We start from the raw sequence: 138,886 nt of genomic DNA, 5'->3' as shown, positions 1-138,886 counted from the left end.
AGGAGCTTTAAATCCCTATGAACCCAAAGAATTCTGTGATTTTATGACATTTATTCAGAGAATGGGAACATTGAGTTCTGGAAGAGAACAGGCTCTTGACCACAAGCAGCACAAACTGTGAAGTGCTGAGTGCCCCTCGTGCAAATCCATCCAAAGCTTGACTCCAAACCTATCTCAGCAGGGCAGCACTCCTGAACAGTTCCCAACCAGATCCTGGTTTGCAATAACAAATGAGAGAGAAGCCCTTGGAGGAGCTCAGCACAGCTCCCCAGCAGAGCCCCAAACCCGCAGCTCAAATGGAACAAAGCAAATTTTGGCAGCCAGGGGATGCTGGGGCTGGGGGAGCTCACTCCATCTGCAGAGGGTTTGCACATCTTGGCCCCAAATCACCACAATGAGGCCAAAGTGGGCAGGTGGGCAGTGTGGGCGGGTGGACACTGCTCTGCCACCCCAGAGCTGGAGATAGAGCTGGAGCAGGAGCAGGAACAGAACCAGAACCAGGAGCAAGACCATGACCAGGACCAGAAGCAGAAGCAGGACCAGGATTAGAACCATGACAATGACCAGGACCAGAACCAGGAGCAGGAGCAGGACCAGGACCAGAACCATGACCTCGATCATGACCATGACCAGGACCAGGACCAGAAGCAGGACCAGGACTAGAACCATGACCATGACCAAGACCAGGACCAGGACCAGAACCAGGTCCAGGACCAGAACCAGGAGCAGAACCAGGTCCAGGACCAGAACCATGACCTTGATCATGACCATGACCAGAATCAGGACCAGGACCAGGAGCAGGACCAGGCACTCCACAAAAGCCCTGTCCTGCAGGAGGGCCTGGATTCAAGCAGCTCCCATCAGCATTCTGCCTTCTCCACCTGGCCACAAGTGTTTATGGACTCAGTGTTTCCCTGAGATTCGTGCTGATCAACTCTGGAAGGAAATCAGCATTAGGAAGCAGAACAACAAATAATTGCCACAGACCAGTACTGCAAAACAGCCAATTTGGCTGAGATTCAAATGAAAAATTACTATTACTCGGCCTTCATTTGCTATCTGCTGTATCAGAAGCTGTTATTAATCATATTCCCAGTTCAGACTCCAGAAATAATACAGTTTAATACCCAGCAGGAAGTGATACATCCACATAATCACCAGAGTGTACATATTTTGGCTGAATAATTGCTTTCTTTCGAGGGAGGAAGATTATGGCCCGCCACAATTCTTGTTTTGACAAAAAACTTCCTTTTAAACAGACACCACTATGGGAAGAGTCACTCAAGTGGAAAAATATAAGCATTGGATGGAACAGTGCACATTAAATGGCAATTAGAGCAGTTCCTTATTAAAAGCCAAGCCCAAATCAAACCACAAACCCAAGACAAATTACAAATCAATTACCTCTTGCTGTCAAGCACATGATAATTAAAGCTTTCTTGATGCCACACTGTGAGAGACTGGCAGGGGTTTTCTGGTCTGAAAAATGCTGCAAGCTCTGACTTGTTACACTGGCCCACTTTGGTAACAAAAATGCTTGAGAATGTCCAAAAGCTGCTCCCAAAATCTGTCAGAGGGCTTCCCAGAGGGCTCAGGGTGCTGCTGGGAGCCTCACTGGGAGAAGAACCCCTGAGCAGTGGGACTGGGAGCAGCTACAAGCCACAGCAGCAATGCAAGTGGCCCATTGGTCACTATGTGGTGTGGCTGCTGAAATGCAATTATTTCCAACTCCAAACTCTCCATTTACATTCTCCACATAAAATTAAACTGCCCCTGCTGGCCATGGACATTGAAGGAAGTGTCCATGGAGAATGAATGGGAGGAAAAACATTTCCAGTGCATCAGTGCTTCTTAAATCATCAGTGATTCTTGTCATGCTGCTTTTATTGTCTGGGATGGTGGCAGTGGCACCTTCCCTGTGCTCCCTCAGGAAGCAGATTTGTGCCCAGGTTGTCCCCTGGCTGCTCTCGTTTGTCACACGCTGCCACAATTCCACAGCCGTGCCTCTCATTCTCCTGTTCCTGTTAGAAAATGGGGGATTTTTGGACAATAGATGATTGTTCTCTCTCTGGGGGGCTCCTGCAAAGACAAAAAAAAAAAAAAGCTGTGAGGCTCACAGTGGTTTTTCTGAACAGCAGGAAGAGATCATGCCAAAATCTCACTCTGATTTACCCTGGCTGTGCCAACCTAAACACATTTTCACTTCAGCCATGCTGAAAGTGAAACTTCAAAGTTTGCCATAGTGCACTGGAAAGGGATTTTTTTCCTTCCTCCATATAAAAGGAAGGAGGACTGGAAAGACCCTGCTACATCTGTAATCAAAAGCAGACTTCACACACTTTTTAGCAAATTTCATTACACGTTTCAAAATGACCAACACAGGATTTTGTGATTACTGCTGCAAGCACTAGGTCTGAAAACAATGTTAAATAGTTCAAAAAGGAGGAAGGCTTGTGCCACACATGGTAAATATTTCATGCTGAATTTATCTGAGACCTCCTTTCCTCAATACCTTGTTCCAGCTGCCAATTTTCCGTGCAGGTTTGAGGTAACTCATCTCAAGAGAGGCTGCAGGAGAATTCCTGTTGGTAGAGGAGCTGGGGAGGGCCAAAGCAAGAGGCTTCTCCAGCCCCTTCAGAAACTGAAGAATCAAACATGTTCCTGCCCCTTCCAAGGCTTTTGATTGTTTCTGATGTTTAGAGGTGGACTTTGACTGCCTTTGATGTTTAGAGGCAGTGTCGGCTCACAAGCACCCTCACCATTATTGATCCAACCTCAGAAATTCCATGGCTCTACCAACTCCCCCTGACAGCTGCTCCAAGGGTTCCATCCTCTTTGGAAAGCACAGCTGTTCCCCATCCACCCCCGTGGTGCAGCTCATGCCAAAGCTGGTGTCTTGCCATGGTGCAGCTCATGCCAAGGACCAGCAGCTCCATGTCAGAACTGGGAAGAGCTGTAATACAGATACTAATTTAATTTAGAGACTTAATGCTTCCCTCTCTTCTCCTCAGTTCTCAGTTCTCTTCTCCTCCAGAGATGAATTCATGTTTTATGGAGGTATTTTTATGCTCCAGGGATAAGGGTGTAACTAGAGAGTAAAACAGGCAGGACACACCTAAAGTTCAAAGAACCACGAGCACTCAGTTCTTTTCTTTCCTAGGACCCATTGGCACAAAAGGATGGGGTGGTTTTTTTAATCTTCTCACCTCTACTATCAATAGCAAAGATCTTCCTCACAGCAGTTTCAGCAGGAGGAGGTAACTGGAGGACATAACACAGCACTGTTTTCAAGGAAAATTGTTTTCAGGCACCTGCCAAGCCCCATCAATACATTAATCATGGTTGTGCTGACACAGCCAGGCAGGCACAGCCCTCCAGCAGTGCTCTGCTCACTGGCAGGTGCTGGGACTGCTTCTATCATCCTTGAATATATAAATCACTGACAAATATTTCTGGTTTATCACAGAAAAACTTCTCAGCGTCCACCTGGTGTTGGTTACACAGTCCAAGACCAGCATGCAGGAAACAGAAGCAAAGATAAATAGTTCCTGCAGGTTGTTTTTCATTATGGTGAAAAAGGGATTCTTGATGGAAGCTTCAAACCAAGCATTACTTGGATAATCATGGAAAAATTAAAGCTGGGGAAATCTTTGCAGCCATTCAGTTCTGCAGCCCAGCACAAGAAATTCACCTCCACAAGAACAAAACCAGGGGGTCCTTGCAGTGCCAAGGGTGGGTAAAATGTGCTCCAGCCTGAGCAGCTGGGCAGGGGCTCAGTTCTGGTGGAGCTCTGGGATCTATCCAGGCCTTTGTGCAGGCTGGGTCGTGGCAGCCTAAGAGTCACCCCCTCAGGGAAACCAGAGCTGGATCCGTGTCCCTGCCTGCCTGCAACTGCTCCAGCTCCTCTCACACCAGCCAGGCCTCAAGACAGGAACAGCCTGGTGGCCTGGCCACTGAAGAGTTCCCTCCTTGCAGAGGGGACAGGGAGTCCTTGTCCTTGTCTGCTTACAGTGACAGGCACCCCCAGCATGCAGGGACACTGTGCAGGGACACTGTGCTGAGACACTGTGCAGGGACAATGTGCAGGGACACTGCTGTGACACTGTGCTGTGACACTGTGCAGTAACAATGTGCAGGGACACTGTGCAGGGACACTGTGCAGGGACACTGCTGTGACACTGTGCAGGGACATTGTGCTGTGACAATGTGCAGGGACAATGTGCAGGGACACTGTGCTGTGACACTGTGCTGCGACACTGTGCTGTGACAATGTGCAGGGACACTGCTGTGACACTGTGCAGTAACAATGTGCAGGGACACTGTGCAGGGACACTGTGCAGGGACACTGTGCTGTGTCAATGTGCAGGGACACTGTGCTGTGACACTGTGCTGTGACACTACTGTAACAATGTGCCGTGACACTGTGCTGTGACACTGTGCAGGGACACTGTGCTGTGACACTGTGCTGTACCCCTTTGCTCCATGGAGACATGGTGCTGCAATGTAAACAACCAAAACTGAGGAACTTCTGTTCTCTTGCTTTTTACTGTCGAATCTCCAATCCTTAACTGCAAATTTACAGCTTTCAGAAACCTTCCAGAATCACAAATACACACTAGGAAAACTTTTTTGTTGTTGTTTTGTGGTATCTAAAGATAAAACAATTTTTCATGTAGAAGTTGAGTGTTAATCCTTCCCCATGTGTTGTAGATGAACCTTATTCTATTTTGCTGTATCTAAAGGGGCTTCAAGAGAGCTGGAGAGGGACTTTTACAAGGACAAGGAGTGACAGGGGGATGGCTTCAAGCTGACAGAGGGAAGACTGGGATTAATTACAAGGAAAAAATTCTTTATTTACTCAGAGGGTGGGCAGGCCCTGGCACAGGTGCCCAGATTTGCTGTGGCTACCCCTGGATCCCTGGTAGTGCCCAAGGCCAGGCTGGACATTGGGACTTGGAGCAGCCTGGGACAGTGGGAGGTGTCCCTGCCATGGCAGGGGTGGAGATTCCTTTAAGCTCCCTCTCAAAGCAAATCATTCTATGAATGGAAATGTTCCAGACAGGAACATTTTCTGTTTCCTGTGCTGGTGACGTGGGTGTTATGGCACACTGCACTCCAAGCACTTGCAGCAACCATTTAATGCTTTCATTTTTTTCATTATATGTAATTTGGGACTCCTGGACAAGGAAGTGAGGAGTGCATGGACAACCAAACCAGCTAAAAGCTTTCAATTAGCTCTGTACGTCGTTCAGGGCAATTAACATCAACAGGAGTTTGGATTTATAGTTTTTTAAGCCAGCTTCTGAAACAGCTGCAGTGCTTAACTTTCAAAATCATTTCAGCATCACAACAACCTCAAAACTCCTGCTGCACTCAGGGAACTGAAGTAGGCTCCTTTCCACTAAAATTAGTGCAATTATAGCTGCCTTAATGATGCCCCAAGCAGAGTGGAGAGCATGTGGGCATTTTATTTTCTGTCCAAGAACAAGTTAGAGGCCATTTCTCCCTCTAAAAGCCTCAGGGAATCAGTAAGTTTTACGAGAGAAGTAAAGTAACAGAATGGAGACTTGTTCAATCTCTGACCCACCATCCTGTGCCACACACAGAGATAAAAGTCTTAAAAAGAAAAGAAGCTAATCCATGCCAAGGTGGAAGATGTGTCCACATCTCTGGGCGCTGCCAGCCGAGCTGTCCCTGAGGATGGCTCCACACTCGGGGTGCTGGGCACTGCTGGCAGGGTAGCAGAGCTATTTGTACAACCTGGGGGAAATTAGCTCCTCAAAACAGACCTGGAGATTCTCCTGCAGGAGCCCTACAGCTTCTGAACTGCATGACATGACCAGACCAAGCTTTTCCTCTCTCTGAGAGTGACCAGTCCTGCTTCGAGCAACACAAATTACCAGCAAAGCCACTAAAAGCACTGCTACATGCTGTTTAAATATTTTGCATTACTAATTAGGGAAAAAAAAATCACAGTTTCATTAAATTTCACTGCCCAGTTAGAAACACAAAGGCACAACATTTTTACTGCTTTTTTACAATGAGCTGGGTCCTGATTCTGAGCATAACTTGGGATCCCTGAGCTTATCCAAAGTGCCTTTTTTCCAGCTGGATTTGTTATTCCTTTTGCAGTTTAACTGATCATTTAGCTGCAGAGGATGCTCTGCTTTTCAGTGCTCTCGTCTGGCTGCTGCAAACTCTGCTTTTTCCCCCAGAGCAACTTAATTAAGTTACTCTGCATTGTACCCAGCCTGCCAAGGGACACAGGGATAGTGCACAGCTTGCATTCGAGCTAGAGAGAGGCAGAAACAAAGACAGGAATGGGAACAGGAATAGGAATAGGAATGGGAATAGGAACAGGAATAGGAATGAGAATAGGAATGGGAATAGGAACAGGAACAGGAGCTGGTGTTCCTGTGGGAGGACACAGCCTGCAACCACAGGATGCCTGGCAACAACTACTCAGGCAGCAGGACTGGGCTCCAGATATCCAAACCCCAAAAAGCTCTTTGGTAATCTGAAGCATTTCTTTTTTTCATATCAAGAAGTGCAATGTTTAATCCATTTATTGGTTTGATTAACAAGTTCTCATGGCTGGTGGTTTGTCCTTGTGGTTCACTGAGAGTGGAGAAGTCAGTGGCACAAATGCCAAGGTCAGGCACAGGGTGGGGGGACAGCTGTGGTGGCTGTGTCACTTTTCTGTAGCTCAAGGCCACTCTGGATGTCACAGCCAGGAAGAAGAGAGCTCTGGCAAAGCTCAGCAATAGCTGAAGAATTTTGTTGTTATAGAATCTCGGAGTCACTGATGATGGAAAAGACCCCCAAGAGTCCAAGCTGTGGCTGATCCCACCTTGTCACCCAGCCCAGAGCATGGAGTGCCACGTCCAGGTGTTCCTGGGGCACTGCAGGGGTGGGAAAGCAGAGTGGCACCAACCCCAAACACGTAAAGCCACGGCCCTCAAGTGACCAAAGGAGCTCCAGTGCTCTGACACAACTCTGTAATTCCCAATTTGTTCCTCAACTGCTCTGCTTTCATTTTCTTTTATTTTTACAGGGTAAACCAAGTGCTAATGAGCCTTGTGAATGCATGAGGAAAGGCAAAGCTGTGTCACTTCTTTAGTGTGTGTTGGATTGGAGACTCTCCTGGCACTCAGCTTCATTCTTTGCTCCCTCCTGATTCCCTGGAGCTCCATTGACACGGCAGGGAGAGAATAGGAACAGGCAGGAGTGCCTTGTCAGCCTCACCACTGAGAGCTCTTGTTGAGCCCCAAAGGACTTGTACAATCTCTGCCATTATTCAGGAAATGGCCCCGTGAAGGTGTCAGGTGCCTCCTTCAGGAGAGACAGCATCCTACAGACTGGCAGAGCTTCAGGCTCAGGAAATGACATGGGAATGGAAAACAAAGATCCCTGGAAAAGGATTTTTCACCTGGAATGGGAAACAAGGATCTTTGGAAAAGGATTTTTCCAGACCTGGTAAGGGCCTGCTGGAAAAAGGAGCAGATCAGGGCAGCTGTTAGCACAAGCAAGTTCAAATCTGCTGCTTCAATCCATTTATTGGGCTGCTCGGATGCAAAGCTGAACTAATTTGCATTGATTTGTAATAACTTGCCCAAACTCACTCAGAAAATCCATATGATGACCTAATATATCCTTATGGATGGAGAATGTCCCATTCTCTTCCTCCTCCCAGTTTCCAATAACTCTGCCTGGGAAGAACAGAATTGTATTGCTTGAATTTCAGGGGGAGGCTTCTCAGACTGCAGCATCTGTGCAGATTTCAAAGGGTTCTGAATGAAAAGAATCAGGAGATAAATGAGAATGAACTAACTCATCAGCATAATCAAAATAATAATTTAGTCACATTACAACTCAGACAGAAACAACACCCCAAATGAGAAGCAGGATATAATTAGCCACACTTTCAAGCAGTATTAATGAACCTAACAATCTGCTTAACAAAACTGCTTAGTAATTGATGTATGCAAATGTAATGTTTTATTGCCATTAGTGGCAAAGAGAAGTTTGAGAGGAAATGACAGAATATGTTTGAATTAATGCTCTGCAAGGTGAAAGGCAGAGCACTGACTGCTGTTTTAGCAGCCTGAACCCCAGACACCAGACCTGGGGATTGGATGGTGTTTGGCCCTCATCTCCACTGGGGTGGAGTCTGAGCTACCTGGGAATGGTTAAAGATTCTGCTGAGTCCTCAGCTGGGTCAGGATTCCACATCCAACACCCACTGCTGGTTTTTGGCAGAGATGGAATTAGATGTACAGAATCTGATGTTTACAAAGGGTGCTCTGAAAAAGCAATAAAAGTATTTTTAAAGAGGAGGGTTGAATAGGGGAGAAATAAATTCATCAGACCACAAATGAATTTGCCACATAGGTAAAATAAACTTCACTATTTGATCATCACATAAGATTCATCACAATGAAAAAAAAAAAAGCCAAAACCAAGGATAATTAATCCAATGTGCATATCAGATTCTGAATCGAGCCATTTTGCTGCACTGAGCCTAGAATTTAAATGATCTTGTCTGTGGATGACTAAAGGTTACTGCTCTCACAGTTCAAATGGAAAAATGTGTTCATCAAAAACATATCTATTAGCTTCACAATAGTAAGCACTCTGTGAATACAAAGAAGTTTCTTAGGAATAGGTAATGCTGAAGGCCTACCCAGAAACGAGGGAGCTGCCAATTTTCAGAAACAATCACTCAATTTGCCAGCAAACATATTTTCCTTCCGAGCTCTGGCAGGAGAGGCCTGGTTGTACTCACACACTAATGCCCATGTTTGCAGCTCTATATACTTCGGTATTTTTAATTTTCTGGTAACTTGTCTTGATATAATTTTAGAGATTCTATTAAATATTTTATAGAGCAGCCCATTGTAAATCAATCTCCGACATAATGTACCATTATTTCCCATAGATCTTTTCCTGCAGCTCAAAAGCATTTCAATAAAGCTCTAAAAGCCCTGGCAATGACAACACTCGGTGTTGTGCATCACCATGGCAATGCTGCAGAAAATAGCTTTGATTTGGGGTCAGAAAGATCAAACATTAGATTAGATTGAAAGTACAGAGTTCATCTCGATACAACCTGAAACTATCATGGCCCAACTGTGTGCTCTCAGCTGCTGAGGCTGGAGGCAAGACTGAGGCAGGAGGAATCCTGCTGGATGCTGAGGGGATTCAGACCTTCTACAGGACACAGTCAGAAAGTCTCAGAGCAGGGTTGAGCTCCCTGTTTCCCAGAGCCAGGAATTCAAAGTTTGACCAACTTACGTCAAAAGGCAAGATTTCAAAAGAATTGATAAGAATTCAAAAGAAGAAATTGTTCTGGGTTGTCTGTGGCTTTCTGTATCACTTAACCTTTCACTTCATCTTTCAATTATGCAGCTGGACTGCTCTAAGGTGAAATGAGGCTTTTGCCTTGGGTGTGAAAGAGAAAATAACATGGTACATTTGAAAGTTCTGTTGCTCAATTATCACCCCCAGATCCCTCTCTGGATAACCCCTGGCTGTGACAAACAGCCCTGCTGTGGCCTGGCACAGCCTGGATGTGCTTTGTGTCCCCTGAGAGCAGATTCCAGACCCAACCCTTCTGCAATTCATCCCTCCACACTCCCAAACCCACATGGAGCTGCCCCAAGCTGGCAGCTCCATGGTTAATCTCAGCCCTAGAAAAGCATAACAGCAAGAAAGGAACTTTTTTACTGGAGGGGGTTGGTTGAGAGGTTTTTCATGTTGTTTTATTGTGGGCTGTTTGTTTGGTTGTTTGGTTTTTTTTAACCACAGATACTTTTTCAAAGCACAAAAAACCCCCATCCCTGTTTGTGGGGTCAGGGTGGGTGGAAGAAACCCACAGATTGTTTCTTCCTTCTTTCCTCCTCCCCTCTTAGGATAACTTCACAACTTGACTCAAAGAAACAGCCATTGTTTCAAGCTGAGTGAAGTTCCTTCCTGCCCTCTGCCATGGAGCATTCTCTCTCCATGGGAAGGATCCCTCTTCAAAACCTCCTCTCACTCTGCCTGCACAGCCAGGGCACTCAACCTCAGGGTGTCCCAGCACTCAGAGGCTGCTGCTCTGTGCACACAAAAAAGTAATCAAGGGCTCCGTGGCAGGAATTTCTCTTTAGTCACACAAAGGATTTTTAAGGACTCTTCCAGAACTGGCAACTTGCAGAGGTCAGTTCTGTCACCCCAGGGTACAAAGCCACAGGAGCACAGAAAATGGAAGAAGGGAACAAAGGATGGATGTGGAGGAGGCAGGGAGTTATCACTGGGCAGTTCAATCCCAGCTCTGTGTGTGATACGGCTGCTTAAATTCAAAAATGGCAAAAATATGTGAAGGGAGAAAAATCCTGTGTTAGTTTGGAGGCTGGGGTAGCTACCCTGGGGAGCTCGTGCAAGGTTTCATCACTGCCAGATGAAAATCAAACACAAGAGACAAAGAAACAAATGACCTATGAGTGATACAGGGGAGAATTCATCAGCAACACTTAACTGCAGACTCAGGGTGACTCAGAGCCCTCCAAAAGAGAGATGTCAAGGCATGGAAAAACAAAACAAAATTTAAAATATTCACTGGCTCTTCCAAAAGCTTGTGTCATCCATGTACTCTTACACATACAAAAGTAACTACAATTGTAAGTATTCCATGGGACAGTAAAGCTGTGTTTAAGAGAACTTTCCAGGCTCCATTCTCATCCAGGGACATAAAATAAGACATGGAACTGCTCATGCAGTAATGTCAGCTTTGTAAAACCAAGAGATGACTTATTTACTGGTTAATACCCTGCCAAACTATGACTTCTTCACGGGAAAGCCAGGATTTAATATGAGCTTTGCTGCCAGCAGAGCTGCAGGATGGGGCACTCAGCCTGTTCCCTCCCTGGGGATATTCCAGATGCACAGAATATCCATGTGTGAGCCTCTTCTCTGCCTTCCTCAGAACTCCAGAACCCCAGAAAGCCCATCGAAAGCCACGGGAAATCAGATTTCCTTCAGCTTTGCTTCTGCTGGGCAGTCCAGAGCAGCCAGAGTTTTCCATTTTGAAAGCATTCTGTTAACTTCAAATTCTTTGCTCATTTCTTTGGGCAGCTCTCTGTTAAAGGAGATGAGGTTTTTGTCTTCAATGAATTTAAATCGCTTCAGCTAAATTCAGATTACCTGATAATGGATGAATCACCTCTAGGTCATTAGCAACTGCCTCTTCTGAAGCTGGCACTGAACTCGGAGGGGAATTCAAAGGAATTGGATGTTTTTCCTCTTCACCTTCTGGGCCAGGAGAGTGCCTGAGCTGAGCCAGGAGCTCAGGAGGTAACCCAGTGTGACAGTGGCAGCCTGAAGGTGCACCAGGCTGCTGAGGCTCTGCCAGATCATTAATTAGTCCTTCATTAAGGCTCAGGATCTGCATATTGGATTAATGCTCAGGAGCAGCTGGCCAGCAAGGAGCTGTCCCACACCCCCATGTGCAGCCAGCAGGTGACACAAGTCAGCACCACAGCAGCCCACAGTGCTCGTTAAGAAGCACATTACAAAAGAATTTATTCTTCAATAAAAATAAAATTTCTTGTGAATGTGGAAGCAGCTACATTCAAACTTTTCTGCAACAGAGGACAAGAGTTGTTTGGGTTTTTTACAGAGCCCCAAATACAGCTTTGAAGTACTTGCTCAGCACCAGAATTCTTTTTATCTTATGTACTTCAAGAAATGTTCAAAAAGCTAGCAAATTCTTCTGAGGTACAATTAAATTCTTCTGAGGTACAATTCTTCTGAGCCTGAGAGCTCACAGTACTCTTACACTGTGGTCTAAGAAAGAAAGTGAAGAAGAAATCTGAATTGTTTGCAAATCGGAGACAAAACTGTTAATCAGATTTTTTCCTGTGCTCACACATTCCAAGAAACCCCAAAAACCCCAAAGTAGAATCAGTATTCATTACAGGTTATTCATCTGGGTTTGTTTTCTAGTTGCCAACCTCTGAGCATTCAAATGTGCAACCTTCAGGTCCTTTCATTAACAAAGATATGAGAATGGGAATGTCACAAACTCTGTGACCTTTATGAAATGTACAGCCTGCATGTTTAGAAGAAAATTGTATATTTAGAAGAGAAAAACAGTTGGTAATGTTCCATGATCTTCAAAAAATGTCCAAAAAGTTGAATATTGGACATTCTTGACCTTTCTAATACACAAATGCTCCAGCTACAGAAGAAAAATGTAAAGTTGGCCCCTGGTATTCTACAGCAGGAAATAAAAAGCTGGATGAGGTGAGGTTTTTAAGTTAACATTAGGAATTTTTTTCCTAAAAATAAAGGTCCCTTCATTCATTTGGAGCATTTGTAACAACTAAAATAAAAGCATGTAATATAGACCCTAATTTGTGAGCACCTATGGCTGCTGCCTTAGAAATTCAATTCAGATGTTGATGCCAACCAGTTAAATATAATGTAGGTCCCCACAGAAATTATTCCAAATTTTGTCTTCAGTCCACTCCATTTAAAGTTTGCAGGAAATTATTTTTAAGCATTTTTTGAAAGCTCCAGTGGCTTATGCAAGAACCCCTATTGTTAACCTAGATGGAAAACACTTTTCTAGCTGTCATTTTACATCATTTAAAAAAAATTAAATCTACTGCTGAGCATGAATATACAGCTTAAAATTTCAATTGGATTGGCACTGTCCACTGAAGGATTTCCTGTGAACTAATTATCTCCTCATTCCTTCAACTAAAACTCTCAACAGTCCCAAGGTTTTTTAAGCATTTCTTGCTTACACCGTGGTTTGCTGCAAGGTCAGGCTGTGTTTGGAACGTGGGCAGAGGCAAATGTTGCCATGTGCTTCCAGGGTCACATTTTCTATCTGTTCCAGCCTAAAAGGGAAACTTTCTGAAAGGAGGGAAATTCCAATTCCTGGCTGCTGGAGCTGCTCAGTGCAGAACAGCTCAGAGGAGCAGGCAGGAGTGGCACGGGGGGGCCAGGGCTGCCCCTCTGCATCTGGGGACAACATCTGGTTCTGGAGACACAGCTGTGGAGACAGCTGGGGAGAAATTCTGTTCCAAGAGAAACTGTGGGAGACACCTGGGGAGAACATCTGGTTCCGGAGACACAGCTGTAGAGACAGCTGGGGAGAAATCCTGTAACAAGGGAAACTGTGGGAGACATCTGGGGAGAACATCTGGTTCTGAAGAAAGAGCTGTGGAGACATTTGGGGAGAAATACTATTCTAAGGAAGACTGTGGGAGACACCTGGGAACATCTGGTTCCAAGAGGAACTGTGGGAGAGTGGAGAAAAGAGCTGCACCAGAGGAGCCACTGTGGGCCCTCTGAACCTCCCCCACTCTGTGATACCAGAGCAGCACAAGCTCCAGATCATTTCTTCCCAATTTCACATGTGTACACTTGCTGGAGGTGACTCAGGAGCTGCTTTATGTAAGTCATTGATCTGGGGTCTATCAGCTGCTAAAAATTCCTGTCTGCCACTGGTGGGTGAGAAATCTACTCAGCTATCACAGCTGGAGGACACTGTCACTAAGAGTAGAGGACAGCTGATCTGGCTCTTAATTAACATGCCACGTTTCTATTAATTTCATAATCTCCAGCCCTGGTGGTGATGTCACATTGGAGCAACAGTGACCCAGCTCAAAAGGACACTGCCCAGGCAGTTCCAGTCTTGTTGCATCAATAATGGACATTTTCTGTAGTCACTATCCCCTGGCAGCTGCTTCTCAAATCACTTCTGCCCCCGTTCCCAGCCTGTTCTTTCCCATCCCTGCCCCTGCAGTGACCAGGAAAGGCAGAGGTGCTCAGCAGAGGGTTTTTCCAGGCTGGTTTCCTCCTTTTTTCACTGCCTGCTTACATGCCATTTACATTCTGGGGTCTCTGTGGGTGCTGAATGCTCTGTTTGCCACTTCAGTGCCATCTCCTCAACTTCAAAATGGACCAAAGAGTTCATCATCTCCTCCTAAATTCTTGAGTTTATTCTGAAAACAAAAAAGAGATAATCTGAACTAAGCCTAAGCCCTTTCTTCTTGCTGAGAATTAAATACTGATATTAAATACTGGCTTACAAAAGACTGCCACGTTCATCAGGAGTGATCCTGTGCAAGTAAAGTGAAGATAAAACAGAATTATAAATGCTCATGTAACTTCTGTCTGCACAGTGTTTTCCTGTCACAAGCATTTACAAACACTTCACCCCTCACAAAACCAGAATAAAACAGCTCTGGGCCCCATTGCATCAGAGTGTGAACTGGCTCACCCCAGCTTTTCAAATCAATTATTTTGGTGTAAAAATCCATAAAAGATGTGTACATTACTCTTCCATTCTTTAAATAGCTTTTAATGTTATTTCCATGGAAACCATTTAGAAGCACATGCCTGATGTTTGTGGGTTCAAGCATCATCCAGGAACTCCAAACCCCAAGGCTGCATCAATAAGCTGAATTCCTAAGGTCCATTCCCAGCAATTGAGACACACTGATGTTTATTTACTTCACAAGCCAGCAGAAAACAGAGCTGCTTAGCCCAGAGAAGTTTAAAGCAGAGAATGTGTATTTTAGGCCTTTTTCTCCAGTACAATTACTTTTCCTGCACTACTGTCAGAGGCAGCTGAAAGCTTTTAAATAACAGGCAAAATTGGGTTTTGTAACACCAAAAATGAGGAATTCTTTCTTCTCAGGCCAGCAAAATTCGTTCCCACATTGGCAGCAGCAGAACGTCTCCCAAACCAAAGCTTCTTGGTTAGCTGTGGTGAATGTCACATCCATTAAAAGCTGATTATTCCACAAACAACTCAGAACAAAGCAGGCAGCACCAGAGAAAGCTGAGGGTTTCTGGTTATTAGCAAACCCTTCAGTTTCTCAAGGGTTTCATACATCTGACACCCAATTAGAAGCAAAATATTCTCCTAATTTATTATTTTTCTTAATTATCTTGAAAGTATTTCTAGAAGGCAAGTGACCAACTAGTCTGTGGGGTGAGACACCACAGAAACCACTTGGGGTTTGCACAGGACTGGATCCTCTCTTCTGTCAGACTGGTAATTAAGGCACAGATCACTCTGATTTACACCCATTTTATAATTGCAACACTACTCATGTCACTGAGCTGCACCCAGCTAAACCAAGAGTGTTTTCAGGTTGTTTCTTTAGGATCCTTTGGAATTGGGTTGTTTTTTAGGGCTTATCCAGGCTTCTGGAAAAAGAAGATCTGTTCACAGACAGCTTTTCTTACAACCTTCCCTTCCAGTTCTTCTGTTTCCTCTTTGCCTTGAATGCTTAATAAGTTTTGTACAACATTCAAGGTCCTATAACTCTCAATTTTTCAGCTCTCCTTTCTGATTTCCCTTTTAAATTCACCTTACTCTATGTCCTTGCTCTTCTTTCCCATTTTACCAACTCTGGGATCACAATGGCATAATTAAGAATTTGCCTCAGCAAGCTCAAGTGAGCAGTCTGTGACAAACCAATAAATTTTCTAAATCCATGAATAATAAGTGAATTCTCATGCCCTATCCCATAGGATAACAAATAATGAGAAATGTGTTACTCATTATTAATAGGAAATAATGAATAATGAGATATTGGGACGAAATTCCTCACTGTGAGGGTGCTGAGCCCTGGCACAGGTGCCCAGAGCAGCTGGGGCTGCCCCTGGATCCTGGCAGTGCCCAAGGCCAGGCTGGACAGGGCTTGGGGCATCTGGGACAGTGGGAGGTGTCCCTGCCATGGCAGGGGTGGAATGGGCTGGTCTTTAAGGTCCCTTCCAACCCAAACCATTCCGTGATTTCTGATGGGATTCCATGATATCCCCAGCAGATCTGCTCATACTTGGCAGTGGCTCCAGGCTGAGCCCAAGCAGGTTGAGCTCCCATCAGCAAAATGTGCTTTGGGCCTTCTCATCCAGCAAGAGCCCCCTCTGGTCTGTGCACAGCCAGCTGAGGCACAGCAAGCCTGGCTCCCCACAAGGACTGGGCAGTGAGGGGTGCTGGGGCCACTTTCACCCCTGGCAGACCCCAAGGCCTGTGCCCATCCCTGCTCCAGGAGCTGGCTGCACCACTGCTGCTGAAGGAGCCCCTTCCCACCAGCTGGTTTTACAGCGAGCTGTGAGTCAGAAATGCACTTCAGAATTCAGCTCCCCAAACCAGCCCAGCTGTGGAAAGCCAGCAGTGCCATCCATTGACTGAAGCATGTAAGGCATGTGCCTGGCAGGGCAGAAATACCATCAGCAGGTTGGCAACATCCCTCCACTCATCCTCCCTGCTGTGCCAGGGGATCTGGCAAAGTCTTCCTGACTGGAGCCTGGTCTCCAGCAAGTTCCTGCAGTGCCTGTTCAGATATGTTAAAGGATGTGCCAGCTGTCAGGTATGTTAAAGGATTTCACTGATACACACAGAGCATCTCTGCTCACACCCAACGTGAGGGATGGGCACCTGTGCCAGTGTCCCAGAGAGCACAGCGAGTCACAGGTGGGCACACTCCCAGAGCCACAGAACAGGCTCTCTCCTCCTCCTGAGATCATACACTCAGCACCACCATAAAGCAAGGTCAGAACCAGGCACTCCTGGCACTATAACACAGCTGGGAACAGGACACCACATGCCCAGAGCCCTAGAAAAGGTTCCTTATTTTGTAAGATCTCAAAGCCAACAACCTCAGACTCTATTTACAGTGGTTCTACTTCACTCATTCACACTTGAAAACATGGCACAAATCTTTTACAAATGATAGGTTAGATGCTTTAACAGAATGTTCACCATTGTTAAATGCTAGAAATATCAGCAGACCAAAAAGCTGCTTATACAATTGGCATTGTTCCCTAGCCATGGGCTCATTATAAGCTACTCACATCTGTGAAATGCCTGTAGAGATGCAATATTATCACTATTTAAAGTCTGGTCATTCAAGTAGTTACAATTTTTGGTGTATCTCAAATTCTGGCTGAAAAGGAGAGCAGAAAAAGACACGAAGAGAAGGCACCTCTCCTGCTGATGTCAGGACACAGGGTCAGAGAAACATGGAATGGTTTGGGTTGGAACTTAGAGACCACCCCTGCCATGGCAGGGACACCTCCCACTGTCCCAGGCTGCTCCAAGCCCCAGTGTCCAACCTGGCCTGGAACACTGCCAGGGATCCAGGGGCAGCCACAGCTGCTCTGGGCACCTGTGCCAGGGCTTCACCTCCCTCCCAGGCCAGAACCTTTTTCTGATATCCTCTCTAACCCTCTGCCAGATGCAAGAACAGAGATAAGGTGCAAGCATGGGACCTCCCCTTGGGCAGAACTTGCCGTTTGTCCTTCTGCAGAGCCTAGGGCCAGCAGGGTTTGAGGACCCCTTGGTCCCTTTCTCCTGCTGTAGGGCTGTTCAAGGTGGGTTTTTCCTTCTGGCCAGTCCTACCAGGACCTGCTGTGCAAAGCAAAGGTGTCTGTCCCAGAGCTCCAGGCACTGTCCCTTTGAGCACAGCGAGTGCGTCAGTCCTCCCCAAGGCCGTCACTGCTCCCCAAGGCCATCACTGCTCCCCAAGGCCGTCACTGCTCCCCAAGGCCGTCACTGCTCCCCAAGGCCGTCACTGCTCCCCAGGGCCGTCACTGCTCCCCAAGGCCGTCACTGCTCCCCAAGGCCGTCACTGCTCCCCAAGGCCGTCACTCCTCCCCAAGGCCATCACTGCTCCCCAAGGCCGTCACTGCTCCCCAAGGCCGTCACTGCTCCCCAAGGCCGTCAGTCCTCCCCAAGGCCGTCACTGCTCCCCAAGGCCATCACTCCTCCCTAAGGCCGTCACTGCTCCCCAAGGCCGTCACTGCTCCCCAAGGCCATCACTGCTCCCCAAGGCCGTCACTGCTCCCCAAGGCCGTCACTGCTCCCCAAGGCCATCACTGCTCCCCAAGGCCGTCACTGCTCCCCAAGGCCGTCACTGCTCCCCAAGGCCATCACTCCTCCCTAAGGCCGTCACTGCTCCCCAAGGCCGTCACTGCTCCCCAAGGCCGTCACTGCTCCCCAAGGCCGTCACTGCTCCTCAAGGCCGTCACTGCTCCCCAAGGCTGTCACTGCTCCTCAAGGCCGTCACTCCTCCCCAAGGCCATCACTCCTCCCTAAGGCCGTCACTGCTCCCCAAGGCCATCACTCCTCCCTAAGGCCATCACTGCTCCCCAAGGCCGTCACTGCTCCCCAAGGCTGTCACTGCTCCTCAAGGCCGTCACTCCTCCCCAAGGCCGTCACTGCTCCCCAAGGCCATCACTGCTCCCCAAGGCCGTCACTGCTCCCCAGGGCCGTCACTGCTCCCCAAGGCCGTCACTGCTCCTCAAGGCCGTCACTCCTCCCCAAGGCCATCCCTGCTCCCCAAGGCCGTCAGTCCTCCCCAAGGCCGTCACTGCTCCCCAAGGCCATCACTGCTCCCCAAGGCCATCACTGCTCCTCAAGGCCATCACTCCTCCCTAAGGCCGTCACTGCTCCCCAAGGCCATCACTCCTCCCCAAGGCCATCACTGCTCCCCAAGGCCGTCACTGCTCCCCAAGGCCATCACTGCTCCCCAAGGCCGTCACTGCTCCCCAAGGCCGTCACTGCTCCCCAAGGCCGTCACTGCTCCTCAAGGCCGTCACTCCTCCCCAAGGCCGTCACTGCTCCCCAAGGCCGTCACTCCTCCCCAAGGCCGTCACTGCTCCCCAAGGCCGTCACTGCTCCTCAAGGCCGTCACTCCTCCCCAAGGCCATCACTGCTCCCCAAGGCCGTCACTGCTCCCCAAGGCCGTCACTCCTCCCCAAGGCCGTCACTGCTCCCCAAGGCCGTCAGTCCTCCCCAAGGCCGTCACTCCTCCCCAAGGCCATCACTCCTCCTCAAGGCCGTCACTGCTCCCCAAGGCTGTCACTGCTCCCCAGGGCCGTCACTCCTCCCCAAGGCCGTGTCCCAGCACAGCACCTGCAAGATGTGACAATTTCCAGTAACCTCAGACAAACAGGGGCTAATCACCGTGCCCAGCAATTTACAGCAGCCTCTTCCGAGTACAGATTGAATATTGCTTTGCACTGAACCGTTTGACCAGAATCTCATTATGGCATTATGCAGTGAGAGGTGGAAAAGAGGGAATGTGGCCTTGGCTGTTACTTGTTCCATCTAAATGGACTGACAATTGGCTTTACAGCAATATTGGTGAGGAGCAAAGGGCAGCAAAATCTGCCCTTGGGAATGCGAGTTATGGGCTGCTACAAGAGCATGTTATCAACTATTTACACAGCTTTCCAGCCTGAAGGGGAAGAGGACAACTGGCTCTTATACTTAGAAAACAATTTGAAATTGCTGAACATTTAGAAAAATAAATTCAAACCACATAGAACGGTTTGGGTTGGAGGGGACTTTCAAGATCATCCAGTCCCACCATGGGCAGGGACACCTCTCACTGTCCCAGCATGCCCCAAGCCCCATCCAACCTGGACAATCTCTTCCCTAACTGCCTGGAACATTTCTTGCCTAATTTTTCTTAAGTTCTTATGATGATAAATTATCATCAGTAGTATGAGGAATCAAAAATGAAATCCAAATAAGAAGCTTTTAAATGTAAAGAAGAATCTCAGTGCAAATTTAAAAGTCCATGGGAATCAAATGAGGTGTGAAACACCTCAATGATGCAAAGCAGTTTTTACACTCAACTTCAAAATTTGGCCCCACCATTTTTCACTTCACAAAATACCACTTTGCCTGTGTTAGTGGCAGCAGATGTCAAACAGAACTCAGCACAGCACCATTTGCAGCCTCTCTGTGTTTAGTAATCAGCACAAGACACTGCATTTTTGCTGGGCTACTCCAAGTTTGAAAGCTCTTTTCTAGAGGTGCCTGTCTGGAGCAGACACCTCACCTCAGAGTGGGCTGCACTGAATGATAAATAAATAACCATCAAAAATCTTCTCCAAATGCCAAACCCCACGTACAGGAGTGACTGTTTGCACTTCAGCGCAACATAAATATCAATCTAAGGGTAGAAGATGATAAATTCTTCATAGACATGAAGACAATGCAAACTTTGCTGGGTACCAAAAGAGATGAGTTTATGTTAAAGCCTGTGTTCCAATGGGGAATGGCTCCATGACAAACCAGCAGTGGGTACAGCAGCTATTGCTCCTCACACCTAGCCCAGGTGAATGGTTTCAGCAAGGTGAGAGCTGCAGTGCTTCTGTGAAGGGAGTTTTGTGTGCCCCCAGAGCTGCCGGAGCCAGGGCAGAAGGAGCTGTTGGGACATGGAGCTGAGCCCCCCCTTTAGGGTGACACACGGTGGGTGCCACGGAAGAGGCTTCTGCTGTCACTCCTGTCGTTCAGCTGCTCCGTGAGGAAATAACCTCCCTGCTCTGCCGGGCTATCAATCCCACACCCGGCAGGATGTGATTTGCACTCACACATACCCAAAAGGCTGCACATCACACCAGCCAAATGGAAAAACATCTCATCAGAGGATCACTGGCGAGGATCTTGTGGAGAGGAGAATTAATGCTGCTGCCTTGTGTCAACCAAGGCGTTGGAAAATACACCAAGTTTAATTTTTTTTTTTTTTTTTTTATAACTTCAGTAAGTTTTTACAGAATCACAGAGTGAACTAGGTTGGAAAAGACTTTTGGTATCATCAAGTCCAGCCTCTATTCGCTTTTGTGCCGGGGGAAGGGAATTTCTTTCCATGGGCATTGTCTCAACAGACCGAGAGTAGCACAGAAGACACTCAAAGGATAACATCCATCAACGGCAATTAACGAACCATCAACTTCAAACAACAGCCCTGGATGGTCGGAGACACCTGATCTGGGGAAGAAGAGATAAGAATGAGGACCAAATTAGCATCAGAAGCGATCTGTAACCAACAGGAATCCAAATACTAAGAACTACGTGACTTGCAACCAATGAACATTGAACCAATGAATCTCTGTGGGTTTTGACTGCATAAAATTGGTGAAAAATCCAGTAAAATCCGTGTGTCACGAAATGATTTTCTCTGCACACCCGGGATATGTGTAGATGAAATGATTTCTGTGATACATCCTGGCCAGAACAACATCCTGGCCAGAAATAAAGTAACGCCTTGATTCTTAAACACTAAAAATATCGCTGGAGGGTTTTTATATTTCCCGCAGCTTCGGTGACAAAGGGACAAGGATGCTGAAAGAATTCTGCTTCCTCCCCAGAAAGGGAGCGAGCCTCACTGCTCAGCAGCACCAGTCTGCTCCCTCACACACGTGCTCAGGGAATCAGCAGCAAAACCCATCAACATGAGCAATAGGAATACTTTCATTTTATACACTTCTATTTTCTTCTGGTTTGACTTTACACCTCTTTTTGCCCAGCCAGACTAAGGGGTTAAAGAGCAAGACCTGCTGGGCAGGGGAAATTCCCCCTTGTGCAGAGGATCCCACAAGTCATCACATAAATTGCCCGATTAAGGAGGATTTGAGTAGAACCCACAGTTCCCCTTGCTTGGACAATCACGGATTCCCACAGCTCCAGGACAGGCCCACACAGCCCCATTCCTCAAGGATTTCCAGGTAAAATAAACAAGTAATTCCTTCTTTGCGGTCCTGTTGAGAAATTTTTCTTGTCTGAAGTCCTCTCAAAGATGAAAATGCCTGGGCTGGATTTCACTGGATTTAGCAATCCTAGCACTGCAGTCTTCTCCCATTTGAATAGAAGATACCAGCAGTTAATGACTTTCCACTGGTTTTGCTTGAGAAGAGGTCCCTGAAAGCTGACTGTGACCCAGAACTTCACTAGTAAGTATGTTTATCAACTGCATATGGATATTCCTTTCCTGATATCATTTTTCTTCTTATTCAACTTATCAACTAGCTCCATTATCTCATCTTCATGATTCAAACACTCTCGGAACATGATGTGAAAAAGCCAATGTACTAAAGAACAGGGCTACTTAAAACTATGCCATGCCATGCCCTTAATTTACTATAATATGAAAAAATTTACCTTAGCTTCTGTTCTAAATGAGGTTCATGATCAGTTCACAGCTCATCTCATTACATTTATATGCATGACATTACTACATCTGTAATAATGCTAAATGACACAGCTTCCAGCACGAAGAAGAAATTGCCTCCCACTCTCACACAGGAACCACTTCCTACATGTCCATTAGAAGGCATTAAATTTTGGTGCCAGCACATTCACAATCCCTGAATTATTTGTAGATTAAATAATTCTAAAAACACGTAATGAATCTGCTCTCATGCAATTTAGAAAACTTAGCAGACTTCTAAGATTTCTTCACTATCAAAACATCCTTGTAGGTTGGCTAAGACATTCTCCCAAGCTGTTACTGAATTACTGATCTCATTTATCCCTGCAGATGGATTTAACTCCTAAAGCAGCTCCCTGCAGAGTCTCACAGGCAGCAGTGGTTGCATTTAGCTTGGGCTCTCAGCAAAGCACAGACTGAACAACTCTGCATCCTGGATTTCTGGTTACAGGAATTGCACATTAGAGCACACTTCAGTTTTGTCACTGTTCCTACAGCACTGTCAAACCAAGAGAGATTTTGACTTCATACAGTCAAATTATGGAAGGGTAATTGTTATCTAAGAGGTTTATAATAGATACTTTGATAAAGAGTACCCCCTGTGTCGCTACATAATACACATTCTGATAAAAACATGACAAACCTTTCTGACAAATTATAGAGGATGGTCATTATGGAAAAGTCTTTGCCTCACAGGGATTCAAATGCATCTCCTGGTGACATTATACCTACTGCCTCTTCAATAGCTCTCAGCTCAGCTCCCAGCTTTCCTTCAACTGATGATAAACAGTGACTGCAATAACACAAATAAAACCAGAGCAGCACTCTGCCTGTGGGAAAATTGCAAATGGAAAATAAGAGTTTATCTACGTAGAGACAGGCTGAGAGATGGAACAGGGGTTCAGACAGAGCACAAATGTAGTAGATAAAGTGTGTCAGTAATTTATTTTTAAACAACACATCCCTGAGCCACCTGGAATTGGGGTTCACATCTCCATACCCCACGCTTGTGTTTCAGGACTGCAGAACACACTCTTGAGATCTGTGCATTTTTTTAGCATTTTGCAGCATGCCTCTTTTCAGTTTATCTTATATTTAGTGTAGACACCAAAACATTTTGAGATGTGTTTGTAAATATGTGTGTCTGTGCAGAAGCCTTTCCTTGAGCTGTTTCTGAAAGCTGTACCTTCTCCCCTTTGTTTTAGTTAAAACAAGCAGGACAGAGCTAATGTCTTTTTCTTATAAACCATCTCCACATTAAGGTGTTTCCAGCCTGGCTGTTTGCCCCTTTTTCACTGAGCATTTATCACTGGGTGTTTATCATATTGTTCCTTCCTGCTTCCAAGCAAAACCTCCCACTGAGATTTGGGGGCAGCAGACAGCCAGGCTGTGCATATACAACTGCCAGCCCTAATGCTTTCATGCCTCATTAAGTGACCTCCTGCTCTTTTCTGCACTTGCCCAGGATTTTTGGATGTCCAGCAGCAGCAACACATCTGTCACAGGAGAGCAGCTCCCTGGTCTCTGTCCCAGAGAGGCTCTGATGGATCTCCCAGACAGACACAGTGTCCCTGTGCAGAGCCCAGAGCTGCCACTGACATCTCCTTTGCTGAGACCAGAATTAACTCCTGGGATTTTATTATTATTCAGAAAGAAAACGGACAAAGTTGTAGCGTGCTCTGCTCTGGTGGTGCTGGTGTGCCAACAGTCACAGAAAACACACAGCAAACTGCTTTGGAGCAGTAATAAACATTGAGATTGTGTTCTGAGAAACTATTCTTCTCCAAAGCATTCAGAGAGGGGCTGGATTTATGAAACAAGAACTACAGGCAGTGTAAAGCCCTAGAACTGGCAGTGCTGTTGAGACAGAATAGATCGTTTCAATACAAGCAAAGCTCTCATCCTCTCTTCCCCTGAGATCCTTTCTGAAACCCATCTGTTCTGTGGAGCCTTGCACTCCACAGCAGCCACCCAGCAGCACTGCAGCACGCCGTGCTGTCCTGTGCAGCTCCACTCCGGGCTCCTGAACGGCAAATTCTTCTTTATTTATCGACACAGTCCTCCCATTGTCCTCAGGCCTGTGTGCTGACATGGCTGCAGGAACACAGCGTGCCTGAAGAGGAAGGGCTTTGCAACTGGGAGAGAGCAGGATTTTATTGCTGGGGCTCGACCTGGGGATGCAGTTTCAGGGATATTCACCCTTCACCCTGCCACGAGCAGCCGTGTCTGTGGTGGCACAGAAAAATGTTTTTTTTCCTGCATTTCAGAAAAATACAGGGACAAGACCCTTGTGACCACAGTTATGAGGGCACCCTCTGCAAGCTTGTGACAGCTCCCAGCTGTGTTGGGTGGTCATGCACTGGAGGAATGGGATGGCATCCAGAGGGACCTGGACAAGCTTCAGAGGTGGGACTGTGCGAACCTGGTGACGTTCATTCAGCAAAGTGCAAGGTGCTGTGACAGGACCCAGGGACCAGCTGGAGCTGTGCCAGGGAGGGTTAGGTTCAATACCAGGAATGGTTCTTCCCCCAGAGGTGCCGGGCACTGCCCAGGCTGCCCAGGGAATGGGCACGGCCCGAAGCTGCGCGTTCAGACAGCGCTGCCAGGGATGCCCATGTGGGATTGCTGGGGCGTGAATTTCCCCTCTCTACATTTGAAGCCATTCCTCCGTGCCCTGTCACTCCAGCTCCTGAGGAAGAATCCCTCTCGTTTGTTGGGGACTGTTGCAGTGTCCTGAGCAGAGCTCGGAGCTGGACAGGATCATCCTTGTGGGTCCAGTCCAGCTCGGGATATTCTGTAGCTCTGTGACCATGTACAAGTGCTTGGAGTGACATGATAACAGGAAATGACTTCAAAATGAAAGAGGGAAGGATTAGACTGAATATTAGGGTGAAATTCTTGGCAGTGAGGGTGGGGAAGCCCTGGCACAGCTTGCCGAGAGGAGCCGAGGCTGCCGCATCCCTGAGGCACCCAAGGCCAGGCTGGGCACGGCCGGGACGAACCCGCCGTGCCACAGCATACCCGCGCCTCGCCAAGGCGAACGCTGCTGCTTTAAGGAGGCGGTCGGGGCGTATGCCCGGCCCGTCATGCCGCTCGGGGGGCCGGGCCGCTGCCGTGTGCCGGCGGTGCCGCCATGTACCGCCTGTGCCGGCTGTCCCCGCTGCTGTCGCCGCTGCTGTCCCCGCTCCGCCTGCCCCGCTCCCCCTGCCCCGCCTGGGCCGCGCTGCCGCCGGGGCCGGGCCCGCGCCGCGCCAGCGCCAAGGTACGTGAGGGCTGAGGGGCCGCCGGCCGAGCGGCGCTGAGCGCCCCGGTCTCACCGTGCTCCTCAGCCCTTTGGGGGTGTGTTTCAGTGTTTCTCACCTCCATCCCCTCTCCCAGCCCCCACGGGATCTATAAATCGTGTGTATCGCGGGTTTCTGTGGGAGCTGGTTTGCACCTGCTGGTGGGCACGTTGGCAGTGCGAGCTTTAATGTCTGCAGCGTAATTTGCAGCGTGGTTTCTGCTGACTCGTTGTGAAGGATCACGGGGTGTTTCAGATGTGTTTTCATGCTTCAAATCGCCTGAATGATGCGAATAAAATCGGCTTTTTAGCTGAAATATTGTCGCAGAGTGACATGGAAATAGGCAGCAGTTTTACTTGCTAAGCTGGACATTATTCCCTACGTGACTGCCCTGGGTACTCCAAATAATATCTGTTGAAATGGTTCTTTTTTTATGTTTTGCTTCAATACCTGGTGTGTGAGCTTGTGAATACAGGGGAATTGGAAAGGACTTGAAAGATAGAATAAGCAATTTTTCAGTCCTTATGATCCATCCCTAAGATCCAGAGCTCATGAGCCACAAAAGAAAAATCTAAAGTTTTAGAACGACAGGAATCAGGATAAGCTGAGCTACACAATTTCCTGTTTCTGTATTTGTATGACTTCCTGTCAAAATGAAATACAAAGTAACAAAAATAATTACAAAGGAGAAAAACAGCGAGAAAATATGGGGCTAGGGTTTGGGCCGGTGCTTGCCTTGAGGGTTGTAAGTCTGTCTTGTGTGCTAATTTACAATCTTAGCAAGTCCAAGAATTAATCAAGAATATTTTTCTTCGAATTTGTATGCCTTGAAACCACAGTGGGACAGTGGTGGCAGGCACCTGGTGGCTCTACCTGTCCTGTGGTGGCTGTCACATGTCACAACTGCTGCTGAGCTCAGCTGGAAAGAAAGGACTCCTCTAATGTTTCCTGACAATTGCTGACTAATTAGAGACAAATCCTGAGTTTTTTGTGGAAATGTTTTCTTCTGTCAGTATTTCTTCTCTGGTGAGCATGGGGAGTTTCCAAGGGCTGCCAACACAGCTGCCCTTTGATTTCTTTTCAGATTGTTTTGGGGTGTGGTTTAGTATGAAGTTCTGCACTTGAAAGGTACCCAGATAGAAATCTATCAGTGACTTCTGCTGTGACAAACATTTTCAGTGCAGTTGTGCTCTCAGCACCAGCCCTGGCATGTCCCTGCAGTTGTTGTTTATGCCGTAGCAACAAGAGTTGCTTCTTGCTGTCAACACTTGCAGTTCTTCCTTTGATCAGCTCATCCATTACGGGTGATTTATAGGAACTTGAACTTTGGATCTCTTCCATCAGGGAGCTGTTGGGAAGTGGTACCAGGTGGACTTCCAGTGCCCCTGGCTGCTTAGCCCTGGAACAAGAAGCTGTGCTCTGAGGAGTCACTGGGTAAAGCTGGGCAGTGGGTGGAAGCAAATAGCTCTCACACCTCAGTCTCTTGGCACCAGCAGCTGTGTGGGTGTGCCTTGGCACGCATTTGGATCAAATAATCTGGTTTTAATTATGAAAGCTGAATTGTGTGAGAATTTAGACCAAGACCAGTGCATTCCTTTGACAGGAATAGGTGGGAGAAGGAAGCTTGTCTGGGCTCTGCCACAGCAACTGCTGTGCTGATGAGGAGGAGCAGAAGTGAGTTTCTGTCTTCCCAAATCACTCTGTGTGCAAGACACTTCTTTCATAATTTCAGCTAACTGTGATATGATCTTGTGCTTAATTCTAACAAATACTTCTAATGGTTTTCTTTCTAGGATGCAGCTGAACCCCTCAAAAATGCAGCCACTGATCCCAGTGCTGAAAACAAGAAACTCAACAAATCCCAGCAGCTGAAACAAGTTTTCAAAGAATATGGTGCTGTAGGGGTTTCCTTCCATGTTGGAATTTCCTTAGTATCTCTGGGAATCTTCTACCTGGCTGTGTCAAGGTGAGGTTTGTACAGCTGTCTGTCACCTCTAGGTAGTGGTAAAAGTAAAATACATTTACCACTGTGCTTATCTCTGACAGGAGACAGGCACTTCATGCCTATTGGACCTTACCTGCTGAATTTTGAGTATGGATGGGCCATAAATGGACCTGATCTTCCATCAGGCATGAGACAGAAGAGTTGTATGTGGTCATTTTGCACAGGTTCATCAGCAGGGAAACCAGCAGGCACAGCACCACCATAACTGACCAGGCAGAAAACGTATTTGTGCTGCAGATATCTTTTGTTCTTGCTTGGTCTAGAGAGATAGAGCCATGCAAAATTGCTCTGGGGCTTAGAGATAAAGGTATTTTTCTGGGTGTTGAACACAGTTTGTGCAGTTGAACTGCAGAAAATAACAGTCACTAGAAGAGGATTAGAGTGGAAATACAGTAGTCAGGTGGGGAATTGTGTGTGTGGCTTTGTGAACGTGTTGTTACCCCAAACATTCCCTGCTGCTTATTCCTGACTCCAGTGGGAATAGGTGAATGCCTGATTTCTCCTGTTTACTACATTGTGGTAAAGGGTGACAGCATTTTTTTCCTTCACGTATGGTTGAATTCCTGATGAAATCTGCTATGTCTGCATTAATGAATTTGGTGGATAATGCCCATTCGAGATCCTTAAAACTTCCTTCACTTGCTAGATTTTAGATAAATTGTCATTTTGTAACACTAAGCCCAACAGCAGATACCTAATTTGGTTTGTGCTTAGTTGATAAATTTCCCCAAGACACAGAATATAGTTTAATATAAATTTGGGAAGATGAAACTCCAACACAAATTCACAGTAACTCTTTAAGAATCACTTTGCAGAGAAACTTCATCTCTACAGGCTGAGTAGAACCGTGACACACGAACCTTTGTGAGCAAACCCCCAGCAGTTCATATTTTTAATCCTAACCTAAAGCAGCCTCTCCTCTCTGCAGCAGTGTGGACATGAGCGCGGTGCTCATGGGCTCTGCCACAGCATCTGCTGTGCTGATGAGGAGGAGCAGAAGTGAGTTTCTGTCTTCCCAAGTCACTCTGTGTGCAAGACACTTCTTTCATAATTTCAGCTAAGTGTAATATGATTCACAGTAACTCTTTAAGAATCACTTTGCATAGAAAACTTCATCTCTACAGGCCGAGTAGAACTGTGACACACGAACCTTTGTGAGCAAACCCCCAGCAGTTCATATTTTTAATCCTAACCTAAAGCAGCCTCTCCTCTCTGCAGCAGTGTGGACATGAGTGCGGTGCTCATGGGCTCTGCCACAGCATCTGCTGTGCTGATGAGGAGGAGCAGAAGTGAGTTTCTGTCTTCCCAAGTCACTCTGTGTGCAAGACACTTCTTTCATAATTTCAGCTAACTGTGATATGATTCACAGTAACTCTTTAAGAATCACTTTGCAAAGAAACTTCATCTCTACAGGCTGAGTAGAACCGTGACACACAAACCTTTGTGAGCAAACCCCCCGCAGTTCATATTTTTAATCCTAACCTAAAGCAGCCTCTCCTCTCTGCAGCGGCGTGGACATGAGCGCGGTGCTGCTGAAGCTGGGTTTCAGCGAGGCCTCTCTGCAGTCCCGGATGGCAGCTGGCACCAGCACCTTCGTGCTGGCCTACGCCGTGCACAAGCTCTTCGCCCCCGTGCGCATCAGCATCACCGTGGTGTCCGTGCCCTTCCTCGTGCGCTACTGCCGCAAGGCCGGCTTCTTCAAACCCCCTGCCTCCAGCCCCTGAGCCTCCTGCCTCTGCTCTCCAGTGCAGCCACAGAGCTCTGCAGGGCAAAAGTTTCTTTCAGAGACTTGTCTGGGTTCAGGTCGATCTCATCTTGCGTTTCTCACTTGTTCTTTCAGGTAAATGTGACTGTGAAAAGTGCTGTCCTTGTCTCCTTTCCCTTTTGACGCTTATTCTTAGAACAAACCTGTTCAAATGGGATCTGGTTTGCATTTCAAGTGGGAATATAAATGCTTGACAATGAGTGCAGTTCTGGGTCTTTATAAGCCAGCTTTTGAGCCTTTTTTTTTCTTTTTAAAAACAAAGTCATAGCTTTCATTTATTACTGTGTAGCTGAGAAACTGTGAGTCTCCAGCAGAATAAACAATATCTCACTACAGGGGTAGTTCTCTTGATAAGGGTATGTATTGGAATCTAAAGTGGCAGGTGGGTATTTCTTTTGTTAGAAGAGGCTTTTATTATAGCCCTTCTTGTAGTACAACAGAGGCACTGAACTGACTTCAGTAGGAGTACCCATATGATTAATTATTGCAGTCATAATTGCTTTAGTCACAATAGGTGAAGCACTGTTCTGAAACTGTGTATTTCTTCCATAGCCCAAGATTTTATTGTTTGAAAATGTGCTGGCTGGGAGCCAGCCTTTCTAAAGTCCTTTTGCTTTTAAACGTCTACAGACTCAGAAGAAATCCTGAGCCTACTGCAATCAGTGTAACCAGAACTACCTGTGTGAACTTACTCCAAACAGCATCAAGGCAGAGAGGAGCTGGGGGTTTTAATAGTTTGAGATCTGGCTTTGTACTGGAAACACTTTTTTTAAAATCTTAAAACTAACCCCAGCTGCTTTATTCTCCCATGGCTGAAACTCAAATCATCTGCAGCAGAAGTGCAAACATTCCAATTCCCAGCTTCCCAGGAAGAATTCCTGTGCTTTGGGCTGAGACTGGTGAATGTAGCAATGAGGGGGCTTTGCCTTTCCTAATGGGAGGGGTGGATATCCACATTCACCTTCCACTCAACCTGCAGACTGATCCTAAAACGGATAACTTAGTGTCACACTGGGGTAGGCCTGGGCTTTGGGCTCAGGCCTGTGCTGCTGTGAGAGCTGAGCAAGAGCTGGGGCTGTTTGGGACCTGCTGGCTGCTCTCTTCTGAATTCTCTTCGTGCTTGCCCTTACCCCGAGGTGGCTCTGACCCATCTGTTCATACTGAGCTCTGCTTTAAGTAAAATAACAGGAAAATACCTTGAAATAGCTTTCTAGTTTTGCTAAAATTTAGTGACTAGAGAGGAAGAAAGGGTGGAATTTTGTTAAGAGCTGGCTGAGGGAAGAAAGGAGGAAATAATTTGTTATGAGCAGCCTCCCCTCAGCTAGAACATTAAATTGCACCTTAACTCCTTCTCCCCAACAGAAAGGCCCAGGTTTCATGTGGACCAAGAATAAGAATTACAAAATAACTCTCAGGCAGCCTTGTTTACTTCAGTTAGAATAATGTCAGAGATGGAAGTTTTGTCTTAAATGTGATAAAGAAGGAATACTCAAAGTTTTTTTCAAAATCATATGAAATCATTTAAAATAATAAAATAATTTAAAAGTCAGTAGAAGGCACCAGCACTAAACTAGAGTTTTCTTGCTGTAAAGAAACAGCTTCATATAAATTGTGGCCAGAATTCTGATTACTTATGTGGTTGTATAAACTATTGGCAGTTTGTTTAGATGAAGATTTTTGCAAAGTATATTTTAAATTAATTTGAGAATATATTTTGAATTCTGAAATCCTTGCTTGTAGAAGGATCATTTTTTAAAACTGTTTGTAAAATAGCAAAGTCTTATTCTGAAAAGACAATAAATTGCTTTCTCTTAGTTTGCTTTAAGTGTTTTCCTGGAAAAGAGTTGGCCTTGATTTTGGTGGCAAGGGGCCTGACCCTTGGTCCAGTTTAAGGAGTGTCTTTTATAAAGATCTGGTGTTGTTACTTGCTGTTACCCAACATAATCTGAAAGTACTTTTGAGAGAAAGGGCTGGAAAATGTTATCAGATGGGAGATCTTTGAATAAACTCACTGGAAAAAGGACAGAGCAGGCCAAGCTCTCATTAAACCAAGCAAGTGAAGTAGCAACACATTTGGTACTTACCTTGCAATCCTAAACTGGGATTGTGGGATGGTGAATGACTGTGTGGTACCAGCACTTAGAGCTTCCTTTTTGGCAGAGGTGGGAATTATACTTTGGGAATTCACCTCTTGGAGCAGGAGTTCTGTGCTGGTGCTGAGCCAAGCAGTGCCACAAGGAACCTCAGCCTGCTGGGTGCTGTATAACAAGTCTTTATTTTACAAGTTGAGTGCTCACATTTAAAACTAGAGACAAAACCAATTGCCACGTCATTTTTAGAACACTTGAAAAAGGCATTCACCTTGCTCAGTTTCAGGTTACACCACAGGTAAGACACCCTGAGCAGCCCAGGGAGGGAGGAGCAGGCATCTCCAGGATATTGCACTGTTCCATAAGCCAGAACAACTTCCTTGTGGTGGAACAATGAACCATTTTCAGCACAAGAGCCTCCAACAGCTTCATACTTACACCAGCAAACCTGGCCCACGTGGAACTGATTTCAAGTACATTAAGTATTCCACAAGCTCCAGAGAGAACTCAAATAATTTTATGCTGCAATTCGAGTTTAAGACACCAGCCAACCCAAGGATTTGCATCCCAATTGCCACTAGATTCCAAGACCTGCTTTTTCTATTGTAAGCATTACAGTAGTCACAGTACAAGGCTCCTCTTGTCCATCCCACAAGTCACCCTCCCTAAAGCTATGTTTTGGATGGGGCAGCAGCATCACTCTTCCTGCTGGTGGGAATCTTGGTCGAGTTTGCTGTGATCCAGGGATGGAGCAGTACATCCTTCAGGGGCAGGCGCTGGAAGGGGTTGTGCTTCAGGAGCTTGGAAATTAAATCCCTCGCACCTTCTGTTACAAATGGAGGAAACTTGAATTCCACCTAAAGAAGAAAGGACATTAAAAATGATGCAAAAGTTCTTTAGCCATAACCAAATCGTAGAACCAAAGGGCTCTACTCGTTACCCCTTGAAAGCTGTGCCAGCCTTGCAGGCTGTGCACTTTCTGCCATTGGTAAAATAATTTCATTGTAACCTGAACAAGCTTCTCACTGCTTGTGAAAGTATTTGTATATTCTTGAGTTTGTTTTCATTGTGCTTCAAGCTTAAGTTTGCTGAGCCCTTCTAGAACTAAAAGCGTGGCCCAGCTAATCCAGATAAGCACTGGCACTTACCCTGGAAATAGCTCTGTAGGTTTCTTGATAGGTTTTTGTTTCAAAAGGTGGTTTCCCTACAAGGAACTCAAAGCACAGAACTCCCAGACTCCAAATATCCACTTTTTCATCATGTGCTCTTCCCTCAATCATTTCAGGAGGTAGGTAGTCAAGTGTCCCACAGAGAGTTGTTCTCCTGAAGAAAAGTCCAAGTTAATCACTGATTAAGATAATTAAGTAATGCTGGCAATCATCTGTACCTCAGCACCACCCAGAACAGCTGGGAGAGAAAAGCCAGCAGGACTTTCTACTTCTGAAAGTATCTCAGTCCCTGCAATGAGTCTTAGCTCCTCTCTTCACCCCACGTGCTAGAACAAACCTGTTCCTCCCTTCTCAGGTGCAATTTCCAACTCTCTCAGAAATAGCCAAATTACCAGAATAATGTTTGAGTCCAAGTGCAGGTTTGTCATCTCAGGGACCACGGTAACCCTACACCAACCTTCCTCTGAGGGTCAGCAAGGTTTGAACTAAAAACCAGGATAACAGCCCTCCTCTGTCACACCAGTTGCCTGTTAGACCCTTTGTTACAGCAGCATTTTCCCCAGTATTTTCCCTCCCTTCCACAACTGTGTGACAAAAACTGACACTACAGAAGGATTTCAGTGCACAAGAGACTGACTTCTCACCTAGAAGATGGAGCATGCACAGACCACCCAAAGTCAGCAATTTTTAACTCTCCATTTGATCCCAGCAGCAAGTTCTCTGGCTTGATGTCTCTGTGGATCACACGCTTGGAGTGACAGTACGAGAGGGCATCTGCAAGTTCTGTGATGTACTGAGTGCAGAAAGAACAACCTTTAAGCCACAATCTTTAGATACTGTCACCTGAATTTATCTGGCTGCAGCACAGCCTTTTTGAGGCATAATTATAATTTTAAGTTAAAGCAATTATTCCTTAACCCTTGAAGCCTGGTAATACAGGCTGTGCCTTGCAATATTAAGCAATTCTGAACATAAATTCCTGCACAGCCCTCAGTCTTCCCAATCATTCCCTGCCCAGATGCCAACTAGCAGCTAAGGAATCTCAGTTTCCCCCAGAACTCTATCTGAAGGGCTGGCTCTATCCTGCAGATATCCCAGATACAAGAGGAACAGAGAGGAAGCTGGAACAACCTACAGTAGCAGTTCTTTGCTCATCAAACTTGGTGAGCCTCTGAAGCTCCCTGTAGACCTCCCCACAAGGTGCATGCTCCAGGATCAGGTAGACTCTTGTCACATCATGGAAGTAGCCATATAATCTGAGAATGTTGGGGTGCCTGCAAAGAGATTTCATTGTTCTTCTGAACCAGGTGTTTCTCCAAAACCTTTCATTTCCCTGTCCTGCTCCCCCACACTTCCAAGGCAAGCAGGGGAATTCTAGCTCCTCCGTGTTCCTTCAGTTCACAACACACAAAGAAATCTTATCATAAGGAAGAAACCTCATCATAATCAAGGTTACTTTGTTTATTTGCATGCAAACAAAGCACAGTAAATACCCTCTAAACTTTACCTAAGATGAGACTGTATTTCCACTTCTCTTCGTAGTTGATGTTCTACACCAGCCTCCTCGAGCTGTGTTTTAAAGAGTACTTTCAGTGCAAGAATGAATTTGCTCCGTTTTTCACGTGCCAGGTACACATTCCCAAATTTTCCTTTCCCCAGAGGACGACCAATTTCAAAATCATCAAGAGACCATTGCCTTCTGCAAGAGGAAAGTTAAAAGTTGGAGAGTTGTGTTGGCTTTGACTCAGATTTACAGTTTATAACATTCCTGTTCAACAGATGTTTAGTGCTCCAAACTAGATTTTAGTCTTTATGAAAACACCAAGAGAATAAAGGCATTAGGATTTTTCAAAAGGAAGTTCTGAAAGCTATTTTCTTCCCTCCTGAAGCTTCTGCAGACACTACACCAACCACACTACTACAAAGTGAAGACTGTTTACCAAGCTGGGCTCCTTTAGATACTCCTAATCCAGACACAGTACCAGGGCATGGCAAAACAATTTAAAGTTGTCATAAAAAATTCCAATTTCATCCCAAATTAGACTCCAGCCTCCTGCCCAGATGGAGGCTTTGTTTTCAGGAGCACATCTCGTGACTGGGGCAGCAGCTATCAGTGCTCTCCCGTGGGAAGAGCTACTCTGCATTTAGCCCAAAGTTTTCTTTAGATTACAGCAAGTCCTTGCTCCTGACTGTTACCAGATCAAAGGCTTCTTTCCTTGTGTTGTGCCTGCAAAGTGTGGGGGTCACCAGGCTCTACAGCCAAAGGAGCTCCAGCAGGGCACAGTTATCTAGAGTTTTGGCACAGAACTTACTTTTCAGTCCCTTCACTTTTCTTCTTGGTCTCTTCAGTTTTCTGTTTCGAGGTGCTTTCTGCTTCAGGGTTCTGTGCTGTGTACAGAGAAGGAAATCACTTTATGAACCAGACTCATGGGAACACACACATAGGAACTAATCTAACCCCTGTGCATCATCTGGAGCAGCTTTTACAGTCCATCAATGACATTTTAAACAACCTAGCACAGCTGACTGCTGGGAAACAAACAGTGCTGGCAAAATGCAACTTTAAAAGCTTTCTGAGCATAAAAACCCATGAATTCTGTCTCCCCCACCCAAAAAAAAGCATCCTTGTGCATGAATCTTGGAAAATCTGTGAGGTCTGAATGCAAATTACATTAACTCCCAGCTGGCCGCTGAGCACCTGAAGTTTTTAAACACCATACTGGCTCTAATTGGTTAATTCAGAGATAAATTCACAAGGATGGTGCAGGAACACTAAGGTGATCCATGTGCTGCTCTTCTGTTTGGGGGCACAACCAGGAAATTCCCTCCAGGACTGTCCCTGGATCAGCAGCACAGCTGAGACCCCACGGGAATCATCCTCACAATTACCAGGTGCTGCAGCCTGGGGAGGTTTTTCCCTGCTCTTGCTCGCAGCCTGAGGTCTCACAGTGGCCTGCTGGGGCAGCTTGGGCCGGAGCTGCTGTGTTGGGTTGTTGGACACTTTTGGGGGTTTTTGGGGCAGCACGGGGACTCGCTGGGAGAAGTTTGCAGGACACAGGACTCGAGCTGGAGCTCCACTGGTCAGTGAGCGGCTCTGGGCTGAGTGCTGAGACGCAGGGACACGTTTGGGGGCATCCCCGATGGGATTGGCGACCTTCAAAGAGAAAGGAGAACGCGTTAATTGTGCAGCAGCACAGCAGAACTTTCATGGCCCCATTCAGGCTGGCAAAACCACACAAAAGCACTTTAACAGTAACACTAAAAACCACATATTGAGTAGTTAATTAAAAGGAAATTTTGCTTATGCTGCTCCAAAAAATTAACAGGCCTATTTAGTCTTATTTAAAATAGTGAGACAGTGCCTGTATTTCTAAATGGAAGAAATGCAATAATCAGGGTGATCTTGAGCACTGCTGCACATGTGTATCAATAGTAACATTTGCACAGTGCTTGCTTTTAAGAACTGTATCTAAAGTAATTTGATTATACACACTTGCTTTCTCTTTAAGGGCTCTTAAATACTTATAAAGAGGATTTCTCCATTTAGTAAGATATGCTACTATTAACAGTAATCTAAAAAGTCAGCTCCAGGCTGTTTTCTCTAGGAGAAAGCTACTGAAAGATAAATTACTAGTTTGAAACCTGTAGTTAATATGCGATAGAGAGAAACAAACGCAAAATTAAAAACTAAAAACCACAACTCCCTGAACCGACCAGAACTTTAATGGCAAACTCCCAGGCATCGGGACCAACGATGCAGCAGAGGAAACTGCTCAGGACGAGGCAGAGAAACGGCGAATTTCACACCTTTACCTTGGCAGCGCGGCCCGAGTACGCGGCATGGTTCTCCTTCACGTTCCTGTCCATAGCGTCAGAGCGGGAGCGGCCCGTGCAGCTCTGGCTGAGGGCGAGAGGGAGACAGCGGGGCTCGGTGAGCGGAGCACAGAAAATCTGGGGTCCCTTATCGATTATCACTCGCTATCGATACCGGTCCCGTATCGCTGCCCCCTGCCCGACCCACGCTCCCCGCGGAGCCGCCGCCTCAGGGCCGCCGGAGCTGTTTGAATTCAAACCGCCGCGCCTTAAATACCCCTTTAAACCCCCGCCGCCCGCCATTGGCCGCTCTCCCGCGGCCCGCGCACGCTGATTGGCTCCTCCCGCGGGCGGCCCGCCCGCCCATTGGCTGCCGGGCGCGCTCCGCCGCGCCGCGAGGGGCGCACGCGCTGCGCCCGCCCCTCCGCCGGCGTTGTCGCCGCGCGGCGCGTTGCGCACTTTGCGTAGCGCCGCGCCCCCCGGCGCGCGCCGCCCGCGCACTTCCCGCCGGCCGAGCCGCCGCTTCCGCTACGCAAATCGCGTAACGCGCCGCGCTCCCACCTGTGGCCGCCGCCGCCTCCGCTCCGGTCCGCGCCCGGGAGCGCCGCCAGGTCAGTCCCGCTCCCGCCAGACTCCCCCCGAGACACCCCCATCCAACCCCGGGCGAGGCCGGGGAGCGGCGCTGCTGCCACCGCGCGTGGGGCCGAGCGCGAGCGGGGCCATTGTGTGGGTGCCCCCCCGGACGGGCCGAGCAGGGCCGGAGCCTCCCGGTGCATCCCGGCCGAGCGGCCCCGGGCAGCGCCACGTGCCGCCAGCGCTGCAGGGCGAGCGCCAAGCGCGAAGGCACCGCCCGGCCCGGCCTGAGCGACGCGCGGACCCCTCGCACCGCAGCCCCCGGCAGCGCCCAGACCCGCGCGGCTCCCGAGGAGACGCCGGGACAGCGGGAGAGCGGCCGGTCAGCGAACGCGGCCCGCGAGTAGCGCAGCGAGCGCGGCGTGAGGCGCTGTTAGACCGGAGCCCGCGGGTCCCTGCGAGGCGCCGGGGAGCGCGGAAACTCCAGTCGGCGCTTGGGGCTTGCGAAGAACTGCGATCCAAGGCAACTTTTCACTGTCTCCGCGGTGCTGAAAACAAGAGCGAAGGAGAGCCTGGTTGTGTGTGTTGGTGTTTACAAGTGGTTCAGGATAGGTAAAAAGAAGATGTCGGGTCGCCGTGTCGCTGCAGCGTGTGACAGACGACAGCTGCCCCGGGGCATGGGGAGCATGGCAGCCCCGCTGCTCGACCCGCGCCCGCTCCGGCTGCCCTTTCTCGAGGCTGACGTGAGTAGCACTCGGGGAGGGGACGGTTTGCGCTGGGGACGGGGCCGGGCCGCCCGCAGCGCCGGGCAGCAGCGCCAGCTGCTTCATTCCCAGCCCGTTCACGTCGCCGTGTTTGGGATCCGGGGTCTGGCGGAAGCGGCGCTCCGGAGCTTTGCGGCTGCGACACAAAAGAAGCCCCGGGCTCCCCCCGCGCCCGCCGGGGGCCGGGCTAGCGCCGCTCCCCCGCCCGCGATCCCGCCCCGAGCGCGGCTCTGCGGCCTCCGCCAAGGCCCCGCTGCCCCCGGAAGGGGAACGGGGATGGACCCTCGGGATACCCGGAAGGGGAGGAATGGGGAGAGCAACCCCCGGGATCCCTGGAAGGGAGAATGGGGAGCGGGACCCCCGGAGGGGCCAGAATGGAGAGAAGGGGCTCCCGGAAGGGGAGAAATGGCGACAGGGACCCCCAAGACGCCCGGAAGGGGGAACGGCGAGAAGGACTCCGGTTTCCTCAGCGGCGGGGTGGAAATAGGGATTGGGGCCCCCGGGACCCCTGAAGCGGGATCGGGGATCGAGGCCTCTGGAGCGGGATCGGGCCCCCTGGAGTGGGGTCGGGGATCGGGACCCCCAAAGCGGGGTCGGGGATGGGGCCCCCCGGAGCGGGGTTGGGGATGGGGTCCCCGCGATCTCCCCCTTCCCCGGGGGGCTCCCGCCTCCCGCCTCATGACGCGGGGGGTGTGGCGCTCACGTGACGCCGCCCCGTTGTGTCGCCCCCCCCAAGAGCCGCCTCCCATCGATGTGCGGGCGCTCGATGCAGCAGCCTTCGCGGAGGAGCGTCCTGCGGGCCCGGCCGCCCCCGCCGCTGCCGCCGCCGCCGCTCGATGCGCTCCGCGCTCCCGCCGCCATCTTAGGGGCAGAGCGCGGGCGGCAGAAGGAAGGCTCGGTACGTACCGGCACCGCCGGGGCCGCCCGCCCGCGGCTCCGGCACCGCCCGCGCGGGGCTGCGGCCCCACCGCGGCCGCCGGGAGGGCGGGGAGGGCGCGGGGCGGGCGGCGGGGCCGGCGCGCTGCTGTCCTGCGCGCCCCGTGCATCCATCCATCGGAGCCCGGGCCCGCCGGCGGCACCGGCTGGCTCGTTTGGCACATGCTGCCGGCTCCTCTGCCGCTCAGCACGGCCCGGCTCGGTTTGTGGCCCAGATTTGCATTTACACAGAAAACAAGCGCAACAGGTTTTTCCTCCCCCTTTCCTTCTCTTTCCCCCCCTCCTTTCCTTCTTTTTCCTCCCCCTTTAGCCTCTCATTTTCCTTCATTTTCTCCTTCTTCCTCTTTTCTTCCCCCACTTCTTTCCCGTTCTCCCCTGTCGTCCTCTCCTTTCTCCTGCCTCTTCCTCCCCCTTTTCCCTTTTCCTACCCTTTCTCCCGGCACCCTTTCCTCTTCTTTCTCTCCTTTTTTCCTCCTCTTTCCCCTTGCTTTCCTCTCCCCATCTTTGCTTTCCACTAAAACCACAGCAATATTTAATGCCTGCCCTGAGATTTGTTCCAAGGTTCTGGTGGTTTCATGCAGCTCTCTTGTATGTGATTTCTGTTCTTCATTCCAGGCCCCCCCAAGGCAGTCCCTGCTCACAATGTATAGGACAAAAGTCAGTTTGAAAGACCGTCAGCAACTTTACAAACTGATAATTAGCCAGCTGCTCTATGATGGATACATCAACATTGCCAATGGCTTGATAAATGAGATCAAACCACAGTCTGTGTGTGCACCCTCTGAACAACTGCTGCACCTAATTAAGTTAGGTAAGCTGGAATCAAAAGCTGACATAAAAGTCTAGTTTATAATTCCCCAGTGCATTAAGAGGTTGGTGTCGCTGCAAAGACAGCTTTGATGCAAAGGTGGTGTCTGGTGATAGCACAGCACTTATACATCTGGGTACAGCCTTTGCCTCTGTGGGGTTTTGAAGGGCATTCCTGTTTCATTACCAACAAAACAGAACCCAGAGTTGTGCCCAAATCTGTTTGGACTCCTCTAAGGACACTCAGGGTTCTGGGGGAGTGGCAAAACACCCCACTGAATGGCATCACTGAGCCCCAGATCTGAGGGAAGATCTCACCCTCGCAGTTCTGCTGACTTCAGAAAGAAATAATTCCAATCTGGTAGTTCCTGACAGTGCTGGAGAGGGAGCAAGTCCTTCCATTGGCAATCTTTGCTGGCTTTTATGGATCAGTCCCCAGGAAACAGCTGCACACTCTGGGGTCTCAGCAGGGCTGACACCTGTTCTCTCCCTGTGCTTCCCTCTGGAAGTGCCACAGTGTGGGGAGTGCAGGGAAACCCCTGAGCTGCTCTTGGAACAAGCTGACCAAGTCCTGGAAGAGCTCTGGCCATGAACCATGTGTAACTCAACTGGTTCTGCTGCCTGAACTAGCTGAGTTCTGGGGATATAAATCTGTGAAGCTTTGTGTCTGTTTGAAATGCAAATTCTAGACTTGAAATGAGCAGATGAAAGCAGCAAAAAGATCACCACTGGGCTGAAAACTCTTGTGTCTGCCCTCTTGCCACCTCCAGTGCTGAGCTCTCTGGTCTGTAGCTGCATCTTGGAAATAAAGATAAAAGATAGGGAAGTGGGCTTGAAGACCAGCAAGTTTTTTCCCTTGCAGTGCTGGGATAGTTTGGCTTCAGTGCAGTAAAATAGGAAAAGAATCAGAAGAATCAGTAAATGCATTGGGTTTTATACTTTAAAACTCATTTAATAGTGTTGGGGCTTGTTGCTCCTCTGTGAAAAGCCAACCAGAGGCCTGTGCATGGTCAGTGACTGATTGTCAGTGCATTGATCAGCCCTTCCCAATCCTCACTGGGAATATTCCCAGAGCATTGATCAGCCCTTCCCAATCCTCACTGGGGCACTCCCAGAGCATTGATCAGCTCTTCCCAATCCTCACTGGGAATATTCCCAGAGCTTTGATCAGCCCTTCCCAATCCTCACTGGGAATATTCCCACAGCATTGATCAGCCCTTCCCAATCCTCACTGGGAATATTCCCACAGCATTGATCAGCCCTTCCCAATCCTCACTGGGAATATTCCCAGAGCTTTGATCAGCCCTTCCCAATCCTCACTGGGAATATTCCCAGAGCTTTGATCAGCCCTTCCCAATCCTCCCTGGGGTATTCCCAGAGCATTGATCAGCCCTTCCCAGTCCTCACTGGGAATATTCCCAGAGCTTTGATCAGCCCTTCCCAATCCTCACTGGGAATATTCCCAGAGCATTGATCAGCCCTTCCCAATCCTCCCTGGGAATATTCCCAGAGCATTGATCAGCCCTTCCCAATCCTCACTGGGAATATTCCCAGAGCATTGATCAGCCCTTCCCAATCCTCACTGGGAATATTCCCAGAGCTTTGATCAGCCCTTCCCAATCCTCACTGGGAATATTCCCAGAGCATTGATCAACCCTTCCCAATCCTCACTGGGAATATTCCCAGAGCATTGATCAGCTCTTCCCAATCCTCCCTGGGGTATTCCCAGAGCATTGATCAGCCCTTCTCAATTCTCACTGGGAATATTCCCAGAGCTTTGATTAGCCCTTCCCAATCCTCCCTGGGGTATTCCCAGAGCTCCTGGGGAGCTGTTCTGGCTCCAGCCCAGCTGTCCCTCACTCCTCCCCAGTGCTGTGGGACCCAACCTGCTGTGCCAGCTCAGCTGTCCCCCCAGGGCTGCCTTTCCCAGGCGTTCCCTGGAGGCGTGGCAGGCTCTGCGGAGCAGGCTGGCAGCGCTGAGTGCCGCCCCGTGTGTCCCCAGGCATGGAGAACGACGACAGCGCCGTGCAGTACGCCATCGGCCGCTCGGACACCGTGGCGCCGGGCACCGGCATCGACCTGGAGTTCGACGCCGACGTGCAGACCATGTCCCCCGAGGCGTCCGAGTACGAGACCTGCTACGTGACATCCCACAAGGGACCCTGCCGCGTGGCCACCTACAGCAGGGACGGGCAGCTGATAGCCACGGGCTCGGCCGACGCCTCCATCAAAATCCTGGACACCGAGAGGATGCTGGCCAAGAGCGCCATGCCCATCGAGGTAAGGGGTTGTACCACGCTGGGGATCCTGTCTGTGCCATGCCCATCGAGGTAAGGGGTTGTACCACGCTGGGGATCCTGTCTGTGCCATGCCCATCGAGTTAAGGGGGTTGTACCACGCTGGGGATCCTGTCTGTGCCATGCCCATTGAGATAATGGATTGTAACCACACTGGGAATCCTGTCTGTGCCATGCCCATCGAGGTAAGGGGGTTGTACCACGCTGGGAATCCTGTCTGTGCCATGCCCATCGAGGTAAGGGGTTGTACCACGCTGGGGATCCTGTCTGTGCCATGCCCATCGAGGTAAGGGGTTGTACCACGCTGGGAATCCTGTCTGTGCCATGCCCATTGAGGTAAGGGGTTGTACCACGCTGGGAATCCTGTCTGTGCCATGCCCATCGAGGTAAGGGGTTGTACCATGCTGGAGATCCTGTCTGTGCCATGCCCATCGAGGTAAGGGGTTGTACAACGCTGGGGATCCTGTCTGTGCCATGCCCATTGAGTTAAGGGGGTTGTACCACACTGGGGATCCTGTCTGTGCCATGCCCATCGAGGTAAGGGGTTGTACCACTCTGGGGATCCTGTCCGTGCCATGCCCATTGAGTTAAGGGGGTTGTACCACGCTGGGAATCCTGTCTGTGCCATGCCCATCGAGGTAAGGGGTTGTACCACTCTGGGGATCCTGTCCGTGCCATGCCCATTGAGTTAAGGGGGTTGTACCACTCTGGGAATCTTGTCCGTACCATGCCCATTGAGATAATGGATTGTAACCACACTGGGAATCCTGTCTGTGCCATGCCCATTGCGATAATGGATTGTAACCACACTGGGAATCCTGTCTGGGCCGTGCCCATAGAGATAATGGATTGTAATCAGTTGAAATCTCATCCATCCCATGCCCATTGGGATAATGGATTGTCATCACTCTGGGAATCCTGTCCATGCCATGCCCATTGGGATGATGGATTGTAATCACTTTTGGGATCCTGTCCATGCCATGCCCATTGGGATAATGGATTGTAACCACTCTGGAGTTCTCTCCATTTCATATTTGTACCTTGTGGCTGCCTCAGTGGGTTGGACTAAATACCTGTCTCAACATATTCCCTACTCCAGCAGCTGTCCCTCTGAAGGAAGAAGAACCAGGGCAAGGACACTGGTGTCACCCCTGGCAGCAGGGAGAGAACTGAGCCAGAAGTGGCTTCTGCTGGGTGCTGACCGTGGCTGTAATGTCTGAGCACAGTTCATGTTAAACCCACTTGTGGCCTCGCAGCCCCCCTGGCCACCTGTGTTTTCACTGGGTATTTCAGAACTGTTTCACACACTGCTTTTTTGCTTTATCTTTCTCCAAGACAGTTATCAGGTGGAAATGAAAAGTGGGATTTTTTTGCACAGAGCTCACCAAATTCTCAGCAGAAAGCTGCAGTTTTGTGCAGCTTCTCTCGATTCTTCCCAGCAGTCAGTGTTTTGCTTTGAGCTGTTTATGAAGGTGATGTTTTCTTGCACCAGTTGTCTGCTACTGAAGTAGTTTGTCCTTGAGCCAAGTTGTTTTGACCTTCATAAAGACACAGGGATCTTATTTGTTGGCCTATAAAGGGCCTTCAGATAACCAAGGGAACAGATTGTGTGCCTGGTCGTGTCACTGAGGAGCTGCTGTTCAGCCACTCTGGCAAGCCTAAAACCTACTTTTCCTGTCAAAAACCTGCTTTATTTTCCAAGAGCAGACACATGTTGAATGTTGTTTGTAGGTCATGATGAATGAGACAGCCCAGCAGAACATGGAGAACCACCCGGTGATCCGGACTCTGTACGATCACGTGGATGAAGTGACATGTTTAGCTTTCCACCCAACAGAACAGATCCTGGCTTCTGGCTCAAGGGACTACACACTTAAATTGTTTGATTATTCAAAACCTTCTGCCAAAAGAGCCTTCAAATACATCCAGGTGAGACACTGCTCAGAGCAGGCAAAGCTCAGATGACTGAGTGCCGAGGTGGCGTGGGCTGAGCTGTGCCTCAGGTGATCAGGGGGTGCAGGAGCACACAGGTACAGCATTTGCAGTCCTTACAGAGATTGTGTCTTAATTCTGTGCATCATGGACACTTGTATTACAGTGTAGAACCTGTCAGCTTTTTATCCATGAGACTAACTCTAATCTGAATTAGCTTGGAAGTCAGTTCTGTTACCTTCGATTTGGAGGAGCATTTGGGATTAGGTGGTGGGCTTGAGGGGTGTGATATCCTGAAATAAGGGGGCACTGCAGGCTGCTCTAGGACAAAAAGTACAATGCAGCCAGGGGCAGCCTGTCATGTCAATCCCACAGGAAACATTTTCCATTTAGTGCTGATAATTCCAGTAGGTTTTCAGCACGTTACCACCACCAGCACCGACCCTTCCAGTTGAGCTTTTTTCCTTCCTCACCCCGCCGTGTGTTTTTAACCCGACAGGAAGCAGAGATGTTACGCTCCATTTCTTTCCACCCTTCTGGGGATTTCATCCTGGTGGGGACCCAGCACCCAACCCTTCGTCTGTACGACATCAACACCTTCCAGTGCTTCGTGTCCTGCAACCCCCAGGACCAGCACACGGACGCCATCTGCTCCGTCAACTACAATGCCAGCGCCAACATGTACGTGACAGGCAGCAAGGATGGCTGCATCAAACTCTGGGATGGGGTCTCCAACCGCTGCATCACCACCTTTGAGAAGGCACACGATGGAGCTGAAGTCTGTTCTGCTATTTTTTCCAAAAATTCCAAGTATATTTTGTCCAGTGGGAAAGACTCTGTGGCTAAACTCTGGGAGATATCCACTGGCCGGACGCTGGTGAAATACACAGGTATGTGGTAGGTGACCTTCCAGACACCTTCTTTTGCAGGTGCTGAGCCATGGCAGGCTGGAAATACTGTCAGAAAATAATAATTCCTGAAGGCAGTGGAGAAACTGCTGCTTTGATGAGAAATTGCCCAGGATTTTTGAAAACAATTCTATTAGACCAATTCCAGAAGAGAAGCTGTGATTCGGTGTCTCCCTGTAAATATATTTTAGTCTGAGTAGATTTTGGAGAGTTTTCTGACATCATTACTCACTCCATTTTTCTGGAGGGAAGTTATCACTGAATTGGGGAAAAGAAGAAGAATCACTGAAGCTACTTCAGGGCACTTGATTTAACCATTAACTCTGTGGCTCTATAGCCATGGCAGTACTCTGAAGTGTACCTGCAGCTGGCTTGGTCCCTTTTTTGTGTATTTTTTTTCCCAAGGATGCAGTTATGTGCAAGGTACTCTGACAGTGCCATGCTTGGATCTCAGCAGGATTTAGGGAATAATGAAGGCTGTGGAAGCTTTGCATGTGGCAGCAGCTGTGTGAGAGGCTTTGGGGTCAAGCACTGAGGTGCTTAAGCAATAGGAGCACAAAAGATGCTGGAAATGGTGCGTGGCAGCTTTTGGGGTTTGCAGGTCCCTGTTTGCAGCCCAGCTCTGCTGCTCGCGGCCAGCAGGGAGCAGCACCTTCCCGGGAAAGCCCTGCCGGATCCCAGGGAGGGGCTGCGGGAAACATACTTCATCTGAGGGTATGGCCCAGGGAGCTCTTGCAGCATGTGCTGTGTTAGAAATACACTGGAAGGTCCTCAAGGATCGTTACACTGTGGGTTCTCCTCTCCTTGGTCACAGCTGAAAGCCTCATGCAAAAATAACAGGCAGAAATTCTCTTACGTAAAGGATTGGACATGGCACAGCTGGAGTAGGCATTCCTTCTGTCCCCTAAGGAATTTTAACATATATACATGGACAGCAGGAGGAATTCCCCCATGGAAAGGGTGGTCAGGCCTTGGCAGGGGCTGCCCAGGGAGGTTTGGAGGTGTCCAAGGAGCACCTGGAGGTGGCACTCAGTGCTCTGGGCTGGTGACAAGGTGGGGATGGGGCAGAGGCTGGACTCAAATGTTTCTGGTCCTGTGATAAAACTACAAAATAATATTTGTTATTGAACCACCTGTTGCTTGTGGAAGTGGTTGAATAGCAGAGAGAATTGATGCTTAGGGAAAATGGCTCGTAGATGTGGTGGTGTTTGCTGGGGTCCCAGGATGAGAAGAGATGACAATCTTGACTTCATGTTTCAGAAGACTGATTTATTATTTTATGATATATATTATATTTTTAAAAATGATCTATTAAAACTATAGTAAAAGAATAGAAGAAAGGATTTGATCAGAAGGCTGGCAAGGAATAGAAAGGAATGAAATGATAAAATCTTATGACTGACCAGAGAGTCTGAGAGAGCTGGACTGGAATTGGCCACTAATTAAAAACAACTACATGAGACCAATCACAGATGCACCTGCTGCATTCCACAGCAGCAGAGAATCATTGTTTACATTTCCTTTCTGAGGCCTCTCAGCTTCTCAGGAGAAAAGAACCTAGCAAAAGGATTTTTCATGCAATATGTCCGTGACCCACAGCTATGAAAGCTTCTAAAGGTGCCCATTGTGCTGCCTGTGTTTAGGTGCTGGTTTGAGCGGGCGCCAGGTGCACAGGACTCAGGCTGTGTTCAACCACACGGAGGATTACGTGCTGCTGCCAGACGAGAGGACCATCAGCCTGTGCTGCTGGGACTCGCGCACGGCCGAGCGCAGGAACCTGCTGTCCCTGGGCCACAACAGCATCGTGCGCTGCATCGTGCACTCCCCCACCAACCCCGGCTTCATGACCTGCAGCGACGACTACCGCGCCAGGTTCTGGTACAGGAGATCCACCACGGACTGAGGGGAGCTCTGCGGGCAGGCATTTCCCAGCTCCTGCCCCCCAGCTGCCTCTGGGGAAGCCGTGCTGGGCCGCTTTGGGTTCTGTCAGACGTGGCAGGAAAATAACAAATATTGAGACTTTTCACCCCACGCTAATTTTTTTATTAGCGTGCGTGGTTTAGTTTTTGTAAGTCATCTCTAATTGTACTGAAGGGAGGGAGTGGAGAATAAAGTGATCCTGGCAGGAAGGGCCAAGCTCGTGCCCCTGCCTGTGAATCACACACAAGATAATGGGACTGTGTCCTGCTCAGAAGGAGCCAGTTCTGCTCTGTGTTGTGTCTGTGCAATCCCTCTGAACTCTGGCAGAGAAGAGATCACACAAAGAGCAGCAGAACTCGGGGTAGAAACTTTAACGAAGCCTTAAGCTGCCTTCAGCCACAATTCGTTATTTGTAAAGCTCTGGTTTGTATCTTTCAGTCTGGGGTTTTGTGAATTCTATTTTGTGTTTTTGTTTCTTGGCCAAGTAGGCCTTCAGTTCTGAGTTGTGCCATAAGAATTCAAACAGGATTTTAAATTGTTTAGATGAATTCAAGAAATGGTCTTCTAGTTCTCGTGTTAAAGTCAGACTTCATCTCATCCTCTTCTGAATTTATCTAAACAAATGGGACCTCAGAATAAATTCCTAACAGTTTTAAGGAATATCCACATTGCAATTAAAATGTGACAGTGCTGCTGCAAGTGAAAATAACTTTGCCTTAGAGACCTTTAATATCCTCTCAAAGAAAGAAACCCGTGCATCTGAATTTTTGTATGTGTACCTCAGAAATGTCACTGTTTCATTTGACTGGGAAATCTTCATCTGTGTCTTACACAGCACTTCAATGACATTCTTTTTCAATTAGTCACAAACCCAATGCCCATTGTTGAGAAACTGTGCTTAAAACTTCTCCAAGGTGGAAAATTCACTACTTATCCTCCCAGAGATCTGCCTGAGCAGAGTCTTGTTTTTTAAAGCCTCCTCATGCAGAGCTCTTGGGCATCACAGCTGGGAGGCTCCTTTGGTCAGAGCTCAGCACTTGCCTTTGTGAGGGTTTTTAAGTGAGGTGGTTCTTGCTGCTGGATTAACTTCCATTACACTGAGGAATTGTCAAGGGCTGGTGAGGGTACACGTTTTGTCCGTATTTAAATAAAGATTGCCTTTTAAAAAGCTCTTTGATACATAAAGAAGGAATTGTATTTGTTTTCTGTATAACAAAGGAGAAATGGTGAAATATGGGAGGCTGGGGACTTGGGAGTGGTGAATTTGTTCTGTTCCACCTGAATCAGGTACAATTACAGACTCAAGATGTAGAATGTGGGAGATTTCTATTTAAATAATGAAATTTAATTTTCTCTAGAAAAGCTCCCTCTATGCAGAACATTCCTGAGGCTGAGTCCTCTTTGCTCCTCCTGTGCCTCTGTGTGGGTGACCCTTCAGAAGCAGTGGTGCTGAGGGATGGTGGTGCTGGTGCCTCTTTGGTGGGGAAACAAGGAGAGGCAGAGCTGGGGGCAGGGAAAAGGGAAGTCCTGACACAGTCACTGAGGCGTGATGTGGGATGGGTGACAGCAGTGGCTTTTTTATTTTTGGAGTGCCACCTTTTTTTTAATTCTGCTAAAGCACCTGTTTGTAATTCATGCACTTGTTGCTGGCGTTTGGGATCTGCTTTTAAGAGCCTCTTTTTGTGGTTTGTGTGTTAAAGCACCGCTGTGGCTGTGAACAGGGGGAGCTCTCACCTCAAGCTTCCGTAGTTCTGGGGGCTTGAACTCACAGTGCAAGAGCAAAAAGTTACTTCTTTAACACAAAACCATCCTGCCACTGGCACCCTGCTGTCTTTCATATCCTGGACATTCTCCTGAGGCCACAAGGTTGTTGGGTTTCTGTTTGAGAAAAGGGCTGGGAAAAACTGAACTCATCCTGTTGAGGGAGAAAATGAACCCTGGGGTGAAATTCAGTGTGCAAGGCCAGGCTGGATGGGCTTGGAACAGCCTGCTCTGCTGGAAGGTGTCCCTGCCCGTGGAATGAGGTGGTCCCTATGCCCCTTCCAGCCCAAGCCATTCCCTGACTCTGGGAACACCTTTCCCTGTGGGAATCAGGGTGCCTTGAGTTCCTGATGGGCTCCTGCTTCCTCATGCTGTGAGAGCCAAGACTGCCTGGGAAGCCGGGAGGAGCTGGCCGTGAAATCCTGCACTGCTGGGGCTGTGGCAGGGCTGTCTTATCAGGGCTGTGCAGCTCCTCACTGTGCCACAGCCCTGCTGTCACTGCTGCAAAAGAGGAAACAGGAGCACGGGCAGAGGGCTCAGACTTCCCACTGCTTCACTGCGACAAGTTGGTGCAGGAAGACCAAGGAAAATCCCACTTGACGCGGCGTTTTCTTACTTCCAGTCGCCAAAAGGGCTTTTTTGGGGTTTTATTCTGCCCTCCTTTCATCTCCTGTTGTCTCAGATATTATCTCACATGAGAAGCTTGTCTCCAAGCAGCAAGTGCTGCTAGGGGCAGAGCTGTCAGATGGACTTGGCTGAGGGGAGTTCCCCACACACAGCACCCGGGCACGGCTGAAGTGTCCCCATCCCCTGGTTCTCTGTGCTGCTCCAAGTGCACAATGACAACCATGGATGCAAACCCAAGGAGCAGCACACCTGCAAAGGTAGGGCTGGGTTTTGGTAGGGAAGGGTTTGGTGTTTGAATTCAGTGGGATGCTTGGTGATGTTGGAAGTAGCAGTGATGAGATCCCTCTGCGTCTGGCTGTTCATGGCCAGAGAGACCCTGAGAGGCTGGAGCTGTCCAGGGCTGGGAAAGGAGCTGGGAAGGCGCTGGAGAATTCCTGAGGGAGCTGGGAAGGGGCTGGAGAATTCCTGAGGGAGCTGGGAAGGGGCTCAGCCTGGAGCAAAGGAGGCTCAGGGGGCCCTTGTGGCTCTGCTCAGCTCCTGCCAGGAGGGGACAGCCGGGGGGTCGGGCTGTGCTCCAGGGAACAGGGACAGGAGCAGAGGGAACAGCCTCAGGCTGGGCCAGGGTAACTCAGGGTGGGCACAGCAGGAATTTCCCCATGGAAAGGGGTCAGGGATTGCCCAGGGAGGGTTGGAGTCGCCATCCCTGGAGGTGTCCCAGGAATTCCTGGAGGTGGCACTCAGTGCTCTGGGCTGGGGACATCAGGCACAGCTGGGACTCAGAGGTCTCAGAGCTCTCTGCCAGCCTCAGTTCTGTGGCTCTGTGAAGTGTTTGGGTTCCTCACCTCAGGGGGACAGAAGGCTCCTGTACCTGATGTCCCCCTGTGCTTTTCATGGTGACAAAACCACTGACTGGGAGAAACATCTTCTTGGTGAGGATCCTGGATAAAGCAGAATTGAAAACCAACAAACATCTGGAAATAAGCACATTTGTGAAATGATAAAGATTCAATGTCAAGGCTGCACCTTACTGCCGTGCTGCAGTGACATTAGAGACACAGATCCTCTCTGTGCCAGCTCTGGTGCCCTCTTGCATGACATCACTTCTTTATGTTGCATACAAACCAGAAAACATTTTGAAACACTCTGTGTTCCTATTTTGAAAGACTGGACGCAGTGTATAAAGTTTGTTACATGTATTTCTGTATCCACATTCCATCTAGATTAATTTTCTATAGATCAGAGGCCCTGCTGCAGCTGTAAGGGTTGGAGAATGCTGAAATCTTGATTCAAAGTCAATGCCTGCTGTCCTGCTGTCTGCAAGTCCAAGAAGTGTACTGGAATTAGGATTTTCATGGTGGATTATGATCTCAGTGTTTACTGTAAATAATCTGCCTCCTGGAAATTTAATACAAAATGTAGTGGGGGATAAAAGCTTAGTAGGAGTTCAATGAGTCATTTTTTTACGCTCCACATTTTCCATCAAGCCTTGCAAAGATTAGGGGGCTACTTTTCACATTGAGTCATCAGTAACTGAGGCAGGGTATTTTTCATCTCTATATAGAAGGATTTTCTATTTCTACATATATTTCCAGTTCTCTTGAGAGGATTTTTAATAAATCAAAATAATGGTAGCAAACTGATTATCTGTTCTGCTGTGAGCATTTTAGACATGGCCAGAGCCCACCCAGTCAACTTCAGCTGAGTAAAAAAAACCCAAAAATTCTTTCTGCAACATCACTGATGAACTCTTTATCAGCCCCCTACCACCCTGGCAGTACTGTTTATTATAATACTTGAATGATATAAAAATACAGAGGCTTTTTTCTACTCTCTGGACTCCTTGAAGTCCCAGCAGCATTGCTGTGACAGGAAATGCTCTGCAATGACCCCTGTGCCCCAACTATTGCACCTGCAGGGGAAGCCCCTGTGAGAGGAGCTCGGTGTGAGCTCAGCCAGGGCTGGTGTTTGGCTGCTGTTGTTGTTGGGTATCCAGGGGCAGCACAGGAAGCCTTGCAGCCCTTGCTGCAACTTCAAACCCCCGTGAGCTCCTGCAGTGCCACAGCTTTGGCTGAGGGAAAATGGGAGAGTCTTTGGATGGGCTTGAGGTGGATCTGGAGTTTTTCTCCCCTAAAATCCCCCGTTCACATCTCCCCTCCTCACCCACAAACACGGGCCTGGGGTGACAGAGATTCCCTGCCCAGGTGAGAGCTCACCTGCAGGGCTGCCCCAGCCCTGGCACCTGGGAGGAGCTGGAGCTGCTGGAAGAGCCCAGAGGAGCTCCAGGCTGGGCACAGGGATGGAGCAGCTCTGCTGGCACAGCTGGCATTGCTCACCTGGGCAGGAGGAGCTCGGGGTGAGCTCAGGGTGGCCTGGAGGAGCCAGGAGCAAAGGTGGAGAGAGGATTTCCAAGGGATGGAGGGACAGCACACAGGGAATGGCTTCAAACTGCCAGAGAATAGGTTTGGGTTGGATATCAGGAAAAGTCCTTCCCTGGCAGGGTGGGCAGGCCCTGGCACAGGTGCCCAGAGCAGCTGGGGCTGCCCCTGGATCCCTGGCAGTGCCCAAGGCCAGGCTGGACAGGGCTGGGAGCACCTGGGACAGTGGGAGGTGTCCCTGCACAGCAGGAATTCCCTCTGGGGCTCATTCACGGGAACATTTAATTGGATTTGAAAGTAGCTCTGTGGCCACAAGCTGTGGGTTCCTAACTGACATCACTCCATCACTTCAAATGCTGGAGCACCTGAAAAACTCCAGGGTAGCAAATGAATGGCTCCTGATCAGCTGCATGAAGGGTCTGAAGGGCTCAAACTGCTGCTCCTCACGTTTAAAAAATAAAAAAGAAAGAAGAGAAAACCACAAAGGCACTGCAATGGGCTGGTTTGTGCCCATTCCAGGAATTCTTTCTCCTCTGGACAGCAGCTGGTTTGCTCCCAGCACAGAGGTGTAGATTTTGTTGATGAAGCTTTTCAATTCAGCATTTTCTATTCAAGATATTAAAGTCTTTTCTAGCTACAGGATTGTGGCTTTGGGAGCCAGTGTCTAATTTAATCTTGAAGCTACTGTGGAAAGAGGAAGGAAGAGGCTTTTACCAGAGAAAAGCCAGCATGTACAAAGGCAAAACCAGTAAAAAATTGACAACCCCAAGATATCCTGAGTCCAAAGTGGTAAAACCTGTGCACCAGCATGAGCAGGACTCAGCTGTTGCCAAGCAAATGGCAACCATTAATAATTTAAAATGACATTATACTTTAACAATATTCAAGGATTTTTTAAACAGTTCAAGAAACAAAACCCTTCAGCTGCAGCTCATGTTTAGCTTTCCTCCTTGGGTTTTCTGCCTCTGCAGGGTGAGGTGGTTTTGCAGGGGATTTATAACCACAAAGGGGATCTGTTCAGTTTTCTAAAGACTGATTAAAAGTGTATCAAAACTCACACCACTTTGAAATTTAAAAAAAATTTTTAAAAACCCTAAACAAACAAAAAAAGCAAAAAAACCCAAGCACAACAAGCCAGGAGTAAAAAATGCTGCAGCAAAAATGCTTCCAAATCCAGCCCTTTTCCTGATCCAGCCCTGCTGCCCCGGGTTTTCTGTTCAGAGCAGGGCAGGCACTCCCTGCAGGGGAGTCTGTGTGTCCTGCACATCACCAGCTGCAGCCAGGGGCTCCCTGGAGAGAGTTCTGCCACGTAATGAGCTCCCCCCATTCCCAGAGCTGCTTTCCCGGGGCTCCCAGCCAGGAGGAGGTGGCAGAGGCTGAGCTTTCCCTCTCCAGGCTTCCAGCCAGAGCCTCCAGAGCTGCCTGAGCCACTGGCAGGGCTGGGGACATCCTCCTCCTCCTCCTCCTCTTCCTCCTCCTCCTCCTGCTCAGGTGATGGACTAAGAGGGAAACACAGCAAAATGAAGGTCAGTGTAAGTACTGGGCTCTTTTCTTCCTGCTGCAGCTGATTTGGTGACTTTCCTGATTCCATTAGTGATGGACAGAGGGTAAAATCTGCATCTGGTGGGGTCTCTTTGCAATGTGTGTGTTCAGCTGATTTGCACATCGCTAACAGAACACTTGGTCCTAATTTTTAAAATATATTCCAAATGAACAGTTTCTCAAGAGCATCAGTGTGGCAGAGGAGGGTGAGGGTTTGTTCTGTGTGCATTGAGTAATGACAAGGTTATTAGAAATGATCATGAGTGACTCAGACTGGTCACTTCCACATTCTCTTGGAAAAAACGAGGTTAAGAGTTGAGTATTACCTCAAAAGAGCTGATGTTTTTGCACTGACTCCTAGAAAATGGGTAATGGAAATGTCTCAGGAATTGAGGTCACTGTGTGATGAGGGAAATGCCAAGTAATTTCAGTCTGAGCTCTGTGAGCCTGGGAAACCCTCTGCACTTGAGGGTAAGGACTGGCCACATCCTGCAGAGCAGCTGGGGCTCAAGGAGCAAAGGAGTGCTCATTTTTAGGAAATATTCTCTTCCCCTGGTGTGGGGGGATTGGAGATGGATCAAACCCACTCTGCAGTCGTTTTTGCCTGGTTCTGCCCAGCCCAGGCTGGGCTTTGTGCAGAGCAGGGCTCGGGCTGTGACAAGGAGTGGCTCGGCGGGTCCCAGCTGAGCCCTGGCAGCTGGGCAGGGCAGGGCTGTGCTGTCACCAGGTGTCCCCTGCTAATGACAGCCAGGGAGCAGCGTCCAGCTGCTGCCCGGACCTGGGGACTCACACCAGGGATTAGCCCAGCTGGAAACCCCGCCGTGCCTGGAGAAATGTGACAATTTCAGTGATATCCACTCAGCAGCCACCCATTCCTCAATTTATTCAATGCATTTCATTCATCTGCTCGGGAGCACCAGCTCTGCAGGGCTGTGCAGAGGGCAGGGTGAGGACAAGGTTTGGGGGTGAGGACAGGACTTTGGGGGGTGAGGACAGGGCTTTGGGGGTGAGGGCAGGGCTTTGGGGGTGAGGGCAGGGCTTTAGGGGTGAGGACAGGACTTTGGGGGTGAGGACAGGACTCTGGGGGGTGAGGACAGGACTCTGGGGGGTGAGGACAAGACTTTGGGGGTGAGGGCAGGGCTTTGGGGGTGAGGACAGGACTTTGGGGGTGAGGACAAGGCTTTGGGGGTGAGGACAGGACTCTGGGGGTGAGGACAAGGCTTTGGGGGCTGCCCAGTGCAGCCAGAGAGCCCCAGGCAGTTGCAGCTGTGGGAGCTGTGCTGCTGCTGCTCCTTGGTGAATCAGAACCCCCCACCCTGCCCTCGGCCTCTCCACTGCTGGCACACCAGGGAAAAGGGCACAGCATGCAGGGACAGCACCCGGGCACCCCCAGCAGCAGCAGTTCCTGAAATTTTCCAGTTTTCAATGAAAAATGTTCTTTTGCTCCTGCTGAGCTTCCCTGGGGATGTTTTTGATCCACAGGATGGTGAGGACCCTGCTCTGGGGAGTGCCCAACTCGTACTCAGCAGGACTTGCTGTAGCTGTAAAGCCACATTTTATTTAGAAATAAATGTAGTCAGGTGTCATTAGGATTCTAAAAGGTTTAAAAAGGTCAAAAAACCCTGAAGTGATTGGGTGCAAATGGGAAAAAGAAAGGTTTGAGGCCCCACACCCCAGGAATGCTCCCACAGGGAGCAGCAGGAAGGGGCAGTTTATTTTCCCTTGAGCTTGGGCATGAGAGCAGTCCTGTAAAAGTGCTCTGAGTGGGGTGAAATCCTGGCTGCACTTGCCCCTTCTGGTGATTTTAACACAGCGAGGATTTGATTGACTTCATTTGTGGAGAAAAGAGAGTTTGGGGGAAATCAGCAGAACTGCAGCTTGTAATTCCCAGCTCTGCAGCAGTGCCCTGTGGGAAGCTGCAGGATTTGTAAACTTGATTTTTTTAAGTGGTGCTTCTGTCTTGGATCAAATTTAGAATTCAAAACCTGCTGATCAGCACCTGCTTCCACCCCCACAAAATCAATAAAAGCAATAAAAGCAAGTCCTGATGTTCATTCCTCCTCAAAGCTTGCACAAAACTTCTCTAGGAGCTGAACAATTATTTTCCAAAATACACAAACAAAACAAAGAAATGCAGAAGAACTTTCTGCAGGTCACAGGAAATGCTGCACAGGCAGGTGGAGAATGCTCTGAGCTTTTAAGGTAAATTCTCCTCTTTTCCTGTGGATGTTGATGTGAACTCTACCATTTAAGTGACTCAGAGTGGTCTGGGGTTTGAAAGGGAATTCTCAGGGAAGGCTGTTCCCAGCTAGGGCATGATGGAGAATGTTTATTTCTGCAGCTTTGCTGGGAGGTGAAGAGATTAACTGGAAGCTGCTCTGTAAACATGTCAGAGGTGTCTCTGATGTACGAGCAGAACTGTTTAGCAAACACAGCCCTGTATCTCTTCCCCCTCAAATATTTTAAGTCCCACTTTCCTGCAGTAAAAGAGCTCCCTCATGTATTGATGTGCAACATGAGAAATATTTCTCTTGATCCACAAAACCTCCCGGGGTTAAACTCTTTACTTACATGATCTCAACAGGGGTTTTTAGGAAGCAAATTGAAGATAATAAGTGAAAGATATCTTTTTTATCTGAAATGCTGTGAAATAGTGCAGTACCCATTCACATGAAATAATGCAGGGCAGCAAACTGAGATTTCCAAACACAAACTGAGTGGGATGGGGGCACAGAGAAATTATTTTGTGAGGCTTGTGAACAAGATGCTGAAATTATCACGTGCTGTACATCCCCGTGTCCACTTGGATTTTTCTAGCAATGTTTGTATATATTTAATAATGATATTTTTTTCTGTTGCACAGAGATCAGGCTTGGGATAGGAGAGGCACCAGGAGATTTTAGTAACAGTGGGATGTTTCATCCTTAGCATAAAAATCTATTGTGTACACAGAGCACAGATGTCACTCTGAGGGTATAAAATTTTACATGATAGAACTGGGCACTGCTCAGCTTTGCTGCCCTTAATTACAATTTCTCCATTAATAAACATGAGGCAGCAGCTTTCATTCCTATGACTCCCAAGGGCTGCCAAGGCTTTGTAGAGGGAGCAGGGCTGGATAAGGATCTGCAAACAACAAAGATGTGACAAGTCCACTTTGGGAGGGGAATTACTCCTCCACATCTGAGCCTCGCTCCAATAAAGGAGGTGCACTCACAGCTAGATGAGAACTTTTGGAGTGAGGCTGTTCCAGGGACCCTGCACTGTGGGACCCACCTGCTTTGCCCTGGGCTGGCTGTGGGCTCTGGGGGTCCCAGTGCCTCTGGGGACACTTTTTTGTCTTTTCCAGGTCTGTGCTTTGTCAGCAGCTTGTTTAAACCCACTCAGAGGGAGCAGAGCCCCAGCACTGCCTCTCCAGGTGCTCTTTGTGGGGCTTTTAGGATGTTCTTTGTCTTAGGAGAGGTTTTTACAAGGCTGCTGATGGGGATGAGGCAGCAAGCAGAGAAGGAAAGTCACTTGGACCTCACCTGTGTTGCTTTAGTGCTTTTTACACGTTGGGTATTTAAGGACACAACACACAAAGCTCCAGAGAACACTGCCCAGCCAGAGCTCTGCTGGCTCACAGGGAAAATGCATCTCCCAGTGCCCCCCGGCACTGCCCCTGCTCACTGAGCATCCCGGGGGCTCGGGATCTGGGAGTGCAGCCCTGGTTTAGAGTCAGGGCATGGCAGGGATGGCTGTGCTCACGGGAGAGCAGGGGCTGCCACAGGGATGCCTCACACACCTCCGGGGAGCTGGGGGAGCAGGCAGGGCTGGGCTCTGCCTCACAGCCTGCCCCGCAGATAACCCTGCCCATGGCCCTGCAGGCAGAGAGGGAGTGAGCACTCACCTCCTGAGCTCCTGCTGGGGTGCTGAAATACTCTGCACCTTCCTGAAATACTCTGCACCTTGCTGAAATATTCTGCACCTTGCTGAAATGCTCTGCACCTTCCTGAAATGCTCTGCACCTTCCCGAAATGTTCTGCACCTTCCTGAAATGCTCTGCACCTTGCTGAAATACTCTGCACCTTCCTGAAATGCTCTGCACCTTCCTGAAATACTCTGCACCTTCCTGATATGCTCTGCACCTTCCTGATATGCTCTGCACCTTCCTGAAATGCTCTGCACCTTCCTGAAATGCTCTGCATTTTGCCAAAATACTCTGCACCTTGCTGAAATACTCTGCACCTTGCTGAAATGCTCTGCACCTTCCTGAAATGCTCTGCACCTTGCTGAAATACTCTGCACCTTCCTGAAATGCTCTATATTTTCCTGAAATGCTCTGCACCTTGCTGATATGCTCTGCACCTTGCTGAAATGCTCTACACCTTCCCGAAATAATTCTCTGCACCTTCCCGAAATAATTCTCTGCACCTTCCCGAAATACTCTGCACCTTCCTGAAATGCTCTATTATCTTCCTGAAATGCTCTTCACCTTGCTGAAATGCTCTGCACCTTGATGAAATGCTCTATATCTTCCTGAAATGCTCTTCACCTTGCTGAAATGTTCTGCACCTTGATGAACTACTCTGCATTTTGCTGAAATACTCTGCATTTTGCAAATAGTGAAATATGACAGGGGATGGCAAAGATGTGCTCTCCAACTCCAGTATTGAGGGTTTGTTCTGAAACTTGGAATTTAATTAAGCCCTGCCTTAGCTGAAAACCTTTATGGTTTGTTTTTTGGGGTTTTCTTTCCTTTTTTATCTCTTTTTTTTTTAAGAGCTCCACTGACCCTGCTTGTGTGAGGTCTGACAATCTCTCAGTTCAGTCTTGTTCTACTCTGGAGTATAGGGCTTGTCTCCATCACTTGTCAAGTCAAAATCTTCTTCATTTTTCCATTCCAGCTCTCTGGATGGGATATGAGATGATCCCTGAACAGATCTGTTTCCTAGCTAGGGCAGGTTCCCCAGAGTGCCCTATGATTTAATTGATTCATTCATTAATCTCCTGCTTGGCTTGATTTGGATGATTCTAGAGGTTCCTGGGTTTGTGTTGATCACAGATGTGAGCTCCAGAAATGCAAAATCTGAGTGACTGTGTCCTGCCTCAGCCTGGCCTCGGGCTGGAGGTGCTGGCCCTGGGATATTTGCACTTCTTCACTGGGCAAACCAAGGGAACCTGTGCTGTGCCTTGAGCAGGGACCCCTCTGATGGAAAGGTTTGGGTCTCTGGGGATAAAATTAGGCTCAGCAGCATCTTGAGGGTGCTGTTTCCACAGGAAAAGGGAAATGTCAATATTTAGATACCTTTTAAAACCACAGTGTGAACCAAAGGCTCCTCTCAGCTGTGTGGGTGCACAGGAAGGGCAGCCCCTGGCAGGCTCAGACCCTGAGCCCAGCCTTGCTGTGTGTGCCCCAGGCAGGCTCAGACCCTGAGCCCAGCCTTGCTGTGTGTGCCCCAGGCAGGCTCAGACCCTGAGCCCAGCCTTGCTGAGTGTGGCAGGCTCAGGTCCTGAGCCCAGCCTTGCTGTGTGTGCCCCTGGCAGGCTCAGACCCTGAGCCCAGCCTTGCTGTGTGTGCCCCAGGCAGGCTCAGACCCTGAGCCCAGCCTTGCTGTGTGTGCCCCAGGCAGGCTCAGACCCTGAGCCCAGCCTTGCTGTGTGTGCCCCAGGCAGGCTCAGACCCTGAGCCCAGCCTTGCTGTGTGTGCCCCAGGCAGGCTCAGACCCTGAGCCCAGCCTTGCTGTGTCTGCCCCAGGCAGGCTCAGACCCTGAGCCCAGCCTTGCTGAGTGTGCCCCAGGCAGGCTCAGACCCTGAGCCCAGCCTTGCTGTGTGTGCCCCAGCCAGGCTCAGACCCTGAGCCCAGCCTTGCTGAGTGTGCCCCAGCCAGGCTCAGACCCTGAGCTCAGCCTTGCTGTGAGTGCCCCAGGCAGGCTCAGACCCTGAGCCCAGCCTTGCTGTGTGTGCCCCAGGCAGGCTCAGACCTTGAGCCCAGCCTTGCTGGCCCTTCACCCATTTCCTGTGTGTGCCTGGATAAGGCTCTCATGTGGAAAAGGGGCAGAGTTTTCCTCTGCCCACCTTCCCCAGGGCTGAGGAAGGGGGTCTGTCCTCCAGAAGTGTGTCTGTGCAGCACCCAGCCCAGCAGTGTTGATGAAGAACAGGAAAAGTTGGCTGTTCTTTCCTTGTCAGTGTGGAGCCCAGGCCCGGCCCAGGGGGGATTCCTGGGGGCCTGACTCCAACATTTGGCACCGTCCCAATCCCAAGTGACTCCCATGTTCAAGGCAAAAGCCAGGCTGGACCAGGAGGCCTTGGGGGCTGCTGTCCCCCCTGGCAGCTGCCCTTGTCCCACAAAAAGCCATTGTTGATGAAATGCCTGCAGCCAACAGCCCTTGTCGCCAGCTGAGCTGACAAATTCGAGTTCTTGTGCTGCAGCTTCAGGCCAGCTGCTGCCTCACAGCAAATGCTCTGCACAAAAATACAAGGCATCACGTTTCCTATTTGGGTGCTATCTCTCTGGACATTACTTGCACTTTCTGATAAGGAATTAATGCTGAGGCACAGCCAGTGTCCCACTGACCGGGGAGCAGACAGTCCATTTTAAAGCTGAAAGCAAAATCTATCTTGTACTGGAAAAAAACTAAAAAATGTCATCCACAGCTTCCTCTACCCTTTGCAAAAAAGCCTTGGGTGACTAAAGCTACATGCTGGCTCTGGCTGCCCCCTTCCTGGAAGTGTCCAAGGCCAGGCTGGACAGGGCTTGGAGCAACCTGGGACAGTGGAAGGTGTCCCTGCCATGGCAGGGGTGGGATGAGATGATATTTAAGGTCCTTTCCCACCCAAAGCATTCCATGATTCTGTGATCTTGCAATGAGTAGTTATGAGATGAAGAATTCACAATGGGAAAAACACTCATTTTTATATAGGGATCACAGAATAGATCCCTATTTTTCATATTGGGATCACAGAATCATTAGGGTTGAAAAGAACCTCTGGAGATCACTGAGTCCATCCCCACTGCCAAGGCAGGGCCACCTGGAGCAGGAGGCAGGAATGCATCCAGGTGGGTTTGGAGTGTCTGCAGGGAGGGAGATCCACACCCTCCCTGGGCAGCTGTTCCAGGGCTCTCATGGAAAGAGGTTCTTCCTCATTTTGAGGTGGAACTTCTTGTGGTTTAGCTTATAAGTCCAATATATGTAAGTCTAATATAATAAATCTAAATTATGAAGATTAGCAGTGCTCTATAAAGGCCTCGAGCAGGAAAAGGTGATGAAGAAATGTACCACAGTAATTTTATTATCTATTTCTTTATTGCACTGACCGTAGCAGACACAAAGTAAGGGAATAAATCACACACACTCCATTTTCTCCATGGTGGAACAAGCCCATTCTTCACTCACACAACTCCTTTTTATCCAGTTTTACAGACCTGGTGTGACTCCATTGGTCAGGAGCTTTCTGCCAATCCCTATATTGGTCAGTAACAAGTTGTTATCCTATATGGACTGGTCACTCAAACCCCGGGTGGACATGCAGGGAAACTTGTTTGTGAGGGACAGTTTTCATTTTTCTGTCTAAGGTGTAAAAACTGGTTGGTTTTCACCAACCAGGAATAGACTATTGTGTTAACCAACTGCTCACAGCAGGACTGCTCTACATGGGAACTTGCACAGGGCCAGCTTGCCTTAGAGGAAATGACAGGCCAGGCAGAGCAGCCTGACTTTATGAAGCTTTTCTTGATGATTTTCCTGCCTTACTGCAACAACAAAGAGACACCAGTGCTGGAGAGAGGCTGTTCCATGTGCAAAGGGCGAGGTGAATCAAACCCAGACCCAGGTGGGAAGGGGATCCCAGCAGGGTGGGAACACCAGCGTGGGTGTGACAATGTGACAAAGTGACAAAGTGACAAAGTGACAATGTGACACTGTGGGTGTGCTCCGTGTCCCCAGCACAGCCTGGCCAAAGCCCTCTACGACAACAAGGCGGAGTGCTCGGACGAGCTGGCGTTCCGCAGAGGGGACATCGTGACGGTGCTGGAGCAGCACGTGGCGGGCAGCCAGGGCTGGTGGCACTGCTCGCTGCACGGCCACCACGGCCTGGCCCCCGCCAACCGCCTGCAGCTCCTGCCGCCCTCCACCGAGCTGCCAGCCACACACAGCATCTACCAGGTGCCCTCCGTGCCCTCCGTGCCCTCCGTGCCCTCCGTGCCCAAGGCCACGGCGCCCTCGGCCACCTACGAGAAGATGGAGGGCTGGGTTCAGCCCCCGGCCGTGTACCAGGCGCCGGCCCTGGCGGCGCAGCTGCTCAGCGAGAGGACCAAGCGCTCCACGCACCAGGTGAGCTCTAAAAACCAGATGTTGTTGTTAAAACAATGCTGGGAGCAGGGGAATAAGGAAGCCTGAGATTTTTAGTGGAGTTTGCAGCAGAGGAATGATGGTGTGTAGGAAATTCCCATCAGTTTATAGCATGGAGTGAGAAATGCTGCTCAGCGAGAGGACCAAGCGCTCCACGCACCAGGTGAGCTCTAAAAACCAGATGTTGTTGTTAAAACAATGGCTGGGAGCAGGGGAATAAGGAAGCCTGAGATTTTCAGTGGAGTTTGCAGCAGAGGAATGATGGTGTGTAGGAAATTCCCATCAGTTTATAGCATGGAGTGAGAAATGCTGCTCAGCGAGAGGACCAAGCGCTCCACGCACCAGGTGAGCTCTAAAAACCAGATGTTGTTGTTAAAACAATGGCTGGGAGCAGGGAAATAAGGAAGCCTGAGATTTTCAGTGGAGTTTGCAGCAGAAGAATGATGGTGTTTAGGAAATTCCCATCAGTTTATAGCATGGGGTGAGAAATGCTGCTCTGGGCGAGGGATGAAGGTCTCTATATTCTGTGCTCCCTCACCTTTCTGACAGTTTAAAAAAGCTGTAAAACAGGGCAGGAAGTAAAGAATATACCATTTGTTTGGGAGAATCTATAAATTATTTACAAAGTTAAAATAACAAGACAAAGAACTTTCCCCAGCAGCCATCCATGTGGAGTCTTTGCATCCATCTGCACAGGAACATGATTGATAATTTTTAAAAAATCACCCTTTGGTGTGTGATTGCTGGCTTTGGTCTGGGTTTTCCTGTCTCCAGCAGCTCAGCAGGCTCAGAATGCTGCTGCCTGTCTCTTGGGCTGTCACTAGGCTTGCACCAAGCAGCAGCCCCTGCCAGACACACAGAAGGACACAAAGTTTTGCTCTGTGCCCTCAACCAGTTTCTCTCCCAGCCCATTTTTGCTGCTACTGAGATGTTGACCAAGGTGTACAGGTGGAGAGCTGTCGCCAGTTCCTTCAGATATAGAGAAGAACAAACTGGTTTTCCAGGGTTTCATTACAGCTCCCTGGCCTGGCTCTTTTTTCTCCCAGTTCCTCATATTTGACTTTCAAACATACATGGAACTTGCAATTTGATTACATCTCACTGGTTTTTAACATCAAAACCTTGTGCTTTCTTCAGGAAAAAATGAGTGGGGAATGTTTGATAATGAACGAGAAATAGAGCAGGTGGGGACAGAGTTCAAGTGCGAGGTTTTGTTCAGTTCTGTGAGCTCTCCAGCCCTGGGTGGCTCTTTATCCTGTGTATGGAAATCACATTTGAAATTCTAATTGAGAAAGGAAAAGGAAGAAAATTCAGCGATACAGTGTTTTAGGCTGAATTAATGATCATTTGATTTATGGGGCTCATTCAGCCACCTTGCCTCCTGCTGGGTGCAAGGCCAGTCATGGAAACCTCCTTGCTGCTTCCTGCTGGGTGCCAGGTGGGTGCTGGAAAACAACAAACTCAGGGCATCCCTGGTGACCAAAACCTCCTTTTCAGCTCTGCAGCTGCACTGCACAACCATAACTCTGACTGAGTACAGCTACAAGAGACTCTTCTGCACTTGCTGGCATTGATTCCTCCAAATCTCTGACCCTAAAGGAGCCATTGGCAAACTGTATCAGAGATTGGCATCCATTTTCCATGTTGTGCCAGCAAATCAGGTGGAAAATGTCATCTATTCATTATGTGGATGAATGGTCTGGCAGAGCAGCTCCTTGGCTCTCCCTGCCTCATTTCATGAATTTATCCACCTAAGCTGTGCCTAGCCTAAGAATGAAAAACAATGAAAAAGAAATGTCCCAGCCTCTGATGATTATCCAGAAGTTGAGAGTGGGGCTGCCTGTGGCACAGTGTCCCAGCTGTCCCCACACCAGCTGCACCCTGGTGGTCACAAGCTGTCCCCAAGGCAGGGGAGCTCAGGGAGCACAGAACAATCCAGACCATCCCACAGAGATCCTGTGGCACAGCTGGCAAAGCTCCTGCCATACTCAGCTGTCCTCTGAGCAGCTGGGAAAAGCCACTGTGAGTCTTTGAGGGAGATCATTGAAAGCAGTGAAACAAGAATGAATCCCTCAGAGCCTGGGTGTTTTCACCCCACAGAGAAACCTCCTTGCTTCTGCCTCACACCCAGGGCGCCTTCTGGTTCTACTGCCACTGACAGGACTTCCCAAAGTGCCAACATGTGATATCCAGTGAGTTTCCTTTCTGCTGGATCCTCAGATTTGTCCATCTGGAAGCAGACCTGGCCTAAGGATGGCTTTTATCTTTTACCCTTTCCCTCAAGGTAGTTGTGCCTCTGTTTACAAGGAAGATGCTCATATTCAGGCACAGGCTGCCCAGGATTCCCCATCCCTGGAGGAGTTCCAGGCCACACTGGAGGGGGTTTGGAGCAGCCTGGGATAGTGGAAGATGTTCCTGCCCTCTGCAGGGGGTGGAAGAGATGGTCTTGAAGATCCCTCCCAACCCAAACCACTTTGTGGCTCTGTGATTCTCTATCACAGCACTCAGGGGATTTGTCTTCACTCCTCATTCCCTGTTTCCAGATGAGAGCTGAACCAGGCAGAGTGAAGCTGCACTCTTCTTCCTCTACCATATTTCCCCTACATTCAGTGGCTGCAGGACTTGCACAATGGGAATCCCTCCCTCCAGTTTAAAACCAGTTTAAAATTTCCTGTAATATCTCACTCCAGCAGTGTTTCTGGAGGTCAGGGGTTTACAAGGGCCCATTTATAAATCAGCTAAGGGCAGCCTGGCTAAAGGCAGGCTGGATGAAAAAAATTCCATCTTTTGGTGGTTGGTTTCAAAAAAGAAAAGTCCTAACCTAGCATTCATATTTTGTGACATTAATTGTCCCACAGATCTGGTCATGGCTGTTCAAATTATGTTTTAATCAAACAGGAGAATCTGACTGCAAAGATATAATTCCCTGTTTATGGAGCTGGACAAGACATTAAGGTTTAATCCTTCCAAATGAGTAATTTGTTCATAATTACAGAATAATGCTCAGCCTGCACTTTTCTGCTGCTCTGACATTAAATTGGCTTGACCCAATGACTGTGGGCTTGGAGAAGTCGAAATTTCTCCACTTCCTTTTTTAAGTGGTTCTGCTTTTGGGCAGTTTAAAGGTTTAAGTGATAACTGCAGCTGGATCTTCTCCAAATCTTTTCTGCCCTGTGGTTAGCAAGGGAGATTGTCTTTGTGCCAGGTTAGATCTTATCTAAAATGTACCAGAAATGCTGGTAAAGGAGAATTATTTGAGAACAAACATGCTACTGCCTGTAAGGTCAGTTCCTGTCTCTCACTTTCAATGACGAGCTGAAGGTTTTTATCACTTAAGAGTGATTACTTCAACAGTGGATTTTTCAGCTGAATGACTTTTCAAAGCTTCCTGCTGATGCAGTTTTATTATTTCTTTTTTTCTCCCCTCCAAGCACCTGTTTACCCTGCCCAGAGCCTGCCGGGCTTCAGCCCCCAGCATCAGGGGTGAGGTTTATGATGTCCCCTCCTCGCAGCACCGTGGGTCCCGGCTGCCACAGGTGAGTCCTGCCCCTCCCTCCCTGCAGCTGCCCCCCTGGAGCACCTCAGAGCACATCTGCAGCTCAATTCTACTGGCACCCTGTTTTTTCTATTTCTTTTTCTATTTCTGTTTTCATTCTGAGGCAGAGAGGGTGACACTACTGATGTCTTACTGAATTTTCTGTATCAGGGTCAACCTCTCTGCCAGAATCCATGGGGAAATGCCCTACTGACAGAAAAAATGGAAGTGTTTATTAGAAATGCACCAGATTTAAGACACATTGCTCTAAATTTCTAAGAAACTCAGGAGAACTGAGGTTTTGAGCTAAAAAGAGATGATTTTCTTCCCAATTTTACAAAAAGCAAATAGGGTGACAGTAGAATTGACCTGTCACCCTCTCTGCCTCGGAATCCGTGAGGAAATGTGGTGGTGTCATTTGGTGGGGGTGATTTGGGGGTGTTCAGAGAAGAGTCACAACCCCACGCCCAGCAAGAAATTAAATGTCACCCCACCACCCTCCTCCTGGGAAAAACACACCCTGGAGTTGGTCACATCATCGTGACGTGTCCTGTTACACAATCCTGTCCCTGGTGCTGTCCCCCTCCCCTGGGCTCAATGAATGTCACATGTCACCCTGACATTTTAAGATTTTCTAAGCCTTCTGATGGTTACATTCTTGTAACAAACTTTCTCACACACCTTATGTAAATAACTTATTGCTTTGCATTCTTTTATAGAGGAGGAGAATTTGATGGACTGTTGGTTTGTCCAGTGTCATTGGAGAGGTGACACTGTCACCCTCCAATCCACTGTCACTTTTGGAAATCTATAAATGTTAGAGTCAGAAAATAAAAAGTCCCTTTTTTACCTTGGAAAGAGCAGTGAGTCCGTGTCATATTGTTTCGTGTCCTGTAGTGACAGTCACATTTCCTCCACCCCTGAGGATGCACAGGCACCAGCCCCCAGCCTGTCCTGTCACCTCCCACACCAAGGTGTGAGTGGCACTGCAGCAGCCCAGGGGCCTCCCCACCCCCTGCTGCTCCCGGGCAGTGCAGGCTTGAGCCCAGCCCATCATTTCCCACAGATTTCCTGCGTGATCCCTGCTCAGACCCAAACCTACTCATGTATGGCCTTTGACCCCACTCAAGGCCCCAGTGGTCTCTAAAAAGGATCTAAATAAATCTTTCTTTTTCCCTTTGAGCAGAGTGGTGCCACTCCCCCCAGCACAAGGAAGGGTGCCCTGCTGGGCAGGTCCACTGAGAGCTTCCAGGCAGAGCAGAAGCAGCTTTACAACATCCCATCCAAGGCAGAAAAAGGAGGAGCTGGCAGCCAGGACTCACCAGCAGGCAATGTAAGTAAGGCTTGGTGAGCACAGAATAATCTGTCACTCCTGGCTTGGAGCAGGGACAGGTTTCCCATCTCTTCCCCACTGTTTCTTACACTACAAATGGTCCTGAATGCCCCTTTTCCAGCTTAGACTCCAGCTGTACAGACATGTATCTGTATCAAGCAAAAATTAAATTCATTGAAGGTGTTTGAGCAGAGTCAGTGGTGTCTCTTGGTGATTTATTGCTTGAAAGGGTGTGCATGGGAGTGGGGAAAAAATCAAGTGTCTGCAGAATTCACTGGCTGGGGACTCTGCTGTTGGATCTAATCACCTGTGCTCCAAATGTTTTACCTTTTATACATGCAGCTTGTGCATGTTGGAAAATAAAAGATACAGGCAGCCTTTCTGTGGTGTTCTATCAACATCAGTGGAGTTGCACACATTTGTGTGCTCTAAGAATTCAGTTCTGCTTCTCATTCTCATTTAAAAAGATGGTTTATGAACCCTCTGTGCTCTGTTGCAGTTATATGATGTCCCTCCCAAAAGGGAACTCAATAACTCAGAAAATAAATCTCAGAAGAAGTGCTGGGGCCATTTCAACACTTTGCCAAACCCTCGGAAGTCCGAATGGATTTACGATATTCCAGTATCCCCTGAAAATCCCGGATTCAAACCCAACCCTCCTGGGCAGTCTGTGGAGAAGCAGGTGCTGTATGACATTCCCCCAGCCAGGTACAAGGCTCCAGCCACAGCCACTGAAGCCAAGGCTGGGAATCCACAGCTGTACGACATTCCACCGGCGCAGCGGAAATTAACGCTTCCAGAAATCCCCCTCTACGACGTTCCACCCTCACGGGATGTGCTCCTCCTGCCACAGAACAGCAGCTCTGAGCTGCCCCCCAGGCTCCTGGCTGCCAAGGCTGAGAGTCAGATCTCTGAGGAGAACGTTTATGATATTCCCAAAGGTTTGCCCAGTGCTGGGCACTCCAAGAAAGAGATGGAAAAGAGCAGTGACCAAGCACACGGTGCTTCTCCACAGCTCTCCATGGATGCCAAGTCAGAAAATGACAGTTTGTGTGTCTCTAGTGTGGACAGCAGAAGCAGCAGTCTCTCCTCCTCCTCCAGCTCTTCTGCTGAGTCATTTTCTACGCTGTCACCATCACCAGAGCCTGTCCAAGAAATCAAACTGGAGCTGGAAGCAGCCATCGAGACCCTGACTCGGCTGCAGCACGGCGTGTCCAGCTCCATCGCCAGCTTAATGATCTTTGTGAGCAGCAAGTGGAGATTGCAGGAGCACCTGGAGAAAAGCCTGGAAGAGATCCACAGAGCAGTGGACCACATAAAGGTGTCACTGGGAGAGTTCCTGGCCTTTGCTCAAGCCCTGAAGGGAAACGCCTCCAACCTCTCAGATAACAACCTGCAGGCCAGAATTAAAAAGCAGCTGGAAATCCTCAGGAACTCCTACCAAATATTGACAGAAACGAGGGAAGCTCTCAACAGCTGCAGCTGGTCCCTGGAGGCTTTGGTGCTCAGGAAGCCCCAGAACAACCCTGACGACCTGGATCGCTTCGTCATGGTGGCCAGGACAATTCCAGATGATATCAAGAGGTTTGTGTCCATCATCATCGCCAACGGGAAGCTGCTCTTCAGGAAGAACGAGAAGGAGCAAGAAAAGAAGCAACCAAAAGTGAACCCAGAATGCAAAATGGCAAAACAGATCCCAGTGCCAAGAAGAGTAGAAATTGAGTCACTCCAGAGAAATGCTCCTGAGAAATCCAGCCAAAGCCAGGTCCCTGTGCAGAAACCAGAAGAAAATTGCAGTGAGGATTGTGATTATGTCCAGTTACAGGTCAGTGACACCGGGGTTTCCTCTCTGAACTCCTCACCCTTTGCAGATGTTGGGCTGTTAACTATCAGCACTATTTTACCTTTGCAGTGCTACACTCAGTTTGCATCCCACTTTCCAGACTTTACATAGATCCAGGATTTTGTGACAGTGCTGGATGGCACGTGTACAATGAGCAGTAATTTTAATCAACAGAGAAAATCAAACATTTTTATCATTCTTGCCAGCTTAAATTCATTTGGGAAGTAGGTTTCATTGGAAGTTAGCAAAACCTTACTTCTCTTTTTTTTCATCGTTCTCTTCCTGCCACTACATTGTGTTTGGCACGACAAGATATGTTCCTTCCTAACTTGGATGGAAATCCCGTTTGCATAGAAATTAAACTCTGAATTATCACATTTATTTGTTGGAATAATTCTGGATGATTGTAAGAATCTCCTTAGAATCACTAAAGTATCTACTAAGAATATCTCCCTTAGTTTCCCAAAGAAATGCTGTTTGTCCTCAATACTTAGGGAATGTTACATTGAAATGCTTTGTTGATGTTGGTTTCAATCTCAGATCTTACAGGATCAGATACTGCACTTTTAGGAGGAAAAAACCTACTGCTCCTTCTAATAAATCCCCCATTTCTATTTGCAACATGAAGGCTGCAGAACAAGTAGTTGTTTCCCCATGAAATAAGAGAAAACCACATTTATATTTAAATACTTTATGTAGTTGTTTCAACTTTGCTTTCATTTTAATTTGCAACAGGCACAGAAAGTCATTTCAGGTAAAGAAGTAGCAAAGAAGAGTGCAGAGTCAAACCCAAAGGTATTTCTGACTTTGAAAATGTTATTTATGAGGGCTTTTAGTCCGTGATTTCTGTGCTTGCTAAAACTCAGAGTAATTTGCATTCAGACACACATCTCTATACACAGAGACCCATTTGCTTCTCAGAGATCATTTTCCCAGAAATACTGCTGAAAACCTGTGAAGAACACTTATTTTCCTCAATCAAACAACTCCAGTTTAAAGTCATACAGTTTATTTTATTGCCTTTCAGCATCATTTGAGACAAGGCTGTGAGAATCAGTATTTCAAAGTATCTTGTCATGCACTGGCATAAAGTTGACTCTTTCTTTGTGCATTTTAATCATTCATAACCCCGATTAAATCCATTAAAGATCAATGTTTTTTATTATTTGAAAGCTTCAAGGCCAGACCGTGTAAAGGACTGATGTTCAGCTGCAGCACTTTGTGTGCTATCTGATATTAAAACTGTATTTAGGGGGGAAAAAGCAATCAGGAGAATTTCCAACACTTTATGGAAAGAGAAATTACTGTAAAGGCTCCAGGGTGTGGCCATTTGGAGACCACAAAAATTCAGGGTAGGGCGTGTGACACCAGGCTGAATCTACTTCTGTTTTAACTCTTTCTCCAGGTCTTGCCACGTGCAAAAAAGACTGAAAATGCCAGCAGGCAGGAGCCTGCCAGGAAAATCCCCCTCCCCGAGCACTGCAGGCTGTGCTTTGCTGCCCTGCACAAGGCCCTCGGCGTGTTCACCGCCAGCCTCAGCAGCCACCAGCCCCCCGAAATCTTCATCTCCCACAGCAAACTCATCATCATGGTGGGCCAGAGGCTGGTGGATTCCCTGTGCCAGGAGACCCAGGAGAGGGAGGCCCGCAGCGACGTCCTGCACAGCAGCAGCCGCTTCTGCAGCCTGCTCAAGAACCTGGCCCTGGCCACCAAAAGCGCCGCCCTGCAATTCCCCAGCGCCGAGGCCAGCAGGGAGCTGCGGGAGCAGGCGGAGGAGCTGGCCAAGTACACCCAGCAGTTCCGAGCCATGATGGACTGAGGGACCCGCCGCTGCTTCTGGGCACCCGGCCACGCTCTGGGCTCCACCAGGAACCCCCTGGTAGCAGGTGAAGGTTCCACTCAGAACTCCCACCAGGAATTCCTTGGGTGACACTGCAGGGGCAGATCCCCCCATTCAGAATTCCCACCAGGAATTCCCTGGGTGCCACTGCAGGTGAAGATCCCCCCATTCAGAATTCCCACCAGGAACTCCCTGGGTGCCACTGCAGGTGCAGATCCCCCCATTCAGAATTCCCACCAGGAATTCCCTGGGTGACACTGCAGGTGCAGATCCCCCCATTCAGAATTCCCACCAGGAATTCCCTGAGTGCTGGTTCTGGTGCAGATCCCCACACTCAGAATTCCCTCCAAGAATTCCCTGGCAGTAGATGAAGATCCCCTCACTCAGAATTCCCACTAGGAATTCCTTGGGTGCTGGTTCAGGTGCAAATCCCCTCACTCGGAATTCCCACCAAGAGCTCCCTGGGTGCCACTGCAGGTGCAGATCCCCCCATTCAGAACTCCCACCAGGAATTCCCTGGGTGACACTGCAGGTGCAGATCCCCCCATTCAGAATTCCCACCAGGAATTCCCTGAGTGCTGGTTCTGGTGCAGATCCCCACACTCAGAATTCCCTCCAAGAATTCCCTGGCAGTAGATGAAGGTCCCCACTCAGAATTCCCACTAGGAATTCCTTGGGTGCTGGTTCAGGTGCAGATCCCCCCCATTCAGAATTCCCACCAAGAATACCCTGGGTGACACTGCAGGTGCAGATCCCCCCATTCAGAATTCCCACCAGGAATTCCCTGAGTGCCACTGCAGGTGCAGATCCCCCCGTTCAGAATTCCCACCAGGAATTCCCTGAGAGCCCTGGTAGCAGGGGAAGATCCCCACAGCAGCTGATGCAGAAGAATTAAATCTGCACTTTCTTCTCCACTGTTCACATCCTGCCTGGAAATGTCATTGTCACAGTGGCTGGGTGGGAATGTTTGCTGTGTATTGGAGCAAAATTTGTTGATTATTTGTTGAAAATTTGTTGACTGATTTATTTTTTGTTCTCTTTGTATGTCCGATAAATGTATTTTCCTTTTTAATTGTTTTTTTCTATTCCTGTAAAGTCTGTCTTTAAATGTAGCTGCACAATGTTCTGTAACTTATCATATCCCAATATCGATTGTTTCCTGAGGACTTTACTCAAAGGTTGCAATTACAGGGTTGTTTTGGGTTTTTTTAAACAGCTGCAAAGCTATTTTTTGGTTTTAACAAATGCAACACGGCACAAAATCTGGTGAATAGGAAATGCACCAGGCAGGTACCTGAGCACGGAGGGAAACTTTGGACAAGTCCTGACTCCTGATAAATCCACAGGGAGCACACCATCCTCTGTCACAGATCTCAGAGCACTTATCCAGCTGAGAAAAACCCATTTATTTCTAAATAAACAGTCACTAAAGGCGCAGAGGCTTTGGGCAGCAGACAGGAGATGTTCCCTGCTGGAATCCCAGCGCTGGGGAAGCTCCCCGCGCTCCAGCCCAGCCCTCAGAGCCTCGGCCTGCGCAGCTTTTTAACTTTACCCCCCAATTTTCTGGACGTGAACATTTCTGGGGGTGACAAAGACACTACGGCCTCGAGGGGCTACACCCGCGCTAATTGTTGTTCTAATTAATTTATTTTACGGCTGCAATGCTTGGCCTTTGCCGGGTGTCCGCCCTCACAAGGGACAAGGCTGCTCACGGCGTGAGCAGCCCCGGGGACCCGCTGCCCCCTCAGCATCGTTCTCCTTGTCACCCCCGTGTTTTCGGGGTGCTTTATCGCCGACACGGGTCACTATCATCGCGACATCACACTCGGGGCAGCGCTCGCATCCCGCAGGGAATTCCTGTGGATCGAACTCGCCCCTGTACCGCGGTGACAGTGCTGAGGGCGGGACGCGCCTCCTCAGCGCCCCCGCCAGCCCGCACCGCCTCGGGAGCGCCTCGTTCGGCCGGAAATCCTCCCAAAATGGGTGTCCCGGGGGATTTCCTCATATAAATAAAGGATAACCCTGAGGGAAAGGGGCGGGAAGGGCGCTGGGAACACCCCCCCGTCCCCCCCCCGCGCGGAGTTGGTACGTTCCCCGCGCCCCCGGTCCCGACGCGATGGGCTCGCCCTCCCGGCGACGCCCGAGCACCGAGACCACGCCCCCAGCCGCCTGTTGCTAAGCAACACTGAGAGCTGCTAAGTGGTGGTTGCTAGGCAAGAGCGTCATCGGAGTGCACCGGAAATGAGTCGGCGCACCCGGAAGTGTGCGAGGAAGGAGAACCCGGAAGCGCCATGGGATGCGATGGCGGCACCATTCCCAAGCGGCACGAGCTGGTCAAGGGGCCCCGCAAAGTCGAGAAGGTCTGGGGGGAGGATCCGTGAGGACTGGGGGACTGTGGGGACGGGGAGGCCCGGCCCGGGGCCCCTGTGTTAGCGTGGCGCTGGTGGCGGCTCAGGGCGGGGCCCTGTTTCCTGTGGAGGTTCTTGGACGTGAAGTTCAACAAAGCCAAGGGCCGGGGCCTGCACTGGGGTCACACCAGCTCTGGGAGCGCTGCGGGCTGGGGAGGGAATGGAGAATTCCTGAGGGAGCTGGGAAGGGAATGGAGAATTCCTGAGGGAGCTGGGAAGGGAATGGAGAATTCCTGAGGGAGCTGGGAAGGGGCTCAGCATGGAGCAAAGGAGGCTCAGGGGGGACCTTGTGGCTCTGCACAGCTCCTGCCAGGAGGGGACAGCCGGGGAGTCGGGCTGTGCTCCAGGGAACAGGGACAGGAGCAGAGGGAACGGCCTCAGGCTGGGCCAGGGGAGCTCAGGGTGGGCACAGCAGGAATTTCCCCATGGAAAAGAGGTCAGGGATTGCCCAGGGAGGTGCTGGAGAACTGAGCAGGAATTTTGCCAAAATCTTTGGCTGAAGTTATTTTATGAATTAACTCGGAGTGCACGAAGCAGGTTTGGTAAGAAACCTGGGGTTTGAGGAATGCTTCAAGTATGAGCTGATTTTATGCTTAAGTAATTTACAGATTTTTTAACTAATGAGTGTTTTTCTCCCTCCAGGTTGACAAAGTTGCTGAATTGGTGGCCAGGTGGTTCTACTGTGCCCTGAGCCAGGAGAAGCTGCGCCGGCCCATCGTGGCCTGTGAGCTGGGCAGGTGGGAATGCTGCCATGGACACCTCAGGAGTTTAAAAAAAAATATATATATAAATTCTAAATACAAAATTAAATAGTGTAAAATTAATTAAATTATGTTAAATTAGTTTTATCTAAAAATGGAAAATCAATTAAAATTATACATACAAAATAATATTAAATTATTTAAAATATATTAAAGTTATTCAATATAAATATAAAATCAATTAAAATATAAAAATAAAATTATAGATGCAAAAGTAAATAATATAAAGTTAATTGAAATATATTAAAATCAAATTTAATGTAGTGTATTAAATATTCATTATATAATGTATTATAACATTATATTAGTATGTTGAAATAGCGAAATTTATAATCAATTATATAATTTAATTTGATTAATCAATTAAACTTATAAATATAAAATTATAAATGCAAACTTAAATAATATAAAATTAATTAAAAGTATTAAATGAAATTTAATGTAGTATATTAAATATTAAATATTAATTATAACATAGTATTATATTATAATTACTTAAATATATAAAATACATTAAAATTATAAAAATAAAATTATAAGTACAAAGCATTATGGCAACCCAATATAACCACTGGGATTTTTCTGTTACAGGCTGTACAACAAAGATGCCATCATTGAATATTTGTTGGACAAATCCCCCGATAAAACCCCCATGGAATCTGCATCCCATATCAAGAGCATTAAGGTAAAGAGTTTGTGTTTGATGTGAGAAGGTAAAATTCAATGTTCAGTTCGTGGCTCATGCTGTAACATCTCCGTTTGCTCGGATTAAAGTGTTGGAACAGCAAAACCAATGGCAGAAATGTTAAGGATTGTTTTCATGGCTCAGAAATCACAGGGGAAAAAGCTTAAGGTATCACAGAATCCCAGAATCCCAGGGTTGGAAGAGACTTTCCAGACCATCGAGTCCAGCCCAGCACCTCAGCCAGACCCTGGCACCCAGTGCCACATCCAGGCTGTTCAAACACACCCAGGGATGGGGACTCCACCACCTCCCTGGGCAGCCATTCCACAACTTTATCACCTTTCTGGAAAAAACCTTTTCCTAATATCCAGCCTAAACTTCCTTGGTGCAGCTCCAGGCTGTGTGTTCTGGTTCTGTCAGTCCCTGGAGACAGAGCCCAGCCCCAGCTGAGCACAGGCACCTTTCAGGAGCTGTGCAGAGTGATGAGGGCACCCCTGAGTCTCCTTTTCTGCAGGCTGAGCACCCCCAGCTCCCTCAGGGGTTCCTCTTAGGGTTTGTGTTCCCAGCCCCTCTCCTGCCCCTCCATGTCCTTCCTAAATCAGGGGGCTCAGACCTGGGCACAGCACTCGAGGTGTGCCCTGGGCAGTGCCCAGCACAGGGCAGCAGTGACCTCCCTGTTTCTGACCCAGGTTTGTGTTTTTCCTTTGCAGAACGTGACAGAGCTGCAGCTGGTGGATAACCCAGCCTGGTGTGGGGACAAGGAGAGCATCAAGGGGGACAAGTACGATGACCTGCAGGCTGCACGCTTCATCTGCCCCGTGGTGGGGCTGGAGATGAATGGCAGGCACAGGTCAGGGCTCAGCAAGCTGCTCACAGAGCAGGGAAACTGCCTGGGAAATGGAAATCAGGAGCTAACCCAGGGCTGGGGGGCAATATCTGCCTGGCTGTCAGCTTTCAGCCTTGAACTTTCAGAGTTCAAGAGGCTTCTGGGTGTCCTTTCATGGTATGTTTAAGAGGAAAGATAAAGGTTAACCTTTTCCTGAATAAATTGAGATGTGTAATGGAGGAGTAGGGGCAGTGTTGGCAGGAAAAAGTGCCTAAAGATTGTGTGGGGGCTGAAGCACAGGAGGTGGGATGTGACTTCCTTTGGAGTCACATCAAGCAGTTGGAATCCTGGATTGATTTGGGCAGGGAGGGACCTTAAAGCTCCTCCAGTGCCACCCCTGCCTTGGGCAAGGACACCTTCCAATGGCCTTCATCCAGCCTGGCCTTGGGCACTGCCAGGGATCCTGGGGCAGCCACAGCTGCTCTGGGCAAGAATATTCCTGCCCAATATCCCACCATCCCTGCCCTCTGGCAGTTTGAAGCCATTCCCTGTGTCCTGTCCCTCTATCCCTTGTCCAAACTCTCTCTCCATCTTTCCTGCAGCTCCTTCAGGCCCTGTGAGGCCCCACTGAGCTCACCCCAGAGCTTCTCCTGTCCAGGTGAACAATCCCAGCTCTGCCAGCCTTTCCTCACATTCTGTCTCTCCCTGTGTTAGGATCAGACTGGAGATGGAGTCCCTGTCCCAGCCCTGCAGTAAATCTGTATTTTACTGCTCTGGGACAGGGGATTTCCTCACAGCCTGGTTTGGGCAGAGCAGCAACTTCTTTGTCACCTGAGGGATGAGAAGAGGAGGAGTTCACAATTAAGGGTTGCAAAAAATTTCTTCCTCCAGAGAGGGATTAGCCAGGAGATACTCAAGATAAAAAACCAAAATACCTATTGTGGTTTAATGTAGCCAATACTTTTCATTCATTTTTTACATTGTGCAAGTTAATAATAAATTAATTGCCCATTTAACTGTGCTGATAGTTTGATTAGGTGCAAGAACTTGCAAAGAAGGTGGGCTGTGACCTGCCAGCACTGCACAGATCTCTCTTAGTTTTCTTAAAATATTGTGTGTTGTCTTTTCTTGGAAGGTTTTGCTTCCTGAGAAACTGTGGCTGTGTGTTCTCTGAGCGTGCTCTCAAGGAAATTAAAGCAGAAGTTTGTCACAAGGTGAGTTTTTCCAGCTGTGGAAGCAGCTGGGCCATGTGTGTGTTTATACAATTGCATTTGCTGCTCTAAAAAGGGAGCTTTTAGTCTCAGCATGCAAATTGAAATGGAACTTGTGAAAGTTCTGTTCTATGATGGCCTCAAGTATTTCTTCATGGCCTATTTAATTTAAAAAATATTCTAAATAATTCTAAAAATTAGTATTTTTCTTCTCAGAGTTTGATTTTGCAGCAACTACTTTCCCCCCAGTATTTGGTACTAATTTCAGTTTTTAAAGGGTGATTGGTTTGGTTCTGGGGGTTTTGTGTGATTGCTAATTTTTTCTTCCTGAATGCACATGGCTTGTGTTTTATCAGTACCTGTTCTATGGTTAAACTGGTTGTATTTTCAGGTTATGTTTTGTATTTTTGAAGTGCATTGGGCTTTGCTTTTTTTTATTTTTGGGTGAGGCCAACTTTGTAGAATTCTCAGCAGTTCTGTAAATTATTGTAGAAAATACTGACCTAATTTCACATAGCTGATCTCATTGTAAAGGTTCTTTTGTAGCTAAGGACAATGATAAAATGAGCAAATATCCTTTTTTCTTATCACTGCTTTCATTATCAGCAAGATTTGTGGTGAGAGTTGCCCCACTTGGGCAGTTATTTAATTTCTGTGAACACCCTGATATTTCATAAAATATGGAGTATATTTATATTAAACAAGACCTGGGAAGGAAACACTTTTGTCTTGGTAAATTGTTGAATATTGTAAGGTTTAATCTCACATTGCTGCTTTCAGTGCTCATTTTATTCTGTCCTAATGGCTTTGTTTCCTCTTGACAGATGTTCATTTATTTTTAATGAGGTTTTTTTGTTTGCATCTAAATTTTTGTTGATGTATGGGTGTAACCAGAGCATAAAATGCAGGAATGAGATGTTTTGTCCATGGATTGGCCAGTCTGATAATTTTATAAAAGCCAAATGAATCTCACATATTTTTCCCTGGCTTTTTTTCAGTAATGAGTATTTAGCATGCAGCTGGAAATTCTTCATAATATTCAGAGAGATTCTTCTAGAAACAATTAAATGGATATAATATTTAGTGTCTCATCCTCTCATGGCTGGGTTTTGGTGCACAAAGACAATGGTAACCAGCTGAGAGAGCACACTGAGTAAGGTCCAAGAGTGATTTGGCAGATTTTGGGGTGTGTTCTGCTGCTGTTCTCCTTCAGAGTCAAGAAGGGGAGTAGAACTCTCAACAGGAGCAGAGGAAAAAGGTGGCTGTGCTTTGTGGTATCTCACAGTTTGTTTATGTCCAAAGCACTAATTAGCAGCATTAGAAATTGTGCTTTCATTTGGAAGCTGACTCTCTAAGAAGTTCCTCTGGATGTAAAACATGCTCCAAGTGGTGTGGGGACAGGGTGGAGGTTATGGGATTGGTGCTGGAAGTCCTTCTGGGGGTCACTTTGAAAGTTAAGGACAAGCTTACATTTAAAATGTACTTTCTTGGATCCCTTCAAAGTTTGTTTTGGACTTGTTTTCAGAGTCAAGTAAACAGAGACTTGAACTAGTGCCCTAACTATTGAGCTCTGTGGCATATCAAACACTTAACCCCGGGTTTAATTTAGATATGAAGCTTTCTAAAACAGAATTTATGCCCATGGCTGTCAGATCCAGAGCTGGGTGTGCAGCAGTGGTTCCAGGGTCACTTTGGCACTTTCTGCTCTTAGGACACCAAATTAACCAATATTTGCTGAGGTCTGAGTGAGCAACTCTTAACATAATAACACAGAATTCAGGAAGGCTTTTCATGTATGTTTCAAGGTGATGTGGTCATGGTAATCACAATAATGAATTGAACACTATTTCTTATTACTTGAGAATGGTTTAATGATGATTTTCCTAAAATTTCATTTCAAATCCAAAATCCTTTAAGCAAAGAAGGTCATGCTGCAAAGATATTCCTAGGTTGACATGGTCAAGTCATACCAAAATTGTATTTTTAGAGGCCTTTTTGTGCAGGTTTTTTGCCTGGTTCAATTTCTGCAAAAGGAGCCTATGATATACAGTGCCTGACTATTGAACTTTTCATTTTAATTCAATTTGGAAGTGATGCACAGCAATTATTCTGTGTGATGGTGCCAGGGGTGAAAGCTGGAGACTGGACTGGCTGCAGCGTTGGCAATAAGGAATGCTCCTTTCCCATTTTAAAAGACATCATAGAGAGAAATTAATTATGAATATTGTTATGATTAGTACATGCCAGACACCCATTAGCTTCAGTAATGGTTTGGAGAGAGACTCTCAACGAGCTCAGCATGAACATGTGCCTGGCTTTTGTTTTCCTTTTCTTTTTTAGCTTTATTTCCTTCCATAAAAAAAGTATCTCCAGCAATATTTAGCCACAGGGTAAGTCCTGGATTATCCATGAAACTGAGCACAGGCCTTTGGGTTGAGTTTGTAAATAAATAGGGACCAGATGGCTTTTCTTTAGGTTAAAGTTCATTTGCAAGAAATGATGTTTCCAATAAACTTGTGTGGGAAAATGAGGAGTAAAGTTCCAGCAACCTGGGAATAAGTTTGGAACAAGGAACTTTCATGTCCTGTTGTTGGGTCATTTGATTTTTTTGGGAAGAGGCTCAATCTGTAGCCAGTTTTCTTGTAAAAACTCAGGGATGTTTTGGGTGCATATTGAAGATTGCATCGAAATTGCTCCTTTTAAAATTTATTTTTATTTATTTATTTAATTTTTATTAATTTGCAGTTTTTAATCAAGTGAGTTGTCCAGGTGTTACTGCACTTGCTGCAGGCTCTTTGCTTCTCTCAGTCAGGGATGGAAAAATGTTTGAAAAATGGCTTTTTGCTCAGTTTTCCTGTAATCCCTGGCCTCAAATCTTCCCTGTCTCCTTGCCCTAAACTCCTGCAGAGACTCAGAACAGAGACTTGGAGATAAATACGTGTTGCAGGATCCTTCTGTTATTAGGAGCAAAGCCTGGAAGGGCAGCAGTGATGTTGCCATGCTACAAAATGAAATTAGGGATGTGGCTGGCCATGGGAAACAAAAACAAACCCTCACCCCCCAGTGGCATGGGCTGTGTCACAAGCTGGTTGTCACTTATGTCCAAGCTCTGAAATTTTAGCATCAGCTTCATTATTCAAAACATTTCACGAGACATTCAGTGGCCATGACTTTAATTTGTTATTTCTCCATATTTTATCTTTGTTCAGTCACTGCTTCCATTTTATTATTTTCATGCTTTGGCTGTGAACATGAGGAATATTGACTTTCCAGCTAAATAAGTCACTTAATGGATGATGAACTTCCCCCCTTGCTTTCAGGCATTCTTTGGGAATGAACCCATTGCTGCCAGAATAAATAAACGCCGTTCATTTCGGGAGTGCAGGACCGTGCTTTACCCTCGATGCACAGAGTGAAGCTGTGGCTGTAAATATCCACATTTTCTGCTGTTTCCTGCCAGGGTCTGCTGGGGAGGGGGCTGAGCTCACCCATCCAGCTGCATGTTGAAGTGGCTGTGCTCCTGCAGGCGCCAGTGCTGCTCGATGGGCACCTGAGCCTGGCGCAGCACCTTGAGCCGCAGCCGCCGCTCCAGGCACTCCAGAGCCAGGGGGTTCCTGCCAGCCTCAAACTTGTTGGCAAACAGATGAGGGGACTCAATAATCCACTGCAGATCCCCCAGGCCATAAATGCAGATGTCTCTGACGTAATGACCTGCAGAGATAAATTGGAGAGGTGTGGCAGCAGCAGGAAAATGAACTGAAGCGTTTTTTTAAAAAGAGTTTTTCACCTTTGGATTTCTGCACAGAAATGGAGCTGGAGGATAATGCCACAATATTATAAAGACATTTAGAATGTTTATGTTTTACATCAATAGATGTTTGTTACCTCCAGCTGCTTCCCTGCCATGTTGCTCTGCTTAATAAAATCTTGTAGTTGGGCATCAGATGTTCTGAGCTCCTTCTGGGATTCCCTGCTCAATCACACCCGGGCTCAGCTTGCACACTTGGGGATTTAAATTATTCCTGCATGCTCTCCATGTGGGCAGCACTATTCTTTCTTATTGTTGTTCAAATTGAAGGGATTGAAGCCAATGTTGATGAAAGTTCCTGACAAACATCCTTGTCAGGTAAAGCTCCTCCACTGAGAAGTGATCAGACAAATTAGTGTATTGGTAATTAGGGGCTGAAAGAAGGGTTGTCAGTGTATGGATACTGTGCTCATCTCAAAAGATATAAAATATGTAACTAATACATTAGTATGACATATATCTCAAAAATCTCTTTAATTGGATATAATGCAGTAATTTTTAGGGTGCCTTGTTTTATTTAACACTTCCAAAATAAATTATATATAACCACTGAGGCACATTTAATAGCTGCTTTAAATAATATGTAATCACCAATTAACGCTCACCAGTGAATCAAATTTAAGTTTATGATCAAAATTCACGTTACCTTTGCAGCCTTTGTGTGAGAGCCCTTCTTGATCTTTCCATTTAATGGCTCTTAGGTCTCCTTGCCAGCCTGCAGTGGGTGTAGCCCCTGGAGCATCTGTCAAAACAAAAGGCTCTGATAAGATTCTTTTCTGCTTATTGCAGGGAAAATTTTCACTGCTGGACACTTCTTAACTGCAGTCACGTTAAGTATTTATTTGCAGATATTTATGTCATAAGAACAGGTATCATTCTCAGTATTAGCACTTTTTAAAATTTCCTGAGAGCAAAAGCTTTCATGCAGCAAAAAACTTCTTTTTAACCAGAATTTTTCCAACTCCTGGTCTGCATTGAAGTAGCCATTTCCTGCAATCAAGCTTCGTTTCTCAGCCACCAGATGTGACTTTTCAAAGGGCAGCAGCAAAGCTGAAGAAATTACTTTATTCTGCATTTCAGAGCTGTTCAGCTCCGAGCTCACAGCCTCTCCCTGCCCAAGGCCCTGCCCTGCTGGGCTTATTTGTGGCAGAAATGCCCAACTCTTACCAGGTAAACGATTGAGGGTGACCCAGTAGTGCTCATCAGGGCTGTAGGTGTCCCTGGACCACTCCAGCAGAGCTTTAGCCCGGGCATCACTCAGTGTGAACTCCACAAAGCCCTTGGTGAGGACGTAATAGGCACTGCCAAAATAGATGGTCAGGTTATGTGGGGGCTGAGCTTTCCTGACCTTTGCTGGGTACACATATGGCACTCCAGAGTGCACATACTCCCTGTAGCTGACCTCTGTCCTGTGCTTCACATGCAGGGGCTGCACTATCCCAGGAGTGATATTTTTACCATTCCACTTACTTTTTATATATTGTATGATTTCTTTATTTGTTTTCAGGGGGTAATCTTGACCACACAGATTAATAACATAATTCCACTGAATTTTGGAGTTAACGAGGTCTCTCATGCAATTAATGTCAGCTTGTAATCTTGAAAACCCTGCATAAACAACGTGTTCTCTTTTGGAGGAAATAAAGATATTTTCAAAGCAGTTAACGATGTTCTGTACAGCAGTTTTATAACCTCTGGGTGACTTTTCATCAATGTGGATGCAGTAAATATTCTGAGGCATATAAATAGCTCTTAGCAGCCTCACAAACATTTCCAGCTCCTTGTGAATTGTAATAATGTATGCCAAGGAGAAATTTCCTTCTTCCTCTGACAGTGGTCTGGTGATAAAATGCAGAGTCTTCAGGACTGTGGAGCAGCTGCAGGAAGTCTGAATGCAGCTGAGGGCTTTGGGCTGGTAGGAGTTCTGACAAAAGTTTCCAATTTTAAAGGCTGCAGGTTTCCCCACAAAAAGAGCTGAACAAAGTTCATCGGGGTAAAAACCACACTCTGCTCTTTTGACCCGGAATTTTTGGTCATCTGACTCATCATAAAGTGGAACCTTTAGGTAAATGAAGGTGTAGATGAACATACAGACAGCAACACACACTAAAAATCTTGATTTCTTTGCATGAAGTGGGTTCATCTTTTACTTCCAGCTCCTGTCTTCTTATCATAGTCCAATTAAACACTCAGATCATCTGCAAGGAAAAGTGAGATAGAGGGAAAGAACCTGTTTATTTTTTTGAATAGATGCCATGTCAGTGCTGCATTTATAAATGTTGGGGTTACTACCAGGAGGAGCTGTGTGTGCCCACACTGAGTGCACTCAGCCCTGGGCATGCAGAGCCACGAGGCAGGAATTTTGTCTTTCCAGGAGAAAATGATCTCAGAATTGTACAAAAGGACCCAAAATGGCTTTGAATTGTTCACTGCTTGACCAAGGGAGCTCAGCCCCTCAGGTGGGAGATTGCTGAGCTCAGAGGTGAGCCCAGGGAAGAAGTGAGCTCGGAGTGCTCAGGAGCAGCTGCTGCTGAGATTTCCTCAAGGCCTGGGAAACTTGAAGTTCTGCCAGAGGATCAGAATTCAGTAAATTAAATCAACAGAAAATTTATTAAATAAACAGAAGGAAGAGGCTAAAACGTAATCCATGAAATACACTGGGTTTTATCCTTATAAAGTCAGCTCATGTTTCTGACTTGGAGATTTTTTTTTTCCCTCTGACATCTTTGTATTTGAGCTTTGGAAAACTGAACAAGGGGACAACACTCATTTCTTCTTTTTGGTATTTGTGCATACCCTGAGATAAGGGCACAACTGCCAGTATTGGCATTCTGAGATAGCCAATTTTTTACAGCTGTATTAGCACAGGAGTTTTTCCATTGTGGTTTTTTCCTTACCTTTGCCTTGTTGAACAGTCAGAAGAATGAGAGTGCAGCAGTCCTGAATCCCACAGCAATTACATGAAGTCTTGATCCTTGAAGCAGTTGTATCAAAATTCTAGAGAAAAGTACCAAGGAGAAAGTGCATCAACTGCCATTGAGCTTAATAGTTAATTTTTAAAATATTTTCATTTTACTTTAAAGGTAATTAATTTTCTTTTCTTTCATTCAATGACTTTTTTAAACAAAATTTGAAATATTTTACATGTTGCAGCTGTCAAAACCATGAAGTATTTGTCTTTACACAGGAACAGAGAAAAATAGATTTTTATGAAGATAGTTTCATTAGAAGAATGCTGCTGTGGTTACATGCCTCGAGGTTTTCATTAGAAAGACGTGGAAAATACTTTTTTTTAATAAAAAAAATCAGCATCTCTCTTGAAAGCTTGAAAATGAAGAGGGCATTGTAGTTAAAACAGCAACAAGACAGAAAATTCAAAAAGCATTAAGAAAATCTGAACTGAGGAAAGGGATCCTCCATATTCCCACATTTTTAATCTTGTTAGGCTGTTGGGAAAGAATGTATTTATCTTTTGGTCCTTACTGGTATGCACTGGATTTCATGCTGGAGTGGTGCCTCCTTCCCAGTGAGCATTCCAGAGAGCAGAGCTGGCTGTTAGGTGCAGGGCTCCTCCATTTCCCTGGGATGTTCTTTAGGCAGCTCAAACAAAAACAGGAGGCAATCAGCTCCCAGGGGAATATTTTTGCCTTGGAGCTCCTCAGGGATCCATTTACTGGGTAAACAACCTTGATGGAAGCCTTCCATCCATCTGAGCAGAAAGCTGCAGCAAATCAAGTCCGTGGCAACCTTTGGATGCTGTGCAGAAGGCAGGAGAGCAGGGATGCCACTGCAGGGGGAAAAGCAGGATTTCTGCATTAAAAATGACATTAAATCCATCCCAGAGGGGTTTCTGTGAGGACCATGATGTTCATACCCAGGGGCTGGTTTTGGGGAAACACTGATTTCTGTGGAGCCCTAATTACACAATCCTACTTAAACTGAAGAAGAAGGTAAAGAAGAAGGACTAGCTTCTGCACTAAAACTTCTATTTTGCTTTATATATATGACTGTATCCTAAACCTTTAAATTTTCAGTTTTCTCCTATGTGATATTACACACTTCTATTCAAACTACACACTTAGAATCTCAGTTCTATTATTTAATTTTGGAAGCTTTTTTTTATGGCTTCAGGTTAAATGTAGTGTTCTCTTGGGGGTTAGTGTCTGATAGCACAGAGAGTTTAAAATTCTTAGCAACTAGGGTTCTAACAGAGCTGGACTTGGACAAGCTCTTTATTCTGAGGGAATAATTGGCAGGAGGAACCTTGAGATTCCTCTGAATTAGTGAATGTCATGAGATCTCTGGGTTGTCACAGGGAAGGTTCATTCTCATTATAAGAATTACACTAAAAACAGCAGGCAGCTGTAAAAATATTTAAGATTTCATACCTGATTAAATAGAAAACATCTTAACACCAAGATTGTGGGTTCAGTCCCTGTACAGATCATTTACTTGGGGGTTGAACTCAGTGATCCTTGTGGGTCCCTTCCAGCTTGGAATATTCTCTGAACCTGTCCAGAATGAGGGTGCTTGGCAGTTTTTTTTCCTTAAATATATTTTGGACAGGTTGCAAAGTGTAGTTCCAAGGAGCCAAGCTGCTTGTTTCATATACCTGAATTTTTATTACCCTTCAAGTAATAGCTTCTGGGGCTGTTTCAGGCTGTTAAGTGCTTACCATGGATTTTTTCCTACTGGACTGTGTGACATCTAGAAACTGTATTTTTATGGCAGCATAAAAGTACACAAACAGCCCATAATCAGGTAAGAGGCAGCAATTCCTCTCCAGTGTTAACATGTTTATGGGGAACTGCAAGAACAGAATTTGGCATCTTTCAGCCCTGGGAGGATATTATGGAATGAATGCTTCTTGGTACCAGATTTAGAGCTTCTTATCATAGTCCAATTGCAGCTGTCAGTGCCACTGGATATGAAATTTATTGTTCAGCAGGATCCTCTCAGCCCTGTCTGCTGGAAGGATTTTTATCCCAAATTTCCTGCTGCCCTTGAGGAGCAAGAGATCCTGTTGGGAATGTCCACTGTCCATAGTGAGCCTGCTGGGATTGTCTTGTCCTTGAGTCTTATTATGTAAGAGTGCCATGACAAGTGTTTTCTGTTAGCAGAATGTCTCTGAAACTCAGCATTTCTTACCTTGTGCACAGATTTTCTAAATCTGGAGGATGAAGTTGTATGAATTTTTAAAACTCCTGTGAGTAGCCTGTGACATTCTTGGAATAAAGGAAAAAAAAGCAGGGATTTTCAAGCACCTTTGTGGATGCTTTTAAGGACATTGCTTAACAGAAAATTGTTGTAAGCCTAAGATACTCCATCTCAATTAACAAAGTAAACTCTAGAGGAAAGGGGAATTATGATGATGCCTGGAAAAAGGCTGTGAAATGTCAGCTCAGCTCCCTGAGACCCCATTAGCACACACTGTGCCTTTTGTAGTAATAGCTCCTTTCGCTTCTTGCCATTGCATTTAGGACTGCATCACTGCACCTCGAAACATTCTGTTTTCTCTGTGCTCTTTGCTTTTGCCTAATGTTAAAGTTTAGATCAAGTTTGCTTTGTATGACCTTGTAATTTAGTGAGAGAAATGACTTGGGAATGCTTCATCGTCTAATAAAATGCTGAAAATGCATTAAGTAGTTATTTCAACTTTTTTATAGCTGATTTTTTTTTTCTTTGAAAGGTATTTACGCAGGCATGAATGTAGACATTTTATAAACAAGGGAAGACTACTTCAGTCCTTAAAAAACTGTTAAAATCGGTTTCTTAAAATGCTTTTTCCATTGCTTTGTTTTTTGTTTAAAAGGGGGTCAGAACATGGAGTTTGCTTCTGGATTTTGAGATGCATTGAGTAAAAACATTTCTCCATCAAACCCAGTTATTTAAATCATTATTTTAAAACATAATTTGCATATACAGCAAATTTATGAAGTTTTAGTGTTCTTCTTTGCTATTTTTCCTCTTCTCCTGTTACCCTTTTTTTCCCTTGTGTATTTGACCTCACAGTAATTTAAAACAAAAAAAAAAACAATGAAAGCTATTTAAACCCTTAAGTTCTAGAGCTGTAAAAACAATAAGTTGCATAAATACCTTGATTTTTATAATACAACTCGTACTAATGACCTCCATCCTTCTGTGCATCCGTCACAATGTAAAGAAGGAAAGGAAATGTAAAGCTCAGTGCAGCGTTTTCTCAGCAAAACGACCACTTTACATAAGGAAAAGGCAAGAAGCCGCGCTGTCAGCGATGCAGCCTTACCTGGTCCAGGAGACGGCAGCATAATAATAATAATAATAATAATAATAATAATAATAATAATAATAATAATAATAATAATAAAGATGATTTGGGGCTCATTGTCCTTCAGCAGGGCGGGCGGCGCTGCCGCCGTTAACCATTAACGGAGCGCTCCATCCCGGGCAGCGCTCTGCCTTCCCCTCCCGGCACCGGGGCTGGCACCGGGGCTGGCACCGGGGCTGGCACCGCCTGCCTGCCCAGCGAGTGCTCCCCAGGAGCAGCAACAACGCTGTGTGTGCCCCCCCTGATCTCACCTGAGCCCCCCAGCTGCAGCACTGGGAGCACTGGGACCTGCCTCCTCCTCCTCCTCTTCCTCCTCCTCCTCCTCCTCCCCCTGCCCTTAACTGTTCGCCTGCCGAAACTTTCCAGTTCTAGCAGGGAATTGCTGCTGCCGGGCATTTCCAGTGGCTGGGAGCTGAAAAGAGAATAAATCTAGAAAAGAGAACGATTTCCCGGAAGCCCAGAGCTCACTTGGGATAAGCAGCTGAGCAGAAATTAGAAAGAATGAAGGTGTAAGTAAGTTAGCTAAAGAATTCGATGCGAGTGCCTCTTATAATTGTAACAACCTCTGCAACACGGGGATCGAGCCCTGAGTGGGCTGAGGAGATAAGAAAAAATGGGTTTGAACGGAACTGCTGGCACTTCTGCAAAACAGGGGCTGGCCCTGGTGGGTAAGGAGGTAAGGAGGAGGTTTAAGTGTGAGTGCTGTGTCTGAATGCTTCTGTGGGCAAAGGACCAGCCCTGCTGGGCCAGGAAAATAAGAAGAGCTGATACAAAAGGCTGGAAAAACAGATTGGTAATGGATAGGATACAGAAGGACATAATAGTTATAAATCACAGCTATAAACAGAATGTAAGTCTTGTAGCAGTAAAGTGAGGTGTGTGTGATAAATATGTGTGGTAGAGCAGTGCCGTGTTTGGAACCCTGAGTTAACGAAACCACAGGTTCTGTAAGACCCCAGCCCTTCAAACTCTAACTTTTAGATAAGCAAACAAACAAGGGCAGGCACCAGAATTGTCAGATCGTAAAAGTCTGTGTGAAATGAACCCCAGGCAGAAATGCACCAGGAGGTGTTAACCCTACGTGTTCTCTGGTGCCAGAAAGGTGTGCTGTGCTTTACAGTACCTGCTGTGGAGCAGATGGCTTTGAACCACCCTTCACACACCCGGTGTTTGCTTTTACAGCCTTTTAAAGGTTCTTTAATAAGTGGAAAGTTGAGCTTAAATGTGCTGGGATTGGGAGGAAACATCCTGATAAAAATAGCAGGTTGGTCAGAAATAAATAGAAAACCTCAAAGTAAGTTAAGGAACAGCTGCAGGTATGCCAGGTACAAAATTATCACTGATTTGAAGAGAAACTCTGTAAATTGAGGCTTTTTCTTGAACTGGTTTGGAAGTAGATGCTGCAGCTCCTGAGTGGAAGTTCACATTCTGTGAATCACTAAGTGGGAAATTTCCACTGCTCCCAAGTTGTCCTTTACTCCCTGACCCATTGCATGTCTGAGTTGGGTGACAGTGTAAAAAAAACATGTTCAGCAAATCTTACACTCCTGAACTTTTAATGGCCAAACCTCTGGGAAATTCTCTCTCTTAAAACAAGTTTTAGTTAAATGTGGCAAGCAAGAATAATCTTTGATGCATGAGCTTGTGTGGCTGGGAGATGAACAGTGAGATGATCAATCCTCTTCCTCAATGTCCCTGTTTAAAGAGAGACAGTCAGGTTGTGGCCATCCATGTCCCATTTCCTGGTGGGAATTGTGCATTTCCTGGTAGTGGTCATGTTCAGAAGAACTGCAGGAATTCACTGTTAAAATGTGGGAAAGAGCCTTCAGGTTTCTCTGAAGATGCCAGACTGTAACACTGGTGTAAATATTTGCATATGAAAACATAGTTGCCTGTTGCTTATTTCTGTTACATTCAGACTGGAGTAGTCATGCACAGAAGCACATTTTAGAAGCTATAAAAAAATAAATGTGTCCATGCTGTTTACAGCAAGAAATAATGTACAACTCTTGTCTTAGGCAGCTGAAACTGTAAACTCTAGAATTCAGGAAGTCATCTTAAATTACTAGTTCATTACTACTTGAAAAATCCTGTATTTTATACTTTAAGAAAGATGAAAACTATGTCAGGTAGGAATGTCCTCTATTCAAGGTGCTGAGAACTACAGCAAGTACCTTCATCTATATTTAAAGGCCCAAGATAAACAAGGTACAGCAGAGGAGACCCTGTGATATCATCAAAGAAACATCTGCCTCAAGACCTTAATTAATCTGAAGGAAGAAATATCTGAATTTGCAGAACTGAAACTTCTTTCTGCTTTTTATCTCATTAAGATGTTTGGAAGGGTATGGTCTCTGACATAATCCAATGTTGTCATGGCAAAAAATTTTTTTTCAGGGAGTGGAAAGAACACTGTCTTCATTTCCTTGTTTCTTGTAAATACTTTTCAGTTTTGAACAATTCTGCCTGTGTTTTCCAGATGGGAACCTGAATTTGCTTGCTCTTTTAAAATGCAGTGTTTAATGAACTTAGAGTCTGCTGAAAAAATATGTTTGAAAAATGCTGTATTAGGAAACAGCCTAGGAAAGAAATTGTGGGGCTTCTATAAAGGAATTTGTGGGGCTTCTTTAGAGCCAAGTCAGCTGCCAGCTCCTGCCTCAGAATGAAGACTGAAATTCTTGATTTTGACTTCAATTTCTTCAGTTCTTGATTTGACTTTCAATTTTGACAATCAATTTTTTAATTTTGGACTGAAATTCTTGATTTTTTTCTTCTCACTCCCAAGTGTGAGATCACACCAGGCTGGGATTTCTCCTTGAGTAGAACTGGAGAAATATGGGCTACTCCCCCATTTCTTGGGTGTGACTTTTCCTCTTCCTGCCTGCTGTGCCTCTCTCTAAGCCCTGTTTCTCCTCTCAATCTCAGGTTCGTTTTTGGAGCTGTGCTCAGCACCTGAGCAAAGTCCTGCCCATATGTCCTTTCATTTGTTTAATTCCTACTGCAAATACAGGAGTAACCTTTCTAAACCTTCGTTTAGAAAAAGAAGAGTGATGGCAAAGGCAGGATTATAAATTAATCTTGCAGATTAATAGAAAGCTTCTGCATTTAACAAAATAACAAAAAAAAACCCCAAAACCAACTAACCAAACAAAAAAACAAAACAAAAACAAACCAAACCCCAAACAACAACAACAAAAACCAACCAAAACAAACAAAAAAAAAGCAAATTGAGATCTTAGACAAGAAAACATCATGGTCAATGGGCTAGTACATCAAATGATTGCAAATGTGCACAGGAAAACATCTGTGCCTTCAACCATGAAACATGTGGAGGTACACCGAGCACATTACAGCCATTATCCAGATTAATTTATGAAAGCAGTTGGAAACTTGGGAGTGTTTGATAAATCAGATAAGGGTATGGTCTCTGTGATACAATCCAGTGAGGCAGCAAGGCAGGGGGAATGAATTATTCTGCTTTTATGACTCCTTTTTATTCCCACAGTAAAATAAAAATAAACAAAACAAACAAACAAAAAACCCCTTCATGTTTTCCTGTCTACCAGTTTAAGAGAAAAATTTGCTGTCTGTTCCACATGTGGATGAATAACACCTTGGCTCCCATCAGTTGTTGTTTCTTGTCTCACTAAGGTGAAAGACAAATTCAAGAGGAGAATGGCATTCATGTCTTAATCAGATGCACTCATAACTAAAAATCTGAAAGTACTTTTAGGTTTTAGCCATGGGGTTCAGTAAATTGAGCAGATTCTAATTAGGAATACTTTTAAGTACATTTGTGCCAGCAAAACAAGGAAACCATGAAAAGAAAATACACAAATAAAAGAATTAGTTCAGAGTGTTGTTTATAGGAGACAGAAAAAGAAATCTGCAATTTTGTCCTTTCTTTTCTTTCATGAAGTGTGGTGTTCCCTTTCAAGAGGAAGACGTGATTGTCCTTAATGGTAATAAAGAGGATGTGGAAATTCTGAAAAAAAGGATGGAGGAAAGAAGACTTAAAAGTAAATTGGAAAAGGTGAGATTTTTATCCATTATTTATTATAAAATTGGAAGAATTCTTGTCTAAAATGAATCTGCTCTTAGATTTGCTGATCTTTATAAAGATGGAGGAATTTACTCCATGAGCTGTGCTGTATTTAAACATTACTTTGAAAAGCAGTGGGGTTTTTTGTGTGTATTTGGCCAATAACATCTTGAAGTTGTACATCCTAAACTTTCTCCTGACCAGCAGGAAGTGCCTTGTGCACTCAGAACGGGTAAAATGGAACAATATTTTGTGGTTTTCTTGAAATGAATCCATTCTAGTAATGAGCCACATCATCCCTGTATTTCTTGTGGCAGTTCCTGATGACAGCATCAGTGTTTTGATGGTATAGAATGAGGTGGTTTTTACTGGCCTCTCTCAGAAACAGGATGTTGGGGTCTGTGCATTCCTGGGTGCTGCTGTAAGAGTGTGGAAGTTGATCATGGTTTGTGCTTCTCCCAGCCCTCAGCAATCACTGCTCTCCTAATTCCCACCATGCTCTTGAGGCCTTTGCATTTTTATGCCTGCCCAGGTAAAATGCAGTGGAAATGAAATCCTTGCAGCTCTGCCCTGTGAGCTGGGAGCTGTTCTGTGCTGCTGAGCTGTCGAATGACACTTCTGCATTTGGGGATTTTGTCAGCACTGCTGTTTTGCCCTGAGCTCCCTGGAGGATGCCAAAGCAAGCAAACCTTTAGTGCTGACTCAGTTCAGGGTGCTCAGACTTAGCTGGATCTCAGGAACATAAATCATAAATCATAAATCATAAATCTGATGCTTTCAGCCTCTGAGACTTGAGATGGAGGTTTCATCCCTTGATTTTGCCATGCAAATATTTCCCTGGTTTGTTTTCAAACAAATGCTTGTTTACTTGCTGGGGAGCATATGATTCCTTCTCATCACAGGGGCTTTATTCATCTGTGCCAGTGCAGCATCACTGGGCCTGGGCAATACATCAAATGATGCTTTTCCATAAAAATCCTGCTGGTCTGTTTCCTGTTTTTCATAGTCTCTGCATCTCATGTCTGATGACTTCTGGCAGAAGAGTGATAATCTCATGGTGTCTGTTCAGAGGGTTTTTTCTTTTTTTCCCCCTCAGTACTTGGTAGTTGAAAGTTTGGGGTAAAAAATAAATTTATAATTTGTTGCTAGACTGTTGCAGATCTCAGCAGAGGAGAGAGTGGTTGGTTGCACTTGGTTTTCTTTAGAAACAGGGCCCTAACAAAGCATCTGTAGCTTTAGAGCAAATAATTTTGAATAATCTGAAGGGTGATGCTGCCCACAATTTCTGCCCAGCAAAGTGCCTGAGTGTGCAGGGCAGTTGTGGCTTCAGGGTGACAGCACAAAAGGACACCATGCCCTGCTCCTGGGGCTCTGGGTGCCCTGGGGGAAGATGCAAATGGGATTTGTTTGGTTAGTGGAGAATTACAGGATAGGATTTGCAAATCTCAGCCTCAAGTGGTGACCTTGGTGCCCCAGCTGCTCCCTGAGCTGGAACCAGCTCTGCTGACCCTGCACATCTGAGGCCTGGGAGCCCCAGTGCCAGTGGCAGCACAATTCCCACTTTCCTGGCACTGTTATCCAGATTTCCTCCTCCCTTCCTTCCTCCCTTCCTTCAGGCTCAGTGGACCTGCTGTGTTTGGGGCAGGAAGCACAAACCCCTTTTCTTTATCCTCATGAGACAAGAGCTCAGGAAGATGCAGCTGGGACCAGGATAAAAAATGATCCAAGCTCAGCTGTCACTGTGCCCATACTGAGATCTCTCCAGTCTGTGTTCTGCTTGGTGAATTTATGCATCCATGGAGTTACAAACTCTGGGAAACGACTTTGCTTTGGAAATCCAGCCCTAGACAAGGTGGGAATCCCCTGCACTGGGGTTTTCCAGGTGCCTGAAGGGCAGAATGGACAGGACCTGCTCTGTGGAAGGTTGGATGGGATGAGCTTTAGGGTCCTTCCTACCCAAAGCCCTCCATGGACCTGACTGCAGCAGAGCCCTGATCCTCTGCCACCCCCTCCTGGGTCAGCTTTGCAGCAACATTTGCTGTGGCATTTTTAACTCTGTTTCACAGCAGGGGTTCTCCTGAGCTTTAGAACAGAATGAAATATATTTATTTTCTTTGAGTTTCTGCAGCTGTCTTACAACATGTTCACAATTCAGAATGTGTCCAGTGAGAATAATGCTAATGACTGTTAAAATGCATCTTTCTTTTTATGTAATCAAAGCCAGTAATTGGATTCTTCTTGGTTTTTTTTCTGTTTCTTAATCTGTACAAACATAAATTAATTTGGAAAATCTGCTGCACAGATGCTTTTTAAAACGTTAGGTTAACTGTTTGCATCTTTTCTTCCCAAGCAATCCTGCAGCAGAGGTTCAGTTATTGGCAGGTACCCAGGAGGGATTTTTTTATGGACTAAACAAAATTGAGTGGATACAAGATTCCAGATTCTTCTGACATTTTTATTGAAAAAAATCTTTATTTATTACAATTAATTGTGTCTTATAAATGTTGTGCAATTTATTGTGCTCTGGGTGGGTTCAGATGATCAGTTAATGAGAATAACACTCCCCCCTTTCAAAGTATGCAAACCAAAATATTAAATCCAGACAAATCCAATTTTGTCCTGCATAGTTTTCTTTAATGTAACTGCAGGGTTCTCAAGATTATTACTTTTTCCATGTAGAAATAATACAAAAAATGTGGAAGGAAGAGTTCTACTGGGTAAGAAATAAAAATGCACTGAATTCAGTTGTGTGTCTGTCAAATGCAAGTTGGGAGTTTTATCTCCTTTCAGTCTGTCACAGACTTCTGCTTGTGTTGTTTCAGAAATCAAAGAAAGGCAAGACAGCAGCAGCAGCTTCTCAGCAAGAGCCCTCTGCAGGTAATATTCTCCAAATTCTGTGTCACCTTCTGAGTCTTGAAGCTGTCAGGATTTCTTATTTCTGTTTTTGAAAATTTATTTGTTTTTTTAGATTCTCCAGGTCCTTCAAAAGCTAAGAGTGGAAAGGATTGTGTCAATTCCAGCTCTGGGGAAAACAGGCAGATAATCTTCACCAAAAGTTCAGGTTGGTGGTTGATCCTGATGTGAAAATGGGACCAGATTTGCTTGTTTGTGTCATTCTGATATTGCTTTAGGCTGGCAACCTGACTTCATGAGATGAGAGATTCTTATTTACACACTCATGGGTTTGCTGTGTCTGTTTTCCTGGCTGTGATGTAGTGGAGGAGAATTTGCAGTTTCCTGATGTACAGTGGATCAAAAACTATGACATTTTATTTGGATGAATTTGGTTAAAAACCCCTGATTATTTAATTTTTCATCCTCTGTTTTACCTGCTGATTTGCTGTGTGTGCTTGGGAACACTGGAACAGAACTTCAGGATGAGCTGATGAACCTGCAGCAGCCTTAAATCCAAAGAATGGTGCCTTCTCTTTATTTAATTATTTAATTATTCTGCTCTGTAATGTCCCCAGACTGATGTTCTCAAACAGAATGGATGCATTTTTTAGGTCAGTCTGAGGTTTCTGTGGGAAGAATTAAACCCTGTACCTTAAAAAATCAGATCTGTAGATAAACTGGGAGAAGCTGAAATTCCATCTGCAATGCCTGACCTGCCCTCTACTGTCTGCTTTTATACAGGAGAGACTTTTGAAAAGATTTCATCCCAGATGATGAGAATTGCTCCTGGATGTTGAGCAACCACATAATTCTATTAATATTAATTAATTTTTTAATTTTCTGAGGGTGTAAAAAAAGGTGCTTTTTGAAACTGTTTCTGTTTGGGTTGCACACCCAATTCTGTGAGGATTTGGGGTTGCACACACAGTTCTGTGAGGATTTGGGGTTGCACACCCAGTTCTGTGAGGATTTGGGGTTGCACACACAATTTTGGGGTTGCACACCCAATTCTGTGAGGATTTGGGGTTGCACACACAATTTTGGGGTTGCACACACAGTTCTGTGAGGATTTGGGGTTGCACACCCAGTTCTGTGAGGATTTGGGGTTGCACACACAATTTTGGGGTTGCACACCCAGTTATGTGAGGATTTGGGGTTGCACACCCAATTCTGTGAGGATTTGGGGTTGCACACACAATTTTGGGGTGGCACACCCAATTCTGTGAGGATTTAGGGTTGCACACACAATTTTGGGGTTGCACACCCAATTTTGTAATGATTTAGGGTTGCACACACAATTTTGGGGTTGCACACCCAGTTCTGTGAGGATTTGGGTTTGCACACACAATGTTGGGGTTGCACACACAATTCTGTGAGGATTTGGGGTTGCACACATAATTTTGGGGTTGCACACCCAGTTCTGTGAGGACTTGGGGTTGTACACACAATTTTGGGGTTGCACACCCAATTCTTGGGACCCCCTGTGCCTGAGTTTGACTCAGGATGTTGAATTTCTGCATTCATTTCTCTGCAGCAAAGACTTGGCTTTTTCAAACTCCATCCTGCAACTTGGGAGATGAAATAGTAAAAGAAAAAAGGATTTTTATGTAGCAATAGATAAAATACACTGAGAAAAATGGTATCAGGAACAGAGGATGGGCACTTCCCCAGTGCAGAGCATTGTTGGTCATAACTTTGCAAAGAATGAAGGGAGCAGAGGGATTCCCTGGGGAAAGGTGTGGCACAAGTTCAGTTTTTGGCATTTGGGAGCTGATTTCCAAACAACACTGCAGCTGCTGGGGGCTTTCATGTTGCTAAAGAGCTCATCAGCCATTTTTCACTTGGAGGAATGAATGTTGTCAGTACTGAGTTGCAGTGCAAGAGATTTGCAGAATTCCTCTCTCCAGATTACTAAATGTATTTTGAGTGTGAATTCTAAAAGCTGTTGCATCCAATTATGGGAGATACTTATGAGAGAACTGAAAAATGCATATATTTAAATTTTCAAACGCTGTTTTTCATCTTTATTTACCTACCTTTGTCCATTGTGAGCTGTCATGCTTCATTCTGTTCCTTTTTCCCCTCAGAGAATGGAAACCCATCAATCCCAGGAAAAGTCAATAAAGCTCCTTCCACCAGCACCAAGAGATCCATTGCAGACAGCGAGGACAAGTCTGAGGCTTACAAATCAATTTTTACAACTCACAGCTCAGCAAAACGTTCCAAGGAGGAGTGTTCCAACTGGGTTACTCACACAGCTTACTATTTCTGAAACCATGAGGAGCACCCAAGGCTTCTTCCCTCCCCGTGGCTCTCTCTGTCCAGCTCTGCTGCAGAACTTTTGTGCTGCTCTGCTCCTGGCTGGAGTTCCTGTTTGTAAGTTGGTTATAAACCTGTTCATAGCTGGAGAGCCTCTGTCAGCTACAGCTTCTGGTAAATAAGAAGCAGACCAGCAGAATCCATGTTGTAGCAGCAGATTTCATTCTGAAATGTTGGAATTTTTGCACAAAAATTCTCCTTTTCTCCTCCCAGCTGGATGTTATCCTCAGTCACAGTGTCCTCAGGAGGAGAGGAGAAGTTCCTGCTCTCCTCCTCTGTTGATTTGTGCCACAAAATAATTGTGTAATTACAGTTTTCAGTGTATTACTGCAGAATTCAACCCCTCTGTAACTTTTTGACAGCAAAAAGAGAAATAGCCTTTTTTTTTTTGTCAAGCTAACTGGGTCCTCAGTAGAACTCTATATTTCTAAAAGGTTCTGTAGGTATTTCCAAATAATTTAATTTGACAGAGTAGATGAGAGCACAGTCACAAAAATGTTTGTGCAACATCCTTGTCCATGTTGTTGTAGCCTGTTTCTAGCAGCAGAACCTCCCCTTGGTAATGGCTGGATCCCACCATACCCACATGGAATGACCAGAGGGAAGGCTGCAACTTTTTCACTTTCCTCTCTCCCTCTTTTAAAATTGAAATCTGCTTTTCTGATCTTGGCACAAACTAACCAGAATAGAAATGCAGAAAGTAGGAGGCTTTAAAAACCACTGCATGATGTTGCCTTGTTACCTTTGTGTGTGAAAATGATTAATTATCCTTGTAATAGAATTTTAAAAGTGTCCCCATTTATAATTGGCAGTAGTTACCTGGAGATTCAAAGGCTGTGTTGATACTTGCATAGGTGGTCTCCATGATTCAAACAGCTTGAATGAAACTGCTGGGGTTTTATTATTATTTTGATAGGTATAATTAAAAATTGGTTTGCTGTAGAATTTCTTTGGTGGTAAGAATTTTTTGTTTCCCAGAGCTGTGAGCACATCAAACAGTTTGAGGTTTGCTGGAGCTTCCAGGAAGCACTCAGGCACATTCTGTATGCATGGCTGGGGATCAGCTTTGTTCTCCTTGTTCTGTATTCTTTTCATTATGATCCTTTATTATTTGTTGCTTACAGATAATGAAATTTCTGCACCAAAGGTGTCCCATAGTAGGGCTTTTATTTGCAGTTTAATTCTGTTTGACAACACATGTTAAAATCCTACTGGTGTTTTACAGGACTGCACTTTTCTTGTACTTCCAGCAGCTATAAATCCTAAAGGGAAATATTTATTGCTTTTGATTTAGTTAATACTTTGCTAAAAAAACACAGAGAAACATAATATTCAGTGTCCTTGTCTTTGTTAGTGGTAAATCAGGCAGAGTCCAAGCTGTTGGTCCCAGGTTTTCCTGCCCACTGGGCCATAAGAGTGACTCCTTTTTTCTTCTGATCTGCTCATCTATTAAAACAAATTCCTGCCTGATTCTTCCTGCACCCCTGGGTTCATCAGCTCGTGCTCTGCCTCTCTGCCAGGGCTGTGTCCAATATTCCACCACCCCACCTTAAAACATTTATGGTTTGTGGAGGTGTTTGCAGTGGGGGCTTTTCCTTCCCTTTACAGGGCTCCAGCTGGGAAGGAATGTGATATATTGTTGGCATGTGGAATATGGTTGGAATATGAAATATGGTTGGAATATGAAATATGGTTGGAATATGAAATATTTCTGGCCTGTTCTTGCCACAGCTGGTGGCAGACAGGAGCCCAGAGTGCCACTTGTGCTGTTGGCAGCCCGGGATGGGCAGCGGGCACTGGAACGTTGACTTGGCAATTTTTAATGGATTCAAGGGAATAGTTTGCTGCAGGATGTTTGCTTTGTTGTGGTTTGCTCTTTGTTGGAGAGGGCAATTTAATTTTCTTTTAATGTAGGTGAATTTGAATGCTGGTGAAAGTTGAAGACTGCAGAAGCCTTAGAATCTGGAATCTGTGTTTTTTGAGATGCCACATGAGTCTCTGGCAGCACTGCATCCATGGGGCAGTTCTGGGGAATTCTTGGGACAGTTTTGTTTCCATGCTGCTCAAGCCTTGGCCTCTCTTCTGAAAAGCTCACAAAAGGATCCAGTCAGTGCCAGTTGTATAATTGGGGGCTGGTTTTGGTGTGGAATTTGGGGATTGGATTGAAATGCAGCAAATTCCTTCTCACTGGTGGTGAAAGCTGGCCCAGGTGTGCACAAGGGGAAGGTTCTGTGTCCTGAATCAGCATCCTGGAGCTCCCTGGCTGGCAGGGGACAGGCTCAGTCCTTTCCACATTGCTGCCTTTGAATCCCAAAACCTGAGGGAGTTCCCACACCCAGCCCATCCTCAGTGGTCAGAGCTGCAGCTTCTTTCGTTCTCCAGCTGCCACACCATGAGATCATCACATGCCACTCAAATTGGCCAAAAAAGCTGAAAATTCCCCTCAAAACATGATGCCTGTTAGATTAAAATATTTCTTACTAATGTCCTATTCTTAGCAGAACTGAACAAACAGAGTTGTCTGTGAGTGTCCTGCCTTGCTGTGAGCCCAGACCCCAGTGCAGTTGGGAGCTTTTGCTTCAGATTCAGACCCTGCCAAATAGTTTCTTGGTTGCATTTAAAAATAAAAAGGCTGTTTAGACATCACAATCCACAGAGGGTCTGAAATCAGCGTGGCCTAAGCTGAATACAAATCACAGACAAAAAGGGTTTTGTTGGGAGGGTCACAAATGGAACTGATTACTGCTAGACAGTGTGGATTTCCTTCTGGAGGATGGAGCTGATAGAATTCCTTCCTGACAGCTAGAAATTATAATTGAGTTGGGTTTTTTCTGTGCTTCAGACTTAACCAAGCTTCAAAATGAGTAAGAGGGATGGAATCCAAATCCATCTGCAGCTCTGCCTGTAAACCAGGATTTTAATCTGAATACCCATCCAAGAGCCCAGATCCTGGGGAGGTGCTGCTGCCAAAGTCAGAGCTGTGGCTTTGTCAAGCACTGAACTTCATGTGGATCCAAGTATCTCTTACAGGTCAGTGACAGAATTCAATTTACAGACTGACCACAGATCTCATTTGGGAGAGAACCGGTTTCGTTATGGCTTTGAGGAAAATGAAATTCTCTTTTGGAACTGTTTCCCTGCCAGCTCTTTGTGACCCATCCAGCAGAGCCCAGCCTTTGTGTGGGATCCCTGAGAGGTTTTCTCAAACGTCAGGGACTCACTGGTGGAGAAACCCCTTTGCCTGGCAGAAGTGTTCAGCTCTGACTGCACTGCTGCTTTTTCCACCCTGTTTTTCCCTTGTTTCCTCTCATTTGCCTCTTTCCTTCTGCTGCCTTCAGAAATCTCCTCAGTGATGGAGGAGGGCAGGGAACAGGCAATGATGAGGGTGATGATGCTCTGGTTTTTCAGCCCCTTTTGCTCTCTTGGAGCTGATCTGCATTTGTCCTGCAGCCAGGACTGGGTAAATTTTCTCTGTGTTCCAGGTCATGTCCTAAATGTGACAGCAGCTGGGGTCAGGATACACTTGGAGTTTGTCACTCCTCCCTCAGCAGGAATTTCCCCATGGAAAGGGGGCTCAGGCCTTGGAACTGCTCAGGGAGGTTTGGAGTGCCCATCCCTGGAGGTGTCCCAGGAATTCCTGGGGGCTCTGGGCTGGGGACAAGGTGGGGACCAGGCACAGCTGGGACTGGATGATCCTGGAGCTCTTTCCCAACAATTCTGTGGAGGGCTGACCTGACTCTAAATTCTATATTGTTAGCCTAAAATAGAAACAGTTTGACAGTGTAAGTTTTCCTAACAGTCATGAATATCACATTTTTGTGCCATTAGTTTCCTCTTCTGTTTTTTTTTTTTTTTTTTAATTAAAAGCAATTTATTTTAATTAAAATTCATTCCAAGGAATGCCTTGGTCTCAGTGATAAGTGAGGTTTGCCCTGTGCTGGCCAGGATGGGTGCAGCTTTCTGCAACTTGCCTACAAAGCTAAAGAAATGCAAAGCAGCTTATTGCTCAATTCTGCTGACTTTAGCAACTGGGGAGGACAAATTAAAAAAAGAAAAAGGAGAATATCTAGTCTCAACCTGGGCATTTAATGGGTCCCAAAATGTGCTGAACTCTTTAGTCTAAATGGGCTCTTTAGTGTGGTGTCAAATAAGTTAAAAAGCGAGGGAGCTTTACAAAGCTGCCTTCATTGTTTCAACTTGTTTCGCTCATGTTAAGGCTAATGTACATTTATTCAGACTGACAAAGTGCTGAATTTACACAACAGGGATAGTAATAATTAGGTCAGATACTTTTCAAATGGCAGCAGGGGGGTGGGAATACTTGACTCTTTCATGCTTATGAATGGCAATGATTATTAGCGCTGGCCAGGCCAACCACAATACCTGCAAATGTTCCTCTCAGCCCGTGGATTGCCCTGCACGGCCGGTGCCACCTCCCAGCTGCTCCCTGCCTGCTCCAGCTGCAGGCAGAACGTGCAGCTGCTGACAACGCGCCATTCCCAATGGCAGCTCGTGGAATTTTAGTGAGCCCAGAGCTCAGCTTTGAATCTGGGCTCCTCTTCACTGCTGGGATCTGCCTGGGACCAATAAATTATATTAACAAAATGGAAAAGTCGGCCGTTAAAACGGCATTGTCTGCTCAGTTGGATGGAGCTGAGCTCTGATCTTTCACCTTACACTGCCCAGTTCTTACACATGGATCGTGTTGCCCTTAACCATTCCCAGCCCAGTGTCCACACCTCGCGCCTTCCTCAGGTATTTGGTGCTGCTGACTCCTAGGACAGAACCCCGGATTAGTCAGCCCGTGGAGCTCATCCAGCACAGCAGGATTTGTTTCTCCAAGAGCTTTTTTTTCCCCTTGTCTTTCCTAATATTTGAACAAGTGCTGTTGTTTCATTCAGTGCCGCCCCATCTGCTCGCATTTCAATTGCTGTCAGCAGCGGCCGGCCTGGCCTGCTTGGATCTCTTTAACTCAGCCATTTACTCCCGCATTGAGATTTCAGCTCGCCCAAGCTCCTTTGGTTTGCATGTTCCCATTCCTTTAGGAATCATTAAAGCGTTCCCAGCGCTCCGGTCCCAGTGGATGCAGCGGGGAGGCTCCACGGACAGCGCCAGCCGGCGCTCCAGTGGGCAAAATCCTCAAAGAAAGCTGGAATTTCACTGAATAGGCCAAGTTTCAGTGCCGCACACACGTTTTCCCCCAGCTCCCTGCGAACCTGTAAATGAGTGAGGTGCGCTCCTGGGGACGCATCCCGGGCAATGCGGGATCCGCAGCGGGGAGCGGGCGCCTGGAGCGCCCCGAAATGCTGCGGAATGCATCGATCCCGAAGGAATGGCTGGGCCGGAGCCGCGGGCAGGGGCACGGGGCTGGATTGAGCCTCTTGAAGACTTTTTGGGTTTATTTTGTTTATTTTGTTTGTTTTATTTAAGGAATTTGGAGCCAAAATCAGCCCGCGGGCTGAGGCCGGGCTGCGCTTCCGGACAGCGGCCACGAGGGGGCGGCAGCGGCTCGGGCACGGGAGCGCCGCGGGGACAGGAGGGGACAGAGAGGGGATAGAGGGGATAGGAGGGAACAGAGAGGGGACAGAGGGGGATAGAGGGGGATAGGAGGGGACAGGAGGGGACAGAGAGGGGATAGAGGGGACAGAGAGGGGATAGAGGGGGATAGGAGGGAACAGAGAGGGGATAGAGGGGGGTAGGAGGGGACAGAGAGGGGGATAGGAGGGGACAGAGGGGGAATAGAGGGGACAGAGAGGGGATAGAGAGGGATGGGAGGGGACAGAGAGGGGATAGAGGGGACAGAGATGACAGGAGGGCGGCAGAGAGGGGACGGGAAGAACAGGGGGGAACAGAGAGGAACAGAGCGGGCACAGCCCAGCGGCCCCTCCGCAGACCCAGAGCCAGCCCTTCCGAAGGAGCCCGGGCTGGCCGGGCTCTGCATCCCCGCCGTGTCCATCCCCGCCGTGTCCATCCCCGCCGGTCCATCCCCGTCTCTTTCCAGCTGAGGAAAGCCTCGGGCATCCTGAGCGGTGCCAAACCTCCCCTTTGGCTCCTCCGGCCGTGCCCGCTGCCCTGCGGCTCCGTGGGACAAGTGGCGCTGATGTCGCGGCACCCGCGGGGTCCGCAGCGCTGCAGGAGCCGCTCCGTGTCCCCTGGCACAGAGCTCTGCTGGGAAAATCTGGGATTTCGGGATAAATCCATCGCCTCTGCCGTCCTTTCCTGCTCTCTCAGCTGTTTCATACACATAATTTTTGTATACACTTCCTATGGAGGAGTTCACCCCATCTGGGACATTAAGGGTGGTAAAGAGGTGGCTGCAGAGAGGGAGAGGCAGAGCCGGACTTCTCACGGCACAGCTCCCAAGTGACAACAGCAGCATTCATTTCACTGCTTCATACTCTGATTTTTCAAAGCGAGGCGGTCAGAAAATAAAGAGTTTGTTACAGAGAAAATTCCAGGCTTTCAGAGCTTGTTTCCATCCCAGATCAGAATGAAAAGCACAAACTGCTCCCCCAAGAAATGTTCTGTAAGATGATGATTTGGGAGAGTTGTTCCAGCAATGTTCAAATATTTTCTTAATAAAAACAAGCTACTCAGAGAATTAACATTGCATATATCTTAAAGTTGAAATTAAATCAAACATTTTGCTCTGTCACCTCCCAAAACCAGTGTAAATAGCTGCGTGTTTAGGATTTAAATCCTATTTTCTGGCATCTGTATTAATTTGAAACATTTTCTCCTTGCAGTGTTTAGTGCCTCACATTTGATTTGGAGAGATCCTGGAGTCAAGCTGGAATTTCAGAAACAAAAGAGGGAAAGAAAAACTTGTCTTCTGTTTTAGGGTCCTGCAGTACTGGAAATGCAAAGGCTGCAGAGTGAATATTTAATGAGTGCATGAGAATCCCAAAAAGTGTAAAGCAAATGCCATGCAGCAGTCGCCTTGCCTCGTTCAACTAGAGCAGCATTAAGACATTAAAAATAGATTTACAGATTTCATAATGCGATTGCAACATTCACACAGGTTGGGATTTTTAATTTAACTTTGAACTGGATCATGCAGATTGCAGGGAGACCAGAATGGACTTTATTCTAATGGGAGAATTTGCCTTGTGCAGGATTAACATATCAAAGGCAGGGCAGGATTTTGGGAGAAGATGGCACAAGGGCCTGGCTGCTGTGGGGCTGGCACCCAGGGAAGCTGTTGGCACTGGAGGAGAGTTTCAGGCCATGAATTTGGGTGGCACTTGCTGTGCTCTTGTCACGTTCCTTGCGTTGCCCACTGGGCTTGTACAGGATTGTGCTCCAACCTTCCCTTGGTGTTTGAGGTCTGGGCAAACAGAGCTGGCACCATCCTGGTTAAAAAAAACAACTGAAACATGAAGAACAGTGGTTTGGCACTGCTGGCTGGGTGAGTTAATTAGTGCTGGGTGGGTTAATCAATGCCATCCCCTCCTGATCCCTCCCTCACAGGTGCCATCACACCCTCACTGAGGGGTGGTTGATGATGTAGGCTTCAACATCAGTCCAAAAATTATTGACAGGAAAGAAATTCAAGGCAGGCAGGGGTTCCCAGAGTTTGTGTCCCCAGCAGGGCTGGGTAGCTGCAGCATTTGGAGATGCAGTGGGAAGGGTGAAGAGCAGAAAGGTCAGGGGCAGGTCCTGGCTCCAGGATGGTGCAGGGCATCCCTGCAGCTGTTTTCCCTTGCTCTGCATGCTCCCCTTGGGAATCACCTGCAGCTGTGCTGGGGATCACTGCTGCCCTTCAAACAGCCCCAACAATGGAATCCTTTGCTGTGCCACTCCAGCAGGACCAAACCAACCCTCCCCACCCACCCACAGAAAGGCAGGACGCCCCTCTGAGCCCCCTGCCCCCCACGGGGTCATTTTGTGTCTGTCAGACTTTACTGTGCACCTCAACACGAGGACATCAGATGGCATCACACCCCCTGCCACCTCCCCAGGGAGGATATCCACCAGCCCAGGGTCAGTCTGGTGTGAAAATGTGAAAATCCACCTCTGTGAGCAGGGGCTCTCCTCAACAGCTGAATTCCCTGTGTCACATTAGGGAGTTTCCTGGCAGGGTGGAAGAAAACACTCTGCTCCCACTCAGCCCTCACTTCTGTGTGAATTCTGTGAATTCTGCGTGTCTGCAGGGCTGGTGGCATGTCACCCATGTCACCATCACAGGGATTATCCCTGTTTCCCACTCAGAAAATGGTCCATATGAAAACAGCCGAGCGATGGCATGAACCAAAGGAATGAACAAAACTCTGTAATTTTGTCTGAGAGCTCTGGAGCCTTCTGGGAAGCATCACACAACCCCCAGCACGGAACATCCCCTCAGCCACAGAGCAGTGTTGGGCAAGAGCCTTGACCAGAGCAACCATTATTGATTTCAAAACATCCCAGAGCTGCGTGGCCACAGCAATCCAGGGCAAAACTGGAGCAGTCAGAGCAAATCAGAGCAGGGCAGGCTTGCTGCTCCCAGGGCTGCTGGAGATCCCTTCCTGCAGATATGCAACAGCTGCAGAGCTTCGTGCAGGGACTTGCCTTTGTTGGGCTGGAGTGTGGGCATGGGCACACACAGGGGAGGAATGCTGGCTGGAAGGAGCAGGGAGCTGCTGCATCTGCAGAGAATTCCTGCTGGGTTGGAGCTGCTGAGGGAGAGGTGACCAGTTCTTGATAGCAGCTTGGGCTGGGGATTGGCTGGGAACTGGGCTATTTCCTTCCATCTTCAGGAATGGAAAATGAGGTGGTTTGTGAGCTCCTAGTGCTGCTGCCTGTGAGAGCTGTCCTGAGGACAAGGATGCTGTGTTTTGCCAGAGCACAAATTAAGCTCTTGCTTTAACACTTGCCCTTTTTTGAAACCTGCACTTTCCAGCCAGCTCCAGCAGCTCAGGGCTTCATGGGCCCTTTCCAACAGCTTGTGCATGATAACAGAGAAAAATAAACTTCAGTTGACTGTGTGCTGATCCCTCACATGCACGGGGAAGAGGCTGAGGAATCACCAAAGGGCAACGTGCTGAGAGCTGGCCTCTCTTAGCAGCTGGTCAGAAACAGCAAAGCCAGCAAATCCCTGCATTAGAAGGGCACAAACACTGCCCAGAGTGGCCATTTCTTACACCAAAATGCTGGATTTTGGTGGAGCTGCAAAACTGCTGAGAAGGACATTATGCCACATAAGACACCCAAAGTGTCAGAGTGGTTTTATGTGATCTTTTCACATGATCTCTTGGCCTTGTTTCTTCTAGAGCAGAAATCACCTGCCTGAGGAGTCTGGGCTGTCTCATGGGTTGAGATCCATCCACAGTGTTGGGTAAAATTCATGGTACCATTTGCAACTGTATTTGCTGATTTTATCTGTTCTTCTTTTCAGGTTATCCAGCATTTAATCAGAGTTGGTTTTTTTTCTGAGATAAAATTTCAGATTTATCTGAAGCAAAGAAGCAAGTGCTTGTGAAATGGGTTCATTCCTCCCCATCAGAGCTGGGTTCGAGACTTAGAGATTATTGAAAGTATTTTCACTCCTTCAGCTTGGAGCATTCCCATAGGATTTTTTAACCTCTGAGCATGTTCCCTTTCATCAGCAGGGATTGCAGAAGTCTGCAATGACTTTTCCTCCTTTGGTGCAAAAGTTAAATATGAATTTATGGCGTGATTGCATTGAGATTTCAGAACTGTGCTGCAAAAATCGAAATTGCTGTGATCTTACCTGCCTGGAGATTACAGACAAATAACACTTGCTAAACACCCCATACCTTAGATGATATATTGAACTCCAGAGTGTTTTTATTAAGCTGCTCTGAAATTATTCCCAAAGGATGCAAAGCTCGGCTTAGCTACAACTGCTACCCACAGTCTTTAAAGAACATTCTGAAACCTTTTTGCTAAACAATCTGCTCAGCTGTTACCAGGTTTTACCCAATATTCAAATGACACTTCTTCCTTTTCAACCCTTGCCAAGCTGAGGTTATTAAGAAAGAGATACAAATTAAAAGGATTAAAAATGCAACTCTAATTAAACACATATGAGCAGTCAAAAGTCAGCTCTGCCCTGGTTATCTGTGCACACAGAAATATCACACACAACTTAAAGCAGCCAACGTCTCCATTAGGAGCTTGCTGAAGGCACCACCAGTGTAATAACACACTGTGCCTCCTCTGCAGCTTCTTCTGGGTAGTCTTGAAGTGTTTTTGAGAATGAGATGAGTCTTGAAGTGTTTTTGAGAATGAGATGAGTCTTGAAGTGTTTTTTAGAATGAGATGAGCCATTGCCCTCCCCACTTGCAAAGAAGAAGCAGCTGAGGGTGAGAGGAAGGAGAGGAGCATTCTCCCCTTGCATCCTCCACGAGTTTGAACTCCGTGACCTCACCCATGGAGCAGAGCTCTGGCTGTCCCCAAAGCAGTGACAGTGGCACGGGCTGGGGGTGGCTGGCCTTTCCCAGCAGACCTGGGGCTTCTCTTCAGAAGAATGTGCAACAAAAACAGTCAGGCCACGGTGAATCTCTATGACGAAAGTGACTTGGTATCTCTTAAATAAGTATCCAAACAAGCCCTTGAAGACACATAATCACCCAGCAGCATCTGTGATCACAGCTCGGTGTTTTAAAGGATTAGGGGGGGATTAGGACGTTTGTAAATTCCTCACCAACCTTTTGTACGGGCAGGATGGAATATTTTTTAAAGAATTCACAGACTGTCTGTTAAAAGCCTTTATTCCCCTGATTTGTGCTGGGTGTGGACTGCCTTGGGATTTTTTTAAAAGGTAGCATAACATGGCTCATCAATCTAGGCTGCATAAAAATCCTGCTTTGTATGATTGCTAATAGGTTTCTGCTCCTCATGAAGAATGGGGAAAGCTCCTTGCACTGGAGACAAACAGGTCCTTTCATTCTGCCCCTGGTGCTGCTGGTTTAACCCCCCACCAAGGGAAGGATCTCACCTGGGAAAAAGTGAGCAGGGTTTGATCCCCAAGAAGTGATCCAGAAAAGCCTCCCATGCTCTGGCCCTTGTGGGCCCATCACATCATGACTGGCTTGAACATTCCCAGGAAATAATCAGGGTTATCCAGACAGGATAACAGGACTTTCCTGCTTTTTCTGGGAATGGGAGCAGCTGGATGGGGAAGGAGAGGAACACCCTGCCTCGTGCCTGCATCCAGGTCAGGTGAGCTGGCATCATTTGGGTACAGGGATTAGACAGGGATGTTCAGAGCATCCCTTGGGCCAAGGGAATAGGAAATACTACTTAAAAAAAAAAATCTGTTTGCTTGAATGGTTCATTTTTCCATATTCCTTTTGGCTTCTGTCATCTTCTCCCCAAAGGGAGAATTCCATCCTGCTGAAGGTGGAATTCCTGTGCTGCCCAGCTCTGCCTGTAGCTCCCAGCAAGGTGCAGCAATCCCTGCCTGTCTGCAGCTGTGCCAAGGACAGGGCAACAAAACCAGCCTGCAAACTGTGAGCTTTCAGCTGATTTTTGTTCTCCAAAAAAAAGTCTGAATGTGCAAGCTCTGCAAGTGAAATTTCCTCTATAATTTTATCACTTTTTCTTTCGCCAAAAGCTAACCTTGACCATGAAATCTGCTTCTTGTGTATGATCTCCTGCTTGTGATCTCCAGAGCTGTGATCCTGGAGGTCTTCAGGGAGTGGAGAATATTTCTGGACACCTCCTTAGGAGAGCAAAATTCTGCACCTTGGACAATTCTGCACCTTCTTATCTGCATTTTCTGATTTCTCTTATTTTTACAGATTTTTACCAAGGTAGTGCCATAAAGAATTGAAGAGATAGATAGAAGATTAGATAGATAGATGATAAATAGATGATAGATAGATAGATAGATAGATAGATAGATAGATAGATAGATAGATAGACGGATAGATAGATAGAGATTATAGATATCAGATTAGATAGTAGATATCCCTGGCAGTGTCCAAGGCCAGCTTGGAGGGGTTGGAGCAGCCTGGTCTGGGGGAAGGTGTCCCTGCCCGTGGCAGGGGTGGAATGAGATGAGCTTTAAGGGCCCTTCCAACCAAACCTTCTGTGATTCTATGGTTTAGAGGGGTGAGGGTTTGTCCCCTCAATGTCAGCCTTCTGACCCTTTGCTGTTATCTGAGCTGGGGACTCAGATGAAAATCGGGTTTTTGGTAAAAATCCAAGCACCAGCATCCTCCCTGCCAGGAAAAGAGAGGGGGGATCCCATCCCATGTTTGTTTGACAGGTCCTTTCCTCCCCTCTGGCTCTCCTTTGCTCATATTTAGAGCAGGGTGCACTTGCCAGGTCCTGAGTGGGGAATTAGGGCACGGGGATGTGAATTTTTGTCGCTGCTTGTCCCTCAGAAGTGGCCCCAGGCCGGGCTGAAGAGGTCCAGGAGCTCTGCCAGGTGTCTCTAACCAGAGGTGCTCCTCTGCAGAAACACAACCACGGGGTTTTGGAGGGGCAGCCCCGAGGAAGGCAGTCACTCACAGCAGTTTAATTAACCTGTGAAGCCACTGGGCTGAAATGCAGTCACCTGCCAGGGGGAGCAGAGCCAGCCCGGTGTGAAATGGAGAAATGTCCCAGTTTGGAAGCAGAGGAGTAGGTGTAAACCTTCCCCGCAGAAGTGGGGAGGGATCAGCACCCACAGGCCCAGCAGCAGCCCATTATTGCTAATTGCAGCTTCACCTTTTAGCTAGATATTAAAAAATGAGCTAATCCCTGAATAGTTAATGTCCTGTTTCTTCGTGAGATTAATTGGGAAATGGGAGTAACTGGGAGAGAGGGGCAGGAGCAGGGCAGCCCCGGGCAGCCTGAGCCGGGCTGGGGTGCCTGCCCTCCCTCCCTGCTGGGCAGGGCAGAGCAGGAGAGCTAAAAAATGAGCTTTTTGCTCTTCTTGGTCTGCTTCTCTCCTCCTCCATCCTTCAGCAATTCCTGGGTGACTGACAGCGACCTTCCCGCTCAGGGGTCTGCAGTTAACAGCCAAATGTTGCTGTTAACAGTTAAATGTGCCCTTCCCATTGGTCATCATTGCCTAATTAGCAACTTGCAATATTTCACGAGCCCTGACAATGACACCAGGTGCCCTTTGCAGGGGTGGGGGCTGCGGAGCACTCGCAGCATTTTCCTGGGGTCTGGGCAGGGAAATGCAGAGCTGAGGACATGGCCAGGCCAGGAGAGGTGCCTCCATCCCAGCTGTGCCAGGAGGAAATTTGTGTTTGTATTTTCCCAAATGCAAGGCCTAGGAATGGCCTCAATCTTTACCTGGCAGGGACAGTGGTGGGACAATGAAATGTATTTTTATGTCCTGGCTGCTGACCTGGAAAAGCCAAGCAGAAACTGCCCAGGAGGCTTTGGAGGCTCAGCTCCCTGACCCCTTAAAAACCATCACAGCACTGAACCAGTCTGCTCCAATGTGGGCAGGGAACTGCTCATCTGGCCCCTGGGTGCCTCCAGACAGGGTTTGGCATCTCCTGGCAGCACAGGGAGTTACTCTGGGGCAGCCAAATCCATGTCACTGATTGAAGTGAGCTTCATCTGCAGCCCTGAGTGCTCAGTGGGGCACAGGGCTGTGCCAGTGCCTGTGGAAGGAATGCAGAGTGCCCAGCTGCTCCTGGAGGCAGCAGAGCAGAGCAGCCTGGCCTGAGAGCTCCTTTCCTCTCAGGATCCTTGCAGGGAAGGATCACGAGGTGTGGAAATGTTCTCCTGTGTTAAATCACCAAATTAAAGGCATCGAGCCAAACAGGAATACACCTGAAATAGTATTTACTGCTGTAAATGAGGCAGAGCATGGATGTGGATGGAAGTTTGCTGAGCCATTTTAGATGCACCTTGCAGGTTACAGTTGTTCACTGGAGATCCTTGGGCTGCAGCCAACGTCTCTGTTTGCTTTGGAGAACCAAAGTCCTTTTATTTGTGCTAATAGTCCTCCTGTGATAAGAGAGAAAAATAATAGAGATAAAACCAGCCTGTCACTGCAGCATTGCTGAGGGTGGGGGGAACAGAGCAAATAACTGCAGGCTCTCTGTAGAGAACGAGCTTTTAGAGGGTCACAGGTGATGATCAGCGAGGAGCACAACCCCTGCTCCCTTCATCCCCAGGTTCCCAAACCCTGGATCAATCCCTGGCTGTTCCTGGGCTGTGTTTGCTGTTTCTCAGACCAGTTTCCCAGCTAATGCTTTTCAGAGACAGGCCTGAAATTAAGATTTCCATATTTATGTGCCCATTAACATAGATACATTAAAAACTTAATGAGCTTATGTAACAAATTGCTGTGTGACATGGCTGGGGAGAGGATCTGTACTTAGGGAGATAAGGATGGCATTTGCAATGGCACCAGCTGGGGGAAAATTACAAGGAGCAGCAATTGCATGGTGCAGGGAGAGACTGTCCTGAGACTGCAGCCTCCAGGGGCTGTCCCCAGCCAGGTGTGTGCCTGGGGAGCCTGCCCAGAGCCTCCTGCCCATTCCAAGATTTCCTTTCCTCTCCCAAAAGGAAATGAAATTTCCTTTTGGGAAGGGAAATGGAATCTTGCAATTTCAATGGGGATCAGTTGGGCAACCTTTGGTGCATGTCCCTGCCCTTGATGGCCTGCCATGCCTTTGGTGGCTTTCACTTTGGCCAAGATTATTTTTTTTTTTAAGTATCCATGCCATGTCCCTCATATTTTTGCCTCAAAGTTGTGTCTTCCTCCTTGATTTTTTCCCCTGCTTTTGCAACATCTGTGAGGTCAGTTTTGGCCTCTTTTGGTCCTTTGCACTGCACCTCATGTAATCCCAGTCCATTTTCTTGTCATCACAAAATTTCCCAATTTTCTTTTTTTTTTTTTTCCTTTGATGGGATCTCCATTCCAGAATGTTTGTAAGTCCTTCTTTCCTGTCTCCAGCACTTCAGTGTTGATGTCACACGGGGCCACAGCCTCCACCCAGGGGTTTTCCATGTCCCAGGGAGGGGATGAGGCCGTGCTCAGTCAGCATCACCTGGGTGTTGGTGCTCTGGGCAGGTCTGCAGGGGCAGGGCTGTCCCTGTGCCTGCTCCCAGCTGGCTGGATGTGTCAGGGCTTGGGAGGCCTCCAGCCACTGCTGTGTGCCTGCTCCAGAGGGGATTGACACTGCTCCTGGGTGTCCCAGGCACGGCGAGGGCTCCCGGAGCTCCCGGCTCACCTCTGGGCAGCTCGGGGCAGGGGCAGGGTGAGCTGGAGGTTTTGGAGCTTGTAGATATGCTTTACATGTGCCTGCTTCCTGCTTCCCTGCTCCAAACAAGGAAATAACTGAGCCCAAAACTTTGGGGCAGCAGGACAGGGTGCTGCCTGCCTGTGTGGGTACTGCAGGGCTGAGGAGCGTGGCAGATTTTCAGTCTGGGGCTGCTGGAGATGTAAATTCTCCTCCCCTGCTTGTGTGCAAAGAGGATCCTCACCACAGACCCTGGGCACAGCACCGTCTCCTGAGGACCTGAGGGAGTTTTTTAGGGAGGGAGGGCTCAGGATTTTAAAAGGAGAGTGTTCAAACTCTTCCCCTCCCAGTTAGTGCAGTTTTTTACAGACAGTCAACAGCATGGAGCTCTTCCCACTCATCATCCCAGGAAACCAGCACTGGGCAGAAGCTGTGGCAGCAGAAGTGTGAACTCATCCCTCCCTCCACGCACTGGGAAGCCTCCCTGTGACCATCCACAGCCCTCTGTTATTAAGCAGGGCCAGCTTTGGGCTCCAGAAGGCACTGTGGGCTCGGAGAGGTTTGGCTGGCTGTGCTGGAACCAGCCATGGGCACGGGGCATGGAGCCCATGTGCCTGGGCATGGACAAGGAGCTGGGCATTCCTGGGGCCCTGGGCATGGACAAGGAGCTGGGCATTCCTGGGGCCCTGGGCATGGACAAGGAGCTGGGCATTCCTGGGGCTCCAGAGGACCCTCACACATGGCCCTATTTCCCTGGCCACCGTGGTGGCTGTGACTAAGGAACAGGGAACAGCCTCTACTCCCTGTCCCCAGCAGGGACCACCACAGTGATTTGGGAACTGGGAACAGCCCCTGGTCCGTGTCCCCAGCAGGGAGCACTGTGGTGATTTGGGAACAGGGAGCACCGTGGTGATTTGGGAGCAGGGAGCACCGTGGTGATTTGGGAGCATCGTGGTGATTTGGGAACAGGGAGCACCGTGGTGATTTGGGAGCAGGGAGCACCGTGGTGATTTGGGAGCACCGTGGTGATTTGGGAGCAGGGAGCACCGTGGTGATTTGGGAACAGGGAGCACCGTGGTGATTTGGGAACAGGGAGCACCGTGGTGATTTGGGAACAGGGAGCATGGGAACAGGGAGCACCGTGGTGATTTGGGAGCAGGGAGCACCGTGGTGATTTGGGAGCACCGTGGTGATTTGGGAGCAGGGAGCACCGTGGTGATTTGGGAACAGGGAGCACCGTGGTGATTTGGGAACAGGGAGCACCGTGGTGATTTGGGAACAGGGAGCACTGTGGTGATTTGGGAGCAGGGAGCACCGTGGTGATTTGGGAGCAGGGAGCACCGTGGTGATTTGGGAGCGGGGAGCAGCCCTGGTGCCCAGCTCGGCGCTGTTTGCCGGGGCTGTGAGCAGCTCCCAGCCACAACACAGCCCATTCCCAGCCTGGTGAAAGGATTCCTTTGGCAGGAGGCAGCCGGGCTGAGCTCGCTGGCAGAGCAGCGCTTCAGCCGGGCAGTTCTGGGTCTGCACAGAGCAGAGCAGAGCAGAGCAGAGCAGAGCAGAGCAGCCTTTATCGCTCTGCTCTGCTGGCACAGTTCCCTCGGGCTGCTCTGGCTCACAGCCGCAGAGGGAGCAGCATCCATCCCATCCCACCCCATCCCATCCCATCCCATCCCATCCCATCCCATCCCATCCCATCCCATCCCATCCCATCCCACCCCACCCCACCCCACCCCATCCCATCCCATCCCACCCCACCCCATCCCATCCCATCCCATCCCATCCCACCCCATCCCACCCCCCTGGGGCTCGGAGCCCTGGGGCACTGTGCCAGGCTCCAGCAGTGTCCCAGAGCCAGGGCTGGGCTCAGGTCACTCGGCAGCCCCCCCTGTGACCCTCCTGGCAGCCTGGCCCAGCTCTGGGCTCCCCCAGCATTTGCGTGGGTGCAGCCTGACCTGCTTGGAGCCATGTCTGCCGCTGGATTTGCATCCCTTGGGCTGAGCTGGTTTTGTTTTGCTGCTGTGATTGTTTTCGATTCTAATGCAGCCCGGCACAAGGAAGTGGAGACCTCGCTCCTCTCTGCTCAGCATCAGGGCTGGCTCTGGAAGGCACCATCCATCTTGCACCAGTGCAGCTCCCAGTGTAAGAACCTCCTTCCCTGCCCTCCAAATTCCCTCTCATTCCAAAGCACAGCTCTCCGTGTCCCACAGGGAGGGCAGCTCTTCTCACATCCCCCAAGGCTTCCTTCCTTCAGCTGCTGCCCAAGGCTCCCAGCGTTGCTAATCCCAGCTCTTTGGACACCCAGCTCACATAACAGTCCAAATTTGGATCAGGGCTGCCTTCCTGTCAAGTCAAAGCACGGGGTTGGGGTCAGCTTCAGAGCTTCTGTGGATTGGTTTTGGGGACAGGATGACAGCCCAGGTCAGGCTGCAATGGGGTGGGCAAAAGGCATCTTAACAGCACTGAACTGCTGCAAGTTAATGCCAGCTTCATTTTCAATGCATTTGCATTGGTACAGTGAATTTATACTGACTTAGGGATTTCCAGTGTTGGATTTTTGTAGGAGGAGGAGGCAGAGATGTAAAGCTGCTTGTACCATGCTGCCTGGTGGTGTCTGGACTGTGGCTCCTAATTCCCAGGAAGCCCAGAAATGCAGATGCCTGAAATGCTGCCTGAATTCACATTTGAACTGAAGCACCCTGAGTCATCCTACCTCTGTTTTGTGGGGTTTTAATAGGAGAAAAATCACCTGGACATCCCAAACCTGTGTCCCTCTGCAGCCCCACCTGCATGAAATCACCTGGATGTGGATAAGAGGCTTCAAGCCAATGTGAATGGTTTCACCTTGGAGTATCTCCTCTGTGCCTTTGCTGCACTAGTGCTGCAGGAATTTTCACAAATAATTTTGCATGGGAAAAATAAATCTGTTAAAAAAACCACACAGCCCCTGCATGTGTTGGCTAGAGTAACCAAAACCAAGTCCTTGAGACAGCTTTCCCCCCATTTGTGATGCAGTTCAGATTTTGTGCAGCTGAGTTTGATGGAGAACTCCAGGAAAAAAAAGGCTATTTAGAGGGATTTGGGGTTTTCAAGAAACTGGACCATGGAAGTCAGAGAGTAACTGAATATGTTTTCTTTACTGAAATTGCCTGCAGGGAAAATCCTCAGCTTCAACTCACATGACCCATTGTCCTGGCATCAAGGTCAGTTTACTTATTTCATCACCCCTGAGGAGTGAAGGTAACTAGAAATGAGGGAACTGACTGCTGCTCTCCAGAGGGAAATTCCTTCCCTCCTGCACAGGGGCTGCTGCATCTCTGCTTTATATTGTGCCCAAAATCACCTTGGAAGGTGTTTAGACAATTTTCCTCTCATGTCTGTGTGTATCTATGGATGTACATGGAGAATGAGTGCTTTAAAAAAGGCACTTTACACACCTGACATGCATGGGCTGCAGGACCCCTCAAAGGCAGGGGTGGAAAAGACCCTTTGTACCTGGTGCCCATCTCTGCCCACAGAGGAACCTTCCCCAAACATCAGCATTGTGCCCCAGCAGTTGTTGGCATGAAACATCATCACCAACCTTTATTTTTTACAATATTAATTTTGTCTATTGAGCCAAGAGCCTGTTTATCTCTTTACTTACAGGAAACAGCCTAATTAAATATATGAATCCTGATTTCACTTTTACCATTGTGGTGTTTTGGCTGCTTGGGGTTTTTTGTCTTTTATTTTGAGCCTGTTCCCTGCAAGGGGGAGCTGGATTTGGTTACACACACTCCAGCAATGACAGCCTTTGGAGCAGCACTGGCTAACAGCTCCTGATGGACATAAAAAATGAGGAATTTTCAAAAGTCAGAGCATGTCTCCAGAATGGAAGGATAATTCCACTGCAGGCAAGATGTCAGAGCCCTGAGGAGGCACCTTGGGGTCACTGGGCAGAGATGGGATCAGGAACCACAGCTCCCACCAGAATTGAATCCAGCTCTGCCCACTGCTGGGATTATTGTCCTTGTTTTATGAATGAGCAGACCAGGGTAAATGCAGCTGCTGTCACATTTGTGGTCTTTCCCAGCCTCAGGGACAGGGACAGGCTGGGAATCTGGGTGATCCTGAGCCCTGTCCCCTGCTGTGGCTGCAGGCAGGCTCCTGTGAACTCTCTCTCTCCCAGGTATCCATCTCCTGCCTCAAACCATCCAGCCTGACAGAACTTCTCGTGCACAAAAGCCAGAAACTCCTCTGCAGGAGCCCCAGGCAGCTGCACATCGCTGCTGAGCCTCTGCCACATGCCATGGAGCATCTCACCCAGGGCCCAAAAGTGCCTGGTGCCAAAGCCTGTCACTTCTGCCCAGGAATTGCTAAACATCCTCTGTGCTTCAGGCTCATGGCACACCATGGCCAGGGGACTCTGCTCCTCCAGCTCCAGAGGGAAGGAGCAGGAAGAAAACATAGCTGGGATGGTGTTTATTAAGCAAATTAATAGGCTGGGGGGAAATGAAGAAAGTGTGGGCACTTCTCGCTTCCTGCAGAGGTGAGGACTGGAAGCTGAGGCAGGGATTCAGTCCTGCCAGTGCAGCCCCTCTCCAGTCCCCATCACCTTCACTTTTGGGGGGCACAGCCCTGCTGGGTGCAGACTGCACCTCCCATACCGGTGTAGAATCACAGAATGGTTTGAGCTGGGAGGAACCTTAAAGATGATCCAGCTCCAACCCCCTGCCCTGGGTAGAGACACCTCCCGCTAGTCCAGGTCGCTCCAAGCCCCGTCCAACCTGGCCTTGGGCACACCTGACAGCGGGACAGGTGCCCGGAGCCCCCGGCGCTGCCAGCCCCGGGCTGCGGGAGCCTCGGGGGAGCAGGCGGCAGCCCGGGGCTCTGCGGCTCATCCAGCTGCTCCCGAGCGGCCGCTGCCCCGCCGGGGGGGCACAGCGAAGGCGAGGAAAGGCTCCCGTCAGGCAGGGATTCCAGGGATGCTCCCGGTGCCGGCAGCCGCGGGGAAACGCGCACGGATACACGCCGCCCCCCGCATCCCCGGGGCGCCGCGAAGGGAGGAGAAACGGCGGAACAGCGGGAAAAAAAGACTTTAAAACGTGCCGGCTGTGGCGCGGCGGTGCGGTCCGTCCGGCAGCGGGGAGCGGCCGCGCTGGGCTGGGTCTCGGTGCCTTCCCGGAGCGGGGGCGGCCGCGCTTGGGGAGGGGGAGGACAGCGGGAGGGGGTGCGGTGGGGATGCTCCGCGCCCCTCCGCGCCCCTCCGCGGGGCCGGCTGCCCGTGGCTGTGCTGCGGAGCATCGTCTGGCACGTACGTACCGCGGCACCGGTCCCGGGGACCCCCCGAACCCCCCGGGAGCTGGCTCGGCCCCGCGGCTCTGCCCCCCGGCTCTGGGCTGCGGGCGGGGGTCCTGCCCCTCCGGAGGGGACCCCCGCTCTCCGCCCCTCCCCGCGGCCGCGCCGGGGAAGTTCCGCGGAGTCTCCCGGGGCCGCGGGGCAGCAGCTGCTTTTGTGGAGCTCTGCAGGAGCCGAGGCGACAATCCGGACAGGTTGCTGCAGCCTCATTAACAATATAGATATGTGTGTGTTTAAATAATTTTTAGAGGAAGAAGGATGTAACTAATTAGCATCCCCACGCTCTCTTTTAATTGCTGCCAAATAGGAAAACTACAGCGTGTGACAGAGGCGCAGCAGTGGGCTCTGGCTCCCCTCCCGGAGCGTGTTCACGCCTGGGGGTGCTTCGTGCTCCCCACGGGAAACTGCAGCCTCGTCAAAAAGGGAACTAATCCCCCACGGAGCAAGGCACCTCTTCTGCTCGGAATCAGGGGATATCCCCGGAGTAAGAGCACCAGTTTTAAAATACTTATTTATTATTTTTTTTAATAGTAAATAAAAGCCGCCACCTGTCAGCACCCACTCCCTGCCCGGCTGCTGATCGGACCCTGCTCTGCCCCGTGTCTCGGAGGCGTGTCCGGGGCGGTTCGGTGCCCGTGCAGCAGCCCTGGCTGCCTGCGCATCCCCCCGAGCGTGCTGGAAGCGGAGCGTTTGTCCGGCCGCGGCTGCGGCTGAGCTCCGCGGGGACCCGGGGTCTGAGCGAAGCGCGGAGCGCTGCGGAACGCCGCGCTGCCCAGAGGGAGCGGCTCCAAGAGCGTTATCCCCTCCCCGAGCTCAGAGAAGACCGGAGCAGCTCAGCTGCCCGTGCGCCCGGCAGCACCAAAGCATCCCTGGGCAGCAGCCCCCGGGCAGGGCCCGCATCCGTCACCTGCCGGGCACCCGGTGGAGGGCACGGGCAGTGCCCGCCCCTGCCCTGCCTTCCCTTCGCTCCCTGCCTTCCTTTCCCTTCTCTTCCCTCGCCCTGCGCTCCCCGCGGGTCCCGGACCCTGCGCCGGCCCCTGGCAGCGGCTGCGAGCACAGAGCGGGGAGCAAGTGGATGAACGGGAAAGTTTCTCTCAAATTTGGTCGTGTTCAGTCTCCTCTCTGCTCTCTTGGCTTGCTGTTTAGGAAGCCAAGTGTTTCTTTCGGTCGCCTTGTTTAGGTAATTTCTTATACGTCCCTCATCCTCTTCCACGTTTCTGTTTATAAATATTATTCCTAGATACACAATAAATAACGCGAATTCAACTTCGTGAGTTTGGCCACCAAAACAAAGGAGTTCGGGCACTGACAATCCCAAAGAATGATAAAAACGTGTTCGTTTCTCAGTGTGACATTTCTGAGCAGAAACAAAATCTGGCTTCTGAGGTCATAATAAAAATAACCAACGTTTTTACAACTCTCCTTTGGAAGGAAGAAGAGCTGATCCCAAACCAGGGAGGCTCGACGGTTCCCTTCCTCGTTTCTTTCTAAATCCATCTTGTCCCTTTAATACAAATGAACTTCAAGCTCCCCCTGTATTTTATTATTTAGATTCCTAGTCTTAATGACGCCAGGAGCAGCGCAAGCACACTCGCTAATAATCGTCGCGAACTGCATTTCAAAGAAACATCCCTGCAAGAAAAACACCGTCGTTAAAAAAAATAAAAATAAATAGAGACTCCACCAAAAATGATAATGTGGAGTCGCTGATGATGATGGGCTTAATGCAACTGCTGCAAATCAGCACCTGCGTGGTAGATAAGGCAGATAACACCTCCAACAGTTACTTCCAGCACCCCCGTCCTCCTCGGGTTTATTTTTAGATCATTCATTTAGTCTGATGGAGGGGCTTACGGTGTTTGGATTTTTTTTAAATTTTAATTAGCGTTCTTGTTATTTTTCTTCCCTGATCTTTGGGGGGTGGAAAGTGAGTGAAGTGTGAGCTGGTTAAATCTGGAGACGTGGGTCTATCTCGGGCCTTTAATAGCAGCTCTGGGGCGGCTCGTCCCGGCGCTGATAGCCGAGATCTCCGCAGCCAGCACTGTCCAGGGTCAGCTTTTGTCTCTGCCACAATAAACAAACACTTGCTCCTCTCATGTAAATGAGCAGCGATCCGGATGCACCTTGAAACACTGGGAGAAGTCGTTGCTTTTGAAAACGATGTTCATTTTGTCTGACACACATAACTGCATAGATCAAATGCCTGCAGAAAGGTAGCAATTTGGCAGGGAAGTATTTTCTAAGCTTAGATGAAAGTGTGCTCACGGCGTCCGAAAATGCCTGTCTCACCTCCCACCTGCTTCCCCAGCTCCGAGTTTGAGCGAAAACATTAGACAGACGGGATTTTCGTTAAAAAAAAAAAAAAAAAAAAAGTAAAAAAAAAAATTAAAATAAAAAGAAGCCGATGTGAGGAACCAGTCGCACAATTCACAGAGCCCCGGATCGGGGACGCTGAATCAGGGCTGCTTTACCTACCGGGGGTTCGACACCACTGCAATAATCTTGTCGGATCATTAAGTAAATTATACCTTAAACATTGGTAGCTTACAAGTTGTAATCAGTAATTCAAACTCTTGACAATTATGCAAATGAAACCCCGGCTGCGCTCGGACTTTCTCGCTTTCGCTACGAGGACTTTTCCCGAGTTTATTTCGCCCAAAAAAAACCCCGCGGGCCGTGGGGGCGGCGCACTGTGGGGTTCAGCAGAGCCCTTCCACGCGTGGAGGAGCGGGGAACACCCAGCCCCGCTCCCGCAGCGCCCCAAAACCGCGCGGCTCGGGGGGAGCTGCGGCGAGCCCGGCTGCAGCGGGGGTGCCCACGCGTGACCCCTTCCCTCCCCGCGGGGCAGCGCCCACGGCCCCGCACCCCGAGGGGCGGCGGAGCGGGGCTCGGGCTCCGCGCTGCCCGCCCGCCCTCCGCGGCCGCGGAAGGAGTGGCTTGGGGCTGCGCGCTCCCTCCTGAGTGGCTGGCGGCCGCGGCGCCCGAGCCATCCCTGGGGAGGAGTTAGGATAATCCTATTGCCATTAAGGGCGTCTGGGCAGGGAAAAAAACCCCGAGTGACCACAAGCGCGGAGGGTTAGTCCGTCAGCTGCCTTCATGCCTGCCAACTGAGCTCCGTCCGGGGGGCCGCTGCTCTTCCCCAGCGCCGGCGTGGATTTACCGCCCGTGGCGGGGGCCGAGCTGTTCTGTTCGCGGCACCGCGCACCTGGTCCGGACGCTGGACGCCATGTTGTGGAAACTAGCAGATAATGTCAAGTACGAAGAGGACTGCGAGGTGAGAGGCTGCGGGAGGGGTCGCCGCTGGGGGACGGGGGTGCTGCGCGGGGCAGCGCGGGGCTCCGCCGCCCCCGGGCCCCGCTCGCTGCCAGCCCCGCCGCCTCCCCTCGGGAGCGGCAGCGCTCCCTGCCCCAAGAGCCCGCTTGGCTTTTTTTTTTTTTCTTTTTCCTTTTTCCTTTGGAGGTGCGAGTTTTTATTTTCGTATTTTTAATATTTTTGTATTTTTCTTTACCGAGTCTTTTGAGCTCTCGAATTAAATGAGCCCCAGCCGGGAGAACTGAGCCCGCATCCCGCATGGAGCTGCGCCGTGCGGGAGCGGCGGGACCCCGGAGCCGCGGGGCTGTCGGAGCGCAAGGCACGGCAGCGGGCGGGATGCGGAGGGGCCGGCAGGTAGCAGCTGCTGAGCCGGGCAGGGCGAACCCTTCCTTCCCACGTTTTTTCTCCCCGGGAGCAGCTCCTACCCGCGGCGAGGTGCTCCCGGGTTTTGATCTCTACGAACTCGTCTGTGTCCCCCGTGCTCCCCCCGGCTCCGCTGGTCCGCCTGCTCGGCTCCTACAGATTAGCTGCAGTCCCCGCTTCACGCTCCATTGGGACCCCATTCACCTCTTATTAACTAGCCCTGTTATTTTAATGACCGTGAAGCCAGAAGCTGCTAAATCCCTGGATCAGCTCAATGTAGACATTTCAGCTTTGAGCGCTGAGACTGGAAATCGGGGCAGAAGCAGCTATGGCACGGCTGGAGGCAGCACCGCGCTCCCTCCCCGGCGGGCAGAGCCGGGAGCCCCGGCCCGGGCTCCCCTCGGGGTGGGAAGGATGGCAGTGCCGGGGATCCCCATCGCTCCAAGGGTGGGGGCTCCGCAGCCCCCCCGGCCCCGCCGCCTCCTGCCCAGCCGAGTCAGCGCGGCGGAAACGCGGCTGCGTCTCTGATTTGAATTTTTCTGATTTTAATGATTCTTCTGCTGACTCGCACAAGCGGGAGAAGGGTTGGTCTGGTGTAGTTGCGCTGAGGAGAGCAGCGAGAACTGCTTTGCAACCTTTTCCCAGGCAGCGGGGCGGGTTTCTTCCGCAAAGTGCCTTAAAAACACAAACTCTTGGGCAGGAGCGGGGCGGCTCTCGCTCTCCTCTCTCCTTCCCAAGCGCCACCACCCGCGGCCGCCGTGTCCCCCGACCCCGCTGACGGCCACCCCGTTGTCCCCCACCCCTGTGTGCTTTCCAGGACCGGCACGATGGCAGCAGCAACGGGAACCCGCGGCTGCCGCACCTCTCCGCCGTCAGCCAGCACCTGTACAGCCCGGCCCCGCCGCTCTCGCACTCGGGCGCCTCCGACTTCCAGCCCCCCTACTTCCCCCCCCCGTACCAGCCGCTGCCTTACTCCCAGTCCAGCGACCCCTACTCGCACCTCGGGGACCCCTTCTCCATCAACCCGCTGCACCAGCCGCCGCCGCCGCCGCCCAGCCAGCAGCAGAGCGCTTGGCCGAACCGGCAGAGCCAGGAGCCGGCGGGGCTGGCCCCGCACGGCCGCCCCGGGCTGGTGCCGCACCTCTCGGCGCTGGAGAGCGGCTCTGCCGGCAGCCGCCGGGAGACTTTCCGGCGCTCCGAGCTGCTGCTGCCCCACGGGCACGGGCTGGACGCCTCGGCGCTGGCCGATAACCTGGGCCTGCACGACATGGCGCACCAGATGGAGGAGGTGCAGGTAAGGAGAGCCCGGAGCCCCCTCGGCGAGGCGGGACAGGCCTCGTGTCCTTCCGCACATCCCATCCCCGTCCGTGCAGAGAAATTCGCATTTTCTCCCCTTCGCCCCTCAGGGTGCGGGTGCGCGGGGAGGGGTGGGTTTCCCTAAAGCCGCCGGCTTTTCCCCTCTCGGCTCTTCCAGGTGCGAAACTTTCTCCCCCTTTCTCTTTCCAGAATGTGGAAGATCAACACTTACTAATGCATGACCAGACAGTCATTAGAAAAGGTCAGTAAGGTGGCACCGAAGTTTTACTTTCCCTTGTCAATAGTTAAAAGTTTCATGACGCACCGGTGAAGCGACGCCCTACTATTTTTACAAATACCGATCCTTTGGGATCGGGAGGGCGGAGGAGTTTTTATTCCACTCTTTGTCGCTGGATTTTTCTGATGCTGTCCGAGGGAAGGTGGCGGCGGGGACAGACTGCCCTGGTGTGTGAGACTCCTCCGGGGACACGACTGTCCTCCCTCGTGTGCTTTAATGGGAACCAGGACCTTGAACCGATTTTAATCTTTCCTAAAGTACGAGTGTGTAAAGTGACACGGGGCTTTTCTTTTGTTTCTTTGGGGTTTTTTGTTTGTTTGTTTTTTGTTGCTGATAGCACTCAAAGATAGGTTTTTTTCCCCTTTTTTCCCCCCATTTTTTAAAACTTATTTACAAGTTTTGAGAAAAGACTGAGTTCGCTGGCAGAAGACTGTTTGGCTTTATCTTAATCGAAATTGGTTTGTAGCTGAGATTTTGAGGAAGGAGGAAGACGTATTGACTCAATTTACAGTAATTTAGGGGTTTTTTTCTTGCTTTTGTTTTTAAACAAATTTGTGCTTAAAAAAAAAAAAATCAGAAGTTTCCTCTGAAGACTTCAAACAAATACCTAACTGAGGAAAAGCAGAAGTGTGTGTCAGAGCGCTGATTGCTGCCTTTAGCTCATGGGAGAATAATTTTGCTGTCAGATGCACCACTGACAAATCTTCCCCCTCCGGGAGTGGGGCCGACCTCGGCTCTTTAACCCTTTCAGCAGCAGCACTGGGTGAACTGGGCGGATTCGCGAGGGGATGGAAAAGCCGGATCTGTGGTTTGCTCCTTCCAAAGCCTTTGTTGTCCCTCCTCACCTAAAGGCTGAAGCTCTTACCGAGGAGCAGCTCCTTACTTTCGGTTCTGCCCTGGGCTGCATCCCTCTCTGTTGTGCTGCTCTTTGATAGGAATTTGTTGGGATTAAATTCCAAAGGCGGTTTCTTAAATCTGCGTGTGCGAGGTGGAAGATGAAGCCCAGCAGGAGCCGGGAGGTTTCTCCCTGCCCTGGCCCGGGAAGTTTTGGCAGTAGCTGGAGGAGCTGCTAATTTGCAGTCTGTTTCAGCCCGGAGTTTTTGTGAGCACGGCTTTGCTACCTTGCAGCCAGCTGCTCCGGAGGTGCGGGGTTTGTGTGCCTTCAGAGGCATTCTTGCTTGTGTTCGGCAGCTCCTTGCAATCCAGCGGCAAAATCCAGCTGGTCAGGAATAGTTTTGGGGCCCTTTGAGTGAATGGATGCTGGGGATGAGGGCCAGTGATGGGAGCATTTAACACCAAACAAAATCCTCTCTCCCAGCTTGTTTTTATAGAAAGAAAACTCACTTGCCACTTCCAATTTATTCTCCCCTTTTAAAAAATCCCTGCTTTCCCTCCTCCGCCCTCAGGTCCCATCTCCCTAACGAAGAACAGCGCTCTGAGCCTGCCCTGCCAGAAGGATGGGTTAATCGGGGTGGTGATCAACCCCAACGAGGTGTTCTGCTCCGTGCCGGGGAGGCTGTCCCTGCTCAGCTCCACGTCCAAGTACAAAGTGACAGTGGCAGAGGTGCAGAGGCGGCTCTCGCCCCCGGAGTGTCTCAATGCCTCCCTGCTAGGAGGAGTCCTGCGAAGGTAGGATGGAGCCTCCCTGCCCTGCCAGCCTCCCCCCGTGTGCCCCTGTTTGTGTTTTCCTTGTGTGGAAGGTAGGATGGAGCCCTCCCTGCCCTGCCAGCCTCCCCCCACCGTGTGCCCCTGTTTGTGTTTTCCTTGTGTGGAAGGTAGGATGGAGCCCTCCCTGCCCTGCCAGCCCCCCCCCGTGTGCCCCTGTTTGTGTTTTCCTTGTGTGGAAGGTAGGATGGAGCCTCCCTGCCCTGCCAGCCTCCCCCCGTGTGCCCCTGTTTGTGTTTTCCTTGTGTGGAAGGTAGGATGGAGCCCTCCCTGCCCTGCCAGCCTCCCCCCGTGTGCCCCTGTTTGTGTTTTCCTTGTGTGGAAGGTAGGATGGAGCCTCCCTGCCCTGCCAGCCTCCCCCCCCATGTGCCCCTGTTTGTGTTTTCCTTGTGTGGAAGGTAGGATGGAGCCCTCCCTGCCCTGCCAGGCTCTCCCCCCCGTTTGTATTTCCCTTGTTTTGCTGTGTGTGAGCAGCCACACCAGCACAGCCACAGAGCCTCTCAGCCAGCTCCTGATTTTTGAGCAGCCCAACGACGCTGAATCCTAGTAGGCTTTGGAAATAAAACTTCTTTGCACTTCTGCTGCCTCTGGAGAAGTGCTATTAACAGCTCTGACAGCAATTCTCGTTCCCTGTTTAGAGCTGAGGGTTTTGTCTCAAAACCAGCACGTGGAGCTGTCTCTGATTCCCAAACCCTGTGGAATGATTTTTTTATTAAATCTCATGGTCCTGATTAATCATTACAAGGACATTTTCCACATCCTTTTCTGCGTACACTTAATTTGGCTTGTGATCATTCTACAACTGTTGGTTTCAGTGGTGCAGTTTGAAATATTTTGATTTTGACCTGCTGTGTTTCATCCTGGCTGGATTGGAGTAGAGCATTTAAAAAGTAGGTCACTTAAAAAGAGCCTGTTTTTTATCTTCTCCCCACCCCAGTAGAACCCTATTGAATGTCAGTAACTGGAATTTCTCATCTTAAAAAGAAGTGTTCCCTGAAGATAAATAAGGCCATTTTTTTCCCTTCTTTAATTACAGAGCCAAATCTAAAAATGGTGGCAGATCATTAAGGGAAAAACTGGATAAAATTGGCTTGAATCTTCCTGCTGGCAGAAGGAAAGCTGCAAATGTGACACTATTGACATCTTTGGTGGAAGGTCAGTCCCAAGTGTGTCTTAAAAATAAACTTTCTCCCCTTGTGCACAGCTTTTATCCTCTAGGCTGAGCATGGAAGGGTTAGAAAGTCCCTGAAAGTAATATGGGTTTTTTTGTTTGTTTTGAAGTGAGCGTGGTGGGGCTGTTGCAGCACCTAGGGAAGGGCTGTGCTGCCTTTGAGGGGCTCTCCTCTCCCTCTGAGCCCTGCTCACCCAAACCCAGCCACTGCAGGGATGCAGAATTCCTGCCTGCCAGGATGTGCCAAAGGCACCTCTGCCCACTCTGTCTCCCGAGGGATGTTTTGGGGCTCACAAGGGCGAGGCAAAAGGGGTGAAACTCCTGGCATCAGTGGGTTTGGTTTTGTTGGGAATCTGGGGGACTCTGGGACAGATGAGTGCAGTCCTGCCCTACCTCAGCGGTGTCCTCAGAAGCTTTGCTAATAAACAAGCTTATAAAGTGAGATTTATAGCTTTGGACTTCCTGCTAGGAAACTGGAGCCCCTTTAATGTGGGCCATGCTCTGTGGACCCTGTGTCAGTGAGGCTGACCTGAGGGCTGTGTGTACATGGACGTGTGTGGTTTACATTTGGTGCTCCTGTTTCAAGCAGCTCCTGGCAGTGGCACAGTTTAACAGCAATACAAGCAGCAACTGAAATGGGAAGAGTGAAAAATGCTCTAACAATACCTTCCTGCTGTTTATAATGCAGCAGCTTGCATTTAACAGCTTTGCTGGGAAGATTTGGAGAGCTGATGTCTGTGCACATGCACACAGGCACGTTATGTTGATCACACCAATATTTTATTTTAAGCCTCATCAAATTGTTCTAATGAAAAAAAAGTGCCCTGGTTATACACCTTGCAGTTTGGTTTTCTGTCTGAAAAATCGTATGAAAAAATATTTTGAAAGCATACTAAACTGAAAATGTTTATAATAATGTGGGATTTAGTTGGCAGATATTTTTAAATATCAGTGGACAACTCGATCTTCACTGAATTGTGTTCTTTGCTGTGCAGCTATTCTGGATAGAGACAGAAATTTTTCTTTCTAGTATAAAAGCAATTCTTTTTTGTAGCAGTGTCACCCTGTAAATCTCTTTTTTCCTTGATACAAACTCACAAAGAATCACAGATCCATTAATTAAAATATTGTAGTAAGTGACAGAATGGTGTTGCTTTCCAAAACAGGAATACACTTCAAAACTCCACAGCGTTTTTTCCTTAATATCCCTGATTTCCTTACAATAAATGATATTTTACAATTTACCAAGCCCTCCCTTTCACCCACCCAGGTGAAGCTGTGCATCTTGCTCGTGACTTTGGCTACGTGTGTGAGACAGAATTTCCTTCCAAAGCAGTGGCTGAATATTTAACCAGACCACACATGGGCCGCAACGAGATGGCAAACAGGAAGAACATGCTGCTTGCTGCAAAGTAAGATTTCAGCTTGGATTTTGTTTCTTCTCCCCTTTTTGAACGTGTTTTTGTCTGACTCTGACTGTCTGCGACTGGGGGATAGTTTGGTGGATTTTTGTGTGTAATTTTAATTAGGAAGATGAAGCAATTCTTTTTATTTGGTTTTGGTTTGAATTCAGCTATGGCAGCAGTTTTATTTCAGTCTGAGCCAATAATAGGGGGAACAGTCCTGTAGGTGACTAAAGCAGCTTGGACCAGTTCTGTTAACCACTTCAGGAAAAGTCCCACAGCAGGAGGGCCCTCAGGAAAAGGTGTCCCTCAGGAAAAGGTGTCCCTAGGTGTGGCAGGGCTGAGGATGTGGCTCAGGCGTGGCCTGGGATGTGAGCAGTGCCAGAGTGGAGCAGGGGAAGCTCAGCCCCTGTGTGCTCCCAGTGCCTTTGGCAGCAGCAGCTCCCAGTTTCCCGTGGGACTCAGGGAGCCAGGGGCTGCTGGAGAGTCCCTTTTTCCCTGTTATGGCTGGAGATGTTTGGAGTTCACTGGAAGAATCCTTTGGTAGGTGTGGAAAGTCCCTGTGCTTCAACAACTCCCTGTCACAGACCTGGGGGAAGGGGGGGAGCTTTGTTCTGGCTGGTCTGCAGCCCCTTGTGCCTGTGGATAAACCCTGTCCTGAGCAGTCCCTGGGCTGAGTTTAGCTTAACTCCAACTGGTCTTTGGAGTGCTCAACTTTCCCCTTTCCCCTGCTGAGCTCCTCTCCCAGGCTCGGGTTTAGCAGAGCTTCAGTTGATGGTTTGTTCTGCCCTGAGATGTGCTCTGGTCTGGGGTTGATGGAATTCCCTGCTTTTGGCAGCACCCTCACTCTGCAGAGGAGCTGAGAAAAACCTGCCTAAACTGCTGAGAAAGGTGCCCTGGCTTTGTGCTCTCATCAGGAGTGCAAAACACACTCCTGGTGCTGAATCCATCCAGCCTTCTTTTAAAAAATATCTTCTTTTACAATCATTAATCTCTTAAAAATTTATAGATCTAGAAACCTAGTCTCCCTTGCCCATAGTTTGAACATTGTGCTAATTTTTCCTGAGCACTCCTCCCACTCCTGAGTATTTTCCTTATTGGCATTGTTACTGGCACTAATAAAAACCCCCTGGAAGATGTTTGTGATTGAAGAAATTCTGATAAAGTGATGATTCTGTTAAGATTGCTCAGCTCCTGTGAAACCCCTTCAAGGGGACAGATTTACAAGCAGCAAACAACATATGCTGGAGCATTATTAAGCACTCGTGTTTTGCCAGGCATATGTGTTAGTGTTTGCAGGATCAGGGCCTCGGCCTCCCTACATATACACGGAATATACACAACTAAATTAAATCTCCTCTTCAGCTGCTCCAGCCTTTCTGCACCGCTCAGCTGCAGCTGGGAAAGTTCTCAGAGAAGCCAGCCCTGAATTCCCACTCCCCACTCCAAATCTGGAGCAAATGATGCTGAGCCAGGCAGGCACCAGAGGTGCAGAGTTAATTTTGCAGTGTTTTTGCCATGGGGATGCAGCAGAAGGTTCATCAGGAAGTGGTGCTAATAAACAGAAACCTGGAAATCCAATCCACTTTGAACGTGATGCTAATTTTTATTCTTTTTTTTGGCTTTAATTTTAGACACTGAATTTCTCCTAGTTCCCGCCACAAATGCCAGATATTCTGTGCAGGTTTCTTTGTTGTTTCGGTTTATTTGAGCGGTGTAAAGCGTGAGCCCTTTGTGTTGCAGGCAGATCTGTAAGGAATTCACAGACCTCCTGACTCAGGACAGAACTCCCCTTGGAAACACGAGGCCCAGCCCCATCTTGGACCCTGGCATCCAGGGCTGTTTGACTCATTTCAGCCTGATCACACATGGCTTTGGGAGCGCTGCCATCTGTGCTGCCATGACATCCGTGCAGAACTACCTAAACGAGGCGTTAAAAATAGCAGACAAATCCTACATGAACGCTGGCGACCAGAGCCCCGCAGAGACCAACAAAACCATTGACAAAATGGACAAGCACAGGAAGTGAAAGGAAAACCAGACTTTGCCCTTCCTCCTACACAGACTCTGATCTTCTTGCCAGGGGGAACGTAGAGATTTGGGTGGTTTTCTTTTTTTCTTTTTTTTTTTTTTTTTTTTTTAAGAAACGAGGGGAAAAAGGGGAGAAAAATAAAATCATTCAGGATCTTCACTCCTGCTGGATCCGTGAGACAAGTGATGCTAAAAGCTGCAGTGTCCCTGTGGTGTGGAGCAGTTACCTGCAGATAAGTACTCGGGACACGTGTGCTGAGTCCTGGGCTGTTACAGTGGTGCTATAAGGGGGGGGTTGATGGAATTATCCAGAGATTTATTTAGATTCCTTTTCCACATCTCAGTATCTGTGGGTGACCAGCTTCATGTGCAGTTTTTAAGAGACAGATTTTAGATGGAAGCCTGTTGTGCTCTCTGATACAATTTCAGGGGTTCATTCTCTCGAAATGCAACAGTAACAACAAATCAGTATTAAGCAATGGTATAGAGATTTATGTACATTAAAATTTTTTTATAAACACCTGAAAATAGTAAGGTTATTCTGTGGGGTTGTTTTTTTAAATCTGTTTTGTTTCTTTCCTTTTTTTTTTTTTTTTGTTCTCTTTTACTTTTTTTTCTTTATTTTCAGATTAACATAGAGTACTAAAATCCTACTAGACTTCAGATGGCATTTGACATGCTAATTTTTTACAGAAATATTCAGGCTTTTAAAAACTGCAGCAATGTTGGCTGCAGTTTATATTATCTTGGTATTTTTTTAACAAGGATCAGTTCAAAATGAAAATACTTTTAGAAAATTCACTTTCTGTGTCTAAGGATATTGCAGCTTTATTCACATATTTATATTGTCTTGTTTTTAAATTTGGGGGGGAAAACTTGAAAGAATAGGCACATAACTTTTTTTTTAAAAACTTTTTTTTTTGCCTACTAAGGCCAAAAAATACTTCCAGGGAGGCTTTATGTGTATTAAGGGAAGCAAGTGTGTTGAATGTAAATATTTATTTATGTGTAATTTAATCGGATTTGTAAATAATGGTGAACTTTTTAATACTTTTTTTTATAAATGGGTTTCAAATTTTAATTTTGGTAAGTATTTCAAAGGTAATGGGTAAGCTAAACATATCTTTAGGTTTATGCACAGGTATGTTATACAGGGTATTTAAGACTTTTTTTTTTTTTTTTAATCTCGATTCTTGCCACTGAAGATTAGATTTAATCTGAGGTGTTGGTTCACAAAGCAATAATTTTGTGCATCATTCACCTGGTAACTGAGTAGACATGCAAAAAAAAACCGAGTGTGTGAGTTAGTGTGTATGTGAGTGATGGAGGTTCTGAGCTATCTTCACATATTTGTAAATGTTCCCACTATAATTCTGATGTATATGATAACCATATAATAAAAGTATTCTGGCTAGAAGCATGGAATGTTTTGTTAACTGAGAGCAGCTCTGTTTTCTTTCTCTGCTGGGGGAGTGTGGGGCACATGAGTAGCACTAGAGGACATTATGTATTGAGTCATAATTGCAGCACTTTGTTCGGATTAACAGAACAGAAAGATGAAGCTGTTTGCCAGTAAAACTAATGGTTCCAATTAAACACGTTATGTATCTCCAAGAAGCTTTTTTTCTTTTTTTTTCTCCCCTTTCCTAAGATGTCATGATCTTGCCTGCTTAACTAGGCAGCTCAAACACAAACTCTGCCAGGCTGCCTCTCCACGAAAACAAATCCCACCAGCTTTGTCTCCTGCTCACTCTGCCTGCCTTGCAATAATCTGCCTCCAAATAGTCACAAAAACCTGGGGTGTGGGATTTGAGAGGTCTCCCATGCGGTTTTGGCTGAATCTTGCTGATTTTTGAGGAAGTTTAGATTTTGCAGGAAGTCCTCAAAGTGCTTTGTGCCACAGGAGTGAGGCAGGAGCTGGAATTTTGGGTGTCTCGGATGTAAAGTAGCTGAACAAACCTTCCTGAAGAGAAATTGAGCTTGTTTTTCCAGTCCTTTCTGAAAAGGGAGCCTAAATCTGGGCTGCAGTGTGTCTCCTTGGCCCTGCAAGAGCTGATCAGCCCTTGAGGAAGGTGGCACTGGGCTGTCAAGTGAGAATCCAGGTCACAGCATGGCACTGTATCTTCCAGAGACGTGTAAAAGAGGCAAAATGTTCCATTTCTGAACACTTACAAACCATTTTTATGTTCTCATTTTCCCTTTAAAGGATAAAGGAAAGCCACTGGAGGTGTGCAGGGAGAAGAAAGGAGAGGGAAGCACAAAGACATGAATGCCTGTCAGTGGTGAACTGGGAGGAAAAGCTGGGTTGGAGTTGCAATCCAGTCCCCTTCTCTCCTGAAGAGGTGTGAAATTCCAGCCTTTGCATTTGTTAGACTCATTGTAGCATTTCAGAAATGAGCATTTTGGACCATCTGTAGGCACAGGCACAGCCAGGACACATGATGACTAACAGAGCTTCTGAAAAACACAAACAAGCTGCCCTCCTGAAGGGTGTTTTTATGGATTTTATGTATTTATACACAGAAATCTGCTGGGTGCAGTGAGAGCTCCTTTAGAGAGTGCAATGCTCCAGTTCTGTGCCTTTTTTCCTCTTTCTGCTTACCCAGCAGATATAGGAAGATATTTGAGCTACCAGACAATGGTATCTTGCTTGCTTTTTTTATTTAATTTTTTTTTTTTTTATTAATGCACAAAACCAGGCAGTGAAATAATTGCCCCTTGGGATAGGAAATAAGGATGTTTCCATTTATTCCTGCGTGCATTCAAGCAAAGCCAGTCAATTGTCTAATGTACTGACTGGGGTTCTATTCATATGTGTGGGACACTGGAAATGTGGAGTTTCCATTACCTTAGAGCTTTTCTTTACTCTGTGTTTCAGCTGGGATATTCTTTGGAAGCTCAACCACCTTCTAAGCTCTGCCAGCAACATGAAACAACAGCAATGGCTTCTGTTCCATCCCCTGAAAAGGACATTTTAACTTGTCTCACCCAAAGTTATTAATCTTGGGGAATATGTGCACTCAGGAAGGCACATGCTCCTTCCTGACCCTCAAAATTCCATGTTTTACTGGTTTTACACTGATTATTCCTGAGCTGCCTAAAAGATAAAGAATTTCTAGTGTAAGGCTCTCCAGAAATTCCATTTTTCATTTCCTTTGAAAACGGACCATTCAAATCACTCTGTCCAATCTTTGCCCTTCTCCCATCAAAAGAAGAGATTTGGTCAAATGTGAAGGAAAAAAGGCTTTAAACTATCAGGGGTATAAAAGTAAAAATTATTAAAGCCCTGCCCTCCTACAAAAAAATTGATACATAACCATAAAACAGCCAAATTTATGTCACTCAGTAGAAAACTGCCTTGTGGAAAAAGAAAATATTTCATCCATCTCTGGCCTGGGTGGCAGCAGCTGTTGGGCTCCAGGATGTTGGAGCCCAGGTGGATCCCTGGAGCTGCTTCCTTCCTTTCCTTCCCTTCCTTCCCTTCTCTCCCCCTGTGGCAGGCAGGGCATGGCCTTGGCCCCCATCACCTGAGAGAGCCCTGGGTGCCACAGCATTAATTGCAAACCTGAGTGTTGGCCAAGAGTCCTCCTCACCAAACTGTGTGACTTCCTGCCATCGCTGCTTTTGGTTTAAAAAGAAACTTTTTCCCTGGTGTTTGCAGCTTCAGAGAGAAATAACGATGCAAAACTAGTAAAATATTCAATAAAAATAGAACTTTTGTCTTAATTTAGTAACTGATTTCAGTTGGCTCTATTCTTGACTCAGTTTTAATTTGCCCTCCACTTATTTCACTGGTATTTATTGTTTCTCCCTGACTCTTGGCTGCAGCCCTGCTGCCTGTCCTTTCAGAATTCTGCAATATGAGTAAACCCAGAAATGCAGCTTGAAATGGGGCTGCCTTGCTGTGGTGGCTGCCTGTGCTTTGTTGCAGCCCTTTTTTCCTTTTTTCCCTGCATGGGGTGTTTATCTACATCCTTGTAGATATTTTGGCCTAGTTATGGTTTGGAGGGGTTTATCCTGACAGGGGTTTGGGCTGCCTTTGGCAACTTGTTCTGCAATAACAGCTGCATTATTTTTATATTTTATTTTATTTATTTTATTTTATTTTTTATTTTATTTTATTTATTTTATTTTATTTTATATTTTATTTTATTTTATTTAATTTTGAAAAAATGCTGCTGTTCATACTTTGTTCCCAAACTGTTACCTCACCAAGAGAACACAAGGTTAGGGATAAAGATACTTCCCTGTCACTAAAATAAATCTCTGAATGATGTGTTTATTGAGAATGCAGGTTTGGGTGGGGAGCCTGGAGCCAGTTTTGTCAAAGCCTACAGGGTCCATTTGGGATGGTGACCCAAGGAGCTGAGCCACAGCAAATGAATTTGGGAATTTGTTCCCAAAGCCAGACATGTTTTTGTGAAATCTGGGTGCTATCCAAGCAGTTGTGGCTGTCATTTCTCTGTGCCTCATGTCCCACCATCCAAGGGTGACCCTCTCTGCCAAAATTCCTCAGGGGCTCCCCTGGAGCCATTTTTTAGGAGATTTTTAGATTCTGCTCTGTATCATTTGCTGCCTTCTCCCTCTTCCATTTCCACTTTCCCAGGGTTATAGAAATAAGTTTATTGCCAGTTTCAGATGCCACTTTGCATCACTGGATGCTCCTGTGTGTCTCACAGGGATGCTCCAGCTGGTTTCCATGTACCATTGTTGTGTAAGGGCTGCCCACAAATATTCCCTTTTTCCTCTCTTTTAGCTAAACAGCCCTTTTTAACTGGTTCTTGTGAAGGCTCTTCTCCCAGGCTACTACTGTGCCATGACACACTCCCTAAATATTCATAGGGAATATTTCTTACCCATAATTTAGAATTAACAGCATGGAATAATACAGACACTTGCTCTGTGCCACAGAACTCAAATACTTGTTCTAAGTGCAGAGATTGACAATGAACCAAATAAAAAGAGAGATCTTTTAGGTGAAATATCAATAGAGTTGGTATTTCCAGGTCAATCAGCATAAAACCAAGGGGGAAGTGGCAGTTAAAACCAGGGCTGGAAAGATAATGTTCTCCAGCTGATTGCTGCAATAAAACAATTATTTGTAATTGATTGAAATAGTTCTTTAGTGACAGAAAGTGGTTGAAAATTCTGCCAGCTCCCTTGCTAAAGAGAGAGAAAGGAAAATATTTGATTTCAGCTCTTTGGCAGGAGGGATCCTGTCTGGAAACAGAAACACATTCTGCCAGGTCTTCATCCTGTCCTTTCCTCTTTTCATCACATCAGCTCCATGGAGAAAGGAGAAAACCCCAAACTCCATGAGCAGCTGCAGGTGTGGGGTCTGCAGAGAGCACAGAGCTGGCAGCTGAGCTGGGTGCTGGATTTGGGCTGGAGCAGCTGGCATGGAGGCACACGTATTCTGGAGAAACAGTAATTAACCTCCAGCACAGCACTAGGGCAGCTACCCGGGACCAGTAATTTTCTCCAACTCTTGCAGCAAAATTTGCCTGAGCTCATTTGTCAAGCTTTGAATCTTTAAATCCATAACTCTAATTAATTAAGAATCTCTAATTACCTGAAAATGGCGCTCTATATTTAGGGTTAAGGTGTGGTGAAATCCTGAGAAAACATGAGAGAAGCTGGAGGATGTTCAGAGCAGGAGATGCCAGGAAGATGTGTGGTTTCAGAGGTGCAGGGGAAGCCAAAGGGCCAAAGTGTCAGTGACCTCTAGGGCAGGTCCTAAACTGCCAGAAATCGCTGTCCAGTGCTTGGACGTGGATCCTTGTGTTCCTAAAAAGCAGTGGCCACCAAACTTGTCAGCAGAGATGCTGATATTGGAGACCCAAAGCTGAGCAACCCTTGGCATTCAAACAAACAACCAAAAAGTGTTAGATTCTAAATCAGAAGCACATGGGATGAGGCTCTGGCTCTTTACAGCCTTAACAAGAAACACCTCTGGAAACATCAGCGCGGGAGGCACAAACCCGTTCGCACCTGAAGGTGTTATTGTTTATTAAGTTAAAAATGTATCGCTGTAACTGCTCTGTAAGCAGCGATGTGACTCAGACGAAGCCGTAACGTGGACGGAGGCAGCACTTGGAGCTAAAGTTTGGCCTTTCCGCAGAGGATCCTGCTTTCCACACCTCACAGCGGTTCCTAGAAACCCAGACTACAGCGTTTGGGGATCTGAGGGGGACCGCTCGCTTTTGGGGCCGCTCGGTTTTGCCAGAGCAGCAGATAAAAACCTGAATGCTGTGTGGGAGCTGCCCCTCCTGAGGATTTGTCCGCACCATCCTCCAGCAGAGGTAAGCGGTGCTGGCAGAGCGGAGCCAGGGCACATCTGCATGTGTATGAGGTTGAGAGGAGGTTTAAATCCTATGCATGTTTGTGTGAGAGCGCCGGGCCGTGCCCTCCAGAGCCCCAAGTACCGCTCCAATAACGGGGAATCTTTGCCCTGCCGCCAGACAAACGCCTGCACTTAGTGGCTTTGTCTGCCCAGAGATAAAGGTTGATAAGATGCTGGTGTGAGGCGCTCCTGTTAATTTTCCCGCAGAGAGCAGAAATGCACTCCACAAATGTCTCCAGAAATGCGATCCACAAAAAATGCTGGGCTGGGGGGAGGATTCAGAGTGATTTTTGTTGGCGTTTGAATAAAAATAGTTTCTGGTGATTTTCCTTGCGACTTTTGTGACTGTGGTGTTAAAAACCAACATGAGCGTAGCTAAAATGAATCCCTTTTTTCGTGTTTGCTGGCAAGGTAGGGCAGGGATTGGCATCAGAGACGTAAGGATGAGAATGAGTATTTGGGTGAGAACTCAAAAGGTGAGAGAAAGGTGTCAAAATCGATTACGGCTTTTCTTTTGTATTCATTTTCCTCAGATAAGTCACGATGAATAAAAAAAAAAAGGCGTTTGTCGGCCAGGATGAGGGAAATGTTCTGTTTCCCTTGAAAACCTCGAGTGTCCCACCTTGGCAGCGCCGTGCGCGGGATGCGGGGATGCTCGGAGAGCGGGGTCCTGGCCGTGTCCCCCGGGCTGTCCCGGCTGTCCCTGGGTCCCGGCTGTCCCTGGGTCCCGGCCGTGTCCCCCGGGCTGTCCCGGCTGTCCCTGGGTCCCGGCTGTTCCCGGTGCCGGGCCCAGCTCAGGTCCCCGGGCTGTCCCGGCCGCTCCCGGCTCGGTCCCGCAGCCGGAGCAGCGCTGCAGGTCCCGGCCTGCCGGGGCTGGGCCGTGGCAGCAGATCACAGCCGGGGCCAGGGGTGCTGCAGCCCCAGGCCAGCATCTTACATAAACCCCGCACGTTTGCATAAGATGAAAACTGAGGAAACTTTTTTTTTTTTTTTTTTTTTAATTATCAAACCAAGGAAAAAAACTAGAGGTGAAAGAGCTTTTAAAAAGGCTCTCAGAAACTTGTGGTTTCTGCGTCAGTAATTGATCAGAGAGGATTTCCAGGGCGAGTGATTTGGAAATCTGTCACAGTGTACTTGGAGAAAACAATTACTCGGAGGTAGGGCCATAAACAGAGAGGAAATGTAGTGCTGGTGATGGGGAGCTCATCCCTTTTGAAGGAGCTGTTGGAGAAATCCCTCCTTCCACAGCAGGGCTGTGCCAGGGAGAGCCAAAGCTTGTGGAGTCCCAACCCAGGGCATTTTTAATTACCAGGGTGACTCAGCTATTGCTGCAGAGGTCAGTCCCTGGCCTGGCATCTCCAGAAATGCCCCTGAAGCACGGACATGGCAGTGCTGGCTGGCTGGGAGCAGTGGGCTCTGTGCAAGGACCACCAGGTGCATCAGTGCTGATGCCTCACTGCTTCCCACTGAGGCTGAGCCTGCACAAGTTCTTCAGTGGAAAAATTATCTGGAGGTGAGGCAAAAAAGTTCCAGAGAACTGTAAAGCTTGGATGTTGTCTCTGTCGTGATGCATTGGGAAGTGCTGGCTGGTGTTAGTGAAATATCCAGGGTGTGGCCATGGAGCTCATGACCTACAGCTGCTGCAGTCAAAAAAAAAAAAAAAAAAGCAATTTTTAAAAAAATTAATAAAAGTGATATTTTAAAAAAAAATAGATCAGGCCCCTGATTTTTACTGCAGTAAGTCACAGTGAAATGCCTAAACACTTTGCACAACTAAAAAGGCAAATAGCTCCTTGCATGGGACTGTGAGGGGTGTGAAATCTGTCCTTGCAGCATGGCCTTAAAAAGTGATTATAAGAGGGATTGGATATGTCTAGTGAAAGACTTTACATTTTAAAATTTTTATTATGTTTCTTCCTCCTCATGCCTCCCCTTCTACATCTCTTATGAATTTACTGGTTGGGGAGGGGGAAATCTCCTGCCTTGTACCAGGGTGGGAACTTAAAATAGGATAAAAGGAAATAAACCTGTTGAAACAGAGGACTGCATGGAGGAGTTGTTCCATGCTTGTGTTAATAGGCTTCATTTAACTGCAGACTTTTGTACCTCTGGATGTTTTTCTGCTTCTTCCCTCCAATTCTTCCTCTGGGCTTACATCCCTGCCCTTTCCAATGTGTCCCTGCCCAATCCACTGTGAGGTTATACTGCATTCATGAGGATGACACAAGAAGAGCTGACTCTTCCTTTGTGCCCTGCCCTGAACTCTGACCATGGCCTGCATCTGTGAGTGCTCAGGGATGTCATCACACCTGCCAAGGTGCTCCTTCCATCCCTCTGTCCCTTTCCAGGCCACTCTCAGTCACCTTTGAATGGTTTTGGGTGTTTTTTTCACAGCCAGGCTCTCATTGGCAGTGCTAAGGCACAGGATGGGAAGCAATGGGCAGAAACTGATGCCCAGGGAATTCCACCAAGAAATGGGGTAGAACTTTACTGTGAGGGTGAGCTGGGCACTGGAACAGGCTGCCCTGGGAGGCTGTGGAGTCTCATTCCCTGGGGATATTCAAAATCCATCTGAGGAAGGTGCTCAAGGGGACCCTGCCTGAGCAGAGGCTGGGCTGGATGACCTGCAGTGACCCCTCCTGACCTGACCCACTCTGGGAGGCTCTGTGAAAGGTGGAAATGGTGATTACAGGATGCACTGCGGCTGGGATGTTGTGGAGCTGCCTCCCTCGGGACTTTAATGAGCTTCATTACAATAATGAGTCCAGCAAACCTGTCTGTGTTGCTGCTGCTGGGTGTGAGAGCTGATTCCTGGAGCTGGTGACTTGATGTCTGGCTGCTGGAAGTCTCTTTAGCTGGTGCTTGTGCCCTGTACTTATTTCTGAGGTTTGAAGCACCATCATATGCAGGCAGCTTTGGGACTCTGTCCCAGGTGCTTTGTAGGCAACAAAGGTTGTTGTTCCCAGCTCACCCAAATGAGCAGGGAAGGGAAGAAGGTTCTTGTGTCTGAGGAAGAAACATGACATTTACACAGCCTGAACTGGGCAAATAATGAGCAAACTAAACTTTTCCCCTCTAATTTTTTGGTGTTTTAAATCTCTGTGAGAGTGTTCCCTCTGGGATGTATTAGCTGACCTTTACAACACAAGGGAAAGGTGTCAAAGAACACCACCTCAAAAATAGGTACCTAAAAACCCCTGGGGCCCAGGCTCTTCTTCCAGCAGGACTAAAACCAGAGCCACCAGGCAGGTAGGAAATGGCATCCCTGGGGAGGGAAGAGGCTGAGGGAATGCACTGCTGCTCTTTGGGGCTGGGCTGGCCACAGCAGGGCCACTGAGGGGAGCCTTCCACAGCCCCTTGCACACAAGGAGCATTTCTGGTGAGTCACTGCTGGGCTACAGCCCTGCCCAGCCACGCTGCTGCCTTGGACCTCTCTGTGATGTAGAGGTTCTTCTCCTGGCAGGGCTGAGTAGTTGTGACAGGGACATTGCTGGCTGCTGCTATCAGCCCAGCCTCCCTGGGGATGCCAAGGCAGGCTGGGTGTGGGGTGAGGTGCACAGTCACATTCACCCACCCCTGCTCTGTGCTTTGTCCTTCTGATCCTGTCACAACACCACAGCCACTGTGGGAGGGCCACAAACTGGGGAGGGAGGGCAGCTCCTTTTCCATCCCATCCCAGTGCTGGGCCACATCACCTTCTTATCCAAGAGGGTCACTTGTCTGGCTGCACCTCTGATTTTTTTCCATGCAGTCATGCATTTCTGCTCCATGCTTCAGCTTCCTGCCTCATCAATGCAGCCCTTATGCAGCCCTCAGCATCTCTGTGGGTGAATCACAGCCCAGCTCACCCTCGGGGATGTGTGCTGAGGGCCAAAGGAACCACCCACCCTTGCTCCTGCTCTCCCTGGGATGCCTGGACCAGGCCTGGATGGGTTTCATTCCCTGCCTGTGCTGGGAGAAAGTGGCTCTGTGTGCCACCTGGGAGCTCTCCTGGGAGCACTGCTGGAGTTTCCCATGTGCCATGACAGGGAGCTCATTAAGACCAGCCTCTGGCACAGATTGCTCCTCACAGGATTATTTCCATGCATTCCCCACCAAAACAGCCTCTCCTTCTGCATGAGCTCCTCTTCAGCCCTGTCCCTTGGAGCAGGGAGTGACTTTTGGTGGCTTTTGACCACAATTTCCCTTCCAGTGTGAGAGATTCCCTCACTGGAGAGGTCCAGGTTTCCTCTCCTGCATTTCCTGGCTGGGTGGGGGGTCCATGCCCACAGCCAGGTCTGTCAGCAGTGCTGTGGATCTTTCCATGAAAAAAGGTGTGAGAGGACAAAGTGCTGCCCAGGAGAGCTGGGAAAAGGGTGAGGAGCAGCCCTAGCACCCCACAGCACCCTTGGAGGTGCTCAAAGCACTGCAGGGATCTCCTGCAGCCACTCCAGGACTTGGGCTGGAGCAGGGGAGGAGTATGAGGGGGTGTGCAAGGTGGTGGTTTCATTTTGTCTTTGTTTCTCACCATCCAAACTTATTTATATGGACAGTGCATTAAATTAGCTTTCCCCAAATGAAGTCTGTTTTGCTCATGGCAGCAGCTGGTCAGGGATCTCTGTGGTTTGATGTTGAGCCGTGAGTTTGTTAATTTTCTTTTCTCTCCTGTTGAGGAAGGGTGGGGGTGTGGGTGGCTGCAGGCTGAGGTCAGCCCACCACACTTGTGCTGCTCTGTGTTCTCCCAGTGCTCAAGCTGTACCCTTGATTTTATCTCAAACTTTTCCTTCTCTGCTGTTTAACCTGGTGTCCACAGGACTCCAATTCAGCAAACCCTCCAGATAAATCCCTTAGTCAGTGTGTGGGGAGCACCACAGCTGAAATGGGCCAGGCTTCAGGGTCTGGATTCCCTGGGCTGTGAGGCTTACTAAGGCTCTGTGTAATCTCCTACAGTCTGACCAGATTTTCCTCAAAATTGTGAGCAACACACTCAGAATTTTCAGCCACAGCTAAAATTCTGTGGCTAAAAGTTTTAACTAGGGCTGTGTGTGTGCTTATGATGGCTGCAGGAAACTCTGTGTGCCAGGAAAGCTGCACTCCCAGCTCTGCATGCTCGGGTCCAAACACTTGGATTCATTCTTAAGATGTGCATAAAGCTCCTTCCCCTTCACTTGGTTTTACTGTAACTGACAGAGCTGCCTGACTCAAGCATTTCAGAAATCGAATGCTTAAGATTTCACTGTGGATTTTTTGGCTTCAAAGTGATTTTTGTTGTGTCCCCAGAGCCCGGTTAAATCCTTAGTTATAATGATTGCACACTGAAGGGTGCTGTTACATGGAAATGCTGTCCCATAATGGCTTCGTTGCTGTGGAAAATCCGATGTTATTTGGTCATTCCCTACGAGTTCCCTAAGCCATCAAGACATTTGCCTCAAGGCTACAAACACAAAGCTACAGGCAAAACCCTCTGGACATAATGAGTGGGCATTTATGCAGAACTAAAAACTGGAACAGCTGAGCAGTAGATCTATGAATAGCAAGCATGCCTCGAAGCACAAAAGACATCATTCTGCAATAAAGGGGTTTATAATGGTTCTGACATCTTGGATGTCAAGATCATGCTACGTTGTTGTAACTTTTTTTTCCCCCTGTTTGTTTGTTTGAGCCGTGCTCCTTAAGGAAGGTGTGAGTAATTAGAGGGTGTGAAGGAAACCCTGTAGCTGGGTAAGAACAAAAATTGGGCAATGGGCACTTTTGGCAAGATCCATCATTTTGATCGTGTTTGTTGGGAACAAACTTACTGCTCCTGTGCTGTATTCCCAGTTCCACCCT

At 47.9% G+C, this 138,886-nt stretch overlaps 7 protein-coding genes across 13 annotated transcripts; 5 read left to right on the top strand and 2 right to left on the bottom strand.

Moving 5' to 3' along the window:
* The first annotated feature begins 25,102 nt into the window (after nt 1-25,102).
* Nucleotides 25,103-30,872, top strand: FAM210B (family with sequence similarity 210 member B). The gene is made up of 3 exons (XM_059862437.1): nt 25,103-25,269; nt 27,082-27,254; nt 28,801-30,872. Exons 1-3 carry the CDS (start codon nt 25,141-25,143, stop codon nt 29,015-29,017), a joined length of 519 nt encoding a protein of 172 aa, XP_059718420.1. The 5' UTR covers nt 25,103-25,140; the 3' UTR covers nt 29,018-30,872.
* A 442-nt stretch (nt 30,873-31,314) lies between these two features.
* On the bottom strand, nt 31,315-36,405 carry AURKA (aurora kinase A). 4 transcript variants are annotated; one of them, XM_059862432.1, is made up of 8 exons: nt 36,125-36,405; nt 35,201-35,471; nt 34,630-34,705; nt 33,825-34,016; nt 33,453-33,591; nt 32,962-33,110; nt 32,297-32,471; nt 31,315-32,005 (listed from the first exon to the last, which is right to left on the bottom strand). In XM_059862432.1, exons 1-8 carry the CDS (start codon nt 36,182-36,184, stop codon nt 31,820-31,822), a joined length of 1,248 nt encoding a protein of 415 aa, XP_059718415.1. In that variant the 5' UTR covers nt 36,185-36,405; the 3' UTR covers nt 31,315-31,819. The 4 variants fall into 4 exon arrangements, with proteins under 4 accessions (XP_059718415.1, XP_059718416.1, XP_059718417.1 ...); XM_059862433.1 differs by having other exon boundaries at nt 35,207-35,471; nt 36,125-36,404; XM_059862434.1 differs by having other exon boundaries at nt 36,131-36,404.
* Nucleotides 36,406-37,064: 659 nt separating this feature from the next.
* Nucleotides 37,065-47,455, top strand: CSTF1 (cleavage stimulation factor subunit 1). 2 transcript variants are annotated; one of them, XM_059862344.1, is made up of 7 exons: nt 37,065-37,446; nt 38,204-38,365; nt 39,019-39,214; nt 41,213-41,490; nt 43,239-43,436; nt 43,939-44,329; nt 45,991-47,455. In XM_059862344.1, exons 1-7 carry the CDS (start codon nt 37,327-37,329, stop codon nt 46,248-46,250), a joined length of 1,605 nt encoding a protein of 534 aa, XP_059718327.1. In that variant the 5' UTR covers nt 37,065-37,326; the 3' UTR covers nt 46,251-47,455. The 2 variants fall into 2 exon arrangements, with proteins under 2 accessions (XP_059718327.1, XP_059718328.1); XM_059862345.1 differs by lacking the exon at nt 38,204-38,365 and having other exon boundaries at nt 37,069-37,446.
* A 1,135-nt stretch (nt 47,456-48,590) lies between these two features.
* Nucleotides 48,591-70,526, top strand: CASS4 (Cas scaffold protein family member 4). Its single transcript, XM_059862790.1, has 6 exons — nt 48,591-48,912; nt 60,499-60,885; nt 64,335-64,439; nt 65,625-65,771; nt 66,271-67,596; nt 69,020-70,526. The coding sequence occupies exons 1-6, from the start codon at nt 48,868-48,870 to the stop codon at nt 69,431-69,433; spliced, it is 2,424 nt and encodes an 807-aa protein (XP_059718773.1). The 5' UTR covers nt 48,591-48,867; the 3' UTR covers nt 69,434-70,526.
* A 1,171-nt stretch (nt 70,527-71,697) lies between these two features.
* RTF2 (replication termination factor 2) lies at nt 71,698-95,661 on the top strand. The gene is made up of 9 exons (XM_059862327.1): nt 71,698-71,814; nt 72,505-72,599; nt 73,215-73,308; nt 74,019-74,158; nt 75,270-75,348; nt 89,380-89,493; nt 92,325-92,379; nt 92,471-92,563; nt 94,485-95,661. The coding sequence occupies exons 1-9, from the start codon at nt 71,746-71,748 to the stop codon at nt 94,667-94,669; spliced, it is 924 nt and encodes a 307-aa protein (XP_059718310.1). The 5' UTR covers nt 71,698-71,745; the 3' UTR covers nt 94,670-95,661.
* On the bottom strand, nt 78,040-85,747 carry LOC132335600 (beta-1,3-galactosyl-O-glycosyl-glycoprotein beta-1,6-N-acetylglucosaminyltransferase 7-like). 3 transcript variants are annotated; one of them, XM_059862326.1, is made up of 6 exons: nt 85,419-85,705; nt 82,637-82,940; nt 82,051-82,150; nt 80,321-81,351; nt 79,800-79,895; nt 78,040-79,056 (listed from the first exon to the last, which is right to left on the bottom strand). In XM_059862326.1, exons 4-6 carry the CDS (start codon nt 81,294-81,296, stop codon nt 78,830-78,832), a joined length of 1,299 nt encoding a protein of 432 aa, XP_059718309.1. In that variant the 5' UTR covers nt 81,297-81,351; nt 82,051-82,150; nt 82,637-82,940; nt 85,419-85,705; the 3' UTR covers nt 78,040-78,829. The 3 variants fall into 3 exon arrangements, with proteins under 3 accessions (XP_059718309.1, XP_059718308.1, XP_059718307.1); XM_059862325.1 differs by lacking the exons at nt 78,040-79,056; nt 79,800-79,895; nt 85,419-85,705 and adding an exon at nt 85,712-85,747 and having other exon boundaries at nt 79,923-81,351; XM_059862324.1 differs by lacking the exons at nt 78,040-79,056; nt 79,800-79,895 and having other exon boundaries at nt 79,923-81,351.
* A 22,560-nt stretch (nt 95,662-118,221) lies between the features above and the next one.
* On the top strand, nt 118,222-128,152 carry TFAP2C (transcription factor AP-2 gamma). Its single transcript, XM_059862578.1, has 7 exons — nt 118,222-118,470; nt 119,689-120,165; nt 120,378-120,429; nt 121,872-122,094; nt 123,167-123,285; nt 124,572-124,713; nt 126,448-128,152. The coding sequence occupies exons 1-7, from the start codon at nt 118,423-118,425 to the stop codon at nt 126,731-126,733; spliced, it is 1,347 nt and encodes a 448-aa protein (XP_059718561.1). The 5' UTR covers nt 118,222-118,422; the 3' UTR covers nt 126,734-128,152.
* The last annotated feature ends 10,734 nt before the right edge of the window (nt 128,153-138,886 follow it).

This window comes from Haemorhous mexicanus, chromosome 18 (genome assembly GCF_027477595.1).
Source record: "Haemorhous mexicanus isolate bHaeMex1 chromosome 18, bHaeMex1.pri, whole genome shotgun sequence".
In the NCBI taxonomy this organism is placed as follows: Eukaryota; Metazoa; Chordata; class Aves; order Passeriformes; family Fringillidae; genus Haemorhous; species Haemorhous mexicanus.
Note: the sequence above shows the minus strand (reverse complement) of the source record. Positions and strands in the feature narration are given on the sequence as shown.

Excerpts from the sequence above, each read along its gene's own strand:
- CSTF1 (XM_059862344.1), top strand. The coding sequence starts at position 37,327 with ATGTCGGGTCGCCGTGTCGCTGCAGCGTGTGACAGACGACAGCTGCCC. Across the intron at positions 39,215-41,212 it reads GCTGCACCTAATTAAGTTAG|GCATGGAGAACGACGACAGC; the intron begins GTAAGCTGGAAT and ends GTGTGTCCCCAG. Across the intron at positions 43,437-43,938 it reads GAGCCTTCAAATACATCCAG|GAAGCAGAGATGTTACGCTC; the intron begins GTGAGACACTGC and ends TTAACCCGACAG.
- TFAP2C (XM_059862578.1), top strand. The coding sequence starts at position 118,423 with ATGTTGTGGAAACTAGCAGATAATGTCAAGTACGAAGAGGACTGCGAG. Across the intron at positions 120,430-121,871 it reads CCAGACAGTCATTAGAAAAG|GTCCCATCTCCCTAACGAAG; the intron begins GTCAGTAAGGTG and ends CTCCGCCCTCAG. Across the intron at positions 123,286-124,571 it reads ATTGACATCTTTGGTGGAAG|GTGAAGCTGTGCATCTTGCT; the intron begins GTCAGTCCCAAG and ends TCACCCACCCAG.
- FAM210B (XM_059862437.1), top strand. The coding sequence starts at position 25,141 with ATGTACCGCCTGTGCCGGCTGTCCCCGCTGCTGTCGCCGCTGCTGTCC. Across the intron at positions 25,270-27,081 it reads CGCGCCGCGCCAGCGCCAAG|GATGCAGCTGAACCCCTCAA; the intron begins GTACGTGAGGGC and ends TTTTCTTTCTAG. Across the intron at positions 27,255-28,800 it reads TTCTACCTGGCTGTGTCAAG|CGGCGTGGACATGAGCGCGG; the intron begins GTGAGGTTTGTA and ends TCCTCTCTGCAG.
- AURKA (XM_059862432.1), bottom strand. The coding sequence starts at position 36,184 with ATGGACAGGAACGTGAAGGAGAACCATGCCGCGTACTCGGGCCGCGCT. Across the intron at positions 34,017-34,629 it reads AAAAGTGAAGGGACTGAAAA|AAGGCAATGGTCTCTTGATG; the intron begins GTAAGTTCTGTG and ends TTCCTCTTGCAG. Across the intron at positions 33,592-33,824 it reads GAAATACAGTCTCATCTTAG|GCACCCCAACATTCTCAGAT; the intron begins GTAAAGTTTAGA and ends ATCTCTTTGCAG.
- CASS4 (XM_059862790.1), top strand. The coding sequence starts at position 48,868 with ATGACAACCATGGATGCAAACCCAAGGAGCAGCACACCTGCAAAG. Across the intron at positions 64,440-65,624 it reads GTGGGTCCCGGCTGCCACAG|AGTGGTGCCACTCCCCCCAG; the intron begins GTGAGTCCTGCC and ends CCCTTTGAGCAG. Across the intron at positions 67,597-69,019 it reads GTGATTATGTCCAGTTACAG|GTCTTGCCACGTGCAAAAAA; the intron begins GTCAGTGACACC and ends CTCTTTCTCCAG.
- LOC132335600 (XM_059862325.1), bottom strand. The coding sequence starts at position 81,296 with ATGAACCCACTTCATGCAAAGAAATCAAGATTTTTAGTGTGTGTTGCT.
- RTF2 (XM_059862327.1), top strand. The coding sequence starts at position 71,746 with ATGGGATGCGATGGCGGCACCATTCCCAAGCGGCACGAGCTGGTCAAG. Across the intron at positions 92,380-92,470 it reads TCAGCAAGAGCCCTCTGCAG|ATTCTCCAGGTCCTTCAAAA; the intron begins GTAATATTCTCC and ends TTGTTTTTTTAG. Across the intron at positions 92,564-94,484 it reads AATCTTCACCAAAAGTTCAG|AGAATGGAAACCCATCAATC; the intron begins GTTGGTGGTTGA and ends TTTTCCCCTCAG.